Below are 144,179 nucleotides of genomic sequence, written 5' to 3'. Positions count from 1 at the left end.
TCTCCATTTCAGGTTATGTGTTGTAAGAGTCTCCATGAACACAAAAAGTATTCAATTATGAGATAATGGGAAAACAGTTTACTGTTTTCAGTGCTTCTATATGTTTCAGGGACAAAGAAAAAGTAAGAAAGAAAACATGCTGTACTGACCCTTTGTCCCATTGCAGCCCATTTTATAGTATTCAATGCATAATCCAAAAAACTTGAATGTGCAACAGATTTGAGTTGAGAATTATTATTGTAATTATTGATTTCAACCTGAAAGTCTATCAATGACTTTGAACTGATAACCCAGTTACACAAATAGATTATTGCAGGCACACATTTTGCCATCTCGAATGAATCTCAGATACACAGCTTCATATATTTACAATTACTGTAGGAAATGTGATCATGTTATAATATGGGGAAAAGACTTAATGCATAAAAATCCCCCTCCCAGATAATTACACAGTCCCTTAAAGCCACAGTTTGTGCTGCAAAACCAGGAAAGGGCATATGATATGAATAAAATAGTGAATTCGAACAGAAGACAATTTGAATTACTTTATGTAATTTGAAGTGTTAAGTAACAAATATTTGTTTCTGATTTGGTCAGGAACGCAACCACGGACACAAAGTAAGACTTAAACCTTGAAAAATGGCTTTTCTCAAATCTTCAGGGGGTTTCATTAGCCAAAATGTCCCCACAAAGAAACCAGGTCCACTGACATGCAATGAATTCATCAACACCCCATGTTTTGAACACCCCTGCCACTCTAACACAATCTATCGATCCAATCTGATTGAATATGATGGCGCCAGGGATGATCCTGTAAAGATGTCAGCAGTGAAAGACAGAAACAAAAGCGGCTGAATTTGAGAGAAGAGGCCTTAAACTGGCACTCCACTGAAATGAAATGTCGCTTCTTTGTTCCTGAGCCGTGGGTGCAAATTGGACCTAGCAGTAGGGAGGAAAGCTGCTGCTGGGCTCCTGTCTGTCGCACCTGTTGGGTCATTGTCTCTTGCATTGATTAGACAAGCGAATGAAGGAAGAAGGCTTATGCCTCAGTGGGTGCGTGGCAGAAACGTGGTTCAATTTCCTTTTTAGAGCTCCACTGCAGGAGACGGAAATACCAACATCAATTAGTTTGCACTGAAGGATATATGGATCACCAAGTGTTTGCTTTCATTGGCTTAATCATGCTCTTCAACCTTCAGTTCCAGTCCCTCCACTATGTTCTGGACATTGTTGCACGTGTTTGACGTCAGTCTCTAATGTACTGCCACAATGAAATGAGCAATATTTGACTGGAAATAATCAAGATAAATGGTTTTGTATGTATTTTCTTGACAAAATACTGACAACTTCGACAGACTTTAAATATGTGGTTATTTAATCACTGTCTTATTAGAATTAACTGTAGCTACTTATGCAAGTGAGCAATTCGATATGTCTTCATATGTAATGAACACTATCTTTGTCCACAAAACTTATTCTGTGAAGATCTAGCGTGTTGATCTGTCTTTTATTATGTATTAATGAGCAAAAAGTCACCAACACAATGTTCCTAAATCCTGTGGCATCAAAGACATTGGGTTCCTGTCAGTTGCTCAATGAATTGAAAAAACATGACATACTAGACTGCCTTATAACTTGCAAGAATGCCTATGAATAAACATTGTTAACTAGCAAATGTCTGTGATGCAGTATTTATCCATCTTGTCTGATCACTGTTCACCTCTTTTGTCATGTTTATGAAACCATTTGAATATGACCTGCGGGCTTTATTATGTAATCAAAAAAACAAATATAGCCAATCTAGTATTGCAACTTTTCTTGGTTTGTTTGTTTTTTTGGTCACTGAAGCAGATTCCAATACTCTATAAAAGAACAGATAGTTAATTGAACAAAATTTGAAATAATTCAATTTGGAATGCATACAATATCCTTAGAATAATTCTGTGCATATTTTCAAATTAATCACATGTACACAAATGTCACTCACCACACAAGCAGAGCTTGTAGGGGATCCCCATTCCACAGACTCTGGAGTGTGATGCTAATGATGGCAATTAATGGAGCCTGACAGCACAATCTGCTGCCCATTGTCTCCCAATAAACAGCTTTACAGTCCACACGAGTCACAGAAGGGCAACAAGATTTAAGCTAAGTTGAGACAGTGAGAGTGGCAGACAGATCTCGGGGGACAGCCCTGATCCTGAAGTGGAGATTAGCTCAATCAGAGAGGCACTGTTTGATCATGATGCAGAGCTCGATGGTACCTGTGATGTGTTCGTCTGTGTGTCTGTGTGTGTGTGTTAGAGGCGACTGTTGCCATAATTGGTTGCAGCGTGCACCAATGCAGCTAGTCTGGACAACAGTGGAGATAATGCCTTTAGCTTCTATATGACCTTCTGCTTGGATATCCATTTATTGTTATACATTTCAATACTAATTAAGCTTGTATCATGCATTTTAGCATTTGGTTAATAGTGATAGAAGATAATATATTTTGCAAGGTACTACAATATAGATAAACTTCAAGTGCATCTTTTTGTTACTACATTTAATAAAACCTATCAATGTAAATTTTAAGAGCAGAACATTATAATATTCACCATAAAGTTTTTTATTCAAAAAGTAGAAATACACCAGTCACCCAAGCTATGGCGTACTCACGGCCAATAGATAGTTTGTTAGTTGTGTTAAAAATGTTTTTGTTCAGCATGAACAAGCTGAAGTTAGTATATACAAAATTAATGGGTTATTTAGCTTTTCATTTGAAAAAGTTCAATAACTTGAATATCAGCTTTTAAGTCCATAGAACATTTTTTCTTCAGAATTACACTGTTAATCAACAAATCACTCAATGAATCACAATAACTTCATTCTTGCTGTCCCTCATGAAATTTACTTTCAATATGATTTGGGGCTTACAATATATTCAATCATAGATGAACATGCAAAATATCAAGGTGATCCATTTACACTGACACTCAAATATTGTCAGGAATAAAAACACAGTTTTGAGCCTGTGCTATACTAAGTTTCTTATAGAAACATCACTGGATATTTAAAGGGAAAACACTAAATTTAAGAGCTTTAAAAAGCCTCAACAGCTGCCAGTTCCTGGGTAAGCTTTGAAAAAAGGTTGGTAAAGATATACCACAGCAGGCCACAGATGAGTCTTCCTCAGGCTTTGTTCCAGGCTCAGACCTTCACAATATGTTGAAGTCGAAGCAGGGTATCAGTGGTGCTCAGAAGAGCTTTCCAGCTCAAAGAGCTGCGGATCAGCAGCGATGAGACCTGGTTTACCTTCTCTGAGGAACAATGGGCTCATTTAGGGAGCAAACAGATTAACACTGCTCTCCTAAAGATGATGCTACAAAGAGTCTGGTGGAATGGCAACTTCCATCAGCTACAGATAGGGCTGGACTTGCTCATCTGGACCACCTTCCACCTACCAGAGTGAATGTTTGTCACAAACTACATTCTGTGGATGGGTTATGATGATGATAGGCATTGATAATGATTTTGAGGTTTAACTTATGTTATCTCATTGCAAACACATTGCTCAGTGATTCTGAGTTACTTTAAAATTGATCTTGTAATGGTCATGACAGACCTTTTCTAATTTTGTTTACAAGTTGAATTGCGAATAACTTTATCAAACTTTGTATCAGAACATGGATGGTGTACTTTGAAGACACAAGTTATTTTAGCTACAGTAGAATGGGAGCAAAATTGTTCATCATTTCTACAACATGAATGGATGTGTGTTGGCATGTCCATCCTTTTCATCACAATTTTTTGTCTTGGTCAATCAGCCAATCAACTTGAGATTGCTTTTCCCATCTCTTCTGATTCTTTCTAAACATTATAAAATACCAACTATCGCTTATCGTGTTATTTAAAATTAAAAAAAACGAAAATCATCCGTGAGAGTCTTGGACTTCAATGGATTCATGGAACACTGAATTCATGCTTCGTTGTTATCGGCTCTCAGTTGGAAACATGAGATGTGGAAATGTTTTTTGACGAGATGTTCCCAAGAGAAAATCGAACTTAAAAAAGTTAAATCTGCATGGTCTTGTATAGCAGGTCATAATAGTATAATGCAGCAAAGCTTCTTAGTGAAATCTCAAAGTGACACAGAAATATCCACTATCAGATCTATTTGCTGTTTCAAATCTCCCCTTTGTAGAAGAACGGGTGAGGCTTAATGACTCCTTTGAACTGCCGGCTTCCCCAACAGAATGGTTTCGGGAGTGTCAACCAAATAACCTTTAGTCCCCTTTCCCACATCAAGCGATGCTGATGAGCACATAATACCCATCTTCCCATTTCTGTCCCTCATTTATATTTTGTTAAGCATTCTGTTCATCACACTGGCAAACATTTGGTGATGGGCTATTACATGGCATGAAATTGTTGCATACAGAGTTTGCTGCTGATTTGATTTTTGGATCATAGTATCACCTTTGAGTATTTTTGGACAGATGATTAGAATTTTTAATGTTGTCTTTGTGTATCAATTTATGAACCCACATTACATTATGATTTGTATTTGATCAAAAACTTGAGCATCTCTTTGTGATATAGGGATATTTTACAGACGAGACACCAAAACATTTATGGGCATCGGGGCAAGGACAGCTATGCACAGGGTTGGCACACAAAGATACAGCATTAGATACTGAAGTTTTAAAGTATGATTACATTTTATTTGTGCTGTGACACTATTCACTACAAATGCTATCTAAAGCAACATTTAGTAGATTTCTGTTAAACCGAAGGCAGATAATTCCACAAATTCATGTTCTCAGAACTGCTAAAAACAATAAAGAAGGAATTACATTTAAGTATTACCATTAGCTCTTATATAAGATATAATAGCTATTCCATTTGGTAAATTTTGGTCATGGCCAAAACAGGCCGAATACTCTTTTAAACATACCGGTAAGTGGTTCAAATGCCCAAACACATATCACATTGTGCAGATGCTGAAACAGATGGACATCATGGCCTCCAAGTAGAACTCACTCCATGAGTGAAGAACCCACGTTTTTATATGTTTGGTGTGCTGCAATATTGACTGGTGTCAGGAGAGGAAAGTGAAAATTCTCCTCTTTCTCTGATGAAACCGTTTGCGGCGTTACCTTCTTTACATTTTTTCCTCATGCAGATTCAGCCAATCTTAGTATTTGTCCTGAATGCCTGAAAAGACATTGAAAGGAGCCAGCCAGATACTGTGTGTACTATCCAAAGCAGGAAGAGAGAAATGCCACAAGGTAACTAAGGAAACCCAATTGTATATAATTTTAATGTTCTGAATGTTGTAAATACTGTAAATCCACTGAATTCGCCCTGTGATGGGACAAAACATAAACTGTAGATTATAGAATGTACAAATATACCAATGCAACTCCTATGCATTCTTTTGTCAACAGCAACAGTTATAACAAATTGTTCTCACAAAATAGTCAATAGTCTACACTTATATTGTTCTTTCATCACCTTACGATTTCAAAGCAGTTTGCAAAGCAAGTTTCATATTCATTCACACATTGATGGTGGTGCAGGTACCATGAGAGGAGGCGACCAGGCCACTGGAAGCAAATGGGGGTTCAGAGTCCTGCCCAAGGACTATTCAGCTCAACATGAGGAGTTCGGAATTGAACCACAAACCTTCCAATTGGAGGGGCACCCACTCTGCCAACTGAGTCACAGCTACCCCCAGTTAAATATCAATTTTAAAATTCATAAAATTCATAAAAATGAATGTCAAATTTTGAAATTTGGACTAAAAGACGGTCATGCAACATGTTTCAACGCAACAATCAACATGTTTCCATCCATATATCTACATAAGAGAGAAAGAGGGATAGTAAAATGTTTCCCACGCGATAACCATGATGATGTATTGAGGAGACTACCTCTGTAGAATAATGCCGTCTGTCCTGTTTTTTTTTTTTTTTTGCTTCTGATTCTCATAATAGCATCTGAGTCTTAGCCCTGTTGTCCAGTGGCTTATAGGGAGGCTGAAAGAAAGGAGAAGGGAGATCATGTCAGATCATGACGGACCCACCACAGCACAGAGACCTCCCCGCCGATGAGCAAACTCAACTACAAATGGCAGAGCTGGCTGGACAATCACTTGGTGAATAGAAGCTAATTAGCTGGAGTCTAATGCCAGTTTACTAACACCTGTATTAGCGTGCTCGCTCAGCAGGGAGTCAGGGCTGGCCAACAAGCACTAATCCCTCATAAGCCCAATGTACTCCACCCAAGCAGTGACATTAGCATACTCTGCTTTAGCCAGCTGTTGCTGACATAAACCTGTAGGAGACCCAAGACGAGGCATTTTAAGATCTCCGTCACAGTCTTTGATGACTCCTCCTAACTTTATAGATTCACTGATGCAAAGTTACTAGACGTCTTCAATTAGGACACCATTCGCAAATCCCAAATTAAAAGCTGTTTTCACAACAATCATGAGTAATCTAAGTTGCATTCATTCATTCATTACACACCAGGCTCCTGGGAAAAATGACACATCTATTTGTGCATTTTCAGGCCAATTCCTTTGCACTCACACTCCCGTCCTCTCCCACTGCCTGGGTGGTGGAGTGATTACCCTGTAGCTGAAGAGTGCAAGGCCGGTGTGTGTGTAAGGGATTACTAAGCTTTAGCATTATCATCATCACTGGATTGGCTACATTCCCTCGCTGTGTTAATAATTTGAGGGGAGGAGAAAGTGGCTGGTCCATTAGCTCAGTCTGTTTGCTTAGGAGTCGGCAGACTCTGATCCCTTAATTTCTCCCCCTGATTCCAAGAGGATCTCTGGGCTTTGTGATGGAAGGGATGGGAGATAAAGGGTTGGACTGAAGGGCACATTGATTCAGAGATCACCGTTCTTGGGACATTCTGTACACTTACCAAACTAATCAGTGTGTGTAAACATAGTGAGACGTTAAGGGGTGGTGGGTAAAAAATGGGGGGCTTTGGGGTTGATTGGGAAGCACTATTGATGGACCACACTCAGTGCCTGTGCGCTCTGATCTGTCAACAGTATGCAGACACAATAACCAGACTGGTTAATGTGACACTATACTTTTTACTGACTCTGATAGAAGAGCATCAAGAAACCTGACCACATTAATCAGATGTTGTCATTGTATCGATTGAGCACTAACACAACAATAATGTCAAATATACAGCAAGAAGGTTATCTTTGGATCTATATCAGAACAAAATTAAACAACAAATTGCATATTGCCTTTGGATGATGGAGCAAAGTTTCATGAAAAAATTTGCATATATTATTGATAATACTTTTCAGTGTTCTGAATGACTGACGCCGAATTCAAATTTGTGCCCTGCATTATCCCCATATTGCAATCCTGAATTTCAGAAATGGAAAAAATAGTGAAACTGTACAGAAATTTTCATGATTTCCTGTCACATATGTCCTCAATGTGATAGCCATTCTAAAACAGATTTACGCTAATTGTATAATTGATGAGCCAGTGCAATTTGTCAACTGATCAAATATTTGAAGTAGAATTCAAAACACATAAAAAAGAGGCCCTTTTCTTTCTTGAGTTAGTAGTTAGTTAGTAACTGCGAACCCCAACAGAACTAGAATTGAATCATTCTCAGTTGATGCTATCTCAATTTTCAATATATTTTCTATTTTGATGTTTATTTTCAGCCCTCCACAATGTTAATGTTTTTAATTTTGCAGGGGAATGAAATGCCAGTACTGCTTCTGTCACAGTTGTGCCTCAATACTTCAACTCAAAAAAGAAAAAATGATACTGTCAGTTTTGAGTGACAAAACAAACAGTTGGACAAAAGTAAATGAATGGGTATGATTATATCAATTAGCAGGCCTAACATCAATAACAAAAATTATAAATGTTGTCTTAAAGGTAAACCAGATCAATGACAAAAACTTTTTTTATGCCTTATATTTAATATTGATCCACCAAATTTATATGCCTATATAAATTTAAAATATTCCTCCAAAAGTGTCCTCCTGCAGGCAACTCTCCTCCTGAGAACTTGAGAAAAAAAAAAGACTTGACGATTACATCTGTGCGATTTTGTAATAGTTAAGTGCAGGACTACAATTTTCAAATTTCAAGTTGATGATAAGCACCTGCTTATCCAGGTTTTTATAGCTTCTGGATGTTACTTACTTTATTAAAATGGTCAGAGAACAACTGATGAAAAGATACATTCTTTCCCCTAAACAAAATCACTCAAAGACTGGCCTGCATTGTCTACATGTCATGAAATTGAAATAGTTGCCTATTTCATAACTATGCTGTAAGGCTATTACTATAATGTGTATGTTAAAATCATGATTTACAACACTATTTACCAATGAAAGATCATATAAAAAACATACTATTGTGTTAACTATACACATTGTTACAGTGAATATACTCGTGGAATACACAGTATTTTTTATGACAGTCCAAATTAATTGGCTTCACTGGTTATAGAACACTGTTTATTCTGAGGGGCACAATTTTATCAAACACTTTGTCTCATTCAAAAAAAAAAATGGAGGAAATGTGAAAGATGGTCACTATGAAATGGGAAAATTGTGACTATAGACCAAGGAAATAAATTAAGTAAAATCTGCCTTTCCACATGGGCCTGGTATTATAATAACCCATCAATCATCCAATCCTTTCCCTATGGAATACTTTCTTGTCATCACTCTGTGACTCAACAACATCCTCATTTTAAGTGGACATCACATCAGATGTCACTATCAATTCCCTGTAGCCGCGACCTCTCCTAATACCTTTCTCAGCCAATTAGGGAGAGTAATGATAGCTAAGCTTCAATGGCAGTGTGTGGGCGTGTAGTGTAGCTACACATGCTACCCTGTTAGCTTTCAGCAGGGATTGTGCCAAATATACAATCACAGGGGGGCTTAGGTTGCAAATCAGGTCTCATCCACACATTTCCTGTGGGGATTCCTGTCCAGTGTAGCCAGATTCTGCAGCTTATGATCCAGTAATGGGTGCTTTGGTGGAGATCTGAAGGGGACCCATGGGAATCTAGTGTCAAACTGGTCCACGCGTCCTCGGGCTAAAAGGAGCTTTGAAAGGCAAAGTGAGCCAGGCCAGGAACATGGTGGAACAGGTCCCAGCTGATAAGATGTGTCACCACTAACTTGTAGAGAGGCAGTTGAAGTGCTTGGTTACACAGCTGGAAGTAGCAAACTGAAATTCAATCATTATACTTTATATAAGGGAATATGGTGTGTTTTGACCTCTTCTAATTGTTTTTTCATTTGCCTTTCACCAAGCTGGATGACTGAAAACAATTTGTTAAAATCGTATTTGTTCTGGTTATTTGTGTGTTTCATTTTTAAATTCTTCACATAGTCTTGTATAATACATGAATTCTTCTTTTAATCTCCAAAAAAACTTATGAACTGCTTTGCAAACAATATATGCAAGAGCACATATGCTTAGTCTCTCACCCAAACTTCATAAACAGACAATTGCACAAATTGAAAGAACAGCAGCCTTAATTGGAAATGATGCTGGTGACTTATTTACTGCATTCTCTATTTCATTTTTGCACCCTTAAACCAATGTCTAGTCCAAAGTCAGTTGAACAGAAATGTACTATTTTGTTTGAACCTCCAACATCCCGCTACTCATGTGACCCAATAAACTTTTTTAAATGATATTGATCCCTCTGTCCCCTTGACTAATCATTATGATATCAATAAGACATTTTTAACCAATTTTTGGAAAGATGGGAATTTAATTAACATTATTGATGGACGACAATGACTCTTTAACTCGTATGTTACCAATTCAAATAATTTTTATCAGTTTGTTCAACAGGTCTTATACAGTCATGGTACTGCTTTTATTATGAATACAGCAGCCAATATAGTAGGAACTGAAACGTAAATATTGATCCGATATTTTCTTTTACGCAATCCTTTTGGTTCACTCTTGTAATGCAATTGTTTCAGAAAAGAGGGATAAGTCAAAGGGATATCTATCTCCCCCTTTCTGCACATGGCAGAATATTGGTAAATTTGGCAATATGATCAACTTTTGTTGCACTAAACTGATCTCTGATAATTTCTCTGTTGAATGTCGGTCTGCAAATGCGTGTTTAGCTCAGTTGCAAGTGTGAGGGTGACACAGAAAAAGAGTTACATGGGTTTATCCCGTCTGTTCACGCTGTCAGCGGGCGGGTGGATGTGTAGTAAAGAATGGTAAAGGCAGGTGGTGTGACTAAAGCGAGGACTGCACAAAATTGGGCGGATGCAGGCTTAGCTCAGGGAGGAGGAGATGGGACAGGGGTGTCACCAGTCGACAGGGCCTGTCCAAAAAAAGCAATGCACACCACACCCACCCAACTGTTTCTCTTTCAATGCCCTTCTGCCCATCTCTCCCTCTCTCCCTGTCTGTGTCTTGGTTTATTTCTCTCTTCTCCTCTCCTCCTCTTTTCTTTCTTTCAAAATGCATTGTTAACAAAACGGTTTACAAACCCTGGCTGGTACATTATCCACGACCGCCTCCTGTGAGATTGATTTAGGCAAATTGATTCAAAAAGGGGGGAGGCATGCAAGGGAGGTGGGGTTTGCCTGGAAAGGACGGGAAAGGAGAAAGCGAAAGGGGGTGTGTTCCTTAGCGGAGCAGCTTTACAAACCCACCACATGGGCCACGCTGAATATTCCTTTTCTCTTGCATTTTGAGCAGCCATACATTAAATGCTCATTATACCGCCCTTATGTGCCAGAGGAGGCTCCTTCCTCGTGAGGGCCAAGTGACTGAAGATGCACTATGATCTCCCCTGCATTCGTATGCATGAAGCATCTATTGGGGTGCTCTTACATATATGATATCAACCTGACAGAGCAATATGACTTCCATGAAAACCAGTTCAGGAAACAGAGGGTGGGTCTACAGCAAGACAATTGTTTTTGTTTGAGTCAGACTTTCTGAAATGTTTGAAAAAGCTCCAATTGGGCGTTTTATCTCTGTAATGAACTGATAGATGAATGGATACTTTATCAAAGTTGGAGGTCGAGGGAATTATGTCATTTTAATTAAAAGACAGTTAAAATAATTATGTTGAGGTCTATTATAAGAAGACAGATATCAAATGAAAATGAAAGCTTGTGCAGCTGCAATTGTTTTCCCCATTATGAACAATATAGAAGCCCAAACAATCTCTGTGTAAAATATGTTGATCTTTGCCATCATGATGTGCACGGACTGTCCAAAATGACGTTCCATTTATGAAAAAAAAATTCTCACTTCACTGTTCATTTGACTTTTTAACTATATAATTCTGCTTTCAACTTCACTTTCACAGCTAGCTCTTTTCTCAGTACAAAAGGATCCTTTTCTAGGTGTGTGTGTGTGTGTGTGTGTGTGTTGGGGGGGTAAAGGTTGAATTGGGTATCCCATCATGATAAATCACTGGTTAATGAGGACTCTATTGTGTCTTTGCATATTGTGGCCCCCTCTTCTCCACCTCCCCCTCCTCCAACACCACCACAACCTCCTTGTGTCCCTCAGACCGCTACCTTCGGGTTGTTAAGCTGACACAGATAATGAACTGGCCGCTTTGAACTGTCCCCACAATATTGACTGGTTGCACACAGCAGATGTCTCCCTGGCAGAAAGCAACTGGTAAAAGCACATTAGGTTAACAAAGAGAGCTTTGCTTTGCAGGGGTGGGGACTGGAGAGGAGGTGGCAGCGGGGTCTGCGTGGGTGTGTGGTGAGGTGGGGCAATAGAGGGACGAGGGGCAGAGGGCAGGCTTCAGAGTTGACAGATCTGGGGGATTATATCAAAACAACACATTTTTCGATTATCTGACCAAGAGAAGAAGTGATAAAAGGGGGATGTTATTTCAAAGACAATCTCTTCACAGTTTTATGTCATGTTGTGGATGTCATTTGCATGATGACAGCATTGCCAGAATCAAACAATCAAGAAACAAATACTTTTTAAACCTATTAAGCACTGTTCAGCATCTTTAAACAGAAAGAACATTTTTTTATGTCTATTTATGAACTTGTCACATCGTTTTAATATGTTCAATGCATGTGTGCAACATGTATAGTAACCTTTGGTTTCTTTGTGGAATTTCATTTTCAGAATATAACACGTTGGGTGAGTAAAATGAAAATATTATCACTCATTGTTATGGGATGAAAATCCATCTGTCTATCTACATGTATCACATACTTTATAATTATATAAACTATTCTATAACTTTTTTATAAGTTGAATATGTAATTGTATTTCAGTTTTAAAAAATCACAGTTTAAAGCAGTAAATCAAATATAAATCATTGATGAAAATAGGCAAAACAATAATCCTTTGTATCGCTTATGCAAGACAAATATAATTTGAAGCATAAATCCTTATGCACCATCACTGTACAGAAGAATTAAATCAGAGTGATTTCAACAATATTTTCATCTTATTCTAGTTTCCTCCCAAATATCAACTCACAGCATGATCACATCTCTTGTCATATCAATGTTTTTTTTATTGTTATATCACACAGATCTATAAGGATACAATTTGTTAATGAGCAAGTACTTCATATTGTCCATATTGTTAATAACATGATGCTCAGAATGGCAGAAAGCCCTGCTCCCATGTTTGAAAGACAGTCACTTGAATCACATAATAATATGTGATGGAAGTAGGTTGGTGTTGAAAAAGGCTGAAGAACTGAAATGTCAACGAGATGTGATAAATGCATATGCAAGCAGAGTTTCTAGTTATGATGCAAAACATGGTATCATATTTTTAAAATTAATGTTTTGAATTTCAATTTGGCACTGATGTTCATTCATTACATTCAAACTGAATAGATACCAAAATGATTAACTTGATTTTCAGTCCCCCTTTCGTTATTGTTGTTCAATGAATGCAATGCAGCCTGTGAGCTGACTGGTTTCTCTCTGCCACTGGGACGGGTGTCTAATGGGTCAATAATAAGCCGTGACTAAATGTCTCCCTGAGGGGCAGCTTGGCCAGACACACACTCTCAGAAAGCAGCAGAAAGGTATGAGCCACCAACACTGATTACCATATAATTGCAGCCATTGTATTTGACATGGAGAATTAGTAGCCTGCTAGGTGGCTAACTGGCCTTTTATTCTGCTTCAAACTGGACAAAAAAAATGCACACATATACAACACACACACACACACACACACACACACACACACACACACACACACACACACACACACACACACACACACACACACACACACACACACACACACACACACACACACTTGCACACAACAGAGCCACTGTCATGAGCGGTGAGAATACACATTCGTGCAAAAGTATTAATTGCTGCATCAAACTCTTTTCAAAAGTTTTAAAAAACTAGCATTTGGTGATGATCATTAAGCTCCATTATAACTCTGGCAAACAATTTTCATATAAGGAATGCAAAGATAGATGTTAAAAGATTTAGTGAGTAGGTTAACGTTTTAAACAAAAATAAGCCTGATTGCATTTTATTCAGGCATTCTTTATTCTTTCAGTCTCTTCTTCATGCCTTTCAAAGTTGCACAGTGTTATTCGCTGCCGCTGCATCTAAGTTCAAGGATCAGTGTTCATACATGGTGAATAATCTGCCATGGTCAATTCAAAGTCCTCCTTACAGCTTTGAAGCTCCCCTTGACATTTGTGAGGTTGTGAGCTTTTCCCTTTTCCCACAAGGAGCCATGACGTCTGATTTTTGACGCACGGAACAATTTGATTTGGTTGCTGGCATTTGACTCAAGATAGTTAACAAGACCCACCACTACGAAGTCCCTTCACCCCACGTGTGCGTGTGGCTAAACTATCACTTCCCTGCGTGCCTCACTTTGCAACAAATCTCCTTTCATGATCACTTTTCACTCTTTTGCTTTCTTTGCCTGACTGACTCTTTTTAAACTGAGAGAGAGAGTCAGGGAGAGAATTTTGCTCCCTCTTTAAGTTTTTTTTTTTTTTTTGTGATGATGGCTGAGTGAGCGTCCATTGTAGAAAAGGCCCAGACCACCACTGGATGACCCTGCTTGGATTGACAAAACCCAATTGGTCACGGCCGCCAGTAGCTAATGGGCCAGAGAGGAATAGCCCTGGGTGGGTAATGACTGTATTCTCTGCTTTCTCTTTACGCCCTTCTGTTGCCCTCGTACCCCCCACCTTACCCCAATGGCCACCAGTCCACGTACCCTCCTGGTACCTCTTACATCCTCTGTGTCCTCTCCACAAGCACGTATGTACACAAGGCTTCCTGGTCACAATGTCTGAGCCATGCTCTTGTCAACAGATGCGGCAGACAGATCCAGCAGAGGCAATGGGGCAACCATATGTTTGAATAAATCTCGTCCTCTTGCTTTTCCTACATAGTTGATGAAGGACTCCCCGTCACACAGACATTAACTTAATTAAGTTCTTGAATAAAATTGCAATATAAATGAATTTTAGAGAATGCATGTTCAGACAAAATAAGCAAGAGTAAAGCTTCATCAAAAACAGTATCTCATTTTTTTCAATGGAACAACACGCAGAATACATCACACAACATCAACTTAATTCTTGTTCTCCTTTGAATCTATGGTTATCTACCGACCAAATCCCCTACAACACACATAAACACACAATATTTTAGATAAACATATTAGAGTACAAAGCTCATACCATGTCATTGCCTTGCTGGCCCAAAGTATGTCTCATGTCTTATACTTGATCCCAAACATGGCAAACAAGACCTAAGTGGGTCACAAGTGTAAAACTGCTGAAGGTTTCATAAGGTCTACTTGTACATATGTATTAAAACTGGATAACTATTTAGACTGTGCAATAAATATGTCATAGAAATCATATATTAGCACAAATTATTGTTGTTGTTTTTTTTTTCAATTTAATGAAAATTACCAATTCTTTTAAGTAATATTGCTAAAGTGCGAGTGAAGTCACAAACCGAAAATGATTATGACGATATGAAAGAACAAATATTCTACAGGTAAAATTATGTTGAAACTTGAAAAATCTTGAAGAAAGCCCCATTTCTTCAGGGGTCAGTCACACTCTACTGTCTGAGAATACAACAAGCAAAAAACACTGCACAAGTGTGTATTCACCAAACTTTATTTTAGATTTGACTATTCAACAATACTATTTTATGTGCACTCACTGAGCTTTTTTTGCTTGTTTGTTTTTGTTTTAACTTTGAAGTAAATACTTACATATTTCACTTCAAAATTTTGCTTTATCCAGATCTGTTAATTAACTAGTCCGAATCAGATTCAGATTATATTATCATCTCAGCTGTATTTAATCTGGATAAACAAATAAATGCTTACAGCTTGAAATGTTTTGCATCCAGAACCACTCTCTTGTCAAATAAGAAGACAGTTATGTACATAACTTCATGTTCTTTGACATTTTTCTTTTTAACACCACCAACCCAATCTCCATCACCACCACCACTTACCAAAACAACAACAACAACAACAACAACAACAACAACAACAACAACAACAACAACAACAACATATGAATAATTAAAAATTGAGCACACACACAAAGATAAAGCTAGGAAATATACACCCAGGGAAATTCGTGTTTGGTACAAAAGTAACGTCAATTATACTGCTCTAGTTTTGGATGCCATAAAGATGCAGTGTGCCTGTGTTGAAATAGATATGTTTGAAGTGCATCAGTTAAAACGGGAAAACAACTCTTAAGAACATTTGTTGGTGAGAGTGGCACTTCTTGGCTTTACAACCAGCCCAGACCAGGATGGTAGATGAGTCGACAATAGAAAGGTGGAGTAGACAGTGCTTGGAGGAGCTAGTTTGTATATGTCTTTTTGTTGGTTTTTTTTTTTTTTTTTTGGGGGGGGGGTAACACAGGCTCTATTCAACGCCTAAGACAACACGATGCAGAATGATAGACTCCTCAGGATTGTTTGTCTCACAGTCCTTCCCCCCCCCTGTCTCCCTCAATGACACCCTCAACTGCACATGAGAGTCTCTCACAGGTATCAGAGAAAGAGAGAGCGAGAGACTGAGAGAGTTTTATTTGTTGATGTGTGTGTGTGTGTGTGTGTGTGTGTGTGTGTGTGTGTGTGTGTGTGTGTATGTGTGTGTGTGTGTGTGTGTGTGTGTGTGTGTGTGTGTGTGTGTGTGTGTGTGTGTGTTTGTTTGAAGGGTGGAGTGGGGTGGTGGAGGTGGGGTTTTATTTTAGAGATAAAGCCTCCTAGTCCTATGGTTGATTGCTCCACTATAGACACTCTCTCTGTGGCTCTGAAAAGCTCCCTTAGACACCAGTGAATAAACTCTTACTCTTACGCTTCCATACATCACCCTACACCCTCCTCCTCTGGCACATACTCCCCCTCCACTCTCTCACTTTGTATCTTCTGGGGTGAACACAGCATCTCAAACTATCCTCTTTCTAAAATAAAAAAAAAATTAAAGAAGACCACACACTTCAGAAAAAGTCTTTGCCTTTTCATGCCTAGAAAATATTCTCAGTGAATTAACAGAATTAACAGAATCACCCTTCAGGCCAATATTCATGACATTTTTGAAAGTCTATTGAAGGCTACATTTCATATCCTCCCTGCAGAAGTTTAAATGTTTCCATCGCTTCATTTCATATTTCTCTATTTTCGAGGGTTTATATCAATGTCAATTATTTTGAATCATACAAATTCATCATATTAAAGAAAGATGTCCTACATCAATTTAGAAGAGGCTTTCTTAAACCTGCCTCAAAGAGTGGCGGCTGATAGGACTGAAAATGAAAAACTGCCTTCTGTCAGTTGTTTTCTTCCTGCTGATGTTTGACCGAGATGCTGAAATGGCAATGTGATTCTGACAGGCTAACAATTAGCCTGCATCTCTGAAGGACAGTTTGCACTGGCTGGGCTTCTGTCAGCAGTCTGACTGACAAGAGCCGGAAGGCCAAGTCATGTAGTGCTTTGATTATGTTTGTAATCTCATTTTATTGAGTTGTTACAATTCCAAAAATCTAGGGATCAGTAAATGACTCATTTTCAGCATGTATTTTCAATTGTCTTGTAAATAACAAATTAAATTTGAAGCAATCTGAAGCAATTTAAAACACAACATCAATCAAATTTGTCCTGTGCGTCTGATCTATCATCGATGAGCCGTGAACAATTGACAGCCGCTAAGCAGTGCCGTGGGAGAAGAACACTTCGGCACACTTTCACTCAGCTGTCTCTATGCTTATCTGATCGAGAGAGTAGCAACAATTAAATCTCGGACCAAGGTCAAGTCTAGGTTGGGTGAAGTTTTTTAAGGTTCATCAGAACAGTTTGATAAAGTACTATGTAATATTTTACGTACACATTCTTATATCTGATGCACATGAAAGTACTCGATGTGCCTGTAACAAAGCTGGGGTTTTAAAAAAAAAAAAAAAAAAAAAAAGTTAAAATGAGGAAAAAGTTTGATTTACATTGCAGCTAAGCCCGGTTGTTTCCACAGTGAGAGTGCAGTGCAGTGAAGACTAACGGTGGGTCCATGTGCCCTCAAAGACGTGGGCGGTTAAGTTTTCCACTCACTGGTTTGATTGACACTGTCTGTCCCAGGCAATGAACTCAACTCCTCTTTCACTCGGTGGTCACACAGAGGGACATAAAAAAGGAAGTTTTACGGTTATTCCTTTATTTTTGTTTGACTGTTAATTATCCTTCCTCTTTCCCAACAGTGGCACTATACAAACTCCCATTTCCATTCTTAAAGCCAGCCACTGTCCTGCATTTACATTTCCTAACCTTTATATGTAAAACCCAGTGACCAAAGATGTTGAATGTTGCCTCCTTATGGTGCAGCCTGGTTTAAGCCATTCAAATTCAGTTCCAGTGTGATGGTGAAGGGCTTTGCATATTCTTCCATCCTCAGGGACCTGAGCTTGGTAGGCCCACCTTTGTCTCCACCTCTGCCTGTGGACCTCAGGGAGTTCCTTGCTCTGATCAGGCTTCCTTTTAAACAAGTGAGACAAAACAGTATTTAAACCAACCAGGTTCTCCCCATTAGATTTATTTCCAAGCTGTTGCCCTTCTGCTCCTGCTCATATGATAAATGTAAATTCATCAGGTTTAAAAATTGATGGGTTCCTACCGTACTCCCTTACATTAAAAAAACTCTTTTACTGTAAAATGTTAAAGTACAACTTGTGGATGAAAGCTAGCGATTGGTGGGAATGGCCTTTTTTTCTCTGCAATTTTATTGAGGAGCTGAAAAGATTAGCTGTCTTTTTTTCTCCAACTGTTATTTTCTTTTTAATGACACATTCAGGCACTTCAAACTCATCCTGAACAATAGATCCAATATAGGGGACCCCAAAAAAAGATACTTTAAGCCCCTCCAGCCCTCACCCTCACCTCTGTTTCAATCATCTCATACACTTGTAGGGAACTATGGCTAAATTAGTCTGCTTAGAAACACAGAAGTGCCTTAATTAAAACTTCATCCTCTCCCCAAATCCTCCTTTCTGCTTTATTCTTTTCCTCTCATCTTCCTCCCTCCAACCACGGCTGCGTCTCATCCAGCAGACAGAAGGGGGGCATCGTTGACTTGCACTCCAGCACCTTCACTTGTTCACTGGCCTCAATAGAAACTCCTGGTTAGATACAATGACCTTGCAAATTAAAGGAATGACTATCCAAATTAAATCAAGCAAGGCAGCCCCATGCAGGCACCCTGGCACTCAGTCGGAGCTTAGCATGCCGCGCCACCCTCACCCCCAACCCCTCCAGCTCTTGAGGCTTTCTCATAAGCAAGAGGTGAACAGAGAATGAATGGAGATTTTTTTTCCACAGTCCTCCTTGAGATGCTACTTCTTGCTAATTAACTGGTGCTCTTTGTCATATCCTATGAGTATGAAGACCCTCAGAACAGCTGAATAGAGCTTTCTCAGTTGGCAAGCCTTGCCAACTGTCTCTTGCTCTCATGCCTCTGTCATTCTGTTCTCTTTGTCGTTTGTTGCAATAGGACATGAATTGATACCGCTTTTAATTAATTACTTTTCAGAGCCTTTTGAGATTATTGAGGGTCTTATAATGTTATCAAAATATTTGATTCCAGAAAGATTTGTGTGGGAAGATTTTCTCCCAATTTTGGTTGGGATCCTTCTTAAATATCAGAACTTTATGACAAAATTTTCTTTATCTTATTTTTTTACTGTTTTAGATTAGGGAAGTGGAGGGTTGCCTGGTTATTTATTGAATAGCTAGTCAGGGAGGAACAGGACGGAGGGTTGAGGAAACATTTCACATAAAAATTATAACTTCTGTTATGATCTCTTGACCCACCTGCTGATAGAGGATCAGGTTAGATTTTAAACTTCACAAACATTTCTGGAGTTTTAGGAGAATTGTTGCATTTAAAAAAAACAAAAATGCCCCACAAAATTTCTCCCAAATATGATATGAATGAAATCAATTTCAAATCAGACAAAATTAAGATATATTATCCACCTTTTATTACGCCACTATTTTATCGGTGAACTTAACCTGAATTTGTGTGATTGATAGAGTTTCACCTGGCCTTTTGGTGATTACATAGATTTAGTTTCATTTTAAGAGTTTTAGAAAAATATGTTAATTCATTTATTCATTAATTCATTATCTATACTGTTTAACTTGAAATCAGGGCCGCAGAGGGGCAGGAGCCTATCCCAGCTGCCACGGGGCGAGAGGCGGGGTTCACCCTTAACTGGGCGCCAATCGATCACCAGATTGCATATGGAGACAAGCAACCATTGACTCATGCACATGTCTGGGCAATTTCAGGTCTTCAACAAGCCTGGAAAACAGTGGAAAAAACAAGACAACCCGTATGAAATCTACATAGACATAGGGAGTATATGAAAACTTCCCACAGAACCCTCCCCACACACACACACATCGGAACTGAACTAGGGACCCTTTTACTATGAGTCAGAAGCACCATTGTGCTCCCACAAAAATATGTTTTGAACAATATTTTTGTTTAAAAGATGTTACTAGGCCTTAAACAGTGACGGTGGGGAGAGGCAGGATGGTGGATTGAGGAAGAAAATGGTCTGAAAATGTGTGTGTGTGTGTGTGTGTGTGTGTGTGTGTGTGTGTGTGTGTGTGTTGTTCTTGACTTATAAATTTGTCCATAACACCACTGAAAGCTTCTCATCATCACTCCTCAAAATATTCCCCCAGTTCAGGAATTGCTGTAAAAGTTGAAAATTTGTGTGATTATCCTGTAAATATTTCATTATGGTATTATCACCTGTTTGTAATCTTGTCCCTGCCAACATGCATAGACATTTCTCTACATGCTGCAAATACCATATAAGCATTATTTGTGAATTGTATCTTTTTCTCGGCTATCTCAAACTTCATGAATGATCACTGTGGATTTACTTCAAAGAAAGATATGGGCAAAACTATGCATTTCATTCTACAAAAAAAAGGTAGAAATTAATTTTCCATACTTGTGCGTTTTCAGAGACTGCCTTGGCTCGGCCCAGGCTACACTGGGTCGACATTCATCCTAAAGCTAATTAGATTGAACTCCAAAACTGCGACACTGAGATCTGTATTCCCCTTCATCAATCAGTCTCCATTCTTCCTAATGTATCGGCCACAGAGGAATGAAAAGAGACATTAAACAATGGCAAGACGATAAGGAAGGAAAATTTGAGCCATGAAAAATAAATAGCATCACATGTTTTCCTCTAAAACTTGTAAAACAACAGAAAAAAAATGTTGGTCTTTGTGTGATATGTCAGACAAGTGGTCTGTCTGCATATTTGAAGTATCCAGAAAGCAAGGTGTACAAGGAATTCCTTTGATTGTTGACCCCTTTTCTTTTACCAAGAGAAAGGATAATGTCTTATCTTGAAACTTTTCTTCAAGTGAAAATTTCAGATTCCAGCTCTGAGACCTGTTGTCTTTGGAGTGGATACTCTCTCGGGCCTTTGTTCTCCCCTTGACCTTAAATGTCTCCCAATTTGGCCCTGCAGAGCAGAGGTCACCCAGGAATAGGTGACCCTCACCCCCGCTTGCTCTATTCTGCTTTTATATAAGTACAAGAGATCTGTAGGAAGACTCTCAAGCTGAATGTAAAATACAAAGTACTCAGCCTTGAGCAACAATGAATAGAAGACCAATTCTAATATTCAGAAAATTTAGACCATAATTTATCACCCTCAACATTGTACTGCAGAGTTTGTGATTGTATTTGGAATAAAGATGATACTGCTCATTCATGGTGTTTGCGGTAGACTGGCTTAACCTCACATCCTGGTCAGGAGTTCAACAGAAGAAGCCAGTACCAAATCCCGGTGTCTCTTTGTTCACTGAGCTGATGGCTTGGGGGAAAAAAAACCCATGGTGAAACTTTCCAGTCTCATGGAAAGTCTCTGATCTGGATAAACTGTGATGTTTCTTGGATATAAAGCTCAAATGGCTTTGAGCTCACAGGGGCTGCTAAACCCGGTAATGGCCATGATGGGAAGAAAGCAGAGGAGTAAAAGGGAGCGACTGTTGACAGTTGAAAGAAGTGACAGGCAGCAGGGGTGGAGGTAAAGACCTGATGGAATAGAGGCCAAGTCACCTTGAGCCTTTTTAGATCTCTCATAATGCAATGATAGGATCAATTATAGGCCACCCTGGGACTGAAGACCAGCACAGGCCACTGGTTTTAAATTGCTGGATGTGACCCTGAGATGCAGTGACTTTGGCTGCTCCAGGAATCAGACCTGGGGGGTCTGCTGTGTAAAAAGTCAGTCAGACCACATTACTGCTGTATGTGTGACCAAAGACCAGGGTCTTTGGTCAGCCTGATGGTCATCATGCCTCACAGAGTTTCAACGGGTGAAATAGACCAGCTGATATTCCACATCCGGGTTGAGGAGAACTGAAGTGTGCTTGACAGCAACTACGAATTTCCAATGGACACAAACGTGTCAGTTATGGCTTTCGATGTCTGATAAATGTAAAGTAAATGACCTTCTAGCTCAGTGAGATTAGAGATTAGAGTGACAGAATGCTAGGAAAATATGTATTATTTTTTCATGTGGCATCCGTATTGAGTTACATTGTTTCCCAGAAAAGAGCTGTACTTCATAGATCTTTAATGAATAATTCATTAAAGGGACTATCTTTTTTTACATCTTCAAATGTCTGTTTTATGTCTTTGTAACAGCCAATTGAATACCATTGATCTCCAATTTGAAATTATGCTGAATATCGTTGTGAAGGTCTGGTTGCCTAAAGCACCATTGCAGTATGTTTGGTCAGAATGTGATCATATTTTCTGTCATAACCTGTCAATTATGATGCAATCCATTGCGAGCCATTAACAACCTCTGATCTTGTGCATAAACGTACATCTATGGAAAAAAAAAAACAAGAAATAGCACACACATTGGATGCCTGCAGAAAACGTATGCACATACTGCGTAGAAAGTTCAAACTGCAAAAGCTGAGATTTCTGACAACCTGTTGCTTCTACGTTTGGATACACCAAATTGACTATTTTTAAGCAGAAAAAGAAACTACCTTCTACCTTTGGAATAGTTGTCAAAAGCTCAAATCAAAAGCAGCTTTTAGTTGTGTTCAGATTGGATCTCAGAAGTTTAATGCATTGAAGTCCTTGGTTATTTGAACAACTTATATCTTTATATATATTTACATATATACAAGAAGTTGTTTGATGATGAATATGAATGTTTACAAAAACTGAAGCTGATTGTAAAACATGGTTGACATTAAAAACTGATGACTTGGTGCATCCTAAAAATAAATCTAAAACTAAACCAAAGACCTTTATTAATGATGTGTTTTGAAGTCAGTATTCAATCCTAATTTTTGATGTTACATTGCAGATAAAATGGCTGGGGGAGGAAACATTTCAAACTGAGATACTGGTGATCTAAAACAACAATTTGGAATCAGTTTAAAGAGCAGAGTATCAATGATTATATTTATTTATCATCCTCAATATTTTTAAACTGTATTCCGTGTTTGAGAGTGCAGTCCATTGCTTTCTACGCAGTCCAAAATAAGCATCAAACTGCAGGATTTTGAACAGCAGCATCATGAAAGATTGACATGACCTCCATTTAAAAACAACAATGAATGTCAGAAGTATTTTCTTTGATAATGTTATATCATGACAAATTAGACACTGAACTTTTGCTCTTGGAACTTTTTCTTCTGCCAATGTAAACGAAGATAAGTGGAGAAAGCTAAATGTTCTGACATTTTGTTGTTAATCTTCAATTAATCATGTGAGGCCAAGTGCAAGAACCGTGGCCAGTCTTGTTTATGCAGGACTTGGTCGGTCCCTTTCAAACACACACGCACACACACACACACACACACACACACACACACACACACACACACACACACACACACACACACACACTGGCACATGGTAACACACTTGTGCAGTAGGGACCAGCAGCAGTACTGAAAAGATCACTGGTTTCCTCCTGTTATGCAAATGCATCAAAACGCTTGAGTGAGAATTATATATGAATCCAATGAGGCTTTTTCTCTCTTTTAGGAATGCTTAGCCACAAGTACTGAGAACCCTCAATGGCAAGCGTCCGCTTCACTCCCTGGCCATGCGTATTATTCAGCTTGACGAGACGCAAACTGACATAAGCACCCGGGCTCACTTTCACCCACTGGCAATCCGATTATATGGCCAATGCTGCATCAATGCTGCAGGGCCAACAGGCAGTGGAGTCCGTCAAGCATCCCCTCCTCCACCCAAGCCCCTTCTTTCTCCATTCATACCATCTCCGTCTTCAACCACCCTGCACAGCTACCCCTCTCACACACACACACACACACACACACACAGGAGCGCGCGCACACACCACAAGCCTCTAGCTCTGGCGAACAACAAATCACCAGGTCAGTTTTAGGAGGATGAAAAAGCTCACATAAGTTGATGTAAGTTGTACACAATACAAACAATAAGTTATCCATGGTGAGGGGTCATTTTTTTGGTAAAGGCACACACGCACATACATATGCACACACACACACACACACAAACAATTACACACACACATACACATCTGCCAAACAAGCATTTTATTGGATTTTTTTTCTTTATCAGTCCTAAGCTTGTCCTCATTGGCTGTACACTGCTGAAGAGCACAAAGAAGATCTCAGGCAGCTGCATGTGGTGGCCTTCTTAACCTTGTCTAGTGCCTCTTCATTTCACATTAATCAGATTTTAGCTGATATATCTATATCAAATAAGTGTTGCAGGTCAACCTGAGGAGAGTCACCACCAATGTCACCACGGGACTCCTAAACTAAACCATTGTTGACAACCACACAGCCTAGCCTTCTTTTCCGTGCTGTGCTGTGACACTTGGGTCCTCAGACAGGGCACCTGTTGGAGCAGCGGGTGTTTACATGACGCTACCCAAAAAGACTGCCAGGTGCTGGGGAGGGAGTAGCAGGAGGCCCCCCTTGCAAATCGTCCTGCATCCGTGAAACTGATGTAGAGATGAGATTAAACCTGCAGTGAGATACATTTGCAATTGACTAACGCTGAGTCACTGTGACCAATTGTGAGTGTGTGTGTGTTTGTGTGTGTGTGTGTGTGTGTGTGTAGACAATGTGTGCGCAAAACTCATCGTGGGTCTTCAGAAAGCCATAGTACAATCTCAGCCCCTGTGATTATTGCTCAAACCAAAGAGCTTGGTTTAACATCAGCAGCTTACACACTCGATTCAGAGTACATGCTACCATCATAGACCTGAATCTAAAAAAAATAGGTGGTATACATTTTTATGATTTCAGGTAGAGTTAAGTTAATGTGTAAAAAAAAAGGATTTTAAGTATGGGGACCACTTTGCTTCCTCTGCACCTCTTCATTTTGGCTGGTATTAATGAGCAATTAACTTTGCATACAAGGTTATGAACAATGGTATTGGTTGTCAGATTATGTTAATGCCCCTGGCAGTAGCTGCTGTGAAAGAGGCCTAGGAATCCCTGTGAATAGAGAGGGTTGTGGCCTTTCTCCAAGATGGGAAAATGATATGCAAACTGTACCAACATGCACGTTAAGAGGATTAGGACACCACTCAACATCCATTCTGACAACAGCTAATAAATGAGCAGCAAGAAGGCGAGGCAGGTTTCCCAATTTGGGGCAGAAAGAGAGGTCTGGTTTACTGAAACCTAACACTGAAACAGATGAGTTCTAGATCGAGTTAATGGAATAGTTAGATCCATGATCCAAGTGGTGGGATTGTTGTAAATAGGGGGGTGAAGATGAGATCAGAAATGATCACAAAAGACCGATGGAACAAATTCAGCATGAATAAAGAAGTTGGACTCTCATGGCTGAGTGAGAGGGAACAGGTGCAGCGAGAGTTCATACAGGGCACTTTGTGCACCAATATGGCTCCAATGCATTCGGGGAAAGGGTGGGGGCTATGTTAAATACAAAGTTAATATCGATTTAATGCTTGTCACCCGTCTTCTGAATCTTGTGCCATTGCTAATTCTCTCACTGCTGAGAGGGGCATTTGCACCAGATGCTGCCGGGACCTTCAACTCTGCTGGTAAGCTGAGGTGAAGCCTCGGCCAAAACACCCCAAGTGGGAGTCAGTGTTGAGGTGAAGCTGGGGGACAAACTCACTCCACTAAAATAGATGTTTTGTTAACTACACATGGCAGGAGCAAGGAATCACTGAAGCGGGGAGGACAAATGCAATTCGTGGTGACATGATAAGGCATGATAAGTGCAATTCCACAACACAAGTAACACTGATGTGACAACTAACACTATTGTGATAATATCAACATAGAAAAAAAACAATCCAGGAAGTGAAAGTTAATAACATTTCATAAAAATAAAAGTTTTATGAGATAGGACTAATAATAATTAAACTAAATTATCTATTCACTGCCAATACTTATGATACTGACTATCCCTTCAGAAGATTATTGTCTTTTACATGTTTTACTTCCCTGTACATTGAAAGCAACACTGCCATGATGTGTAAGTGAGAATTATTTACATCACATACTTTATATGCATTGGATCATTCAAGCGTTTTGTTTCGATTTGTTTGTGAGTGAAGAAGGCACATACCTGTATCAAGTCACTTTGAGGGGGTTGCTCTGCTTAAGATATCAGAGATCCAGACTCCAGAGATAAAACCACAGCTTCCTCCAAAGGTGAAACAGCTCAAAGAATGACACCACTTTGTCCATTCGGGGCCTCTGGATAAATAGCACAAGGTTTGACAACTTGTTGGGTGGAAATAAAGTTGAAATTCATTACAGCGGACGAAAATGCTGGGCTATCATAAATAAGCAGCAGATACATCACTGTTGCCATTCAGAGAATCTAAGCACTCATACAAATTTCGCTCACATCTTTCAGAAATCACATGTGTGATTTCTGAAATAATTCATTGTCTGTAAATTGTTCATCTTATCCCATCTTTCTTTCCATTTATGTGTAATTTAGTATAGCAAACCATTTAATAATAATAATTTATCCTTTATTAATCCCAGTGGAGAAATTAATTCTCTGCAATTAACCCATCATGGATGAACCATGAGCAGTAGGTTGTTGTCGACCGGTGCCAGGGGAGCAGTTAGGGGTTCAGTGACTTGCTCAACAACACTTCTACACACTAGGAGGAGCCGGGAATCAAACCAGGAATGTTTGGTTCCAAAGACGATTGCTCTACCTCCTGCCGTTCCCCATTTCAACCATTTTTCAAATGGTTGAAACCTAAAAAAGGAGCACTTTTATGAAGCAAAGCAAGCAGTGGAACTCAAATGCGTTTGAAATAAGGATGACAGGTTCAGAACTGACATAAGCCACCGATCCTGTTGCGTTTACATGTTATTTGTCATCGATGTTTACCAAGCTGGAAAATCCAGGTACTTTGCTGGAGTTACACTGTTTGTGTTCATACAATGAAAGGATCATTGTTACAACGCTATGGTTTAACCTCTATGTGAAGGGGTTAATGACAATCTCTCGAGGTAAAAAGCGTTGTTATAAAATGGCCTTGCTGGTTGTTAACAGCCAAGGATACAGTATTCATATTTTGCGAAGCATGCAACATAGCTCTCTAGTGACTAAAGGTTTTGAATTCAAAGAGTATTTTAAATTGTAATCTGTAAACTATGCAAGCTATTAATTCACATTAGACAGAATGCACCCTTTCACAAGATGTCAACAGATTTTTATATGATATAAAAGCAGAGCTTTTCTGTTAGTTGAGCCAGATCTCATTTAATTTTGTGTGTGATTGCACTTAATGGATATTATAATTTGGTACCATCTCTTGAGATCAGGTGGATTAGATTTGGAAAACTATATTGTTAATCATATAATGTTAATCATGTCAATTATATCTCAAGTTTTCTCAGGCAACCATCACTTGTCTCAGCTCACATTTTGTGTATGTTTTGAGTCAAAATCATGTTGATTTGCTAATATTTTAGAAAACTCTTGTTTGTTTTTCAGCCCATGCAGTATGAAAGCAAACAGATGCTGACTTCTACCTGCCCATCAGAAAATAAGTTGTCAGTGGGGGCTAATCCGCTCATATGACTGAACATGAAAAACACCAATGTTATTTACATTTTTATGTTTCACTTATATGCAAAAGATGGAAACCATAATAAAGCAAACAAATAAAATGAAAAAACAATTCATTTCGACCCAGATTGGCGGTTGAATCAGGCTTAAAATCTGATAGAATCTTTAAAAATATCACTGACTTCGTTAAAGTGGTCGCAATTTATGAATTAGTAGATTCAAATTTAAAAAAAAATTAATAACTATAAACACCCTCATACCACTGTGAGAGTATTGCGAATAGAAACCACCATGCAAGTCATTTCCTAAATGCCTGGGCTGCCGTGTTAAGTGAAATAAATGGCGTGGTTGCAAACCGAGGAGGTGCAGGGTGGAGACTGAATGGAGTAGATGGATGGACTGGTGACCACTGTCATACATCAGGTTGCAACCAGTCAGCACAATCTGTTCATCCCGGCCGAGTGAAAGGATGGGGAGTTTCCTCTCCCCGATGCGCCCACGTCACCAATAAATAATGAGGGAATAATAAACAGTAACCACCTGTCGGACCCTCGGCACAATGAGCGGCCCTTAGAGAGCCCCTCATGCATGGGTAACATATTTACTCAGCTCCTTTCACTTAACGAGGCAAGAAGAGAAGCAAGACAATGGTTAAGTTCATCTGTTTAGTAAACTGGTAAAAAAAAAAACTGGTGGGCAAAATGCAGGGCAAATAAACCCTTGGAATATACAACGGACACAAATAACCGAAAGGGGGGGGGCAATTGTGCTGGCTTGATAGGGAAAGGTTATCAAAAGTCAATAGAATATCAATACCTTTATCGATAACGCGCAAAAGCCAAAGTACGCACGGGATGAAGATGACGCGCGGCACCTAACTCTTCAACCAGCATCCGCGATGTAAAGGTTCAATAAAATAACCCGTCGCTTGTTTATTTTTTCTTTTTTTTTTCTTTTTGTTTTGCTGGGGAGGGGAGGTTAATATTTCAGAGATGTGGTTTTAATCGCTTGAATTCGTCCGCGGCCAGCTGTTTTTTACTCGGCCCGGCAGAGAAGCCAGGGACGTGGCAGTCTTGCAAAGCTCATAGAAATTAGTCTCGGTCAGCTAGAGCAGCCTATGTTTCCTGCTAACCATCTGCTTAGCGCTCACAAAAGGAGGATTTCGGGCGGCCAAGTAAAGGAATATGGGCTCATAAAAAAGCTTTGAAGGTCTCGTTACTTATTGGAGGTGTAGCTGTGGCCTTTACGCCTGTCTGTGCGTCCTGAGCCCATAAAAGCAGACGATACGCGTTGACTCTCTGCAAAGGATCATTTCACGGAGGCGTTCCCTTTTAATTATGGGATTGTGGCCGGTTTATCTTAGACTGATGTCGAACCACTTATCATTATTCTGATCCACGGCGAAACAAACCCGCAGAGCCACGGGTTCCTTTAGCCAGAAGTGTCACTCGGTGAATACAGATAATAAGGAGGTTATGCGTCAATTTCACTGTTATTTTTACACTTATTTAGTTTCAGGAAAATAAAAGTGTTTAGTTTTTAAAATTTTTTTTCCCTCTAATGTCGGACAAAAAGAAAAAGCTCCAAAAAATAACTGCGGGCTAAAACGCACGTCACTGAAGTCCTTTTTCGTTCACAATATTTGTTAAAAGGACAACAAGGGCGCAATTTATAATTCAATTATACTTCAATCACATATAAATATAAATGATTTGAAATATGCTCGTTTGCTCCTGTTTTTTCAAACGGGGATGAAATTGCGTTTTTATGTTTGTTTTTTTTTTATTTATTTTTTTTATTTTTCCATGATTGTTTTTAACCAAATTAGGTTTCTAACAGACAACAGTCCCCGCCCCACCCTTCTCTAAAAACACTGCAGTATATTTTCGCCTGATTGCTCTGCTTTAACTGGTTTTTCGGGGGCCAAAGCTGACAGAACATGACGATCAGGCTCCAAGTCGCTTTAATAAGAGTTTTATATGGGGTTCCGGCGTTCGCTCATATGAATGCGTTTTAAATCAAATCACAGATGCACTTTTATTCAGCCGGTTAAAATAGCAGAACAAAACCGTCTTTAGAAACGACACCCCCTCCTTTTTTTTTATTCCACTGGGCTTCTTTAAGCTGGGAGAGGGAAGGGAGAGAAAGGCCGAGGGGCGCCTCCTCAGCAGCTGAGGGTGACAGTTAGTTCATGGTTAACAGGATCAGGAGCGCAAAACTCGGGCCGCACACTTCTCCTGCGCGCACCCGAGCGCGACTCTGCACGCTGAATGACGCCCGCAGAAAGTGATATTTAACACATCTGTTAAAGCGTTTTGATAGCAGAAATCCGTTTAAGACATTATTCCATGACGAAGGGGCCAGATTGAGTGTTGAAAATCCCATGAAACCCTTACACTGATTTACATTCGCAGCGTCTCTCAGTGTGAAATCAAACAATAAAGTTTTTTTTTTCACTCTCCCCCGCTTTTGTGGCGATAAAGACGCATCTGCATGTTTCTGTTTATTAACTTTATATGTATTTTTAATCTTAATGATTCTTAATGATGATTAAAAAAAATGAGGTTACTCATTAAAAGTCCCATTTAATGAGAGAATGTGTAGAGATTGCTCTTTAATTAGGCCGCTCGCTTTTGCCAAACACAATAAAATGAAAGGAACGTGGTCGATATGCAAAATTGATGACCGGGCCTCCTTTGTGGGGAAGACATTGTGTGTTGCTTGCTTATGAAGTCTAATGCAATCATAAATTGCCACCTCTGGCCAATCAGCGGGCCCGGGGATGCGCCATGAAAGCGACCCTGGAGGAGAACTTTGTTTAGGCCCATTGTTGAGGCTGTCAGGCCCGGGGTGGGGAGGGTGGGGGTGGGGGTGGGGTTGCTATTATAAAGCTCCTCTCCGCTTGGAAAGGGATCCAGAGTTTGCAGACTTTCACACGACTCCTTCTTTGCCAGCTGATACTCGGGAGTATTTCAGACTCTGACAGCTTTTCTTCCTCCAAGTCGGGACCATGATGATCCCAAGCGTCCTCGCGCCTCCGGCTCTCTACCCGGGGTTGTACCGGCCCGCCGCCACCCTGCCACTGCCGCAGACCCTGCCCTCCGCCTTCCCGACCCACTCCAGCTTCCTTGTGGAGGATCTACTGAGGATAAGCCGGCCCGCTGCCTTCCTGAACCGGACCGCCGCGTCGGTGGGTGCGTCGCTGCCCACGGCCACCAGCACCGCGTCCTTTACCGGCAGGCCTGCGGAGCGCGCAGTGGCCACGACCGCGGTCGCGCGTGAACCGTGCTCGCCCAAGACCTCGGTGCCGAGCAGCAAGGATCCCACCTTCCTCAAGTTCGGCGTGAGCGCCATCCTCGCACCTTCACCAAAGACGAGTGAGTCAGGACGCCCTCCCTCCCTCCCTCCCTCCTTATATCCAAGTTATTCCTCGCCCGCCCCCAAACTCCAGAAATGAGTGTAACGTGCATGTGTGTGATTTTCCTCCGCAGCCTCGCCCCCCAGCCCGCTCCACAGTCTGCACGCCAAGACCTTCTCCGTCCCCTGCTTTGACGGCACCTGTCACCCCATATTCAGGACGCCGTACATTCCAGGTAGGCGCTGATCTCTTTCCGTTTTAATGTATAATCCCCGTCGCCCTCCGTCAGACTTTTCACCTCGAAAAGACGCCAGAAAGAAGCTCACAGAAGAAGAAACCCCTGTCTTTCAATCGGGCCCCGTTGGCTCTTGGACCCCGGGCCCCACCCACCTCCTAATTAACCAATTATCCCAAATCGTCACGCTCTAAATTTGAGACGCGTTGGCGAGCCCCCCCCCTCCCCAAACACGCACACACACACACACACACACACACACACACACACACACACACACACACACACACACACACACACACACACTCCCCTCCCGCTTCTCATTGGGGGCGTTTTGGTATTTCCTCAGCCCCTCGTTTTCCCACAGGCCCGGGGGGCCACCGGGCCGCCGCGTCGGGCAACAAAAGGCGGCGGCACCGTGACCAATTTGGTCAGCTCCCACTGGGCGAACCACCCACGCAACCCGGAGAGTGACTTTTACCAGGCGGGCCAAAGGCGTGAACCAGTCATGCACTAATTTCCCTATTAGGCTCCATTGAGAGATTTCAATATTCTCACAAGACCACATAGCGCGTCGTTGTTCCAGGTGCTGCGGCGGCCGCGGGGCCGGACAGAAACGGGGGAAGTCGGTCTGGAGGGCCGCGGGGAGTTTGAATTGAAAGTAACGGGTCGGGAGAAAGAGGGGTGAGGCTTTCCCAGTGCGCGGCGTGGTGCGGCACTGCGCTCTGCGCGCCAACGCTGTCACTTTTCCCTAAACATCCATTCTGTGGCCGAGCCAATCAACGAGGCCGAGATAAAGAATAATCTCTTAGAAAAGTCTATAAAGTCGCCAGGCCTTGCTTTCATTCAGACAAATCATAATGGAGATGGAGTCCTTTTATGGGCTCCGCTGAAAGAGCCAACAAAGCAACTCAGCGTCCTGAATAGCTTTTCGTGTTCATTTAATGAAAATGATTTGAGGGCAAGGAGAGGAAAATAAAAAAAAAAGCGCCACCCCCTTTCCCTCCCTCCACGCACCCCACACACCCTCCCTCTCTCTCCGGACATCAGTATTCTGGTATGCAGTTGTGTTTAGTTTGAAAGTGTAAATCTCCCTTTGTGGCGATAATATATGGCCTTCGCCGCCTGTCCAGAGTCTTTTCTGCGTTAGTTCATTACTACACAATTACTGTTCACGGTTTATTAACTCCTCTATCCGCCCTCGCAGGGTTCCTTAAAGGAAACGCCACCTCTTTAACATACCAATACCACCGGGGACCCGCCAATGTGCTAATTAGTCACCTCGTGCCATTTCACTCAAATCGGGGACGTATTGCCAAAGCAAGGAGGCATTTCACTGAAATCTGACAGAAATAAAAACAATCCAGTGGATCATTTCTCTTCGGGGGGTTGAATGGATTCTGATGTGTGCATTCCTGCCCCCGTCCGGAGGAGGCAACTTAACTCAAAAGGTCGCAATCCCTCCTGTCTTTCCAGCATCTTCATCCGCCGTTCCCATCCCCGGGACGTTCTCGTGGCCGTTGGCCGCCAGGGGTAAGCCGCGGAGAGGGATGCTGCGCAGGGCGGTGTTTTCCGACGTGCAGCGCAAGGCCTTGGAGAAAATGTTCCAGAAGCAGAAGTACATCAGCAAACCCGACCGGAAGAAGCTGGCCTCCAAACTGGGTCTGAAAGATTCACAGGTAAGAAAAGAAAATTGTCACCGGAGTTGGTTCAAGGGTTACGCCATTTGTGCGTTGTGCGTAATGACGCACAGGAGGGTTCCCACACACCTGGTCCAGGGGGTTAATTGACTCTTTCTGCCTCTCCTCCTTCTCACTCTCCAGGTGAAGATCTGGTTTCAGAACCGGCGGATGAAGTGGAGGAACTCCAAGGAGCGGGAGTTGCTGTCGTCCGGCGGCTGCCGGGAGCAGACGCTGCCCACGAAAGCCAACCCCCACCCGGATCTCAGCGACGTGGGCAAGAAGTCCTCGGCCGAAGATGAAGAGGAGGAAGAAGAGGAGACCTATGGCAGAGAGAGACTGACGGCGGGCTCGAACATGTCCTCCCCCTCCCTATCCAGTAAGCACTCGGACTTTTCAGAGTCAGACGAAGGGGAAATCACAGTTTCTTAGGTTTTGTCTGGAAGCAGCAGCACCCCGTACCCCCGAACTCAAAACCTCGTCAAATTCTGAACACGTCCAGTTCTGTTTGCTTCATGCGCACTGTACCGGATCTGCTCCTGAGACCCAAATTGCTGTTTTGCACAGCTTCGTTCAATTGTACAGTGTTTTGTACAATTTTGTATGGAAATTTTATGCCAAGAATATTGATTTACTCTTACCTTCATCTTGAATAGAGTTGTTTATTGAAAATGTAGCTATTCCATTAATAATTTATATGAATTTGTTTAATATGTATGTTGTATTATGTGGTGTATATATGCTTATTTCACAATTTTTGTACAAACACCAAATAAAATTGTAAACAGTTTTCAGTCGAGTGTACATGTTGTCTTTGAAAAGACATGAGCGGTTCAACTGAATTCCATCATAAATTATTTTATTGAATCACAATAACTTAAGACTAATACAGTGATATCAGATAATTCTCTGAGCCCTGGGCAGACCAATGTTGACAAACAGCATCAGTCTGCTCCGATGTAAAGAGACTGTACACAAAATACTCTTTTCAAGTACTGTAACAAATCAGTTAGAAAAGTGTCATTGAAATGCAGATAATTAAATATTTACAAAGTTTTGTTACATACAAAAATGTACATAGCAAAGAAGGCTAAACATTCATGGGGCTTGTTAGTAATTAATTGACAGACTAGTCAAATGCTTTCACGACATCTACATCTCTCAGAGCTGGCTAGATACAAGACACAACCTGTCTTTGTGCTTATGAGGACCTTAGCTGGGAAGCCCCGAGAAAAAACAGAAAAAGACAAAGTACAAGGCATGTAAATCCAAAAAAAAAACAAAAAAAAAAAAAACTTTTTTTTTTTTTCACAAATCTGGTTCTATGCTGTACGTCTTGTAGCAGTGCTGACCGCTGCTCAGGGACTGTTCAACTTTTGGCTTCTGCTTCAGTTCGGATCGACGGTTGCATAGGTTTGCTGACAAAACACTTGGAAAAAAAGGTGGAAGCTGTGCTGGGCTACGTGACTCAAACCACCCTTGCGGCTTTTCCCAGAAGGCAAAACGGGAGTTTCCTTTTTTTTTTAAAGTACAATATTTTCAAATTTTCAAGCCATGGAACTTCAAGTCAAACCATTCTAAATTATCATTCACCCACAAGTACCTCTGTATGACTATACACAAAGCAGCATACACACTCGGTATCGCTCTATGAGTTCAACATTTTGTCCATCATGAATCACAAAGTCAAAACAGATGAGTGATGAAAGACAGTTTTAGAATAGAGATGAGGTATCAAATCAACATATCTTCACAAATGGTTTTAATTTCAAGCAAAAAAAAATCTATATAGTTCCTTTCTTGCTAATTGTTCAAATATTTACACCAACTTGTCAGCACGCGGGCTGAGCATGCATACAACTTTTTTTAACGCTAAGTACTGCTTCTCACTCATGTCTCTTCATTCATTCAGTAACCATGTTTGATATAATGAAAATATTGAGTGCTTCTCCTCAGTGGTAGCAGGAGAGTCAACTCGGAGCCCTGTGGGTTTACAGCCATCTACCCAAATACAGATTCACGCAAAAGTACATTGACTTGTTAGAAAAGAGTAAGGCATTGCTTGCTAAAATTCAGTCCAGCACCAGAAGAGATTTGTGCTACAACGGCCTGCTTAGGCCAATGTGCGTAGGGACCTCAGAGAGTTATTGTCTGGGGGCCAAAAGCCGATGTTGAATGGAAACAGATATAAAATAACATTATGTTAAACACTGTAAAAGTCAAATGCATCTTATCAGCCAAAGTGAAGGCTCATTCTCCTGCCTATGGTTACACCACTTCAAGAAATTTTGTTTTATAGGAAACTCAGGATGTGGGAAATTAACTTTTTTAGCTTCACTATACTTTGATAAATGAGCAACGGGTTGTGCTTTTTGATATGAAAATATCTCTGGTATCAGTAGTGAAGAGTAATTTTAAAAAATTGAGCCCTGAGCTATTATTTCAAAGGAATTCTTAAGATTGGTGTAACTTGTCCTGGGAAATATGTCAAATATATGGGATTATCTTCCAGCTGGGACATCATGTAAATTTCAATATTGAATAAAGTCCAAAACATTGCAAAAATTTTTCTACATCTAGTTATATTGTGGCAGACCAAGAGTTTATCAACATTTTCTTAGTAATTGCTATAGTTTTTGATAATCTATTCAGCTATTGCACCTAAATGTTTACAAAAACATTGAGGGATGCCATAAGAAATTCAAAAATAGCATAGAAATCAGCATGCAATAAAATAGCAAGAAGTTGTCTAAAAGTCAATCAGCAGTTTTCTAGAAATCAGCAGACGTTACTGTAAAATTAGGGAGATTATCTTAAGATGTCTGATGTTTTGGCACAAAGTTAACTAAACAAATATGATTTAACTTTAAAATTAATTGGCAATTCTGTGAAAATTTGAAAGGAATTGCAGAGAAATGTAAAACGTAAACATTTCTCATTATGCTGGGGCTTCCTATCCTCACATTATCCAATTTGTCCGGCCAACTTATTTCTCAGCTGCAAGGCAGGATAGAACAAGTGTCACAGCACATGCAAATTATAAAAAACATTCATAATGTTATTCAAAGGTAAATCAAAGAGACACATTGAAACCTGCCTGTCACCTGACCTCAGATTCAACTGAAACCTTAAATATAACCTCTTTGAAATATAATTTTGACAATGAAAGGATTTTCTTTGCAGCTTTGATCCATTTATCCTTGTCATATTTTGTATCTGTTAAAAACCAAGTTTTTCAGGAGTTCTGTTTAATTATCCATCGAGTAATTTGGTTAAGACCCAATCCCTAGTTAGTGGTGTAAATTGTTGAGTTGCTGTGAGTGAAACCAGGCTGCTGGAGAAGTGAATATTCACTTGAGCTGTTGTGAAAGGTGGCCACACAGACAAAATTAGCCAAAGCAGATGAAGAGAGGAAAGTGGCTGGCAATTCATCTGACCATCCAACCAGGAGCAGCATCATTTGTCCTCCTGATCGTTGAAAACGAGAGCGTTCTGTCCCCTCTGCTGGGCATCCAGGTGCACTGCAGCCAGCAGGGGCGAGGCGCTCACAGAAGGATGGATCCTCTTGGCTGGTGTTCAGTTTGCTGATGGCTGGTGATGATGGTAATGATGCCTCTTCTACTGACAGGGTGTGTGCTTTTATTCTGTCTGACACAGATGTCAGGCTCCCTGCAAAGGAGCCATGGGCCACAGCGGTGAAAACAAAACGACGCAGTGTTGCAGAAACATTTACTGCTTATTTTCTGAAATGCTGAAAGACTTTTTAAAGTTCCTGTTATATATTTGGGTTACCTGCACCCAAATTAAGGTGGCTGGAATTTGTGGCATGAATGTTTACTCTCAAGTTGTCACAAAGAGATCTGTTCTTATGAAAAGCTCCTCCTGATGTCCAGGCAGGGTAGCATTTATGACTCCATCACAAGGTTGACTCCAGAGACGAGTCCAAGATGTCCTCTTGCTGGCTGTTACTGTTTGAATCACTGTCGTAGCTCTGCGGGCTGGATGATGTTGCAGCCTCCTTCAGCCGCATCAGCATGTTCATCTGTACCAAAAAGTTCCTTTTATCAAGTGGTAAAAATCCATGATATATACACAGCTATAGCTGCAAAGCTATTTTTCCACATAGTGTTTACATTTGTGGTTTTCAAAAGACAATTTTTAAATGCATTGGTCATGATCGCCTTCTGTTTGTTGCACCAAAGGATGGTTAACATCTGCACTAAATTATTTGCTGCTTTTCGTTTTTATGTGCAAAATGTAGACGAGCCGACGAGTTAACAAATTACAATGTACGAGGTATAATAGAATGAGGACAATACATTGTTTTTATAATATAATACAACTGATCTTGATTAGATGTAACTTGTTCAGAGATTCTCAACAGTACATTTTGGCAGTAGACATAAATACTTGACAAGACTTTATATTATTATGTGACATGAGTGTGACTCTTGAATTAACAGCTTGGCTGCAATTGCAGAGCTGTAGACATTTATTTATTCATGACTGACCTGCCATCTTGCATAACTGTTCATTAGTTGGTAAAACACAACTTATAAACTCTATATTTGTGCCTTTGCTCACCAGCGGGTCTGCATCGCTATCGCTCTGAGTTGGTTCTTTCCTGACTCCCTCTCTTGGTGCAGAATAGCCATCAAACCCCACATCCTCTGGACGTAGCTGCAGCAGCGGAGGCCAATCAGCAGGGGGTGGCGTTGCTGACCATGGATAGGTTTCAATCACCCAGGTGGCTGGATCTTCCCATGCAGCCCTGCGACCATACAACTACAGAGAGGCAGAGAACAAGACTTAATTTAGCAGACTTTGTGTTCATCGTGGGGCAATTTGTGGACATCAAACAAAAAAAAGGTTGAAAAACTCAAAAAACAATTCAAAATAATACTGCCATTATACTCATAATACAAGTAGGAACTGCAAGTGAGGGTAATCAGTGGGTTTGTGTCGCAGAATGATGTGCCCCTCTGGGAGATCAGTACCTGCAGTCCCTCTCGTACAGCCTCAAGCATATAGGGGACGATCGAGTAGTTCCAGAGGTCTGTGAACCAAACCCTGGATCCCTCCACATCCATTGGACATGACAGAAGGAGTCGCGGTCCTGCCAGCCACAGAGTCATGATATCAGACTTTGCTTGCTTCCACGCTTACATTTATTGTCAGATTTTTTGATTTATTTGATTTTTTGATACTCTACCAATGGTGACATCTGAGGAGCTGTGTGTCTCCAGGAAACGGTTCAGATGATGCCAAACCCGTGGGACCCAGTCAATGATCTTTACTAGCTCCATGTTGCGCGTTCGACTGCCAATCTCCACCTCAATCAGTTTCCTTCTGAGATAGCGACCCAAGAAGCCTTTCACTGGCTCCATGTGGTTTGCGCACAGAACCCATCTGAGAACAATTAGGACACAAAAATAATGTGGAAAATTGTATAGATAAAGATGTATTTTCAGATTTTTTGAAACAATAAAAATATGGCGCATGTGAAAAAATTAATTTGTTTACCTGAAGTTGTGGTGAAGCTGTAAGTTGGGTGAAGACGATGTTGCTTGACTCATGGTGCCGATGATGAAGGGGCTAGAAAGAGTATACAAAACAGTTTGTATAATAATATGAACATGACATTAGCTGATTTTGGAGGTAGGTAATGATTTATCATTTTTCCAAGTGTTGATTGTGTTAGGAAACTTGTTAACCCATATGTCAGTTATTTCCTAACACTGTCTAACATTGTTAGAATTTGGAGTTGTTTTTTCTGTTCAAGTCTAATTTCCCTCTTGTAGTTTTGTTGTTCTATTGGAAGCAGAGGAACCGTCTGACTGTCTACTAAATGCTCCAACTAGTTCTGGGATGTCTGTTTCTCATTTGGTGATCAGGAAAGGTAGTGTGTAGATTGTATTGTTGGGCTGTACAAATATACGGACAAATATTTTCTAAATTTCCCTTAGGTTACATATAATTGCAGATGGCATAAAGATTTACATCTGTGAATACTCAATATTCACCTGACCTACACAATTAACTGTAGTATGATAAATTATTTTCTTCTTTGTAACATTGCTATTCTTTTAAACAACACTCGATCAGCCTTTGGGGGTAAGGACAGGTGTTACGTTTTTTCTCTTGCAATTTCCTATTGTTATTCCTGTTATTTTATAATGTGTCTTTGTTCTAAATATGTTGTCTATTTTTGCTAAGCTGCTGTCATTGCAATTGTTGATTATGTACTATAAGTTATCATGATTGGCCGGAAAAGGTAGATCAATTTTTAGATGCAAACTGACATTTAGTAACCTCCAGATATATATATGCTTCTCATTCACAGTTTTAATTCACATGTTTCTAGGTCTAATTTAAAAAGCAGACGTCTATCTACTGCTGCTGCTTTTCTTAGCAATCAGCAAATCAGTCAGTTTGATAACCACATCAAGATGAATGCATGTTTAACCTCATAAGGCCCCCTGTGCACCATTTATGAAACTAATGCAGTGATGCGATGATGTGGCCTGATTACTTTTTAGCACTGTACATGAATTGCAATAGTGAAACAACACAAAGATTCCCCAAAAGCAATCTTTCGATATACATTTTAAACAGAAGAAGCAGTTAGGATCTCTGGTGACCATCAAGGGGATTGACTGTACACTCTAGGATTACATGGTTTCTGTACATATTTGGCCCTTGCTTAATGACCATGTTTTAGCTCATCCAAAAAATCATTTTACAATATATAAGGGTAACCTCACCAGTGCTGGTAGCTGCAGTTAAAGAGACCATTAAAGATCTCTCCCAGGGAGCTGATGTGGTGCAGGTTGTCCAGGATGACCACTAGAGGGGTTTCTGTCCCTGCAACGCCACTGCACTGCTCAGCTAGACCTGACAGATACTGACGGAGCTCCTGCAGTGACATTATTCAAAATCACATTTGTTTTCCTGAGCTTTCTACACAGAACCAATCAACTAAATCTGCTGATAACACATGGTCAACATTTAAACATTCTTGTTATATTGACACAAAAATTATCAGTTGATTATATTTGACCCGTTAATCAGACTTTGCATAATCTGGTAAATAAAAGTCTCATTCAAACATAGATAAAAATCAGCCTAAAGTCAAGCAAATAACATTAAAAAAAGGTACTTTGCAGGTGACGATGACAATATTGGTAAAGTTGGATTAGTTCTTGATGATTTTGAAGTAGCTTCTTGATAATTAGGCGGGATTTTATTGTCAGTCTTTAAATACAAGCTTTTAGACAATGCACAAAAAATGTTAAGCTAATTAGCAAAAAATAACAAGAAATGGTCTGAAACCAAAAAAGGAAAAAGATATTGAAGATCATATTGTCCAGTTTGCTATACACTAAACCTCAATACAGTTAATGTACAAGTGAAAACTGTTTAATTTACCTTGCTCGATTTGTGATCCACGTTGAAAGTGACGATAGCATGAGGGGTCAGCGGTCGGCCCTCAAGAGCCAGCAGGTATCGAGAAAGCTGATTGGCCAGGTATGTTTTCCCCGTTCCACTGGGGCCTGAAAGGATGACCCTTCTGTGTTCCTTTAGTAGGGAGGTATAGCGCTGTATTATTGGCTTTGGGATCAGGGTATCAAAGACCAGCGAGTCCACGTTGTCACTGTTTGCACCTGAAGATACACAGAGCTGATGTCAATGGAGACACTACAAACAAGGAACTTGTGTTTTAAAGAATAAAATGTCTGATCTAGTTGTGCTCTTTTGCTGCACAGCCAAATTATAATGTTTCAGTATCATCAGCATCAATGCTATCCATATCATGTGGTTTATTAATCCCTGTGCCTTTTAATAATAAGCTCCTTATTCACCATGTTTTCTTACTTTTATATCAGTCCTTTCCTCTTTGCATGAAATATACTGTTCATGGAGAGCAGACAGTTGTCTGATGCATCAGCATACCTTTGAGCTTGATACTGATGGTGTTGCTATCTCCCACCAGGTAGCCACAGGGCAGCAGTTCAGGTGTTTGTGCAGCACTGGGGTTGCTGGGCCGGTGGATTTCACCAATATTGTATCCCTCCACACTGTCAGAGCTCAAGCCAAGCTGGCTCGATGGGTCCACGTGGGTGATATACTCCTAATAAAGAGCCAGAAGTTATTTTTGAATGGATGCTGTATTTCAAGTTATAATAAAGACATACAAAAAAAAATGAAAATTCAAGTGGATGACAGCGATAATTGTTGATTTCAAAAGGGACCTATACACTATTTGGGAGACAAAAAAAAAAAAATTAGCAGGTACTAAAAGTAAAATGAGAAAATTTCCCTCACTACTGTGAGTGTGTATTACAAGTTAGTTAACTTAGCCCAATAAAATGATAACTTTTAGAATTTGGTAGCCTACATCAAGTCAGTGATTTTACACTTTATTAATTAAACTTCCTTGAACTTGTTTTCAAGTGCTAGGGATAATACAGTTTGAATTATTTTATACCACAAAATGATGAAATTAAAAAAAAAGATATAAATCATTTATGGAGCAAATATATAGCTCGAACTATATTCCTGACAGGATTTCAAGGAATACTGTTTGTCCAGGAATTTTGCCTGCAATCTTAAAATCTTGCTATCTTGAGTGGCCAAAAAATGTGTTAAAATTGTAAAAATAAGTACGTTTTTTTATAATGTCCAAGATGCTAAATAATCAGCTTCTTAAAAATGCAACTAAAACTGATCTATCTGTCATCCCTGTAGTGAAAAAATAATTTAATGTGGAGAAATAACTTCTTAAACTCTTATTTTTGCAGGTCTAGGTCATTTTTCTGCTCTATACTTTGGTATTAATTGTTTTTTACCTTGAAAAGGCGTCTCACCACACCATCCAAAACATCCCACTTGGTTTTACCACTGACGCCGATGCAACCAATTAAGAAGTGACGTGACCGAGATTCCTGTGATACAAAGACACAGCTTGCTTTAGACAGGAACAGCCCATGGGAGCAACCGTAATTGTGAAACATCTGCATTTTTTCCGGATGGTCTCACCTCTCCCCACTTGCTCTCCTGGTCCAGGCTGACTACAATTTTCACCCGTTGCCCCTCCTTCCTCATTCCTCCGTCTCCACCGGTGTCATCCAACAGCATGTCTGACAAAGATATACAATGGAACAAAGAACATTGGAATATATCTCATGACATCGTTGAATCACAGTTCTTTAATGATCACCTGATTTGTATTAAATACATTCTAACATCTGTGTTTTAATTCCTATTTGTTTCTGGTCATGATTTCGGGATATTTTGGCATTGAATATAAATTCTCTCAGTTTCAGCCTTCATAGATTTGAAACAGATATCCTTACAGGTAACCAAACATTTAAATTCAAGCTTTTAAGTAACAAACCCTGAATGTTGCATAAAAAAAAAATCCTAGCTATTTTAAAATGTCTTGGGGATTAGGAATAATTTGCGAATGCATGTTTCAAATGCCATTTATGAGGACTGTAATCTTACCCAGACTTGTGGACTCACTGGTGGTGAGGTTGAGACTGTGCTGGGAGAGTCCTGCACCAGGCCCTGGGGTCTGGCAGTGTGTGGGGGGAGGGGGAGAGGGGGAGATGGATGCCTGGGAGCCAGTCCTGCTACCCTGACTCTCGAACTTCAAACGGTCATTCTCGGCCTTCAGCTTCTCAATCTCCGTCTAAATACACACAAATGTGCAAAATAGAATGCCATTTGCTAATGCAGCCTGTTATGGTTAAGAATTTCTGTCTGATACTTAAAAGATCAAATTCCTTGACAAAATGCAAATCCATGCAACGATTACAGGAAGATCCCTGTTTTCACAACCAGTGATGTATTAAATTACCGACCTGCATGCGGTTCATTGCCTCTCGGAGCTGATCCAGCTGATGGGCGGAGCTAAGAGCCTCCAGGCGGATATCGGTCAGTTTCATTTCTTTCTCCCTGAGTTCGCTCCTAAGCTGCATCACGGTTTCCGCCTCACTGTCTAAACATTCTGATAACCTGTAATTGCAAAAATACAAGCCAGGCAAAATTCACTTAAAATACAAGCGATGCAATTTGGAGTTTTGTAGATTTCCCCTCCCCTCAGCAAACTAAGTCTGGCTAAATATAAACCAGACTAATTTCCTGGAAATTTAGACTAATAAGTCTCACAGATCTAGCACGTACAGCGTGTTGGAGTGCGTATTCCTGAGAATGTGGCTGCCGGTGTTGGTGCCATTGTGGGGCAGTTTGGGGGATGAAGGCAGTGATGAATCAGTCATCTCCTCGATGTCAGAGTGGGAAGAAGCAGATTTCGGAGATTTCTTCTTGCTAAATGCTTGTTTGAAGGAGCTCCGTAGCTGCAAGTCCAAAACACACAAATAACAAAGCGAATGAGTGAGAGCTGGGGTTAACAGACTGGGAAAAAAGGGGAGGGAACGGAAGATTGTGTCAGGGAAAGTTGAGGAAAATAACTGTGAATAAGTACTGGGATAAATAGAAAGGGGATTTAGGGTAGACTGCCTTATAACTTGAGATCCAGCTCTGAACACAAACACCTTTTCCACCAAAAAAAAAAATCAAGATCTAGCAAAATTCTAAAAAACAGGTAATAGATAATCAAATTATCTATTTGCAAACTTGACACAGTGCATCTTAACAAGACAGAATAATTGATTTTCTCTCATCTTATCAGGTTTTTGTTTCAGGAAAATTCCATACAGTCTAACCGACATGCTTGGAGAGGTTCAAATCCATACTGGTGCTTTATAGAAATCAGTGCCATTACATGTGATCATGTGATATACACATGATCATACGTTACATTCTCTGAATTCATACTTGAAGGTACCAATCTCTGTGTTGTCTTCATGTTGATTATGTTTAGACTTGTAGATTCTACGGGACTGAAACCTTAACCCAAACACATGTGATAAACTAGATTTGCTAGTGTTTGATTTGATTTTTCAATCCACAACAGATATTAAGTCACATATTATCAACCAAAGAGTGTCTAAATGTTGTTTTTTTTTTCTCATATCATGTTTCCATTACAACATAAAAATGTATGTCAGTGGCTATTTTCCTGTCAAGAGCTTGAAGTCAAATAAGAGCAGTTTTATTGGGGAGGCAGTGCAGAGGAAAAGAAGGGGTTGCAATTCCTATACTAGATAGGACAGCAAAGTTAGTTTGGAGGAAAGGAAGTGAGGTCAGTAACCTAGGGAAGGGCAGGTTTGAGTCTGCTTTCTTTCTTTCTTTCATTTCATAGCGCATACCACTCTTACCTCATAGACCTGCCACATGAAGCGAAGCAAAGAAAGACAGAAAGACAAGACAGCACTTGATCATATGGGTTTGTGTGTTTTAATGGGCTATGGAGAAGCAGTCATTTGACCAGAGGATCCTGCAGCTGCAGGCTAATGCTTCAGCCACCCTGGAACTGAGCATCTTTAATCCATTAGCAACTTTGCATCACACACAGCCCCTATGCACTCACCATCTTCCACACATATACACAAACACACACACCTACAATGCATAGGCACCTGCATGGAGGCTTGGCTCCTCCTGTGGGGTCTCATCTAAACTAACTGACAGCTGGAAGCATATCTACTCACAAAGACAGGAGGGTCGTTTATTATCGCTCTGATCTGAAGCAGGAAACTCTCCAAAGACTTACATCTTTTAACACAGCTACATTATTCTGAAACAGTGAGATCAGATGCTGACGGCCACAGGCAGCTAACACAACACAAAGGTGATGGGGAGGAAACATAAGAAGCTTCATACTTCGTCATCCCTGACTTGTCCTCCAGTGCACAAGAAAGTCTTTAAACAAAAAAAAATCTCATTTAATGTGTTATTAAGTTGTTGTTTATTTTCAATTTAATATAATAGGAAAAGCTAAACTACTGTGTCTGGTAGTTAGCTGAGGTTCAAAGGTCTGCAAACCATGTTGTCTTTTAATTATAACCATTTGAATTCTAAGATTACAGCTGTCCCAAGTTGCTTATATTTAGGGCTGACCTTCAAATTAATCTATCTATCATTATTGGTGGAATAAATGAATTGATAAAACTGCAGAGAACCTATGGCTATTCACCTTTTCCCCAGTGAAAGATGTCTGAGGAGGAACCCCACCAACACGCACACAGAAATAGATAGACAAAGAGACACAGACAAAAATAAACAACTGTGAGTCGTAAAATGGTGGCTGCTAGTAGGTCACTCATATATTCTGGTCACTATTCTTTGCAGCTGTGATGGATAATTTTTTGTTTTGCAATATCCTACCCAGTTCTTCTTGTTCTTCTTCTTATTCTTTGCATCTGTATCCATGTTGGAGCCCACACTAGAGTGACTGGTTGCACTGGCGACACTGCTGACACTGTCAGATGAATGTTGCCTCCTGATACGCAAGTCTGGCTGCTGGGTCTGCTGATGATGCTGGGGTGGGCTGCCGTTACTGCCTGCTGCCAGGGAAGAGGCTGAATGTCCAGTAAATAGGTATTTTTCAGTTTAATAAAATGTTGAAATATATCTTGAATGAATTGTGACCCAGCCAGTAATAATCAGTGTTTGGAACAAATACAAAGCAATGTGAAATGCTGATGTTATGTCTGAGGATTTCTTTATTTCAGTTCACTATTCACCTAATCTTACTGTTCAGTTATCACATTTTGACAATGATTATGAGCATGATAAAACATTAGTGTTTAAACTGACCAAACATACCTTGTTAATATTTGTACTATTTTTTGTTATGAATTCATCTCTTTATATTACGTGCATGTGAGTGTGTGTGTGTGTGTGTGTGTGTGTGTGTGTGTGTGTGTGTGTGTGTGTGTGTGTGTGTCTGTGTGCATGCGTACTATTTGTAGTGATGTTATGTTTCAAGTAATCTCCTGTGTCAAAGTTTATGGATGTATTTCATTATTTCAGATTTAATTCAATATATTTGCTATAAGTGATTGAAAGAGTTTAATTCATATGAACTCTGCTTAGTGTTAAAAGAACTACCTGTCCTGTCAGCTTTAGGTGTGAGCTCAGGTGTGTTTATGACACCATTGATGGCAGCCTGAGCAACAGCGTTCTGCTTCTTTAGTAGCTCGATAGTCTTCCTTAACTCATTTAGCTCAGAGTCCTATGAGAGAGAAGATGGCAGATGTGTCAAAACAACATTTCATGCGACGTTTAAATGTATTTCACCAGGATGTGTGTAGTTGTCAAAACACAGGAGCAAGCCTCACCTTTTGCTCTGCTGTCAAGGTGAGACTCTTCAGCCTGATGGTCATATTGCCAAGACTTTGCTCAAATGCTGCCACTAAGTGAGCCTGCAAGAGAGACAAACTTTAAAAAGTGAACTGTGCTTTACATATCTCAAAACCAATTGGCACTCAATTTTCTAGGTTTGATTTTAAAGATTATGCTCTATTCATATATCAGACTTCAGTTATAAGCCATAAGTATCTAGCAGGAAAATACTCAAGGTGTTGGTTGAAAAACATTCTGTGTCAAAGAACAATTCTAAAAGGACATTTAATTTGATTTGTGTCATTTTAAAGTAGACCCTAACAGAAATGTATACATGCTCCTAAATTTGAGCCATTTTCATGGAAAATGTTCTGATAAATATCAACCTACAGAAATCTACACCCTCAAAGTGATCAAGCTTAAATGGCCTGGATTTGCCCTGAGCAGGTGCTGTAATCTAAGACCTTTACCTTCCTTGCATATCACTAATCCACAGTTGAACCAACAGTGAGCAATAAGTCAGGTAGCAGATAAGAAATGGAGCATGGCAGAACTTGTGCAAGACGAAGAGTAGGGTAGCTGGAAGAATCATGTCTTGAGATTGTCAAAGATATTCTGATGCTAATGCCAAACATGAAGTTGCACCCTGAGCCAGTGATATGCTCTATGGGATCTATCTGCTCAATATTCGATAGATATCTTAGTTTTTTCATAGAAATTCAACTGGTCTTTAAAAAGTCATGGCATACCGATAATACTTCATTCAGAGAGGGTTTGGGGATTTCTGGGGTTTTGAAAGAATGACAATATTACGGTCAGCCTAAACTAGCATAAATACTCTGAGTGTAGTGTGTTTGATTGTACCCTTCAATTAGATTAGCCATTTTTAAATTCCACTTTATCCTCCATAAGAAAATGGTCTAAGTACTCTAAATATAAGGGAACCTTAAATATCTTCAAAAGTTAATTGGGGTATCAATCTGTCATATAAATAAATATTTTCAAACAAAGATAGTAAAATAAAAAGGCAATTCACACTAGAATACAATTAAAAAACAACTTAATCAGTTTAGGGTGGAAATTTTGAAACCTTAATTGAACTCTTCCCAAGAGACATATATGTGTATGCATGTGTATGTGTGTGCGCGCGCCGTGTCTGTTTTGTTCAAATAAAAAAAGTTTTAGTATTTTAGTAAAAGTTTTAATATTGGTAAAATATACTATTTGTTCTGTGTGTTTGTGTGCGTGTGTGCGTGTGTGTATGCATGCTTGCAGACTCACATTGGCACTCAACTGTGTCGTCAAAGCGGAAACTTTCTCCTGGGAGGCATCCAGCTCTCTTCGGAGCTTCCGGATCTGAGAGTGTAATAAAGTACATCAAAAAGCACCCGAACGAAAACATTCATGTCTGCTTTATGCATGCTTGCAATACCAAACACACAGATACCCACTCCTCTAAAAAAAAGCTTAATAAAAGAGGGAGAGTCCAGATCAGAGCTTTGATGCATACAGGTCCACAGAATCCACTGAATGGAGAAATGAGCTGATACAGGTTTGCACAGGTGTTCAGAGAGAACAAGAGGTGTTACATGGTCAGTCACAATACTGATACATGTGTAACCAGATACATCCATGAAAACGCCCCCATGTTCCAACAAGTCAAACCACAGTATACTGCAAATTAAAGAGCAGAGGAAATGCTTACCTCTGACTGAGACTTTTCCTCATTCTATAAAATCAGACATCAGAAGAAAAGAAAATTATTAGAGTATTTGCTGACTGGATTCTGTTTTGCTTCAATCAGAAAGAAGACAGGAATTTATGCAGCTCCACGGAGACTAACTTTATAAACTTAAGTGGATATTGTGTGGTGTACTATGTCTAGAAATCCGAGATATCCTCCTGGGGGCATTCCACTGAGAAATGTGTGTGTGAGAGTGTGTCCTATTGTCTCGAAAGGCTGCAGACAGGACAATAGTAAGAAAAGCTTGGTAGGCAAATGCACACACTGAGAGAACACACCAAGAGCCTTTGCACAAACACAATACACTTTGCTGGTGTTCACCAAAACAGAGAAACATGCAACACCCACATGAACATGGATACAGGCTTCAACAAGCAGTTTCTCTTGCTCTGGCTGGAGCTGTTAACAAATTGTTAACAGCTCCAGACGAAAAGGTGGAAAGTGTCTTTTTTTTCTTTTCTTTTCTCCCTTTTATAAATAACTAATGCAACAATTTAGTTCTCTATGAAACCTTTGCATAAAAAGAAATATGTTGCTACAATATTAGGAGATGTTTGAGACTACTACTCTCCACCTATCCTAGTTTGGCTAAGATGGAATTGCATAAAGCACAGCTAGTTGAAATCAAAACTGGTTCTACCATTTTCTAAGGAAAATTGTTTTTCCTTCTTTTTTTAAACAGCGGCTAAATAATCATTATGGCTGTTTAGTCCAAACCTTTTGTTAAAACGAACAACAGATTCATGTGGTGTTAAACTAACATGAGCAAGGCAGGACAGCATTCACTATTTTCATAGCACACTGCTTATCTATAAGATCAGTATAGATCTATTTAGACACACACACACACACACACACACACACACACACACACACACACACACAAACAAACACACACACAAACACACACACACAACAAAACCAGCTGATCCCATATACACACAGAGAGTAGCATGTCTGTCAAAGACTTCACTAATATAGCTTCACCCTGTGCTAAAATCAGCATGCCAGTAAACAAAACATTTTCCTGGGAAAATGAAGACACCGAAAACACGTATATAGAAGAAAGACACGGAAAGCAATATGTACTTTTTGCCTTGTATACAGTATCACCATGTTAAACAGCAAAAGAACAATTAATAATAGCTGAATGTGAAAGAGTGAGACAGCCAACTTCCTCTCTAACCCTACCGTTTGTTGCCAGGATGTGACTTCATCATTCATCATTTTGCCTCAACAGTCTTTCCTTCACTGACTTTCTACGTCCATCCAGTGCTGCGCAGGGAGGAGCAATCTGAGTGCTAATGCTACACCTGCCCAGGTGAATAAAAAAAGCTTACAGATGGAGGAGGAGCAATTGTCTGATTGGCTCCAGTGTGGGTCGCTCCAAATGTGCTTGTGTGATTACAACCAGAGATTCTTTTTTTTGCTGTGCTTCAGTCTCTTAAGGCACTAGAGGGTAAATGTTTAACACTGTGTTTGCCGACTCAAGTTAGTATTTCATAATTTTAAAGGCTATTGAGGAACAGGTTGGTCAGGTTTCTACAATTCTTTTTCCACACAGGATGAACTGACACCACCTACTTACTTTTCTACATGGCTCAAGGTGACACAATTTTGATGTCTTATAATTTGACAAACATTATGTATGTATTACATGTGAGAGCAGAAAAGGTAATTGGATAGTTTGATTAAGGTCTTCATTATATGTAGAATAAAATCAGATGCAAATATAATATAAACCCATCGTGCTTGTCTTCCGAGCACTTCAACTAGATATCACCACTGTATGTCAAAATGAACCAACCTAGAATATGGGTCATAAATAGCTATCAAAGCAGTAATTTAATAAATACCCTTTTAGTAATAGTAAGACACATTATATCTACATACTCACCGTGGAGTAAATGGAAGAAGTGCTAGAAACCAGTGACAGGGACGATCCGTGAACTTTCAAAAGAGAAACAACAGGTAAAAGGTTAGAGATCACAAGTGTACACTCTTATTTGTGACAATACCCCCACAAACGCCATGCACAAACCTCCCTCCCACCATGCTTCAACACTGTGATTTCGCATTGCTCCACCCACCTGTCAGGATTTGATTTTCCACTTCAAACTTGCAATAAGTGAGGTAATGCTCCACATAATGCTTTATGCATCATTTTGTTTTAAGTCTAATGGCTTTGGCATTACTCTAATCCTGACTACTCTATTAATCACACTGACAAGCCTGGTCACAACATCAGCACCGTTTGGTCCACAGGAACAGATTAAACTGGATTTGGGAAGGACATCATAGAAAGATTTGGGGCCGTTCCCAGCAGCCTGTTTTTTTTTTTTTTCATTTCACATGGAGAGAACCAGTGTTTGCTGAATGCGCTCTTTATTTTGATTTGGTCCAGACAGCAAAGTGTGCTGGGAGCCACATTTAAGATAAAAGTTTAGATTAGAATCACCATCGACTGGTTTGCAGTGCATATCATATGTGGTAAGAATGTAATCATTCCTATTACCTCAAATTATATCAGATTTTCCCAGATGAGACACAACAACCACACGAAGTTGTAAGATAACAAATATGCTTCATCCTGTTATGTTATAAGCCCTTAGATGATCAAAACAACAAACAGAGCAAATATATTTGATTTATCTCCCAGCTGTGTTCATTTAATGTGAACCAAATAGGATATTGCTTCAATGGTTGACTATGACTATGGTACACAGGGAATACAGGGGACGTGTATAAAGGAATAGTGCACAAGTGTAAGATAAATATGCATTGTTATTTTGGTTTCACACAGGAGAGCTCTAAAGAGTATTAGGTGGACAATGTGAGTTTTGCCCTGTCTATCTAACGACAGCTGGGTAATTCAATATTGGGAATCTATCTGCATAGACAATTCCAGAGAGAGTGACTGAGTGAGTGAGACCCACACACACATACAGGCATGCACGCATGTCATTGAAGATATACACTTGGTGAGATCCAACACATATGCAAAGATAAAAGGTGTGTAGCTCAGTGTTAGAGCACATGCTTTGCATGTATAAGGTCCTGGATTCAATCCCTGGCATCTTCACTGTAAGTCGCTTTGGATAAAAGTGTCTGCCAAATAACTGACTGACTGAAAAGGAAGAAGGGGAAATTCAAAGTGAGGTTCTTGTACTTCATCAAAACCCTCCCAGTCCCTTACTGTAACCCCTGTAATTACCTCATCTTCTGTAGGGGAAAAGGAAGAGCTGAGAAAAGACTGATAAAACTGCCTCGGGGCAATAATTATAACACTGACTCTCTGGATGACTGGAAATAACTTTACAGACATGAGTTTGAGATGAAGACTATATTAAGCCTGTAGAACAGATAAGAGACACTTGTATGTATTTCTAAACATTATTTGAATGATGAGACTTTAACAGTTGAACAATAAAAACAAAAACTTTATACTTAGCTAAGATAATTTATATACTTTGGTACACTTAAAGATGAGCTTTTTGGTGATCATTCAGTTTCATGTCTTGCTCTGTATTGTTCCTTTTTAAATTCATGTTGGAGCCTCTACTCTGAGCTCCTGGGTTTTCATTTTGTTGGTTTCATGATCTTGGTTTTCATATGTTGTATTTAAAATGCAGAACTAACTCTCAATTTTTTACATTACTGAAGTTTGCATTTAACGCCTTTTTAAATCTCCCTTTCCTTTTCACCCTTTCAAGTCACACACAAACATTAGGAAATAAGCCAACTTGCCATGATCCCCACACCACTGTCAGAGGTGAAAGCAGAAGTCCTTATCTTGCCTGTGTATGCAATATGTAGATAGACATCCTGCTTTTAATAAGCCTGGCGAAATAGCTGGTTGAGGCGGCACAGTGATTAGTGCTTCGGCCTCACAGCATGAAGGTTCAATTTCGACCAGAGGACCTTTCTGTGTGGAGTTTGTATGTCCCTCTCTATCCTCTGTCTGCGTGGGTTTCCTCTGGGGTCTCCGGTTTCCTCCCACAATCCGCAGTAATTGCCCCGAATGATTGAGTGAGTGAATGGTTGTTTGTCTATATATGTGGCCCTGTGATTGACTGGCGACCATCGATGTACCCGATTACAGCTGGGATAGACTCCAGCATCCCCCGCGACCCTGAGTGCAGGATAAGAGGTAAAAAGATGGACGGATGGATGGATGGAAGGAAATAGCAGGTAACAGTAATCTACCAACCTTCAAATGTCATGAGATACACATTGCAAAAGGTATGCAACCCTCTCGTAAACAATGCCACTCGTGCATTCATCCATTACGAACAGAAGAATGAAATAAAACATGTTTGAAGGAAAACCATGTCCTGACAAAACACATATGCCTTCTTAGTCACATCTGTTTACAAGAAGAAAAGAAAAGAACACTTCAGACACTTGTTTTTGTAGCAAAGACAAGAAAGCCATAAATTTTCCTAATTTTACTAAAGGGATCATGGCAAATGTGGGAGTTTTCACCCAAATTTGCATGCTCTTTTAAAATTTCTTAAATAGAGGCCTGAATCCAAAGAAGCACTGTATGACAAACAATCTTGATCAGAATCATGTCTGCATCTGGTGAGGCCTTTATCTGAAATCTCAGATAAAGTCTCCCATAATGTGGAACAGAAGAATCTGATTTTCAAGTCGGGTCTGGATTTTCCTAGGAAACATGACTGATTCCCGGAGATTTAAAACACTCTGAGACATTGCAATTAAGTTTTTCTGCTTCAAAAGTCCCACCAGTGAGTTGAAATATTAAGGTTTTTTTTTTGCTCATTTTGGTCATACACTCATTCACTGCAAACTTTTTCAAACATCATTTAACATTTTGGGGCATTTTTTCCATCAAAAGAACTATCGGGCATAATATAACACATTGTGGAAAGTCTTTGTTTGCTCTGTGTTGCTGTATGGCTTTGGTGATTGAATAGTGGCAGTGAAACCTTGCCTCAGCAAAGAGCCCGTATGGTGGTGGGAAAAGCGCTGCTGGGTCCCAATAAACAAGCTTATACAAAAAAAAAAAAAGCCAACCGAAGGAGATTATGGATTTCTTAGCGGATATAGGACTTTTCTTCTGGAGGGGTAGGTGTAATCCTTCCAGATGCTCTCAAAACAAACATAATAATAATTCCTTTAGCATGGGCTGGTGGAATCAGGAAAGAGACTTCATAAGCAAAGAGAGATCAAGGTTTTCCGGTGTTAAAAAAAGATAATACTTTCTTACAAATTTCCCTAATAAAGAATTATGGAAAGAAAGCAAAGACGCTGACTATTCAGCACGTCTTTCATTTATCATTCCTGTTTTGCTTCATCTTACCTTCCTCAAAGCCATCCCTGAAAGATCCTGATCGGCTCATAGTGCGAGTCTTATCATCCAGCGACATGCAGGAGTTTCTAAGGCGATTATCACTTCCGGGGTCAAAGGAGCCATCCTGATTGGTCAGGCCATTGTTACGTTGACCAGTAGCTGAAGTTGGGCTTGATGCTGTAATGACATAAGAATTTTATAAAATGTCAGAAAGGTCCTGAAAAGGGACTTCTGTCATCACCCACAAGAACTCTATTCTTAATGTTGTGTTTGGTAAATAAATCTTGCTACTGAAAGCTGTTACAAATACTGTGTATTTACTACTTTTACCATGTGATTCAAAATACCTGAATGGGGACATGGTCGTGTGTGTTTTAAAACTCATAACTTAACAACACTAAAAGTTGAAACTGATTAAGTTATTGCACTTGTGGTTGCCATTTTTAAACGAACAAAATAACAGCTTCTTCATTCATTGTATTCTCTTTTATTAATAAACAATGAGGAGTATTTTTAGAAGAGTGTGCAAGATTCTGGGGATGACATTGTGCACAGGTGGAAAAAGGCTGACAGGAAAAATAGTCGAGACATTGCTATTGACCATGCCTTAAAGAAGTTACGAAAGGGACAGTGTTTTTAATAAATCACATATCTGTATCACAAGAAAACACACATCCTGTTACATTTAATTTCAGATGTGACTGAATGAAATTGAATAGTTTTTTTTTTTGGCTTGGCTGCTTGTATTGGGAGTTTGGAGAAGGCCGAAACAAGAAGAAGTGCAGTAAGAACAGAATTTTAGAAAATAACTGAGTTACCAACTGAAACAAATCAAATATATTCCTTTTCAAGTACAATGTATGTGAGTTTTGGTAGTGTGTGTGCCATACCAAGCTGTCCAAAATTGAAGCGAGTACCAGAGGGGGAAGTGAGGCTGGAACTGGGGGAAAAAGGAGAGTTACTGGCCGACTCTTGCAGCCCGCTGGTGGAGTGGGACCGTAGCCAATCACGGGCCTCCTCATGGCCTCGCAGCTGAGGGGATGGTCCGTATCTGCAGAAAGTAAAAAAAAAAACATTAATAATATGCCAAGGAAACAAAATAGATCAGGTAAAGTCTGATTTTACAGGGAAGTTGACTGGTGGATTATTAACTTTTAAAAGTTTTTCTTTATTTTTTTAGAATCAGTCTGATTAGTAGCTGGGGCCATCTGATGAATTAGATGCTGAAACAAGGACCTGCAAAAGTATAAACATGGACTGACTCTCAGCTGGGAGCAACAAAACAGGGGTTGGAGGCAAAAGAAGCCAAAGGAAACTGTCCCCCCCCCAAAAAAAAATCCTGCTGAAGCAAATGACAGTGATAGCTCTGTATGATGAAAACGTGACATGCCTCTTTGCAGAAGTCCAACAAAAAACACAGTGCCAAGTGCCAAACATGAAACTCCAAAGCATTTAACAGAAGTTGAGCACAAGCCCTGGCAAGAGAATGTAGACACAGAAAAAAGGACAATCTGGTGACCAAGTGTGCAAAAGTGGAACATGACCAACAGGCAATAATGTCAGTACCTGAGTCCCTTTTTAGGGAGAGTGTTTCTGCCACAGTGTGGCCCGCTGTGGGAGAAAAAAGCTTCAGACTTGGAAAACAAAAGAAACGAACATGGGACTACATCTGACAAGCATAAACGAATATACTTTTTCTGTTACTCTAGCTTAACTGATGCAAAGTAAATAAAAAACAAAAGTATCCTGTGCTTATTCTCATTACCAATTGTACAATGCGCTTCCAACCACAAGGTGGCGGTATGCAAACTGCCTAGAAGACGAGGACAACTGAAGAAAGACTGGGGCTGCCAACACCCAAACAGACAAGCTCACTCACAAGCTTCCATTCATACAGGAGCTAGAGGTCCTAAAATAACCACAAACCACCACACAGAGTCATTCAGTGACTCCCTACAATAAATCAAGCAACCACATGGGTTTCTTTTTGATGCACTCTGTGTGGCAGCAGGCAGTGGTTTATTAGGGACCTTTAGAGATTTACCACCAGAAGCCTAGCACTGCACACAGGTACATTTACCTGTCCTGTTTCCGAGGTAGCGTGTTTCGGCTGAATATAGGGCTAGCAGAGGGGGAGGAAAGGGGACTAATGGAAATGGGAGGGAAAACGCACAACAGACACAGAGAAAGAAAGTTTTAGAAGACAAAATCAATGAGAAAATCCTTCAGTACAGAAGTCAACTCCAAGATACTCCACCAGTAAAGTTAATAAGAGCTGAAAGAAGATGGTAATGTCATAGCCTCAAAGTCTTAACGCCAGATGCTATTGAATTTCCTAAGAGACATACCTGTCACATTACAGAGTCAACTTGTCATGATTGAATTCTCTACAATGACCACAATTACAGTATAAATAGCCAGGGACGCCAAGGGATTTTGTTTCCCTGCTCAGTGCAGACAAAAAGTCAAACAGGAGGTGACAATTTGGATAATCTTTCAAAGAGATTACAGAAAGAAGTGGGGAATGCTAACAGTAATGATGTGAAGTGCAGAACAAAAAGAAAGAAATCTCTTGTAATGCCTTGCAAATAATTATAATTGTATTTTTCGTGAAATGCCATCAAAGCAGTTTCATAAGTTGAGGTGGAACCAACATTGAGCCTAACAATAGTCCCTGTTTTTCGGTTATGACGAGGCATAACTGTATCATTTGATATGAACCAAAAATGTTACATTTATTTTGATGTGTAAAGTAAACATTATAGGTTAAAAAGTACAATATTTACTTGTGAAATGTAATGACATGAAGGTGCTGAATCAACAAGATGTACTGCAACTCCTGTTGCAGAACTTTAACACAAAATTATGCAGCTTAGCTTCGATCAACTACTTTTTTTTTCCAAAATCATATGAAAAACAATCAAAGTAGTACTTTCTATATGACTATGAATTCAAGCCAATAAATAGACCAATAAGACGGTTCAAGTTTGCCATTGTAGCCAGGGCCTTCTTGTTCATTTATTAGAAAATTTGTTAACTGGTGGATGCATTTGGACAAGAAGCTGGAGCTGCAAGGAACAAAAACAGAAACTGATTAAGATGAATAGAGTTGTATTAACAACAAATTCATTTCAATGTAGCAATGTCCAAAATAGGAGAGTGATTTATCATCTTTGATACTTTAAATGAGATAAAAATGTTAAATATCAATATGAAATAGCACTAGTTAAGAGACTAGTTAATAGACTAGTTAAGAGAGGAAAAATCGTTTGGATTTCTCTTGACAAAGATAATATTTTAATTAGGATTCTACTGTGAAACCAGTTGAGTTGCACTCTCCTTGACAAACGATCTTGGGTTTGAGGCTCTTCCAGGCTGGCCTCACAGACCAAGAGGCTACGCCTCCCCTTTTGCACAGTATTTTGTTTATCAGTCATGCTCAAATATTTCAAACACTTGAAACAGATAAAAGTAAGAGAAGCCATGCTGGAGGGCAGAACAAAGACTGTTGATTCAGTCTGAGTATGTGAATGCTCACAAAAATGCACACCCTTTTGTATCCTTACCTTTCTGACATGCCTGTTTTGACACTACCAGTACGGCCCAGGGCTGACAGGGTGTCCTCTCTGTGGGTTCCATGACCAGCACCTCCTCCAGTGCTGCCAAGGCTCATGTCAATGGACTCGCTGCTTGTGTGCATGCTGCTGACTGAAGGGAAGCCGACACTGCTCCCTGTTCCTCCGTGCCCACCCAGTGTGCTCTCTCTACTCTGGGCAGAGGAGCTGCTGAATGTTGTTCCCCATGTCAGGCTGTTTGACGGCCCAGTGGAGGAATAGACTGACCCGGGACTAGAGGCCTAAAGAGTGGGAAAAAAAGATGTTGATCCAACTAAATGGCTAATTAAATTGCTCAGACTAAATGAGTTTGAACTCTTTTTTTGAAAATTAGAACATTATCAAAAACTTAAAAATGTAAGCAATTGCAACCCAAATTCCACTATTTTATATGAAGAAGAAAAAGTGATTAATCATACTTGCTTTTTGGAAAGACACAAGTGCAAATCTGAAAACCGAGCACTGAGCATACTAACTGTAACCCTACCTTACCATGTAGCTGGCAGTCAGTTAAACAAGTTCAAACAGAGCCTATGCCCACATTTTTTTTTTTAAATTAAACAACCTCATAACATTGACTAGTCAGGTGAGAACAAAATAATAATCCCTTTATCCCTGCCAATGCTTTGTGAGTGCTCAGTCTATGGTAATACATAAATAACCTTAATGCTACTCACCTTAAATTATGTAATTTCCTTTGAAAATTATATAGTATGAAAGTGAGAGTATGAAATTACAATTGAAGCTCAATTTAAACGGAGAATCTGATACAGTATTACAGTAACTGACTGAAATTTGAGTACAATTTGTATGAAATTAATGTCATGACTGTTCATGAATGAAAGATAAATAAATAAACACATTTAGCATATCAAGTTGGGACAACTGGTGCTCTACTAATTATAATATAATATGTGCTTTACTGATTACAATTTTGCCAACTAGTGCTACTCCTCTAGGCCAACAAAGGAGAGCCCAACAAATTTACAAGGTAATGAGATTTTGATCTGTTTGCAACATTTGAAAAAATGACCAAAAGTAAAACTTATTTGCATACCCCTGCCCCACTCCTTGTATCTCTGGCAAGAAGGTTGAAATTATAAAAAGCATTTTTTTGTGTTTGCATCACAAACACATCATTAACACTGTACAGCCTCTAAAATTAGAATATTGGAGCATATTTCATGATATAACTGCAATTTCTGAACTATAAGCCGCTACTTTTTTCACACGCTTTGAACGCTGTGGCTTAAACAACAATGCAGCTAATGTATGGATTTTTTTAGGCTAACAATCGCTAAGCCATCAGCCAGAGTAAGACAAAGTGGGTGCGGCTTATATTCAGGTGCGCTAAATCGTCCGGGAATTAAGGTACATTGGATTTTGGAAAGGCATATACATCAAGTGCAAAGGGTGGGTTTTTATATTGGAGTGGATACAATGTTGGATTATCAGATGAATACTTTGATAATCTAATAATCTGTTTTTTTTCCCTGGGAGATCAATGTTGACCAAAAAGATTCCAGAATCATTTTACAATACTGTGGTTCAGTGTTCTGGCAGAGTTGCACGATTATGCAAAAACCTTTTGATTGGTCATGACAATTTTAAGGTGATGTTTTAAGGGGTAATGTTTAAGCTTTTGTATGTGGACAACAACTGACAGGCAAAGTCTCACCAAATAAATCCTGCTTTGTGTTGCGAATTTTCCCAACTTTTTTTTTCCCCAATTTTCACTTTCGTATTACTGTGCCTTACATTATATCACTGGCATGCTCCAAAAAACAATGGTAGTGGTGAGGGATGGGATACTTGATTTTATATATATACATATGTATAAAACAATAATAAATGCAATTACACATTTTGCTTCTTAAACAATCGCTACAACAAACACGGTTAGTAGTTATTGTGGAATTTCACAGTCAGTTTTCTGCCATGAGCTCGTGGCTTTGTTATGGATATTTTCATTATTCATCCAGTAAACTGACAACAGATACACAAGTTATTGTCACTATTTATCTATGGTTGTGGTCACCTGCTCGCTGCCGAGGGTTCCTGTGCCTGTTCCCAACACCCTACCCCCGAAGAGGGGGCTACTAGTCTCGCTTTCTCCACCTCCCAACACTCCGTCTGGGGACTCCACCACTGTTGTGACATGATTCATGGTTGCATGGGGGTTGGAGATAACGGTTGAGTTCTTCATGTTTTCAGCGGTAGTGACTGGCGCCTGTTTGTTGGGCTTCACACCAAACAACCTAGGAGAATTCCAAGGGTCAGAGGAAAAGGGATTATGAGATTGAAGTAAATTTGGAAAAAACAATTATAAAAGATATTATCACTAGTGTTGATAATAATACATTTGTGGGAGCCTTTTTAAACTGACGGTCACCTTACAAAAAGTTTAAAAAGATAAAAAAGATTAGAATCAAAGATTACAGAGAGCATCCAAGTTTTAATAGATGAGTTTTGAGTTTTGAACTTAATCAAGGGAGTCAGTATTTCTGATGGGGGAGTGACTTCCAGAGCTGTGGAGCAGAGCACCAAAGGGTTGGTATCCCACAGTACTAAGGGGGGGGTCAGAGGGAATAACAAGTTGAGTTGTGGATGACAATCCAAGAGAAAGAAAGGGAGTTGCAATATGAAGAAGGCTCGATAATGATGGAGGCCTGGCAGGCTGCATTGCCCATTTTTTGTTAAAAAAAATTGTTCAAATTCACCAAGTCACATAATTAAGGGGAGAGGTCTTTAGATTTAGATTTCATTTTCATACCAAATGCTCATTTTAGCACAAAAATTATGATGCTACTTTTTTTTTCTAAATAACAAAATCTTCAGCAGTTTAATTAGCTTGAGTATATCCTTTGTTCAAGTGAAACCATAGTCATTGTTATTTGTCTACTTTAGCGTATACATTTGTTAGTGTACGGATACATGTGAATGATAAAGTGCTTAGAGTAGCTCCACTACAATTCTTTTACATGTCACATTGATTTTGCTATTGCTTTTCTACCTCATTCTTTAATGGTTGTCTGCTCATTAATACTTCGAGAGAGAGGAAGACAATGGCTACGAATTCAAACGTGTCACAATTATGTGCAACATTGACAGTGTCTTATCACACACGGGGAAATACTGTACTTCAGCAGAGTTGGACTGAGCTTGGAAGGCAATAATCAGTCCGCTCATGTTATTTCAGGTTTTAGGGGTGTAACGGTTCATCAAGGCCATGGTTTGGTTGGCATTGCAGTTTTCAGTCATGGTCTCTCTTTGGTATGTTTTTACATGATTAGGAAAATGTAACAAGTTCCAATGCTTTCTCTGCAGTTAATCTTACCTGGACTTGCCCCCCTTACAGGTATTTGATGTTATATAGAATCAACACCACCCCAATAGCACAAGTGTTACTGAGTCAATTTTGAACAAAAAAGCATGTGGTTTACTTTGGCTTTTTTAACCTTTCATTTTGCACCAATGGTTATATTGTTTGCTGCACATTGAGGAAAACATGGATTAAATGATCTCTCATGGGTTTTTCTTATGAATTATTTTACATACAAAACAGCTTTCTAGAGCACATTTGTCTCAATTTAATGCAATGCCATATTTCCAAGCAATGGGCAACACAGGAAAAGTGAATTTAACAAAATAATATCATGGGCACCTTCGGGATCATGAAGGGTACCCTATTGTGTCAAGAGTGTCAACAAAAAATAATGCTTTAAATTAAATAAGGATTAAAGCAGCATGCCTAATGCTTGTTACCAGGAAAGGTATTGTCACTGCTAACGTCTGAGTCATAGCCAACACACACTGAGAACTTTCTTTGGTCTTTGCTAATTCAGGGTTGGAGTTAAAAGCAGGCTATGATGAGAAGAACTGTGGTGGGTGGCAAGACCAGCACCTAGCCTGTTTGAAGAACTATCACTCTGAGATTAATGAGGGCAAAGTAGTGAGGTAAGGCCCTGTTCCCATTAACTCACACAAAACCCTCCCCATTTGTATCACCAAGGCTGAGGCTTGGCAGCTGATCAGTAAAACTCAAGGCCTCTTTTTGTAAAAGGGTGAGTTAAGTTTTCCAAGCTTAACTTTGTTTTCATAAAAACAAGTAAGACGTGTGATTTTATACTAATTATCATTTGCTGCGTAAGTACACACTGAAAATACAAACCCTTAAGAAGTGGACCCCACTTTGTATGGTTCATCAGACCACTTGCCTGTGAGCTCCACTTTATCTGATACATGTAAACACTGGCTACTGGACCTGAGCTTGGGTTGGATTACAGCCCATTCCAAAATATTATCTGAGGCATAGTACATGTTTTGGCCAAGTACAAATATGAGTGTGAAAGTTACTGTCCCAGAACATAGATGATGGCCATTTAAATGATTTAGTCTTCCACTGTGCATATTCCTCTAAGACTGTCTACTGACCTGCGTAGTGTGGGTGAGGACACCTGCTGTCTTCCTGTTAAAGGAACAGTTGCTGCTCCTCCACTCTGCATTGCCTGTCCACTTCTGAGGTTATCCGTCTCAGAGACGCCCTTCTCCTTGTCTGTCTGATTAGTCAGCAGGCTGCCTGAACCATTTGTTTTGGATAGGCTGATTGAATTCTTCCCATGTGATGTGACCGAGAGAACAGCTGCCTCAATGCTGCTGGTTGAAGAGCGGTTTCCATTGCGGGCAGCTGACCCTGTGCGGCTGGGCCTCGGGAGGCTCCGGTACTGAAGGGTGGAACGGGCACCCATAGGGAGGAAGCCATCGTCGTGATGACCAAGCACCGATCCTCCATCCTGCCCGATGGCCTTCAGTCCACCTGCCAGTGAACGCGCCCCAGATTTAGGGATTTTCCCTAGAGTGGCTGAGCCACTTGTTATCGTGGCCCCACTTGCAGTTACCATAGTTACCATTCCAATTCCCTGCTTCTTAAAGCCAAACGTGCTTGTTGGAGTACGGGAGGTTTGAGTCTGAGAATGGGGGTCAGAAACAGTGTGTGAGAATGTATTTGTGGTGGGATTGCGGCTCGTGGACGTTGATTGTTTCTTGGCCTCGTCCCCGCTACTGCGTCCCGCATCTGAGGGTGAGCGTTGAAGTCCATTAGAATGAGGAGAGAGTCGCCCCTTTTCTGACACCTTGACATCATCCGTTTTACCTTCAGAACATACAGTAAACAACATTAGCATAAGGAGGTCTTCTGTGTTACATTAGCAAAATATTTTATCTACATTTTCTTCATTTGTTTTCTGATTTTTTTTTCTCAATATATTGAATGTAATACACTTTTCTACACAGCATGCTTTTACCTTACAGTAATAAATGTGACTCCAGTGATTGGATAATATTAAGAGTTTATATCCATTTCGTTCTGCTGTATGACTTATTGGATGGATAATGAGTACCTGAACTGTGGGTCTTAAGGGTGATGGAGCTTGTAGAGCCTGTGCTACTGCTGCTTTTGGTCCTGGGGGATGTAACCCCCACCTGAGTGCTCATTCCTCTTCTCCAAGATCCAGTTTGGGACACAGAGGGGGCCTTCCTTCCCGTGCCTCCCTTGTCGGACTCATCTGATACGTCAGAGGGGTTTCGTCGGCTCCACTTAGAGCCCGACTCCATTCTGATCCCGCTGTCTGACCCTGCGTCTGGCCTCTTTGCCTCGTCTCCAGACCAGGACTGGTGCATTGCTGTGGAGTGTTTCTCTGCATCTGTCACAGGCTGAAAACACATACAGACGCACACTCTGTTTGTCAGATTTATAACTGCTTAAAAAAGTGTCTTTTATGAGCTCCTGCCAAGCTCCTTTTAAGTACCGGTACTCCCACATTTTATAACCACAGACACTATTTTGAACAATCTTGTCAGCATGACACCTCCCATTCTTCTTCCCCTTTCGACTTTTCCCTTCAGGAGTCACCACAGCCAATCAACCTTCCCCAATTCCAGCATCCGTCTACCAATATATTCACTATCCTTCCTCTGTACATGATCAAACTTCTCAGTCTGGCTTCTCTGAACTTCTCTCCAAAACATCCTACACGTGCTGTTCCTTTAATCAACTCATTCCTGATCGTATCCATCCTCGTCAACCCCAAAGACAATCGCTGGTCTCACCGCTGTCTTGTACACCTTTCCTTTCATTCTGGCTGATAGTCTTCGATCGCATAGTACCCCTGACACTTTTCTCCACCCATTTCAACCTGCTTGAGCCCATTTCTTTACCTCTTTTCCAGAATCTCCCTTGCTCTAGACTATTGACTCTTAGTATTGGAAATCCTCCAGCTTCTTGATCCCATTCCCAGTAGCCTCACCTTTTTACCTGTGTTCCTCTCATTCACACATATATATATTCTGTCCTGCTGCGACTAACCTTCATTCCTCTCCATACCTCCACCTTTCTAGGTTTTCCTCAACCTGTTCTCTGCTCTAACTACAGATCACACTGTCATCTGCAAACATTTGCCAGCATCACACCACTCACCCTTTGACAGATGGTCCGACCACTTCAGGGGTTTGTGGATGAATGATTATTTGAAAAGTTATTTGACATCTGAGGAAAGCATATTTGCTGCATCTGCTTTATTGGGCTTCTGACAGTAAATAGTAATCCAGATTAGGTTAGCATTTTAACTGCAATAGGCTCTATTGTGAATGTTGTGTTGTACTGTGTATTGAAATTGCAAAATATAATCATGCAACATTACAAGTCATTTACATTTAAAAATCAAATACATTGATATGTTTAGTCCAATTAACGAGCATGTGAGCATGCGCTTCACAGGCAAACTCTCCACTGACCGAGCACTGTATGCAGTCATGGTTTCAAGTGTTATTATTTAAACATATTTATTTATTTTCCAGAAAAGTAGTCATTTTTTTAAATTAAATTAGTTAGATTATTTTTGTTTTCACAACTGAATTTCCTCGTCAACACATACATAAGATTGAGATGGTGTCTGGAATGCTTGTTTACCAATGCTTAACTACGGAATGCTATCACATCCCATAGGATCCTATTTATGACATGGGTCTCTATCTTGCATATCCAGAGAGGATGAAGGCATGACCAGTGCCTGTGCTGCACTCAACACTTTTTCTGTACCTTGGCTCAATTACCATAACCATTATTTGAGGTCAACATTAAATTGCAGCTGTTTGAGGTATGAAAGCTGCTTTTAAGTTACCTCTGGAATTGCCAAGGCAACGCTACAAAAATGTGGCAGCCTGCTCTGTTCAGAGACCTTCAAAAACACACCATCCTGCCAGTGTGTATTATTGCAAAAGGAAAGATGAGGCAGACTATATTAACCTGTAATGTGTCAGCACTGCTGAAAGAAAGAATCCTTTGTGCCGTCCTTTGTTTTTTCTTCAGTATCCTGACCTCTGCAGCAATTAAGAGGCTTCATCTGTGACTGGCTCCACACCAATCATAATATAATGCTTGTCTGTGAGTCAAGTGACAATATTATTGTCAATTTCCTGAACTGCACTTGTTCTTAATCAGTCAATAACAATTTGACACAGGATCAACATTTGCGTTTTGAAAGTTATCATCCAACACTGATTCAATGCACAGGACAGAGAAAGAGCACATTAGTTTTATAGTTCATAAAAGTAGTTAAATACTTTGTGGTTTAAATTTACATTGATAATCAAATTCGCTGTTAAGCGAACCTAAATTGTTAGAGATGAGAAAAGTCCAAGGTATGTGTATCTATGAAATGTAAACTACAAAACACAAGAAAAACGTATGGGGAATTTTTTGAGCAATTCTTTTTGTGGTTTATACTCAATCAGGTTTACAGAGAGACTGTCATGATGACAAAAAAAAAACAACTAAAAAATAACCAATAAGAGGGACAATATCTATATCACAGATGTGTAGCTATTTCAAGGAAAGGGAGTGAATAACTTAAATATTGTTAAAAGAGCGCACAGAGAAACAGTGATAGACTTGCCAAGGGGATGAGTAGGTGGTTCAAAGGCAGTAAAAATAAGCCAGATGCTGTTGTACGCTGACTTTGTTGCGTATAAATGCCTAAAATATTTTTTTTACATATAACAATCGTTTAGTTAGCTTTATCAATGGATATAAAGGTCAAAATATTTAGAGATATAATGTGAAAGGAGTTGACACCAAACTGGAAGGATCCGAAGATCTACTCTGATCTATTTCTAAAGTTCTTCATCTGGCAGTAGTAGACAAACGGTCTATATCAACCTCTTTTGACTAGTAGAGGGACTGGAACAGACAAGGAAGAAAATAGGAATAAAATTCTTAGGAAGAAACAATTTCATCAACAGTTGTCTAATTTCTTCACACATTTAAGCTTGTTAATAAAGTTACGGTAGAATGTAACTTCAAGTTAAAACTAAATGTTTGGTGAACTGCAAATGTTATTTGCTGAAAGTGAAAATATGAAATACTGACTTTTTCCACGTGCTACAAATTTTACAATTTTCTGATAAAATCAATCAGAAACATTGAATTCTTGAAAATATAATAACTAAAACTTCATCAGGCATCTATACTGCAAACAAGGTAGAGAAACAAGAGGGAAGAAATAATGGCAAATTTGACAAACATAATGTGCCATGAAAATAATGTCTGGGGACATTTCCAAAAAAATTAGAGAAGTATAAAGAAGTATGAAGAAAAGTACCCTTTTTTGACAGGCTTCATAATGGACTGTGGACTACTGTGATAGAAAAGCAGGCTTGTAACAATAATTTTCAAGAGTTTCAAGAAAAAAAAAAAAAAAACTTATGTGAGAAAAGAGTAGACATGCGACACCCTAAACAGGGTGGAAAAAAGATTGATCTGGTTACTTGAATGGTTTTATTGAGGTAAACATATGTCTGGTGTTACCTGTGTGCTGAGACCCTTGCGCTGTGCTGCGGGCGTATTGCTGTGGGAGGAGATGGACAAGCTGGTGTTTATGTCATCTGTGTCGATATTGTCACTAATGCCACTGCTCACAGAACTGCTGTCATCCCAACTGCAAATAAAAACACAAACAAAGAGAGAGCAGAGGTTACATTAAAACTCCAGAAACAATAAATTGTCTAGTGTGGATCGAGGCTTTGGAAGAACACTTGGCTTCCATTAAAAGCCTCTACTCTGAAATATGTTTCATTCCTCTTCACAGATGGTGAACACACAGCACTGAGGGGCGATCATATCATAAATGTGAGATCCTGATGCACTACTTACCTGATGCATGTGTTTGCTAAAAACAAGTAAAACTAGTTTTGTTGCCAATAAGTGTGTGGGATTGAAAAGAAAAAAGGAAAAGCATTTAAAACAAAAATAAAAACTTTTCTGAGACTGAAGTTTCTGTTGGCTTTTTTACTTCCCCATCTAAAATGCCCTCAGTTTGGACCAGCATACACACACAGACACAGGCTGAATAGGGTTGTCTGTCAAATGAACAAAGACTCATTGGAGGGATGACCTCATAGTGTTTTCCTGTGTGTTCATTCAGAGGCTGACATGTTCAAGCAGACCCATCTGAACAAATCATGCATTTAGAGTTAATGCAGGATAGATTTCTGTATTTGTAAAAAATGTGTGTATAAATGTGAGCATGTGTTTGCCATGAGTCAATGGAGGGTGAGGTATGTTCGGGAAGACTGGGTGGTTGGCAAGCATGAAATTGAAAAGAACCAGAGAGAGGTGGATGATGATGGTCGGTGCAAAGTTGACTCAAATAGAGGACAGTCAGAAACACGCCTGCACAATCATCATGAACATATGATAATAATTCGTTGATAGCAAAATAAGAATGTTTTTCAGTTAAAAACATGAAAGAAAACAGCTCCCCCTGTTACAGTACATCACTGTTTAAGTTTCACACGATAGATGTAATGAAAAACAAAATTGTAACTTGTTACAAAGGGCACAACGCATTCATAAAAAGGTTCCATATCCAGTCAATAAATCAACTCGTGTTAGCGTTTAATAGCTTTGGGCTGATTTTGCAACTGAGTATCAACCTAATGCAGCACTGTTCAACCGCAAACTCCGAATCTAGAATGGTTCCCACCATTACTTGAACATAGTATAATAATTATGGCTATAAAAGAATAAAGAAGAAAGAACGGCAGATACCGCAGATTTAGATTACCATTAAATTCTAATCAGTTCAACATAAGCAGTCTGTTCAAAAAATTAAAATCCATAAATGGTAGATGGTGAAATACAAAAAATAGTGAAACAGAGAAACTTGAAAATGCCTTGGGTTTTTCGACCAGAGAATAAATCAAAAAGCAGCAGATTCTCTACCAACCATTACAATTGAAAGAATCTGTGAAGCTGACAGACTACAAGGTGCAGAGGGATTCAGTGAGTAAAGTCAACTCAACTGCTTTAAGCAGCCACAAGGGAAAGTACCCACAAAACAAACCAAAAGAGAAAAAAAGATATGTGACCTGACTTTTATCAGCACATGAAAATCCAAACATTTCCTGTACATAGCCAAAACAAGGGTTTTGACCATGTACATGATTTTACCTGCTTAATGGCTAGTGTAGACACACACATAAACACATAAATGTAAATACAAACTCATGGACAGAGACAGACACACAAAGGACATCTACCTGGTAAGGGTGCCTGGGTTGCTGAGGGAACCAGAGCGTTGCAGGAAAATGGCAAGCTGGACAGAGAGCTTCATGACTCCATGCTGCTAAGGGTTCACACAGCCAAATTTCTCGCTCACTAATTCTTTCTCAATGTCGCTCTCCCTCTCTCTCTCACCTTGGCTGTGTTCCTAGATGGAGCTCCTTTGTCACCCGTTGCACTGATGCTTCATCCCTCGGGCACTGTTTGTCTCTCTCTGGACTACCAGAGAGAGACTGGGGGAGAAAAGGGAAGGACCTGCCCCGCCGCTGGTAACATGAGCCTCCCCCAGGACTGTTAACCACTTCACTGCTATAGCTGTGCCACTAGTAGAGAACACTGACACAAAAAACACACCCCAAACTCTAAATGAGCCACTTCAACTAAAATCAGAAAGCAACACAAGTCAAAGCCACACAATCACAGGGTGAAAGTGAAGGACAATTCTCATTCCACTGTAGCTTTATTGTGTTTCCCAGTTAGGGTTTATATGTGAGTGACTGTATGTGTCTCAATGTGCGCAAGACTGCAATTTCCCAGACAGATCCACCCTGACAAGCCAGTGCTAATTAGAGATCAGGCTAAGCGGCATGGCCCAGCCCACAGCCTCCTGCTGGCAAAGCAACCAACCAGTTAACAACCACGGATCCCTTTATGGCCAATCACAGGAGACAGAGACGTTAACCATGACTTGCCCTTGGGAGGAAGTGGTGCCAAGCGCAGGTCATCCAGGCCGTACTCTAAAACATCACTGAGTGGATTAGGTGAAACGGTATAATGTTTTAAGGAATAATTTCACTTTAATCTCAAAAACATATTAAACTATGCTTAAATTTATGTCTCGTTGACAATGAAGTTGAGTTGAATGCCCACTGAATGATGATAACTTGAATGCACTGATCCTGCCAACGTAATGTCAGGTGAATAAGCTGGACATTCACCAGGATTAGAGAGCACTTCGCTCATCTCACGGATTTGGTAGGCTAAAAAATAAAAAGAGAACAGTAGTGGAGGAGGGACACTGATCCAAATCAAGACATTCCAGCAAAGAGCCTAATTTCTGCTCAGATCCTTTTAGAGAGATGCTGCATTCAAAAAGGGGTCAGAGGTCAAAAGCCCAACCTTCCTTAAAGAGAAGGGCAGAGTTGCAAGGCAAGTGGACCAATGAAAAACGGGTCTCTCAGATGGGACAGCCAATGAGTGTCAGAATATATCCTGAGAAAAAGAACGTTTGTTTAACTTTCTTGTGTGTGTCCCTCTGGACTGCGGTCTGTTGGTCGAGCTTGCAGAACTGTAACCCCCCTTCATGAAAATCCTTGTCTGACTTTGGCACAAGCACACAGGATCTGTACCGCAGAAATATACACACAGACATGTGGCCACAACAGAGTTGTGAGGCAGAAGTAAGGGGATTTCCTGTGTTTGAGGGGAAACTACTGGTCCTAACATTGAAGCTGGATCATATGACCCCAAATACATGTCTACATCCACACAGATAGACAGACAGGACTAAAAGGCCCCAAGGCAGGGACACTGATGACATCACAGACAACATGACAGGTGAGGGCTCTGAATATTGTGCAGACACATATCAGAAATAATGAGCAAGTGTAATGGCATAAGCTACTGCATATTAGCCCCTTCTAAGATTTCCAAAGGTCTGCAGGTCTGGCATATTGTTTCAATACTGGAATTATATATTTCTAAGAACTTAAGACCATTTTACACATTACTGTTACCCTTTATTTCAGTGTGGAAATTAAGCAAAATCAAGAAATATTCATCAGTTCATTGTGATTGCTATGGAAGCATTTTAATATGTGTGCAAAAAGATATCCAGGGTTTCATTCAGCACTCGAGTAAAATCAAATCATGTAATTTATGTGTTTATAAGTTACCGAAGCGGATTCAACTTCTGCTTTCTGCAAATTTGTATTATGTTTATATGCTATACCTAATCGTGTGTATATATATATATATGTGTGTGTGTGTGTGTGTGTGTGTGTGTGTGTGTGTGTGTGTGTGTGTGTCAAAAATGGATATTAGTTTCATTTTCCAATCAAATATATTCACCACATTTCCCAAAACAGATGGGAATTTTTTTTTTTTTCTATTTTTGTCTTGCAGGGGGACTCAAAAGCACTAAAAGTACCGATAGATTTTGCTGTGTTTCACATGTAAGCAAAACTAATTTATGATATAAGAATTTGCACTTGCAGCTGCACTTTTAATTTGAATTTCTTAAGATGTATAAAGCTTCTGGATTTCTATTTTGAATTTAAAAAAATCTCAAAATAAGGTTTTTGGTGTCATACATTTTCCAATAGATCATGATATTTGGAATTATAGCCCATTTCAATTAAAAACAACAACAACCAGCACAAACAATCACATGAAACAACCACTTTAAACTGGTATTCATGTTTGTTAAACCAAGTCAGTCCAGACTGAATGGGGATAGGGAGGTTAAGGAGGCAATGAAGGGGCTGCTAGGACGAGACCTGGCACATTCCGGGCCAGAGACCAGGAGGCGTGTGGTACGAAAATGACACAGCTGTCCCTGCACCGACGAGAAATGACAGGACTAGACTGGACAGTCAGGAATGTGTTTCTCTCTCCCGTGTCTGGTCCTATTGTCTCTTGCTGTGGGCAAACATTTGTATTCTGCATTTAGAGAATTTATCAAAGCAGTTAGATCCCTCTGGCTGCTGCACTTTCTCATTGACTTCCATTTTCTTCTCTTTCTCTCTGTCTCTCTCTCTGTCTCTTTCTCTCTCTCGCTGTTTGATGTGCAAACACACTCTCTTATGTTCAACCAACTGACCCGGATCCACAGTAAAACACACAAAACTCTTTGTGCATGTGAAATGCATCACTGAGCACATGCATCCCACTTGCCCATGCTGCATCCCCCTGCATGTAACTAAAAGAACAATTTGCTGGGCTGCTGAAACTAACGTTGAATTTTTCACTTCTGTGCAAACACACTTCGTAAACACACACTGCAAACATACCAGTCTATTGTCGCCCCAATGCCAGAAAGAAGCACAGAGCTGTAATTCCTGCCTCTGCACCTGTGGTCCACAAAAAGATTCATGGGACCCCTGAGGGTCAAATAATAAATTATAAGCTGCTTCGCTGAGGTGGAGCCACAGCATAAAAGAAAACATAAAAAAGGTCTTCTTTTATGCTCATCTGGTTTGAAATCTGGTTGAAAGTGTCTCCAGATGACAGACTATGATCCACTTTTGTGGCAATAAAAAACAAATAATACTTAAGAGAGCAAGTATTTGAATCTTTCCTACTTAAACCATTCTGACCAATATCTGTCAATAAATAGTATTCATTACTGTTTTTGCTGTCTATATAATTATAAGAATGCAACTAATCAATTAAATAAACAAATTAAATAAACAAAGGGAAATAAGGAGAAATCAAACATATGACTGTGTCAGTGCCTAATGAGATTACTTGAATATGATCTGTAATACGGTTTGAAAACAGCAAAAAAAAAACTTTGTGGAGGTTCCAAAGTTTTCTGATTTCATAGCTTGAATTTTGTATGGGAAAAAAACAAAAACAATCAAGACTGCTATGATTGATAAGTTAATATTAACATTTTACAGTATTTGACGAATATATAAGTAGCTTCTACTTAATTTTGAGTAGGCAACCAGCTAGACATCCATAATATTTGAAATCTGCTTGAAGACTGGATTTTGTGTGGGGGGGGGCAATGTCCTATCTTTGTATGTTTACCAGATGTCAGTTGTTGCAGGTTATTTTAGACCATTTAACATGATGTGCTGAAATGTGTTTTGTGTACTTGTATGTACTTATATATAAAGAATAACAGTTTGTGAAAATCTCTTAAAATATGGAGTTGGTTGATCCTGACACTGCATATATCCTACAATTAACATCTGGAAAAAAAACAAACAAACAAAACAGAATCTAGCTTATTCATTGACATTTTTTGTAACATTAGGTTGGAGGGATAAATCTCCAGCAATATGCTGTTTTGCAGTCTGTTAAATATCAGAGGTGTGACAAATTTTTTGGCATTATTTCCTCTCACATTTTAAATGCAGGTTGTTAACTTCAATAAAGAAGAAAATAATAAAAATGCATTCAGTTCTTGATTTATCATCAATACATAACCTCATATGTATATCCATAAAATATCCATACCCTGTATATATGCATGATATGTCGTAGATATCTGTAACAACTTACCCCTTCCTAAGCAATCCACAGTCCAATCACTCTGGATAAATTTGAAGGCCAACAAGTTCTGCTTCTTTGCTCCACTTTTACTATCTGCTATTTCCTTTTGTTATCCTGGTTCATATTTCAAACTGGATCCAAATCATGAGACTGAGCATCTGATCTCTGTGTTTCCCTTTAAAAAGTGACAGTCCTGTTGTTTCCTCTTAATTTGAGCTTTCAATGAAAATGCCCTGGTTTTGAATCCAGCATGTGAACTTTGTCCCATATGAAACACTTCTCTTTGTAGATCGTGACTCAATATCAATACTCTGAGCTGGGAACCAAAGTAAATAAGCAAAAGAAAACAGATAGAGAGGTATTGTGGCAGGAGAAAAAGATCAGCATGAAAAATGACTGAAACTGTGGGGTTTGATATAAAAGACTATGTACGTGAGGACAAAAACCTTTGAGTACCTGACTTATTCCCACCCTTCTTGGTGTTTGTGTGTGTAGTGAGCTGATGCAGGTGCTCTAATAAAAACCCTGGAGGGAGAAAGGGGGTCTGCTGCTACAGTATCTATGGAAACCAAAACATTTCTTCTTGCTGATCTACAATTTCTTCACTTTTCACAAGTTACTTCTTTCCTGCTGTGTATTCTGCCATTTTTCCCACATAAATCAAGACCTTTAACTCTACACATTCTAGCAGCAAGTGTTTACACTAGAAAAGCTAATTTCCATTTCACCAGGTAAACTTGGTCCTCTTGAGTTGAGTATCCTCTCCTCAAACACAATCAAGTAATAACCATACTTACTACCCATTTCCCCTAGTGTTTCATTTCAAAATTAATTAAACACACACACAGAAACCTACTGTTGCCCTATAAAAAAGGGGTTAATTCTGTAGTATATGATTTACACTAATGTTGCCAAACTCAAAAGCCATTCATCAAAGGTTAGCAGTATCCTGGCTGCTTGCATATTTTTCATGCTAAGCCATTGTAATTCCAAAATTTCTTAACAAAATATTTCTATTTAAATACAAACAAGACTGCCATCATGATATAAATGATTAATGGAACTTAATTTTGAGGTTACACCCACGACCCTGAGTGTAGAATAAGCAGTAGAAGATGCATGGATGGATGGAATTTGGAACTTAAGTGTGCGCTACAACCATAAGATATTCTACTACAATTGATTCAAGGATTCAAAGTGTTTATTGTCAGATGCACAATATGGAAACATGTTTCCCTGTATGATTAAATTCTTTCTTTGCCATCCGCAGTGAATGCCAGACTCACTGAGGCAAGTAGAAATTCTGGAATATGATTAACTCATAACATATTTGACCTGGCAGCCCGTGCTGAGAGTCCACATCTCAGAGTGAACCCGGTCATACTGCAGACTGTTCTCAAACAGCTAGATGGTAGCTTACAGTATAAGGCCACAATGCAGCACAATTTCATCATGGACATCTAGCATAAGCTGTAAAAGTCCAGTTATTTGTAAAAATGTCTTTTCTTGTATACAGTTTGATATATGATAGTTGGAAGTGTGAGTCGGTGCACAAGATAAATAGAGAAAAAAATAAGTGTTTACCAAATGTTTTAACTTATGGCATTCGTACAAAATTCCTTTCTTTTTTTGTCATTTTCAAGTCAAGACAAAAATAAAAAAAATTGTCCATATTGGCTTAAAAGACAACCTCACAACTGCATTTCTGAATGCTTACGACATATAGGCAAAGCAAATCAATTTTCACATAAGAGTAGATTCAGGTTGTTGTGCAGAGCTGTGTAAAAACAACAGAAACAAATACAACGAAGAAAAAAAGGTAAATTAAATAAAAAATCTATCAAAAAGGAGAAAGAGGTCACTTTGCATTGTGAAAGGATCTAGCAAATACTTATACAAGCAAGTCAGAACAATATGGTTTTCAGTCGAGATTCAATAAGTGGTTGGGATAGTTTCAGGAGAGTCAGGTAGTGTGTTTCAAAACTGTGTTACATAAAACCTTTAACATTTTAGCAATGACATTTATAAAGATAAATAATTTACTCGTTCCTTCAACCTATTGTTTTAAAAATGAAAGATTAAGATTAAGGTTTCTGGAACAAAAGTTCATGATGACCAGCAGTCAGGGAAAGCAAACTAATCAAATATTCTAGTAGTCTTGTATTTGATGTGTCACATCCCATTGTTGCTTTGGGAAAAATGCATTAATATTTTAGCTGCTATGTGTTTTGTTCCTGCAGTTTCCATGCTGTGTTTATTATTTTTCTATTATTTTCCAGTTTCACCAGAGTGAGACAGTCACACAGTGTGGATCAGGGATACTGTTTGAGAGAAGTCCTGAAGCAGCAGATGTGATAAGTTCTGACAGGTTGATGATATTCCAAAAATGGGAATGCCCAACAGGTTTGGGGTTTACCACAAGTCCATATTGGGCATTACATCAGTGATTATCATACACATTAACTACTGGCTCTACGGGAAACTGACGGAGGTGAGAGACAGTTGTATGAATGATTACAGAGCCTTGGGCTAAACCACAACATTTACAAAACAAGAAGATCAGGTAGAAATACAGACAGTGAGGATAGACAGACAAGGGTAGGAGGAGATAGGTGAATGTGACGTGGTGTTGGCAGCTTGAAAGCTCACTCCTCTGTGCAAGGCCAGTTGTGTACCTGATCAAGTCTAGACATGAGAAATTACAGAGTGCTGCTTGGCAAATGTGTGTAGATATAATAATATGAACAAATATCATTGATACATTAATATTAAAGAAAACTAAGGCATTACTTGATTCTAATTTTTAATGCAAAGCTCTTCTAAAGATAAGTTAGAAATATCCAGTACAAATAAAAATTACTGTAGTCACCCATGTTGTTTGAGCAATTAAACTGAAAGATAAAAATTTGACAATGAAACTTGCACACAGCAGGTGATGCCGTCTGAGGATTCTCATTTTGAAATGCAGAGGATACAAGCTATTCAAAAATTTTTTGTAAGGGGAATATTTTTGCAGATTTGGGCTAGAACACTAATGACAGGACACGGCGCATCAGTCTGTTAAGAAATTCAAAGGCTTTAAACTTTTATCTCATGGCAATTCAAAGTTAAAAAGTAAAGAAAAAAAGGGTGCAACATTCCTATCCCCCGGTTGTTGACTGAATTTTCCCAGCTAGGACTAGTAAGCAAGACTTTTTTTTTTAAATTAATGTCTTGGATTAATTTGAAGACACTATTTCATATAACATGAAAAATATACTTCACACTGAAGGTATAGAGTCAACAATTGGGATGAAAAATAATCTTAAAAAAACAACACTGTTTCACCGAGGCTTTTGTGTCTCATTTTATAGGACATATTTTTCACAGCTGAGCAATAAGGGTGTGGAGGGGGTAGTATTCACTGAAACAGCTTCAGACCACAAAGACCTCTCTATTGTCTGCAGCAACAAAGAGAATTCAAATCAGAGAACACTCTGATATAGACTGCTTCCTCTATTTCCAGTGACAGAGATAAATGATAGGGATAAGCGCGCACACACACACACACACACACATACATACATATGCATGCATGCAGATTTGCACATGTGTAAAAACAATTTCTGATCATTGTTGCAATTTAGCATCATAGGCCTCTGTCCCTCATGTAATCTTTGGTTGTCTATAACCCACAACTTCACACTCAGAAAATAATGTTTTTTTCACATTGACCAGAACGTTTGGATCAGTGGTACTGACTGGTTTCCTCTGTTACATCAATCCCAAAGTAAGCTGATAATACTTCGACTGGTTTCGTATTACATGAACAAGAAGGAACATCAAGTTTTTTTTTTCTCCCTGCACTCCTCATTAGCCCAGGTTTAGTTTGGTTTATCAAACACTCCTGCCTGTGAACCCTGATTCTTTGAAGCTCAAAACATACTTTTCCAGGGGTCACAAGGTTGTTGCCTTAATGCCATGTTAACACCCGACACCTTTTCCTACCCCCACTTGCTTAGATAGGCTTGGGTTCATTGTGAAAGAAGACATAAAAATGGCAAAGCAGGTTTATACCACACCCAGTCAGCAAATAACTAGCACTTACACCTTTAGTTCAGACCTTTCACAGTGACGTTCATAAAATACAATATTGAGAACACAAGCAAACAGGGTCAACCATCACCATCTGATCAAAATGCACCATTTTCCATCGCCTTATGTTTTAAATTAGCCCGATCTTTTAAATCAGAAAAACATCAGCCATTTCTACCCTTCAGCACTGCAGGGTACTGTTAAATATGCTAATACTATTAAGCAGTCACCTCTCCAACTCTTCTAATTAATCCCTCGCTAAAACCAGTAAGCACATTTATTAGACATTCCTTCAGGGTAAGGGCGTGTGGTTGGGGGAGGAGGACAGCCTCTCACCTCACCTTACTTCAACCCCTTTCATATCTGAAACACTCCCTGCCATTTTCTAAACTCTAATGTAAGAGATGATCAACCCATCTGATGAAATTTAGAGGAGTCGTTTGCCTACACAAATACCAAACCTCAGAGAAAACATGAAAATTGCAAATTTAGAGATGAAGACATGGAAATGGCACAAGTTAAAATAATTCAGTCTCTTTATGTTATAACTCTTATAAAAAGGGTAGTTTGGGAAAATGATACATGAGAGGAAACTAATGCAGCAAAACATGGAAATAAGAGGAGAGAGCGAAAATGTAAGCAGCTTGCGTAAAGATCCACTACAGGACTGTGTGTGTGTGTGTGTGTGTGTGTGTGTGTGTGTGTGTGTGTGTGTGTGTGTGTGTGTGTGTGTGTGTCTTCACATGTATGGTAAAAGGAAGCTAGAAAAACAGAGGTCAAAAGTCTGGAACACAGGAAATTAGCCACACCTGAGGATTTAAGGGAAATGGCTGCTTGAAGTTACCAGACAAATAAGACTCTCCCTGTCTATGTAAGAAATGTAAGTAGGGTGAAAGTTGGTTTGAAAATAATTATTCACACTTTTAGCATATAATCTTGGTCGTATTATCAAACAATTGCATACTGATGGTTATTCTATCATACACTTCCAGGTATTTATCTCTCTAACCATTTAATACTACTTTTTATCTCCACTGAAAACTTACATCCATTTTGCCACTTGTCTTCAACTCAGGCCCCTTTTATTTAACATGGTACGGTTTTAACATGATAGAGCCTTTCATTGGTCCATGTTCCTTGGAACCATATTCCTCTATTTCTCTGATAGAAAAGACCAGCGCTTGTTACTGAATTACTAACAGTGACACATGGTGATCCAAACATATGGGTTATTGGTTAACTAATGGTTAGTTTTTAAACAGGATAAATAAAAGATGGATACATTCAGAGGAAGAAGACCAACAGCAAGATCCAAGATATGACCAGGACAGATAATTCGAGACAACTATTCTGGCATATATTACTGAACTTTTGAACAGCTGAACTATGTCCAGAAGTACCAAAATTCCCTGCAGTTTCATTAATAATTGGCAGGAGTCATAGGTCCTCTGTTTCCTGCCTTGTGATCACTTTGAAGATGCTACGCAACTGGCCAGGACAGCTTTTCGCATAAACCAACAAAGTTACAATATGTTGATTAGTGACTTTCACATGTGTTTTGTGATATTATCTCTTACCAAACTGACCATCTACTTGCCACAGTCTTCCAGTTGTGAGTCTGCTGCTATTAACTTGACAGTTATAAGCATAATTTGCAAAGTTCTAACAAAGGTTCCTAAGTTCCTTGATACCCTTAGAATAATGTTATTTTCTGAAAATTTCTTGGCAGACACCAGAATAAAATAGGGTTTGTATGTCCCAAATATTTCTTCGTGCAAGCTTGCGCACCTTAAATATCACAAATATCGACCAAGTAATATATTACATCTTAGACACGCTGAATCTGATATAAATGTATCATTTCAATTGTTACTTTTTTACTTTGAATGAAAATTTATATTAGGGTAATTATCCAAACTGTAAGCACTGGAACTTAATCTGGTGTAGTCATCAAGGAAATGTTTGACCTTTATAGACAAACAGATAAGTAAGAATTGAAACATCATGAGTGATTACGAAAAATTATCAAGTGAAGAGCTTTGATATTGCTTTTCCATACTCTGACAAGCTTGTAACCATTATCATTTCACCAACACTTACTCAAAGATCGAATGGTCCCATTATAAACGCTATATTCTTTTTAGCTAACAATCTTTGTACACCACATTTGCAACAAAAGTATGAAATGAATCCATTTATTCTGGAAAATCCAGGTTATAAGAAGACAAAACATTATTACATGAGGGAACATGCGCAGATGTGTCTAAGCTTCTTCTGTCATACCTGTCAGCATCTCCCTGTCCTGATGGCATGTTTCGATGGAGAGTCTCTCGAACAGCAGACATGTTGTCGGGCAAGTGGTTAAGACGCCGGGTGTACAAACCCAAACCTCCATCAGTCATATAGCTGTGAAAAACAATAAGAGTCATGTTATATTAAGCAACTCAGAAATGCATAAAAAACCCAAAGTCCAGTCAAGTTATTTGTAGAAGCATCTAAAGTTGTCAAGACGTGCCCACTAGTCAAAAGATTAATCAGGTTATAATGTTTAGACGCTAATCGGTCAGACTCTACATATAGCATATGGCCTAAAACAACAGGGGTGTCTTAAAGAAGTGGTGCCTCAGTATAGACAGGGAGGATATCATACTCTCTCATTTCTGTAGCTGGGATAGAATGATTGAGTGGTTTAATGTAAAGAGAAACTAAAAATATACCAAGTCCTGCATAAGTGGGGCATTCATTTCATGTCATAATGGAAATGGAGTTTGACGGAACTTGATTTATTAGTTGGTGGAGTCAGGAGCTGACTCTTACAGTTTGAAGCGGATCCCCTCAACACTTAAACAAACATTCCCATTCAAGCTAAAAACAACACGCATCTATTACCCAAATATTTGGTCATTTAGGTGATTCCTAATGGAACTAAATATTGACTCATTTATCCCAGCTGTAACTGAATGCAATGTTTACTGATTTTAAGCTGAACTGTTTGCTAACTGCCTGCTGTGAAAGGCTGTAATAGTTCTGTTTTTACATTTAAATCAGAAAGAAAAATAAGCCCGACAAGATTTCGAAAAAAAAACTTTCTGTGCTATCTCAGAGTACATCTCAGCGAGAGTGGAACTCAAACATGTACATGTTCACCATACACACTTTTTCCTTTGTGCAACCAGAAGTCAAACAAAATCATCATCATAACTTCTACAGATGCGGAGGATGTCATTATGTGTGCATTAAACTTGAAAGTAATAAAGTTTCCAGGAACAGCCAAAGTCTGACATTAAAAAATGAATAAGCAAAAAATAAATAGAATTGTATAAAATTCTAAGAAAAAAGTGTTGCATGACATATTGATTATTTCATGCATTCAAATATACAATTGTAATGTCTTGAATTGTGTCTAAGGTAAATTCCTTTTTTTTTTACATCTTGTTTTCTATTTTCTTAATTCTTTGACAAGATCCTCCAATACATTGCAATAATCTGTGAATCATTTGTGAGCAAATTTTGACAATGAAAAATGAACATTGAGAGATCTAAACAGGGTCTCTTGTCAGATGACCAACAGCGATGGGGTGTTAGCTGCCTTTAATAAGTTATTCATCGTCCCAAAAGCAAAGCAAAGTCACCTTGAAGGTGCTTTGGTATTTCTCCATTTGCAACCACCTTTACTACAAACACACGCATGCATGCAAGCAAATACACAGCATACACACAAATTCTCCCTCATATATAGTAAGTGAGTTTTCCCAGCATTCTACTTCAATTGGCTGTTAACCTGTTACCATCTCTGGCTGCCCAACATGCCCAAACAAGATTGCTGAAACTTTTCAACAAGGTAGAGTTTACAAAGCTGATGCAGGAAACAGAACATAACAGATTATGAAAATTTAACTTGAGCGATAAAGCATTTTCTATGGAATCATAGATAGTGGTACTGGCAGTTTCTAATTTATGTTTGGCAGCTGAAAAAGACTCAGACATACCTCTCAGCCCCAAACATGGTTATCACAGTTAGTCCTAAGCAAAACAAACACGTCCAGGTGAGTGCTGATTCAATTCCAGGTGATAAGAATCTCCAAAGCAAAGGTGTCTCCTCTCAACCGTCTTAGCTACTGTTTATTATCAGGCCTGAACATGTGCGAAAACTGTTAGAATTTGGACAAAATCACCAGGTAAGGCTACAGTAGATTAGAGCCAAGTGAGCAGACACTAGTGTTTTAGGTCATTTATCCATGTGTAGCTTGAACGTGAGAGACATGTGGTGGTATGCAGCCTCAGCTACACATGCCTTCCACTCCTGGCTGGAGGTTGTGTTTGTCTGGATGAAGGCAGAGGGGGGCGGAGGAGAGGGGGAAGTGGGCGGGCAGAGGAGTTGATCAGTGAGCATACCCCTTGGCCAAGTAGGATTAGTGCGTTCTTGTTTGAATGGGACAAAAAAGCCAAAAAGAACGAGAGGAGGGGGTTGGAGGTTGAAGAAAACTGCTGATACAATATATCATCATTTAGGTCTTTCTCTTCAGGCCTATATTAGGGTGTCTTGATAAAATGACTGAAAACAGAAGTAATGCCATTATTTTGCAAAGGACCAGATGAAGTCTTCGGATTGTTTATTTTGTCATACCTATAGTCAAATGGCAAAGAAACTTGTCACGTTACAGTGTTACCTACTAAGGAAAGTAATGCATTGAAGCTCTTTTATGTTTTCACTTGCTTGTCCATATCTGGTCCCTATTGTTTGAGGATACTAAATTGCTCAAAATGACTTTACATACTGTTGTAATCTGTTAATCCAAGGAATACAACATATACATGCAGAACACATTCTCTGATCTCAAAACCACTACAATCCAATATCACAGCAAAATAAGGCTTATTAAATCAGTTGTTTCAAGCCTTCTAAAAGCGTACTTGACTTTCTTCTCCTTCTTCTTCTTGCTGCTCCCTTCGGGAGTGCCCACAGAAAATTAACGTTCTCCATCCAGCCCTGTTCTCTCTATCCTCTTATTTCACACCAACTAACTTTGTTTTTATTTTTCACATGCAAAGGATGAGTCTGTCTTTCTGGGTAGATGTCCCACCTCTATGTAGAAGAACCAGTTAGTAAATGACAACGTCCTTCTAGAGGAGCTCACCACTAAATGGCCTGAGGATGTAAAGAGGGGAGGGAGGCCATCAATCTGTGTCTATCTGAAATGTTGAACCCACAGGGCAACTCCACCTACCACACTCACTCTTGCTCACATGTACACAAACACATATTCAAGCACTCGCTTTATGGCACTGAAGCTTCATAACCTCATACGCAATCTCTGCAGTCCAGCTGCATAATGCTGAATTAAATCTATTTTTGCCATCTATTCCTCACATAGCCCTGTTTATTTTAAGACATTAGTTACTGAAGATATTCTGTGCTGCCTCAGAAGATTCAACCAACACCAAATTGCTCAGTAGAGAGTTAACACAAAGACAGCACAAGTCAATACACCAGCTGGACACCAAATGAAACACTTCATCCTCAAACCTGATGTATATTTATGACCAATCCATAATAAGCATTCCAAAATCTCCAAAATCTATCGCCGACCTGGAACTTGAGGTAGAAAATTCCACAGTTTCCAAGACCTTTTCACTGCAGGTATATCAAGACCCAGTCCAGCTGTTTTATTACTGACACAATGCTTTATGACATAATGAGCCTAATAATATCACTCTGAAAGTGTTCTAAGAGAAAGCATGAGACTGAAGCAAATGTCAGTTTGGCTCAGTCTTTTCCCACTGAGCCACTCAGACATATGAGTTGCTACAAGAGCACTTAGGAGGCTTAATATCTATAGCCACCCTGGGGCTGGTTAGTCACTGCAAATTTACAGGAATTACTGACTGCTCATTCAAAACGCTGTGTTTAGTTTAATCATCTTTCTTATCTCATCTTTCAAAAGCCTTACTATTTTTCTGGCAAAGGTGTTTGCCTGACACTGGTATTTTAATCAAAACCCGTTTGATGCCATCTGATGGTAACCTGGAACCTTTCACAGTTTCATCGGATAATGATGACAGCAAAGGCTTATTTGTACAATGTGTTTCAAAAGTATGCAAAGGGCATGTTGCGACATGGACACTAGGTTTAATGAAGGAAATAAACATACTATAAATATAACAGCATCTGCAGAAAAGATGGGAGTTCTTGGAGGCTTTCAGATTTACTCAAGGTCTCATCAGAGGGTCTCTGCACAAGGAACACTACTGTCCTCTTCTGGTTGTTAGTTATAACTTAAATTGATATATAATTTAATGTCATATCGAACAGAAAACTAGAAAATGTTTTCCTTTTGAGAGGTTGGAATCAGTCCATATATACAATTCGTTATCAAAACATATTCATGTGGACGTTTCCCTAAATATATTCCTGTATATATTGAATATTTGGATAAATTCTTCTGGGTTGGAATTTTAAACGTTCTAGATGGTCCACTTACCCGCTAGTGACATCATCATTACGCGCAGGATTTTTGCTGAGCACATCCCCGTCACTCATGTATCCAGTGACCTCCATGTCAATCCTGTCAAGGTCAATTTCCTCGCCAGCTCTGTCCCCCAGATCCATACTGCAGAGACCTCCACCCCTGACAGCAAGCTGCCGTCTGAGGTGCCCTGGATATACGTAACGTCCTCCTTGGCTGCCAGCAACACGGCTGGTGTATCCATTTCCAACTGATGGAGCTTCCCCTGCCTGCAGGCGAGGGCTGGACTGGCCAAGTCGCCAAGAGGACAGGGAGGGCCGTGTAGAGGTGAGGCTGAGGATGCTTCGCCCCCCTCCACTGTTGCCGCTACCACCAACGCTGCTAATATCTGTTGTGACACTGCCATCGAAGGTGGTTTCCAAGGTGCTGATCATGAACAGAATATGGTCAGAAAGAAACGAGACATTCATTAGAAAAGCTGACGTACAAATATACAGTATAGTACACGTCACCTCAAGACTTTAGACTTTAAAATTTATTCCTGGACTTAAGAAAAATAGATCAAATATAAGTGGTTAATCCTGAGGTAACACTTCTGCTCAGCACCTTGGAAACCACCTTTGAGTCATTATACATTAGAAAAAAAAAACAGTTGATCATCAACCCAAGTGAAATCAAGATGAAATCAACTAAAGTAACTTAAACTAATTGCTAAATGCCCTAAGTTAAGATACAGGGTTCAAAACAGACTAAGAATAACTCAGTATATATTAACAAAGGAACAATTGTTAAGTTTTGAGAGAGAATAAAGTAGCGCATATGAAGCATGCAACAGAGTCCAAACTAAATAAAATAAAACAGCTGGACCAACAATGAGGAAAAGGGCCAGAGCAAAGGTCATACTTCAGGTGGAGAATGCAAGATTAGGGCTAAGCCAGAATCAAAGGAAACGTGAAAGACACATGCCCTGTGATCAAAGTAATGTCCTCTCAGAAGAAGGATGAGAAAGCAAAAAGAATGGGAAGGAATACTTATAACTTAAGACAGACATAGTCTGCTGACCATGACAAACTTCAGGCACTGACTCAAATCCCCAGCAGTTAACCTGATTTGGCTTGTTTACCATTCAGCTGTATCAGCCACAGTAAGGGGCTACACTTTGTCGAGCCTTTAAAAGTACAGATTTTTTTTCATTGTAACAGTTTTGATTTCCTTCATTAGAGCAGGGACTTGGTAAGTTGAGAAGACACTGTGTTAAAGCACACACACACACGCACGCACGCACGCACGCACGCACGCACGCACGCACGCACGCACGCACGCACACACACACACACACGTACATGTAAGAAAGAGATAGAGAGAAAGATTACAAAGCTTAAAATGCTGCTTAGGAAATAATTAGAAAAGAAAAATATAGAGGATTTAAGTAAGACATTCACTTTTAATTCTTCTTAAACTCAGACTATATTTCCTCGGTTTTTACCTATGTGTGACCTGAGTTCCTCGCAGACTGGACATGGTCTCCTCCAGGTTCTGCCGAAGGTCTGCTATATTTTTGACCGTCCGCAACCGTCTCGTCTCCGGGTCTTCACCTGACAAAAGTGTTTTAAAAAGAAGCTCGAAAAAAGCAACTATACAACAGTACACAGCATGTGCATGAACATTGAAAAAGAGTGAGTCACTATGAGTGATTACCCAGGGATTACGCACCTGAAAGGTCCTCAGTGGAGGAGTGGATGGCCTTGATGTGGGAAATGTCCCCAACCCTTCCTCCTGAGCCAGACTCTGTGTGTATTATTCCCTCACTGTCTGGTTGAGATCTGAGAGTGAAAATTGAAGGGGGAGAGGGACAATCAATTCTGAATTATTGTGTATTTAGAAGGAACCTAATATTCAGGAGAGGGATAAATGTGATTAAGACTTAAATCGGCTGTTTCCAGTCTTGTGACAAGGGATCAAATGAACTAATCCTCAGATGCCAGTAAAGTTTGTCTTTGAAGTATAAATTAATAAAGTTCAACCACAACATTGGTCAGTTTCCCTTTGAAACACTACCATTTAGTGACTATTTATTATTTGATTATTAGAATGATTTACAAAATAATTTCACAAAACATCTTTATCTTCTGCTTGGATGGCATCATATTGTTTTTGAGATTCATCGGTCTATTTACCAGTCCTATCTAAGTGAGAGAATAATATATATTAATTCATCAACATTTAGTTATGCTGTTTTTGACCGCTAAAAGCCATATTCTGTTCTTAGTAATGATACCGAATAAAGTAAAAGGACAGTTTTAAAAGTACTGAGGATTGGAGGGGACTGTAAATGTGGACTTTTTAGCCACAGGTTAGGAAGTAATCAGGGAACAGACTACAGTCGCAAATGTTATGTTAAGATACTAATAATAAGTTACATTTCCTCTCACCATTGGTTATGTTTCTTCTCATCAAATTTCTTCTCCACCGACATGCCTGTGTGCATGCATGCACACAACAAACACTCACACGAGGAAGCAGATATGCAAACTGCAATCTCAAAATGAAAAATTTGAATAGTAATCCATTGTTTATCAGTGTCAAGAACTCCTGGTATTGATATAATACTGACTCATTTTGTGGGTGAAACACACCCTAGCTAATATTTATCCCAAAAGCTTATACTGTACATACAGCAGGAACTCGGAGTTAATTTGTTGTTGGATATTTGTATGCCAGATGCTCGGTTGAGTGGTATATTTGTGTTGTCTTAAGTTGTAATATGTCAAAATGATAAAGGTTTGTTCAAGCTGGATAACCTGGATAACACTTGTAATTTGTGAACACGATGATTTTAAATTGATTTTTAGTGCCAAATGCAAATCAATATTAATTTCAAACAAATAATCTCAAATAATAAATATGAATTCATTATTTGCATGTATGTATTCATATTTACAATCATCAATAAATAGTCACTGTAGATCCAGAGACTTAAAAAGTATGAGCTCACCTGTACATGAAAGGTGCAACAGTGGCCATATTGGGGTGGCTGTGGAGCTGTTGAGTCTGAGGTAGCTGCACACTGACTGTGTTACTTGCTGTGCTCTGTGTGTTGCCTCCTCCTGCTACAAGGGTGGTGCTAGTCTTCCCCTCTGTGGAGCTCATGCTAGAGGTAGTGCTGGAGTGTCTGCTGTCCCTGTCCAAGGGTCCACGGTGCATTGTGAGACCTGGTCCTAACCGCATACTCCGTGGCCTCTCTCCTGTATCTTTTGTCGCTGCTGAGGAGGCTTTAGCCCCACTGGTTGGGGCTTTACCTCCCGGCTTTGGTATTCCGCTGTGTGCAGGGGTGGAGCTCTCCTTTTTTGCCACTTTACCCCCTTTGGGAATGAAGCTGGCAATTTTAGAGGTCCTTTTGTTTGAGCTGTCCATATCTCCTGAAATAGGTGCTACTTCTTTTGGCTCATCACCCCTCAGTTCTGTCCTGTCAGGCACAGAGACACATTTTGCCATCTCTTTCCCTTTCTCCTTCTCTTTGTCCTTCTCCTTCCCCTTCTCCTTGTCTTTCTCTGGGCCCTTGACAGAACCCTTTTTGGAAGTCAGAGCTCTACTAAAAGTGCGCTGGGCAATACCTCTCAATGCAATTTTAGGGCTGCTCGCCGTTGTAGCAACAGTAGTACCTGTTGATGGATTTGCTCCGTTAGCCGTCCCATTGCTGGTCCCATTCATTCCAGGTCGGACATTGCCATCATCTTCATCCAGTGGATCAGTGTTGGAACCAGTCTCGGCTCTCTCAACAACTGGCCTGGCTGAAGCAGCATTTTCAATTTGCACTACTCCATTGGAGGAGGAGGATGATTTGGAGCCCCCTTTACTGTTAAACAGCTTAAGCTTCTCCAGCATGGATTTCTGAGTGACAAGCTTAGGAGCAGGCTCATTGGCCAAAGTCACCTTGGTGGAGTTGTCCTTCTCTTGTTTAGTGGTCTGGATGGCAGATGGGGGGCTGCTAGTGGAGGAGGTTGATTGAGAAGGCTGTTTGGAGCTCACTGACTTGTTTCTCCAGGGTTTACTGTTGCTGTTGGGCTGGGGAATGGCAGTGGAAGAGGAGGCAGAAGATGATGTTGGAATCGCGGCAGAGGTAGAGGTGGAGATACTGGCCAAGGAGCTGACAGTCACTGTAGATGACAGAGTATGCTCAGTCATCACTGAAGGCGTTGAGGTCATGCCCTCGGAGGAATCTGCGCCAAAAAAAGAGACAAATAAAAATACAAGCCAGGGGGTACAAACAAGGAGTCAAGTGCAGAGAGGATTAAGAGGAGAGAAAGAAACCAGATGTTAATGGTGCATTTGCTTTGACCTCACAAAAAGTGGCCATATAAGGACCTTGAGGCGGTCTGTGTTGTTATAGCCAAATGTGCCATTGCTTTCTTAAAGGTGAGTCACAATAATTGTGAAAAATCCCTCAGCACTTGAAATGAAAGGATCCAATCCCAAACTGTTTATAAAAAAAATGAAGAGCAGGCTCAAGTACTTTAAAGTCTTGCCAAGGAGGCTGTGTTGAAGAGCAGCACCATTGCTCTTAAAAGGCTTGGGCACAATTGTTTTGGTATCCAGTATCCATCTCTTTAACAGTAACACAATCCAGTTTCATCTTGGAACATGTGCTAAAATTCTCATAAATTCATAGAAAATAAATCCCATTTAAGTTTTAAAGAACAGGTTATTTCTAAACTTCCAGTGCCTCTACTACCTGAAAAATGGGGTTGCAATATTTTCAGCCAACAAAAAATATACAAGACATGACTCAACTTACCAGAAACGGAGAGAGCAAAAATGAATTGAGATGTTCTTTATAAATGAATATCCTGAACAGGAAAAATAGTGTCCTAGAGCCTGCTTAGTCTGTCACTAAACTGTAGTACTAGCAGCAGAAATTGCAACATTTAAATATTCAAACACCAACGGCCAGTGAGGCAGAGGACCTGTGCATGGAGCACTGGGGGAAATGAATCATAACAGTTCCGTTTCAACACACACACACGCACACATGCACACGAACGCACGCACTACCTTTTTCTTTCTATGTACACACACAGATTCCGAATACACACACACAAAAATGCACACACATACACACGAACATACATGCGCTTTTCTTTCACCGCTGCTGAGGTATGCATTTTCATTAAGCATTCAGCTGTAAATGTTTCAGACTTACATTTTGAGTTTCAAAATATATCAAACTTAAGGAAAGCTTCAGAGGAAAAGGTGATGGCTTTAGAAGTTTATATTTAATAAAGAGGTACACTTTTATTAAGTTTATCAGATTGGTACGAGTAATATTTGTTCAGTATTCAAATTATTCCTATGGTCTGATTAAGTTGGCTTCATGGATTATTAAACAACAAAACTATCCAGCTAGCCTTTTCTCATCTTGCTCTGCACTTGTTTTATTTTAACAACCTTTAATGCTCTAAGTGGATATGGGCACTTTCTCACCGCCTTTCCCCTTCCCTCTATTTAGCATTTTGCAAAAGCAACCCAAAACAATGCAGCCATTACGAAGTGATTAGGGCCCAATTAGCCGTACTAGCAGTTAGCTATTGGAAAAGTGGGTCAGGCTGTTAATAGCTGGCCCCCTCCTGGAAAAAGCTAAATGAAAGGAGGACATGGTGTGATTATGGAGCAGGCAAAGACAATGAGGGGACAGGGAAGGTTTAGAACGAGAGAGCTTTGATGTAGGTCAGAAGGACAGTCCATGCTGTCCATGACTGGGGTCATCTTAGATTATGAGTCAGAAAAGAACTAATGACAGGGGGTCATGGAGGGACCCTGGACACTGGAACAGTGGATCATTGTCATGGCTGGACCCAAGGGACAAGAGTGACGTGCTCCACTTAGGCTGCCAAAAGTGGAAAAAGATGGTCAGTCTTCAACATGATTGGTCAAAAGTGACACTTGAGTAAACTATTTCAAAATAGCAACTCAGGGTATTTGTTAATTTTTTTCTAATGGTGTGCGAAATCTGATACAAATTGGAAGTGAAGTGTTCGTTCATTAATTATCCACTAGGAACTCAGGATTATATTTTGGAAAAAGGGGTAGCACATCTAGGTTTTTTAACACTGACCAAGTCTGTCTCAAATTAAAAAAAAAAAAATTTTTAAAGATAAAACTAATTTATTTTTTGTAATCTGAGTAAGAGATACATTTATTTGAGTTCCCCTTATGAACTGACAAAATGTATTAATTTGTTCTTGTCTGTTTGCAATTTAAGAAACCACCTTGTCATTACCAGTATAAGTATATCTGTGGAAGTACTTTCACTTCAAAAACAAATAAACTGTTTAACTTGCTAAAAGAATGGGTCACTGACCTGATGAACTTCGGTGCCCTAAGGCGAAATCCAAATCATCAAACTTCTCAAAGCTTAATGTAGAAACATACTGAAAGAATTTTGGGGTTTACAACTTAACTACTTAATTATAGCAGTCATTTAGCGATTAAAACAAAGAACCGAAAATGACAGTAAGGAGTACTCAAGGGGAAAAGAATTGCAGACCACTGATGCCCTTCCCGACTGCCATAAAAGCCTATCCCACCCCTTCTCTTCCAATTCTTGAGTGAGTACAGCTGCTCTTTCCTCTTTTAGCTTGCCGATAACATCAAGGCATTTGGGGAAATCAGTTGAAGTGGACCCAAAGCGCTTTTCATGGACCGTCACACTTGGGCATCCTCGTGTGTGTTCCAGTGTTTTAATACCTGCTAACCACTTGAAAACCATGTAATGGCTAGTAAGTGTCAGCACTCTTGTCTCCATAAATGCATTTTGAGCTTCAGAGTTGAGATGTTCTGATCTTCAACTTCAGACACTTTAGACACCTTATCTTTGATAACCTTGACATAGCTGGAGAACAGGTAACCCAAAGAGAGCACAATTTATAATGCTGTATGGCCACAGTTGCACAAAACAAACAGGCAGCGAATACATTAGCGTCGGCTGACACTGTTTACACATCACAAGCCTGCAAACTGCTCCCATGGTCCCACTGGTCACAAGACATTAAGCTAAAGCCTCTCAGTCAGTCAATGGCCACACTGTTGACCTGAAATTGCCCTACTTATATACAAGTCCCTGCATATAGAAAGGTGGAAAAAAATTGCTTTAAATTCAAGAGGCCAGGAAGATTTTTCACATATGCTGAACAGAGAGCATTGTGAGGACATGTTTTTCCCAGATGGTCAACACTGTTGACTTCACTGATATTAGCTATATGACCGGTCGTTACTTTTTTGATAAATGGTGTTGATCCTAAATAAGTGACAAAGGAAGTCTGCAACCCACACAGATCTTATTTGTGATCTCTTCCAAAACCGTAATATTTGTATCTTGTATCGTTTGTATTCCAGTTTCCCTAAATAGTGTAAGGGCGAGCCATTATGTTTTGTGGTCTTGATGGAGATCAACTACAGTACAATCTAAAAACACTGCTGCTTACTGGATAAAAATTTAATGTGGTCTCCATTTAGTTCTCCAATAGGACCCCATAGTTGGCCAAAATATACACTTCACAGTTATTAGAGTTATGTTCAAACAAAAACTATGACTATTGAAGAAAAAAAATGCCAAAGGCAAGAAATACTGCTTACTTATGGGAGTTTAGTTTACAGCACGGTATCATGATATCAAAATTGTTTTTGCTTGCAAGACTTTTTCAAATAAGGAATTTTGAATGGACTTGTATAGACAAGGTAAAAAAAAACCCATTCAATTACAATGTTAAGAAATGTGAATGAATTGTATTTAAGACACTCCAATGTTCATTGCCTACTTCTTATATGTCGAAAAGTAACTCTTTGACTAACTACATTGATTATCAAGTCCTAATATCTGCAAATCTTTGCATTGCCTACAGAAATATCCAAATCAGTCAGACGCTAAATGGCACCTTCATATCTATAGAACAAATTGTTAAAGTGATTTAAAATAGATTGGCACACAATTTGATGTTGCAGGGGTTTGCTCATTCGGATTGTTCTGATTTGAGAATCCTGAGTGCTTTTTTTCCCCCTCTCTCCCGCCCTCTCTCACACACTCTCCTCAGTTATTGTACTCCAAAAATGAGTGGGACAGCTAACTTTTGTGTAGTGAGCAAAACTTTCAAAGGTTTCTCCACATGAATACACTCAAATAGTGACGTGAAAGCTCATTAGAAGGCTATTCATTCTGGAAGAGAAACAACTACACAAACAAACACACATATAAATGCATTGGCAAACAAAAATGTGCACAAATGAAATATACCCATGAAACCCAATGCATTTTGAGCCCTTTGTCACCCACTGGACACTTGGACCCTGTCACCTTGAGTTAGTGGGGAGCGGGAGAGGGGATGCTGGTCCTTCTCTCCTGTACAGCCGTGCAATGAAGTAAATGCATTCTGGTGTCAGAAGCAATGACACAAACCATATCTGGCTCCACAATAGGATCTGAAGGTGTCTGTTTAAGCATCTAAACCTGCAGCTACAAAATCTCGAGGCATGCCCACAAATTCTTGAAAGGTATATTAAACAAAATTGTTCCAGATGGACAGATATCGATAAAGAAAAATAATCAAATTTGATGGGTGATTACTACACCCTTTTACTACTACCAGATGAAATCCTAGCAAGTTGCCATTGAGGTAATGTGCTCTTACACGATTGGAAGTCTTTCCTATTTCATACATCAGCAATATACCAGTAAAACTTATAGTAAAATGCAAAGTTTGAGATATTTATTTCTAACAACATAACCAGTCTTTGCAAGAGCTTTCTACAAGTGCAAAGTGACAAACCTCATGGGTGCTGTAGATGTCCAGGAGGAACAGAGTGAATAGTAGAGAAAAGAATGGACAGCAGATGAGAGCAGAGTCCCAAAGCATGGCACGCTGTCCAGAAGGTGAAGGAGGAAAAAAGCGGAGGACCAGGAGCATGTGCTATGTCAAAGAGGAGGGACTTGGCAATATGTCAACAATGAGGCAGGAGGAGGGGTGACTGTTGAGTTTAATCATACCTGCTGTCAATCATAAGGACTGTTGTTCCCACAAAGTGACATAGTAAAACCTGTATGTCAGGATGATAAATTAACTTCGATACTGAAATGTCCCTCAGAAGATCTGATTTCAAGATTACTTTCAGATCCTATAATCCCATTTAAATGCTCTCACCCTTTTACTCGACGTTCCCTGTTTCCAATCCCAAAATAAGAAAAAAAAAAAAATCTACCTGCTACCAGTGTAAAACCGCTGACAAATATTCATTCAAACCATACTAAATCTTTGAAAATGCCGTGTATGCTGAATTATAAACAAAAACTCTACCAGCATGACTATTCCAACATTGTTATATTTTGGGGATCTAAGATCTCAAACAAAAGTTCACTTTGCATACTACTTTGCTCATTTGGCTAATAACTGATACGTACATATACCCTCATTTGTAAATAATTTACACAAGTTCTTATTGCAGATATCATCAAGTGTAATGCCAGGCTTACACCTAACAATTTTCCAGTTACATACTTAAAACTGGAAGTCAGTGGGAAATTTTAAGAGTCATAGCAGAGTCTTATAGGAGTCATAGCATGCATCCGTCATCCCAGTCATTTAGTTTAAGGTGGTAGTATGACAGTCTTAGCACAGTAGTAGATCTATCTTTGCTTAGTCGTGAGGCTTACATTATCAAACGTTTTTGATAAGTCTTTGTTTTACATCACCACAAAGACTGAATCAACAACCACTAGATGAGCTCCAACAAAACCGGAAACAGATAACCTGGTACCAGCATGATAGAAAAACATTGCCTGATAGGAAAATAATCTAGCTGTAGATTTACACAAGTCTTTTCAAAACCCTTAGGGATAAGCAAACTTTTAGAGGATAAATTAATTGTTAGGTCTTCTCAGGGTCCAATGCCACACAATGCTTTTCAAAGTATAGATCTTTAGCAGAAAAATAAGAAACAGTTTCAATTTTAGTTATATGTAAATCATACCCTATTCCTGTAGATTACTCCTTCTATGATATATCTTGCCAGAAAATGTTTTATTTTTTTAGGGATTTTGATATTTAGGTAATCAAGATTGGATTAAATTCATTATCTTCTGACAAAAAAGACAGTACATCTCTCCAACATACATTTCCTATATACAGTGGTTTGGAAAACGATACAATCTTGATAACCAGCAAATCATTACTGAATCCCAAAAAAGGCTGTTCATGGCACTGGTCCGAGTTAATTTGTCAATATTTAAACAGGGGGACAGGAGGGGACCTGTGCATGGAGAACTGGGGGAAATTGATCGTAACAGTTTCCTTTCAACACCTCTCTCTCTCTCTCTCTCTCTCTCTCTCTCTCTCTCTCTCTCTCTCTCTCTGAGACACACACACACACACACACACACACACACACACACACACACACAAAACCTTCCACACTTAACAGTGACTGGAATGAGTTAAATGTGTTGCTGAAGTATCTTAGCAAAAGAAATGAGTATTATTGCCTCCATGTTTCTGTTTTCAACGGACACAATTGTATAAGGCAGCACTGCATGCTGGAAATTGCAACTTTGTGATGGCTTCAAACTAGTAGGGTTAATTTGTCAAACATACACATGACGCATGCCGCATACTTATCCCTTTGAAAGAATATTATTGCTTGGTTTAATTGGTGGATAATGAAACCAACCTTTGTTCAGTTGTGAGCTGGCTTTGGTCTTATCATTGAAGCCCTGGCTGCGTCTGTTCCCAGCAGCAATGGCCGAACCTCTTGTAGTGATGTCACTGCCAGCAGTGGACACCCTTGCTGAGGGTCCGGGAAGTCTGATGAAAAATGAGAGGGTTTATGGTGATGAGCAGGAAGGGATGTAAAACTAGTTTTGCTGTATAAATGTGATAGTCCCATATGAATTTTTATTACTGATATGAGTATTTTAATAGAAATTAACTAAACAAATTGACTAAATATCTTACAGTAGTTAGAGACAATTTTGAAATCTATGAGAGATGACTTCAGGTAGATAAATTCCTCCAAAGTTTATGAGAATAAACCTTAAAATTGGGATGATTTATAACTTAAGTCAGTGAGAGTAACTTAAGAATTGATCAAATCCATTCCTGAAGTGCATTAAACTGTTCTTCATTTTACCAAGAAAAAAATATTGGATCTGTCTAGTGCTTTTGAAAAAGTGATGTTAATTTACAACTAAAACATAACTATATCACAAGCTAAAGGAGGACAGAAAGGAAATTTGTTTTGTTGAAGATCACGTTAAATGATGACTAGATGGCATACACATTCATACTGCCTCCTTCATTTACAGCTCTGCTTTGTAGTTCTTAATACTGTATTTGTTTAGCCCAACTGAGTGTTCCCTTGATAATTGTATACATCTGGATAGTGTCTAAAAGTCTTGGATTAGGTGCTACACACTATTAAACAGATTTAAATTCAGCGATTGTTTGGTTTTCTTGAAAGCCCTCCCCAAAGACCACAACAGAGAGCTAATGGAGACGGATCTGCTTATCAGAATGGGTTTGAAAAAAAGTGCTCAACACAAACTAAAAGATCAGGTCCTTTGTCTCCTCTTCAACATTCAGGCAGAACACAGGCACCATTTAAGACTTGGTGCAATTACTAAAACCTTGATGCCTTGTTATAAGAAAATTACAGCCTCATAATCTTTCATGGCTGATCATGAAACACTAATTCATTGTGGCAACAAAGACATCTCTCTAGTACTATATAACAAAGACTGATAACCGAATAAAAGCTTTTTAATTTCAGCCCATGTTTACAAAACAGAATAAATCTTTCATTTCCCCTATGGAAATCACTTTTAATGATAAAGATCCATGGAGTTGTAGCTGTAAGCATTAGTCTTTAACATATCAGTTAGTTAATCATTAATTAACAGTTAATCATGTCAATCATTCATCTTTTTAAGACTGAAAGGGATCAGTCCAGAGTCTCTCTTTTTGATTAACAGGATTTATTTTAAATACATTTTGAGGTAATACACAGACAAACTAAAAAAAGTTGATACCAACATTTGAAAAACAATATTGCTGGAACTGTACTGAACAGCGATTTCAACCATATGTCCCATTGTATTTTCTACTAACATCCTCTCAACTATAATGTAACCAAACAGCGGTACATGCAGACATGAAAATTATTTTATAATTTATGAAGGATATTAAAATAATAAGTATAGTTGCAATGTTATTGTTTTTTTTATTTTTATTTTTAATGCATATGGTATGTGCATGGACAGGCAAGATGCACACCTGGCAATCTACTCCATTCTAAATCTAAATGAACAGGCTTCTGTTGATATATAATGAAAAAAACCTTGATACTGGGTAATTATCTGATGCAAACAGGATAGGTTTTTCCAATCCAATCAAAATCACATTTAACAATTTTAATTGCAAAATTATTAGGTTTACAAACAAGGCTAAGCAATAATCATAATTCTAATTTAAATGTATTACATTTATACAATTGAAAAAAATTCACGTTCAAATAAAGCATGTATATAAAAATGAGATACATTCAATTTTTGTCTTTTTTTTTTTTTGAGAGGAAACTAGGTATATCACAGTATAGTGATGAGACAGCTTCTAATTTCAGCTCCTGAGCATGTAGCTACACATCATGACCACAAGGTGGGTACATCACATCAGTTTGGGGAACAGCTGGTCCTGAGCAGGTGCATTATAAAAATAATTTGCAATGAACAGCATGCCAAATGATATCAAAAATACAGATTAGGGGTGCATCATAGCATTATCTAGCTTGGCATAGTGAAAAGCAGCAAATGCTTACAGACTGAGGAGTGTCAGTTTAAAGCAGACAGAAACCTATCTTAAATGTCATAGATACACGTTGCAGCAAAAGATGCCTTCTGTGTTAATAATTAATGTCGTATTACATGTAGGATGTGCTTGTCAGCACGCACGCACGCACCACGCACGCACGCACGCACGCACGCACGCACGCACGCACCCACACACTTGCAAGGGTTATCTAAAGGTCTTTCACAGCACATTTGCACGACTTGCCCAATTTGACATGCTGCCATATAGGTACATCTGGCCAAAAATGGAAACCTAAGCTTTTGGTGTTATCTGTTCAGCATTACAACCCATGCATTTTGGATATTGCTTGTTGTAGAGATTACCCTTAATCACAGACAAGGAAACAACATGAAATAAATGATATTGATAATGGGATAATGGGATAATGTCTACCTCACTATTCCAGGAAAGGGAAGAGGAAAGGAAGTATGGTGGAGAAAAAAGGAAGGAGGGAGAAAAAAAGACAGACAGAATGTGCTGACCTAGAGGTCTTTTTCTGACCAAGCGAAAACTTGAGTAGTTTACTCTGAGACCCATTCCTAAAAGAAAAGAAGAGAGAAGAGAAATGTGGACGAGGACTGAGACAGATATCAGGTTTACAGTCATAAATGGCAGAAATATGAACAGGTAGATAGATGTGTCACAAAATGATGGTTAAGGGGAAAAAAAGATATCAAGAATATAGAATACACCCAGGTGACCAACTTTCAAAGTCAGGCTTGTAATATTAGCAGTTGACAGGGTTTGTATGAGCAAGCTTCGGCTGAGAGGGACTTCTAGCCTCACCTGGACTGCATCTCGGCCTGTGCTGCTTTCTGGGTTGTGAGGGTAGGAGTCCCATGCGTAGACTGGCTGAGCTGGGCAGGTGCACTGCCCTGCTGGTTTAGTGGAGGATGGGTGCTCTGCGGCTGGCCTGTGGATGGGAGGGCAGGCTGCGAGGTCTGCCGTTTAGCCTGCTGCTGCTGTTGTTGTTTGTAGCGGGACAAGCTAAAGAAGAGTCCGAGGATGGCTTTCAAATTGCCATTTCGAATCTCTGAGGGTCAGTCACATGATGTACAACATTAAAAAAATTGATAATACAGGTGGATTGAATCATAGAATATATGCAAAAATTATTGTACATTCACATAGAAGTGCAAAATTACTTTTACCGCATTTTTCCTGTTTAAATATGGTTAATGACAATGAAATATACAGCATCATAACCAGAAATACACTTTCCGCCTTTGCAAGAAAATTTATACAACCGTTTTGCTGACTGTCGAACAATATTTTGTAGTATTGTCCATATTTGCACTTGATTTAAATAATTTCCATCGGGTACATATATATATATATATATATATGCAAACACTTGGATACAAATGTATCCAAGTGTTTGCAGGGTGTTCATATGATTGTTTTTTTTAAGTTTACATAAAAACACACTATATCAGATGGGCCTTTTAATAACTAGTTACAAATATTATTTACATTTTTGCAAAATATACAAATGTAAATACCTTCCATTTCTATTGCGTTATCTTTGTCCTCTCGCTTTCTAAATATATGCATATATATCTATATATGTTTGGTGCCAGTTTTTAGGTTATATAATCATTATGGCAGAAAGAAATGACAAAGAATTGGACTTTTTGCATATTTAAAAGCCAACTTGAACACTTTTTATTTTGCTCCCTTTTTTATTTATATTTTTTTATAATTTAGTCTCCCATTGCAAACACCAACATTATTTTATACAAAGAAGATTCAAGATTCAAAGCGTTTACTGTCACATGCAGTGTAGAAACGTGTTTCCCTGTACAGTGAAATTCCTACTTGCTCTCTGCAGAGCATTTGGTTATGTGCTGATAGGAAGAGTGTAAACATTATTATAAATATGATTATAGATATGACTATGAACAGAGGGTAGTGCTATTAAATTGCTGAAGTGTCATGGTGTAGACCACTGCTTGCTCAAAGTATTGATGAGATGAAGTTACAGCTAAAAATATGCAGCCTTTCCATTATGGGCATTTGTTTTGAAGCTTAACCTGGTTTGTCATGCCCTATTCAAGTCTTAAACTCTTATTCATGTGAGAGGAGAAGTGCAGAGGTAAGGCTTACCCTCAGCAGAGAGACCCTGGATGTTAAGTCCTTTGGTTGCCAGGAAACTAAGGCAGACATCAATGTTCTCAATCTAAACAAGAGGAGCACAAACCACCTGTCAGGTAAAATGGCAGGCATAATTTCATCCAACTTTATTTTATGCTCAAGGTAAGGAAACTGTGTTTTGCAAACTTTTCACAAAAGCATCAGGACTGACTGTGAACATTGAACAGCACTCCTCCACAGAGTAGCAATAAAGGCAGCACAATGTGTGCTAAGGTGCCTATCAAAAAAACAAATAGATCATAATATGGGGCGGCTGTGGCTAAGTTATAAAGTGGGTGTCCCTCCAACTGGAAACATGGAAATCATACGTACACGTAGGATCGTACATACATGAATATTACAAGCTTATGACCCTACCCAGAAGAACCTTTTTCAGTTTTGGTATATATGACAACACTTTCTGACATATGAAAAATAATAATACTCTAACCTTTTTTAATGGTCATTTGACACCTTAGTTTGAGATTATTTCTTGTTCATTTCTTGCTGAGATGTTTTTTTTCCTCCAGAAATACAAAAAATCCAGGTATCCAGGTTATATGAATTGATATAAAGCATAAACCTTTGAAACATTCATTTGTTACATGTGTGCGTGCGCGCGCACACACTCACACACACACACACACACACACGCACACACACACACACACACACACACACACACACACACACACACACACACACACACACACACACACACACACACACACACCCCTATTGACCACATTATGATGTCAAGACAGGATTCAAACCATACTGCTCTACTGTCAATGGAGGATTTGATAGGCAGACAGGCATTGTTTAGAGACTATGTGACTCCATTATACCCAGAGTCTGCTGACTGGCCCATGAAATCACAAAGTAAACCACATAAAATGACTCATCAAGTAGAGTCGCAACAGATGCATTATTCTTTGATAATCATTCATGTAGCCTCTGTTTACAAAGAGCAAACAAAACAGAAATTATACCAATAAAATATAGCTGGCAATTTGTCAATCCATAAAGTGGAGACACAGAATACATGATGGGACTCCAAAGTGGGAGGCTATCAAAACAATGTCTGTGACATTTACTTTTACTTTTAAAAGTAGTGTACAGTTTACACAATTGGTGCCAAAGTGCCAAATTTTCCATAGAACTATATTAAATACAAGTGAAAGCAGAAAAAAACAGTGTGGTTAATATGCAAACTCATAAATATTCCCACAAGAAACCCACTTCTAGAGTTCAAACATAATTTAACAGGAAAGGGAGAACAGATATAGAACAGAAAAAGTAGTTTCTAAACTAAAGAGAAAAAAAAAACGTACAATATTTGACCTGTTTGTACAGGGCTGGGTGTAAATTGTAACTGGGAAGCTGACTTACTACAGATTAACTAAATGATTACACTTAATATCCACCAACTAAATTTAGCCTGACCTACAGCTAACTCTTTGCATTACTGTTAGGAAGTATGTCATTGTGAAGAGAGAAAATAAAGCCACGCTGTTTTATTTATGCCATTATTGAAACATCAAATCTATTGAAATAAAATTCTGTAGCTATCAACAATGGTTGTGCTACTGAATCAATGAACAGTAGCCAGCAAAGCTTTAATGATAAAATTCATCCTTGCAACTGCTCTATGCTCTTTAGTAACAGTAACAATAATACTGCTACTGGTGAACAGGTTCATATTTGCTCTGAACCCATTTGCTTTTCAAGCTTACCCACACGATCCATGCGTCATGCATTCAGCTCATTATATTTTACCATTATTGAAGTATTATTAGCATGGGAAGCTACCGCTTTCCTTCTCCTTTCCCTAATATATTTGTTACTATGTATTTAATTTGTTTAAGAAGATCATACATGGCTAGCTAAACATTACACAATTGTGTGTATTTCTAGCATCAAGACCAATTTCCACCTGCTTTGGTGGGACATGAACACTAATCCCAGTATATTCCATTTAAAACTGAAATCTGAATTTAATTTGCACTACATTACCTTTCACATTACTGCTACATTTTCATATTTTGCACTTTTTTCTGCATATATTTTCAAGTTGTTTTCCATCCATCTTCTGACACTTATCCTGCACTCAGGGTCGCGAGGGGAAGCTAGAGCCTATCCCAGCTGTCATTGGGCTGCGAGTGACTGGTTGCCAGTCATTCTATGACCTGGCATTTTTGAGCAGCTGTTTGAGAGGCTGACATATGCTATCATTCAAGGTGACCAAGCAAAAACTGCAGAGCAAGAAGAATACATACAATAGTTTCCTTAAAAATAGTTTCCCCTGTAAACCCACAGGCTTGTCTTAATTCCCCTGCACCACGTGAACCCATCTTGATGATGTTCAAAACAGTGTCAAACTGCAGGAACGACATGTCATTACATAGCCCATCCTTACTTTCTGCTGTTCCATTCAGGGGTCATCACAGCAAATCATCTATTCCATCTAACCCAATCCTCTGCATCCTCTTCTCTCACACCTACTGACTATTTCCTATTTCCCAATACAGTATCTATAAATATGTCTGTGGCGGTTCTGTCATCCAAGTCATGGTGTATTCTTGTTGAAATGTTGTCTCAGATCTTTTTGAACTGCACTTGGATTTCATCAATTGAAGATGTTTCACCCATCATCTGAGGGGTTTCCTCTGTTCTAATGTATGGGTGATCTTGTATTGTCTACATCGCAGGTTGAAGCGCAGGTGGTTTCTGTTGTCTGCAAGTCTCCTGGCTGTCTTTTACCAACTCCTGCACAACTCGAAGGGTCATTAGAACTAACAAAAAAAAAAGCCTGAGAAACATCTTCAAGTGAAGAAACTTCAAGTCCAGTTGCCACAACAAGAAGATTTTGACAAGAAGTATCCATAAATCTCCTCTTTAGTCTTCCTATAGCTTCGTGCCAGGCAGTTCCAACCTCAAATGCTTTATACCTATACATCCACTACACCTCATCTCTACATGTCCAAATCATCTCAGTCTGGCCTCTGACCATATCTCCAAAATATGTTTCACATCAAATCTCAATCTAAAATGTCAAACAACTCCTGCTAAGATACCCCCCCATACTGTCTCCCATAGGTATAAGTGGAACATCTTACAAATAAAAAAAGTGTTTGGGCCACAAAACAGTTAACCAGATGAATGCCTTGAAAGAGTAGATGAAGCCAGAATCTGGTGTCATCCTGAGGAAGATTTATCTTCCATGATCTGTACAGTAAAATTAACTTCAACAATTTATAGAATAATAGTAATTGCCAATCACTGATCAATCAATTTAATTAATTACATCCAAATGTTTCCTGTATTAATGCATGTATATCCCAAATATCAAGGGAAGAGACATTATTACTCAAAAATTAAATTAGTTTTAATTCATTAATTTAATACGTGCGACATTTAAGTTAAACATGACCTACCAATTTTACCAGTTATGAATACTACAATGATCAGGAAAGACAAGATTTATTTGAGCCAGTTAGAATAAAAAAGTAAGGTTAATTCTATAACTGAAAATTTCAGCGACATTTATAGCTCCCTGAGGTGGAAAAGGGTTGGAAAATGTATGGAAAATGACCGCACTTCTTTATCTCTGGAAAATGCCTACAGCTGGCTGCTTTTTTGTCCAAAGTCCTGTGACAAGAATGTTTTTCACATAAATCATAGTTGAGAAAAAAAAACTTACCAGATACTCACAAAGGTATAACAGAATCATATATGCTAAAAATCTTGTGAACACAAGAACAGCCTCAGATAGCAACAAACACTGTTAACAAATGGTCCGCTGTTACATTTACAGAATGCCTCAAATCAAATCAGACCCTACCTGCCTACTCCTGCAGTTTGCCCTCACACTTTCATCCAGGACACCGTCACCTCCTGCTGCTCTTGTTCCAGCAGCAGCACAAGGCCAGACAGCAACTCAGCAAACACTACCTCCTCTCACAGACTTACTATTGTGTGTGTGTGAGTTTGTGTATTTGTGAGTGTGTGAGTTTGTGTGTGTGTGCGAGAGAGAGAGAGAGAGAGAGAGAGAGAGAGAGAGAGAGACGTAGACAGAGATAGAGTGGGAAAGGGAGGGTGTTTTTTTGTGTATGATGTTATGAGTCAACACCCAGAGTTTGTTGGAGAACTTTAGGAGACTAATACTAATGATTATATTTTAAGGCAACAGGGAAATTATCATCTTTATCTGTGTTAAGTATTTTGATACAGACAATATCATATTTTCTGAATATTGAAATGGCCCTTCAGCATTCTCGAATACTGAACTATAAAAGATCAAAGAGTCATTGTGCTTTAGTTTAATAATGATTATGTACTGTAATAATAGATTAATACTCTGATTGTCCACGTAAAATTATCAGTGTGGCTAATTTTAGCTTTTTCATATTGCAAGGCTACTGCATCTTATGGTTTCTTGCAGTAAGCATTTTGTTTCATAATCTTTGCTAGGGATTGGGTCCACTGAGAAAAGAATGGCCAATGACTTAAGTTTCACAGATCTAGTATAATGCAAGGATTAGTGGATAAACTCTTTAAATCAATGAACCCCTAAAGTATCAGTTCATTCGTTGGTCATTTCAACTGATTTTCAAATGTTGTTTTGCTTAAAGTTATTCCAATATGACCAAGATTTAAGGTGGCCAGAGTTATGGTTTAGGCAAAAGTTCCTATTTATGAGGCAATTTTGGGATAAAACAGTAGGACAGCGAGATATTTAATCATGAGTCATGCTATTAGTTTTTCATGCTATGACTAAAATTAGAGAGCAATTTGTGTGACTTTTGTTGTCATGGAGACTCATATCCCCTCTGGTTTGCCTATGCAAGGTTGACCTTTTAGAGAGTACAGAGAGTACACTTTCTGTCCCTTTTTAATCTAAAAGATTGAGAAATTCTAAATTTGGAACTAAGAGTCAAGATCTTGTCCACTCAACCATTTTTAAAAACATTTTTTAAATGTTTCCATCATTGTCCTTCAGATGACATATTGTCATTCTATAAAAAGGCAGAAAAAAAACAAAATGCAGATCCACATAATTTTCCACAGAATTTTCCTGTTGACATTGGAAAAAAGGCTACATAAGGTGACATATTTCCAGGGGAAAACATTTCTGCATTTTTTGCTTTGTAAGTACTTTCTCCAAACTGCTTTGTCAAATCTCAGATGAATGGTCTGAATGCCATGACAACAAATGACAACATTATATAACAAAGGAGCACAATATGTGTCTTTATGTGCTTGATGAAAATAAATAAATGAAATTACAAAAAACAGAATAACTTATCAGGCATTAGATGATAAAATGGTGAAGTCTCAATAAAGGTTTTCTGAAGATCTTTATGGACATTGTTGTTACAGATTTTTTTTCACCGGACTGTACTATTCTGTCTAATGACATTCACCTATCTGTATTGCCTGTAGGGGGATATATCCGATGAAAGGGTACACTGGTGTGTGTGTGTGTGTATATATATATATATATATATGTGTGTGTGTGTGTGTGTGTGTGTGTGTGTGTGTGTGTGTGTGTATAATAAGAGAGAAGGGGAAGACATGGCTGAAATGCAAACAATATGGCAGTATGGTATCTCTCATTTCTTTGACTCACTGTCTCTCCAATTCTAACTCTTTTGGTTTCTGTACACTGAAACCCATTTGGGCCATATATCACACCAAACATCAAACGTTAATCAGGGCTCCTGAAATGACATTTGTAGCATTTGTAACAACATATCCTTATATGGACCAATGCAATTCCAGCAACAGTCCCAGAAAGAAAGCAAAACACTACCCACAAAAACTGCTGTGTATTTTTGCAGCAAAAATCAAACAAACCACACAAACATGCACACTCAGAGACAGAGAGAGAGAGAGAGAGAGACGCTCCTAATCAGAAAGTCAGGGATGCCGTTTAAAAATTCTAACACGTATGTTCAAAACAGTACTAAAATGTAAAATCATTATTCTATATATATTTCAAACTGTAAATGAATAAAAAAATCCAAAAATCAGCTGCTGTTAAATGCCAGGTAAGTCAACTTTTGACATCAATCTGGCAGCACATGCCATGCTAACACCATTGATTTTACTTGTCTTTCATTTATTTGTCGCTTTATAACAGTGGAAAGCCTTGGCCACTTGCTGTGGTCACAATCTATCCCTTCTAAAATTAATTTTCAAAAATCGCAAAGAAGAATTCAACCATACCAGAGGACATTACGCCCCAATAGATAAAAAATCTAATTGTAACCAATGTACATTTTGTTAATGAACAATAGCAAGTACAAATTGGCATAAACTTCAATAGCTGTTGCTTGAAAAGGACCCCATCCGTTTGTGTATTTGTATGGCATCCTGTGTGGTTTTAGCAGCTTAGTGTCAAATCGACACCCTTACACTAGTCTGATTAGACCCACACACACATACACGAACACACTTAAAAACACACAGGGTGGCAAAGAAACGACATGAGGATAGGGGCCTGTTTAACAAGGATGTGACAGTTGAAAAAACAGCTACTCTCTTCAGCCTGAATAGCCCGCATGATAATCAGCCAGTGTGAGAGCAAGACAAGAGTGCTACAGTTTATTCCACTGATTGGACCTATTTCTGTGTTAAATCGTTTAGAGTTGAAGGTTATAGTGAGTGTTTGTAATTGGCGGCAGATTTTGAGGCTTTGGGGAAGCTGAACGCAATATCTCCACAGTAATGAATTGTGAGTACAGCAAAAAAGAGCTCTTATGTCCCTTGACATAAACTGTCAAGATCCTTGTCTGTGTGTCATTGTGTGTACCACACAAAGCAGACACTTGTATAGCTGTGGTCAACCCTTCCCTAAGTAGCACTTCACTGACTTTGTGATAAATATCCAGCAACGTAAACATCTAAAAGCCCCAGCAAAAACATAAAAAAAGACAAAAAGAAACATCGGAGAGCATCCATTTGCAATTAGAAGCAGTTATAATGGAACATTGGATAAATGAACAGCCTACATTTTATTTTATCTCACCTTTTTCTGTCTCTTTGCACTTGAATTATACAAATCATCCATGGAAACTACGGGCACTATGACAGAGTTACTGATATATATCATTAACCAGTGTTTATCCTGAAATGGCCTTACAAAACAGCAGTTCTCACTGACAATTCGCAACCTCAAAGAATGTTGAACTGCTAACAATATTAAGTGCATGACGCTCAACTACAGACATAATCATCACTCAGCAAAAGAAGCTAACTTTGGGTCCATGTGGGACTGCATGTCCTATTCAGGTGAAGATTGTTTTAAGGATCAACTGTGATTCCTGTGATTCCTCCTTTTTAGTTGTTAACCATGGGTGAGTGTTTCTGTCTCAGATGCTTTGAGAGGCTTCACAAGCCTGGCTGGTGGCCAAAAATAGCCCCATCAGCTGGCACACTGGCCCAATTTATGACCCATCACATTTAGTGGAAGACAGCCATGCCTTAGGATATTTGATACATTTCCCACAAAGGATACGAAACTGAAGATACTGAAATCTCACCAGTAATCATCGCCATGTAGCTCCCAAATATATGACATCGAAATAAAAATCATTTCTGGCTGTATCACTGGCGATGCACCCTGTTTACTTTCACCTCAGGAAACAGGAGGAATGTGGTCTCCTGCAAGTGTAATAAGACCAGGGTAAATGGCCGCAAAACCAAAGCCTATGATGCTTTCAACTGAGTGCCAACTGCCAGAAGTCTGCGCCAGGGGTTTTGCGGGTGGCAGCCCACAAGACCAAAAAGTAAAAATAAATGGACTAACCATTGCCAAACTTATACACTAGTGGGTTTTGTACCAAATCACCCGGCGAGGACCCAGTGAAGACCACATGCATCAATGAGACAAAGCATTAAATAGGTGTGTTGCTCCACACACATACAAACAAATACACAGAGACAGGTCAGTTTCACAGCATTGCACCAAAGTTGTGGATCACTTACCATCTGAGAACGGCTCTTGGGGCAGCCATTGATATCATCGATCTTTTCATTTGCTGAAGAGACAGAGGTACAGAGGAGAGAATGAAAGATCTTTAGGATGTATTCTGAAAATAAAATTTGCTCTTATTTACAGTGATGCCCATGCGTGTACTAGAAAGGTTTATGGGTGAGCAAGGAGAGCAGAGGTGTTCATGCTGATCATTGTGACCCCTCCTCCTCTCCTTGCCTGCTGAGACATGAAACTATCGGGTCACAGCAAATGGGAATGGGGCCACTGGGGGCCTGGTTAAGATGGGAGTGTTGTGCTGTGTGTGTGTGTGTGCGTGTGTGTGTGTGTGTGTGTGATGTCACAGATTCCTCCTGTCCATTAAAGGCCCAGCACACAGCAGCTGAGACTCATCATCTCAATGCTGACAACTGTGCCAACAGCGTCGCCTCCATAGTGAGGCCAAGTATTGTGGCAATTGTCCTGTAAGAGAACACTCCTCTTCCAGTCACGTAAATAAATACACTATTTCTTTCCCAGTGAGCTTTTTTAAGTGCCACTAATACATTTTGTGTTCATTTGGCCAACTTCTCCCAGGTAATACAGTATATCTTTGCCAACAATAATCAGTATAAGTTAACCAATATTAATCATGAAATCAATCACAAAATGTATTTTTGATTGGGAGATAAATTTATCTTTCAGTTAATTTGTCATACCACAAACCTATTAAAAGAGAGGGGGAAAAGTACACCAGGAATTCTTCATCAGCTGGGTACTCTCTACAATCAATTACATAAGCCACTTTTACAAATCCTTCCTGGTTAGCACAAAAGGGCACAGAGATTAACTGGGTGCCAGAGTGGTTGAACAGTCAGCAAAGGTAGATACATTGAATTACGGCTGGCAGGGAGAGGTATAAAAACAGACAGACAATCTCTCACTTGAATGCAAGTAGTTTAAACAGCTTAACATGCTTCTGTCCGAATGTTCCAAAACCAGCACATCACATCAGTTTGAACAAGAAAAATGCAGCTCATAACAGTGGACAAGCAAAAGCAGGCAGGATGTCAGGACACAGCAGGTGAATGGAAAGCTCTGATTTGTATGTTTTAATTTGAGAATAGAGCAAATAGCGGTGACCAACTAGTGAATGTAAAAGTTGCATGTAGGGAAGATGTGAGACAACTGATTAGTACATTTATGGCTTTCCTAACAGTGTAAAATAGTAATCTGTATCAGGATCAAACAAGTTGACCGAAAGCATAATCTCTTCTGTAATGTGTACATTCAATAACTATTGTAACAAAATGCTGACGCAGAATAAGCTCATTACAACCAAATCTTTAACTGGAAAAATTCCTCTATTTGCTGCTTGTTGTGCTGCAGTGACAAAGACTAAGCATTCATCATGGCAGGAAACCAGATTCAAAAAAGGGACGATAGGTCTTTAAAGGGTCAGTCAAGCTATTTTTAGTAAAATGTATGTCTTGTGAACCTTTTTTGTCTCTGAAAGCAAGTCACATGCAACAACAGTCAAGAACTAGACTCCACTTTGTCTGAGGAGAAGCTTTATAACATAATGTTCAATATCAGAGCAAGGATAGCGATGTGGGGAAGGAACAGAGAATCACTTGCTGAGTCACCAGTCAGCTGGTGTTGAACTATTTCACTCTCGAGGCTATTGACTCATGAAATACAGTAACTGACAAGGGAAATAACTGTTGAAAACAAAAAGTATACTATCTGCTCCACTGCACAGAACATGCAGTGTTGCACAATTTTATAATGTTTAGATATTAAAATGTCGTATAAATAGCCCTTTTCAAGAAAGTAAATTTATCTGAAAGGGGAAACAAATCTGCAGTCAAATTTACACACAAACATTCAAACAGCTCCATCTACAATAATTATTACCGGTAATCGTAAATCATTTAAGGTTACTATCAATATACGGTAAATATCATGCATCTAAAATAAAATTCCTGACACCATAGCTGAAATACCATTTATTCAGTTAGGAAAGGTTCTGGATTTCAAAATATTTGAATATCTTTTGAAAGATGCAGGACTGAAAATTTTGATTCAATTAGATCTGATATAATTATTTGATTTGAAGAATTAAAACCTCCAGGTGAAAAAAATTTAAACTGGACTTTATAGTGCAGTATAAGAAGTTCTTCACAAATAAATGTATATTTAAACTGAAATGGCTTGTTCTTGCAACACTTTTAACAGTGTTGCAAAAATGACTGTACTTATAATTTCTATCTGTATGCATATGTCAAGTGAATATTGAAGTGACTTTGAAGGCAAATTGAAATTATTTGGACAGTTTCTATTTCGTAAAACTTGTTAATTTTTGCTCATGACACATTACAACTTGAATTAGGTTTTTGCCTTTTTAAGAAAAAGAAACGCAAAACTTAATTACATAATATAGATGAACACACTAGGCACGGCTGTGTGCGTGACAAAAGCTTGCAAATAGTGCAGGACAGCAAGTGCTGTATTGGGTCAGTTTCTGTCGTGTGTTAAACTTTCAGGGGCTATTTCAGATTTAGAATCAAATCAAAGAGTTTTCCTTACCAACGACCTGTATAATCTCGGCAAGCAGCACTCCGTCTGCAACGTCTGTTTGTAGATCCTTGATCAGACGCTTGTGTCCTGACTTGGCGAGATAGTGGTTAGCCCAATCTGTATAGATCTGCAGAAAACACAAACACAACCAGTGCTCAGCTCTCAGTTATGATCCGACAATAATAACATCCTATCCCAAAAAAAGGGATACCTCAGGATTTTACACATTCCAAACTCCATGAACACTTCTACTCCAAACAGTACAAATAGTTGAAACGTATTTACGAGTCTAATAAAATTACAACATGGTTGAATGGGAACGGAGTAGCCCTCTTTCTTTTGTTGGTTGTCCGATCTGGCACGTATCCGTGTGGTATTCAAATTGGGGCCATTGTGCTCAGCCAGGGCATTCATCTTGTAGCACATGGCGGCTGTTTTCAATGGGCCTTGCTGACATCACTCTCTGGGGACAGAAAAGACCCTTCACTGCCTGAAGGGAGGAAGGGAGGGCACAGAGCAAGCATCTGAATAATCTGAATAGCTTCCTCATAATTAGTTGCCCAACTCTTTCTTTTACTGGCTCTCTCTCTTCATAACTCATTGAATTTCAGTTTTGGGGGTGTGACTGAATAATTTTGAGTCCTGGATCCATCTTGATTTGCAGCATCATTGGCTGAGTCAGACTGACCTGTGATTATTTAAAGTGACTTACTTCCTCAGAGATATGTAACATGTGAGAGCCAAACTAACAAAGGGACCTATGCCACTGTGTTTTTTTTACAGTGTGTTTACAAATTGGGAATTCTTGGCTGCTATCTATCTGTGTAAAAGTTTTGTAGGGATGAATGGTGGAAGTCAGCTGAGGTGTACTTGACTCCTTGCGTAACTGCCAATTTTTTTTTCAGTCTCAGTGCCTCTTGCAGAATGATTAAAAAACAGAAGGAAACCTTTGGATTCCGATGAGGTCATTAGTGTAATGCTGCTATGGAGCATCTTGGTGAATGAGTTGTACTGTATATCACTCGCTTTCACTCAAATTCAAATACCTTTACACATGTCAATTGAAGAATGTAGCTGTAATCTGTAGCTGTAATGTAGCTGCGTCAATATCAATTAACTGGAACTGCCAATACGGCTTAAAAAGATCATGATAAATTGTGGAGAAATACATGACGCTTGTCTATCAAAACAACTTGATATTGGGCACATGTTTCAATGTTCATTTGTTCTCGGCATCCACACCTCTAAGACTATAAACCAACCATAAACACAGCAAGCACACCCCCTACAGTCTACACTTCTACTTTCCTGATAAGTAGACAAATTAAAGAAAATATCCAGTTCAACTTAAGGTCCAACATATATGCAGAGTTTTAAGAAGAGAGGCAAAATACAATTTTGCAAAACATTAGTGGAGAAACTTGGCGAAAGAGAAAAACCTAAAACTTCAGACATCACTGGCAGGATCACACTATTCTTCCACATGATACTTGCAGTCATGGGTTTGTAACAACAACCACAGGATCTCCCTCTATCTCTCTCAGTCTTCAACTGAAACTTCAACAAATATGCAGAGGTTTAAGAAGAGAGGCAAAGGACAATTTTGGAAAACATTTGTGGAGAAACTTGGCGAAAAAGAAAAACCCTAAACTTCAGACATCACAATATTCTTCCACATGATACTTTCGGTCATGAGTTTGTAACAACAGCCACAAGATCTCCCTCTATCTCTCTAAGTGTCTTAATTTGGTTGATGTTACAATTACAATGTGTGCACAATGATAGGCAAGTGATAATTTCTGGCCATATCATCATTTTATCCATAATTTCCAACTCCAAGTTGTATAAACTTGAATGCTTATTGGATTTTAGAATGTGAGGTGATGTGTATTTGTGTAACAAGGGAGAGTGTGGCCTAAAGAGATCAACACCCTATATCAAGATGTGCATATTTATTAGGCAGATCCTTCTCTTCAAGAAAAATGGGCCAAAAAAAGAGATTTAACTGACTGAAAAGTCAAAAATTGTAAAAAGTCTTTCAGAGGGATGCAGGGCTCTTGAAATATCTAAGATATTGAAGCGTGATCACAGAACCATCAAACATTTTGATGCAAATAGTCAACAGGGTCGCAAGAAACATGTCAAGAAGAAAAGACACAAATCATCCACCAAAGATTTGACAAGAATCAAACATGAGGAACCGCTCCTGCCATATTCCACAACTGTAACCTACATGGAGTGTCAAGAAGTATGAGGTGTTCAGTTCCCAGAGACATGGCCAAGGTAAGAAAGGCTGAAACCCGACCACCTCTGAATAAGGCACATAAGTTGAAACATCAAGAATGGGCCAGGAAATATCTGAAGATATGTTTTCCAAAGGTTTTGTGGACTGGTGCAATGAGAGTGACTCTTGACTGACCAGATGGATGGGCCCATGGTTGGATCAGTAATGGACACAGATCTCCACCTCGACTCAGATGCCAGCAAGGTGGAGGTGGGGTACCGGTATGGATGAGCTAGTGGTGAGCTAGTTGGACCTTTTTGGGTTGAAAACGGACTCAAAATCAACTCTCAGACGTACTGCCAATTTTTAGAAGACACTTTCTTCAAGCAGTGATACAGAAACAAGTCTGCATCTTTTGAGAAGACTTTGATTTTTATGCAAGACAACACTCCATCACACGCATCAAAATACTCCACTGCGTGGCTGGCCGGTAAAGGCCTTAAAGATGAAAAACTAATGACATGGCTCCCTTCTTCACCAGACTTCAACCCTATTGAGAACTTTTGGGCCCTTCTTAAACAGGAAATTTACAGTGAAGGTAAACGGTACATCTCTTTGAACAGTGGCTGTGGCTGTGGTTGCAGCTGCACAAAAGTTGATTCTGACCGGATCAAGAAACTGAGTGACTCCGTGAATGATAGGCTTGTGACTATTATCAAAAAGAAGGGTGGCTATATAGGTCACTGAGGTTTTCGTTTTCTTTTAATTTCAGAAATGTTTATTTGTTAATTTAGAGTTTGTTTATTATTCATACTTTAACAGGTAAAAATAAACAAGTGAGATGGGAAAATATTTGTTTTTCATTTAGTTGCATAATAATTCTGCACACTAATAGTAGTCTAATAATGGTGTACATATAGATTTTCTCTTAAGAAAGCCAAAACTTCACTCACTACTTAAATCTTCAGGTTTGAGGGTTTGTTCCGGGGCCGCATGGCGCAGGGGATAGAGCAATTGTCTTGGTTCAAACATTCCTGGTTCAATTCCCAGCTCCTCCTAATGTGTTGAAGTATTGTTGAGCAAGACACTGAGCCCCTAACTGTTCCCCTGGCACTGGTTGACAGCATGAATATTGCTTATGGTTCATCCATGATGGGTTAATTGGAAAGAATGACTTTCCCCATGCGATTAAGAAAAAGGATAATTATTATTAACATTTTGGACTGACCGAGAGCACTGTAGTTGTACTATTACAAAATTAATCCTCAGAAATACAACTTGCCTGATAATTGTGCATCATGTAGAGTCAAAGCAAACACAGGCCAGTGCAAACACACACACACACACACACACACACACACACACACACACACACACACACACACACACACACACACACACACACACACACACACACACACACAATCTTTAAAGATTCACGTAGTAAATTAGTGTTGGTAACTTCAAGATTCATAAAGTCTGCAAATAGTAGCAACAAAGAGAAAATGCATGCTTTTCTTGAGTTCAATGAATTTTAAGTTAAGGCCAAAGATGATGGTGGTGAGGATGTGGATACTGCAATGACAAGATATGATGACATTGGATATGTACATTCCTAAACAATGTATAATCTGATTGATGATCTTAGATATACAAATACATCTCTTTTCACATAACTAATGACTTTGAACTAACTAAAATGAATTTCTTTTGTTCTGATGTAAAGTCACAACGAAATATATAAAGTCATATAAACATATGACATATAAAGTAAAAGGCATCTGTTGGTAGTAGACAGAAGCACAGCAATTGTGAGACCTATCGGAGCAGCCTTTTAACACACGACAGTGAGAGTAATGTGTGTGACACTGATATGACCCATGTGTCTTGGTAATTTCGCTGAAAACAGACCTGGAGTTTTTTAGCCATGCTACTCATTTGGTGAATCAGCACCCTTATGATGGCTTAAAGCAGGTGTGAGCGCTTCAAAGACACACAAATCCATGAGTGCACACTGTTTAAATACCATTTATGAGAGCACAGGATCACAAATTAAACACAAAGTACATAGGTATGGCACTAAAATTACACCTGCTGTTACAAAAGGGACTGACACAGACACATTGATTGACACAGAGAGCTTAAAAAAAATTCGTTCAAGCTGAAGGATTAGACTTTACCCTTGCAATTCACACGCTCAGCAAGTTGTGGAAAAAAGGAAGTGCCATGTTAAGCTGCAACTGTGTGTTGGCTTCCTTTGAAATTTTTTCAGCAGGTGAATTGAGGGGTCGTGGTGTAATTACCGAGTGAAAATGGTAGATGTGAGCTATACAGGTAGTATAGCCTCAACAACCAAATGCTACAGGGTTCAGGAAGTAAAAGGAAATGATGTGTAAGGAAATGTAAAGTTTGAAAAAAAAGGGAAATGGCAAAAGCAACAACATTTCGCTTTTAGTTTTGACATAACTTTTTCAGTAGGTACCTCATTGATCTTTTCTTTTTAGTGATAATGGAAAGTTGAAAAATCTACCGTAGGTATGTTTCTCAGCCCTTGGTTGGAATCAAAACAGAAAAAGGTGGAGTGACTTACATTACATAATTTTACATATCCATTACAAATCCTAAATACACTGAGACCCGGCCTGTTAACAAGTAAACCTAGCATCTTTCGCATGCACAGCTAATTTATGACACATTACATATTTTATACCTAAATAAACAGAGCAATAATGGACAGGACAAGTTACACATTTAGAAACTCATCTTTCCAGAAAAATTGTTATGTTGCGTTTTGTCTGGCGAATTCTTAGCTCACAAAGATTGTGTGTGGTTATGAGTGTATGTATAAACAGAGTCAGACAGATAATTTTCCCTTGCTGATCCCCAGTCTTTATCAATGAACTTAAAAAGGAAAAGAAACACCAGCAAATCTAGCATTACATAATGAAAGACAGTGCATGTATGTGTATATCCAATGAAAACATACGATACTCAGAAAAATAGATGGAGAGTGAGTGATGAGAAGCAAACATTGCCACTTAGCAATGTTTGGTTGAACAAATGATGTGGTTTGTGAACACAATTATTGTGTCTGTTTATTGATTTGTTATTATTCAGGAGGGGAATTTATTTACAGTGGAATCTCTAGATATGAGACAATAATCAAATGTAACCAAAATTCTTCAAAGAACTGTTCAGCAGTAATAAAAGTGCAGCTAAATGCCTAAACGGTCAGTATTGTGACCCTAAAACATTGTAAACATTTAAGTTCAACCAGGATTACTGCATATGTTGACACACACATTCAGTTGTTTTTATGTTCAAACCACCTACGATGTGTTCCGCTGCATCTGGCTGAATGCAAATTCTGTGAAGGGCTTAACTGGAGCCTAAAAAATATTAAGTGAGGTCCTGATTAATGTCTGCATCTGAAGTGGCATTCACTTTTATCATTTGAATAAAATGCTTTAGTTTCAACACTGACATCTTTACAGTGTCAACACTGTGAGCCAGACCTATATTAATCATTCTGAGATACAATATCAAAGAGGGGAAATTCCTCGATTCCCAGAAACTTTCAGTAATACTAACCCCCTCTCCATTGGATGGGGTTCTTTTTTAGGGGCTGTAAATGGGTGTTGGTGCCAGGAACATTCCCATCACCAGAGAGGCAACATGACACTTTCTCATTCACATGTCAGGGTCTTTGGGGAAATGTCATATCTGGCCTGTTGAATCTGATGTCCTTCTTCATTGCCAGTATGTAAAGTTAATGAAATAAAATCTGGCCACACAACACACATTTTTCAACTCCTCTCTACACACTTTACTGTATTATATAAATTGAATACAATGGCAATTAAGTTAAGATGTTGTTTATATTCATACAAAGCCAATATAAAACTGAATTGATGCTTTGTAATCACCCAACAATAAGTCAATGTGGAATGATATAATAGCAGAGGTTCTTCTACTGCTCTCATAGAGCTTCATTCACTATGCAAAAATAAACTGGATCTCATGAACACTCTCATAATGCCGTCTAATTACGTCATTCAATAATCGGTTCATCAAAGTTTATCACAATCAGTGGAGAGTCAGTCAGTCAGCACATTTTTTCAGATACAAACACACAAGTCTGGTTCATTTTCAGCATCCCCATTGCCCTTGCATACTGAGTCATCAGGCTGGTGTGCAATGTCTACAGTAAGGCATGATGGATTCAGGCCATCCCTGCAGTGCAAGGTCAATCAATGCAGGGAAAGGGCAAGGGTAGCTGAGAACATCAAAATGGGATGTATTTGCACTGAAAGGGAACTGAGAAGTAAGTATTCATGTAATAGCTCATATAATAATCAAACAATTAAATTATAGCAAGGGCTTTTCAGGGGAGCTCAGCAGATGCACTTTTGAAATGATCATGTCTGAGATATGTTTTTTTTTTTTTTTTAAAAAGGCCTTACAATGATTCACTTTTGTTAAAGCCCTTCGAAATCTTGTAATGTGAAGCAAGTGTTGCATCCATATTGATGCATCCCAGTTCTTTTCTTTTCACTACAATGAATCATCTCCCTATATCTAACCCTCTTCTCTGAATCCTCTTTTTTGATATCAACTAACTTCATGTCCCTTTTCACTTCATTCATAAATCTGTTCTTTGGTCTTCCCCTGTTGCGCTGCTAGACAAAGTAGTAGTAAGGCCAACAACAACAATAAAAATATTAAGAATAGGTGGCATAATGGTATAGTGGTAAGTACTTCCACCTCACAGCAATGGATCACTTCCTACAAGGAGGCCTGTAAGTGTAAAGTTTGCATGTTCTCCACATGTGCGTGGATGTTCTTTGGGTTCTCAGGTTTCCTCCCTCAGTTCAAACATGCGGATAGTTAATTGAAAAATGGAAAATTGTCCAGATATGTGAATGAGAGAGTGAATAGTTCTTTCTATCTATATGTGGTCCTGCGATCCACTGGTAACCGATTAAGGGTGTACCCTGCCTCTTGCCCAATGAGGGCTAGGATAGGTACCCTAAGTGCAGGATAAGTGGGGGATAATGGATGAGTGAATTATAATAAGAATAACCATAATAATAATGCCAACCAACCAAAATAATGCCAAAATTATATAACATTTTGAGTATTTCTGGAATAAGAAACAACTCATTACCAAAAGGCTGAAATGGGAATCTGGAATGCTCTCAGCTTTTACCGTTTCTGCAACAGAACTAGCATGCTTGCAGATTTTGTACCTGAAGATGGTCCTCTTTCCAGTGAATGAAAGCAGTAGCTGATTTTTCATACAGGGAAAAAAGTGAGGAAATTTAAAGAATGACTTTATACCTACAGCTTAAGACCACCTAATGAACCAGTTCATTTTGAAGTTAATTATAATATTATTAACCATACATGTATGTCTGTGTGTTCAAATAATAATGTGTCTGACCTCACATTATGGATCAATAAATATTAAAGAGGGTTTGTAGAGGCAATATCTACACTGTCATTTTGACAACAAGAACCTCATTTGGCTGAAATAAGCAAAACTCACAGTGAAGCATACTAAATGTTTCAAAAACAATATGTAGAGCTTCTTTAAGGCCCATGCGTTTTTCCTTTTTTAAAATAACTGTTTTGGAACCATTTTCAACAAGCAGCTTTTGTATTTTAATACGCAGGGCAAATTTTTGTTTTGATTCTTGTTGCAACAAGCAGCTTCAGTTTTCTTGACAACACACACCACCTCAACCGTCAATAGAAAATAGATTCACACATATGCTTGCTGCACAAAGCTTTCCAGAAAACAAAACAATTGATAACTAAATGGCAATTAGAGTTACAAATAAAGGTTCACTTAACAACCTAAAAAGTGCTGCACTTACCAAACCATTTTGCCCTAATTCTATTCTTTCAACAAGAATAACAATCATAAAGACATAACAGGACCAAAGCTTCCCAATAGTGCCATCTCTAACAGTAAGCTGTCATTTGGAAACCAGCACTTGTTCTTATTTGTCATGGCTGCAACAACACTTTCCTCTACCTTCTCATAGGAATTCTGCAACACTACACCAGTTAAGTTGAAAGATTCTTCCACTGATCGTGGTTAAGATATTTAGGGGGTAAATGCAAATGTTTTACTGACTCTTACATATCACAGTATCTGTTTAATGCTGTGGGGAGCCACAGTAATAATTTCTGGCAGCTCTTTGAGGTTTAGTTCCAATCTTGATACTCCTATTTTTAAGTTGACACCTCCACTTCCAATTCCCAACTCCCACCAACTTATTTTAGCCATGTGTTAGAGCTCTTTAGTCGAATTTCTAAAAGAATGAATGAAAGGAGAGTCAAATTGTGTGCTCAAAAACAGATAATCAGGTGTAATTTATGAACCTACTGGTACTCAAACTGATAGCTAATAAACTTGCACCAGAAATACCATCCCTTCATTTGCAGATTCTTACCATTTTGTAGTTTTCACAAGAGAAGTGGCTGTAGCTTCTCGCTGGCACACCGAGCGTGTTATACTCCGCCATGAGAGCCAACAACTCAATGAGGACAACTAACTGGAGGAAATCCAAGAGAGGCTCAAGAGACAAGCAGGTTTCCACGTTAAGGTAAAGTGGAGGGAGTGCATGTAACCACAACACCCTCCCTCGTACATCTCCTTACACGCTCCCAGCTCTTAAGAGCAGTACAAACTTAACCTCTCTCTCCTACTACAAACTACCTCTCAGTGAAGCCTCAAATGCCCTGACACTGTTTTAGCCTCTGTCTCTGGGTGTCATTTTGTCTGAGTCAGACAACTTGACTCAGGTCTCTTCTCTGTTAATGGGAGGTGTTCAGAGACATAGAACAGGCATACTATTTTTTCCCAATTCTCCGTACTTCAGCAAATTCTGTTGGATTCTAATTTATCACCACATCAAGATTCTTCATATCTGATGTAAGGAGATCTTTTTATAAATATAATAAAGCTTGGAAATCTAATAGATATGTGTCAGATTGGTTCATTATCTCATTATCTCATATGCACTTTTTTAGGTAGCAGGATACTTTGCTGTTTCCAGGACAATTTCCAAATATTTAATAAATAATTAATTTTAACTTTGGCTCCTTTGGCCTACCACATACTGAATCTGAGGACTAAAAATTCCATGACATGACAGCGAGCATCAGCTTCCACTGTAAACTGATGAAGTGTTCTCACACAGACATGGACAAACACAAACATATACCACCCAAGATGACTAAATCATTCTTATTATTTTTTTGATTATGTAATATATTGTGATTTACTTTTATCAAGGAAACTGCTCAATTGACAAAACAGTCAGATGGACTTTGGCCATCGAGAAAGTGCCTTGCTCAAAGGTTTTAACATTCATGCCTCATTTTGATCTGGAGTAATAATGAAAAACAAAACAAACAAGCAAACATAGAAAGACATTGCCATCTTGATATTCAAAGCACCATGCTCTGATTGCCTAACACAACTGATAGAATTTTAGCATTATTGTGCTACTGATTTCCAACTACCCTGTCCATTGTCACCTGTAATATCACCATTTACAGGAATGCTGCCAGCCCTTCATAAAAGATCAGTTTCACTTGTAAAAAAAAAAAAGAAATGAAATAAAACACTTCTCTTCACTGTTTTGCCTCAGTGAGATTACCAAGATAAGGCCAAAAAAAAACAGAAAAACTTGTAATAATTAGTACACAAACATTTGGACGACATCTAAAGATTAACTGTTATGAGTGGTCACAGAGTAAAACAACCGAAGAAAACTTGATAACGGAGATAGAAACCGTTTTACTGTTAAAGGGGGACCCTCATTAACAGTTCACAAATAACTGGCTCTGATGTTGAAGGATGAGGGCAACATGTGCAATGCATCCTTTCTGTTGTAGGATGAGCCTGGGAGCAGATGGCTGGTGGGAATATGATGGATGGACTTATGCCTATTCAGAAAAAAATGGCAGAGGGAGGCAAGGAAGGGCAGTTGTGCTGAATAGGTGATAGAGGTAATATTTATCAAGTGCATACATTTTTCAGTCACACATACAATGTATTTGGGTGTCAGGAAACCCTTTCAGGGCTTATTTATAATAAAATAGGTCAGAGGCAGAGTAGATGATAGATGTCCCTGATCTATATAACATTACAAAATTGGACTGCACTGAATATGTGATAATATGTTATACTGTACACTGAAATATGTGATATTGTATAACTGTTTTTAATTAAGAAGTTTTAAGTTAACTGTGAACAAAAAGTGTGAAATAAAATAAGCATTTACAATTAAAAAAATGATAATTATCTAACAAATTAACAATATATCAAACATAAACTAGAGATGAAACACAAAATTCTGTTAGATAGTTCCCAGGTCATCGTCGTCTTCTTCTCCTTTCGGCTTTTCCCTTTGACGGGTTGCCACAGCGAATCAACCTTCTCCATCTAAGCCTATTCTCTGCATCCTTCTCTCTCACACCAACTACAGTCATATCCTCTCTCACTATGTCCATAAATCTTGTCTCAGTCTTCCTAGAGACCTCTTGCCTGGCAGCTCCGATTCCATCATCCGTCTACCAATATATTCTCTATCCCTCCTCTGTACATGACCAAACCATCTCAGTCTGGCTTCTCTGATCATCTCTCCAAAACATCTAACATGTGCTGTCCTTCTGATCCTATACATCCTGGTCACTTCCAAAGAGAACCTCAGCATCTTCATCTCTGAGACCTCTAGCTCCATCTCCTGTCATTTCGTCATTGTACGGTTTCGAGGCCATACAGCAGGCCTGGCCAACCTGTGGCTCTCGAGCCGCATGCGGCTCTTAAGTTCATGTTGAAATTTGTGTTTGTGTGTTGTTTTTTTTGCTGTGTGCAAAGAGTACCAGAGCGGCATGTGATTGCACAAGTAAAAAACACACAAACACAAAATTCGACATGAACGTAACAGCCGCATGTGGCTCGGGAGCCACAGGTTGGCCAGGCCTGCCATACAGCATCGCTGCTCTCACCACTGTCTTGTGACCTTTCCTTTCATTCTGGCTGATAGTCTTCTATTGCATGGTGCCCCTGACATTTTTCCCCACCCATTCCAACCTGCTTGAACCCGTCTCTTCACCTCTGTTCCACACTCTCCATTGCTCTGGACTGTTAACCCCAAGTACCTGAAATCCTCCAACTTCTTGATCTCCACTCCCTGTAGCCTCGCCATTGCACCCAAGTTCCTCTCTTTGATACACATATACTCTGTTTTGCTGCGACTAACTTTAATTCCTTTCCTTTCCAGCGCATACCTCAACCTCTCTAGATTTTCCTCAACCTGTTCTCTGCTCTCACTACAGATCACAATGTCATCTGCAAACACAAAACAGATCACAATGTCATCTGCAAACAAGATAGTTCCCAGGTAATTACGTCTAAATAACCAAGAATGCAAAAAGTGGGGGAAACTTTCTAAATAACCACATAAAAAAAAGACAAAAACAAACTTAAACGACCAGTTTGGTGATGAGGTGTCGCATTTTTAGGCTTTTGAAAGACTTAACAGAAAATTATCCTCATGATGTAATACTCTTTATTTATGTTTCAATTTACTGATATTTCATTTGCCATACCTATCCATATATAATAAATGATAATACAACTCACTCTTCAATAAGGATTTTTTTTTTTAATACTGATTGAAAAACAAACATAATACAGTAACTTTTCTTTTTTCTGTTCAGTTACTTTTACTACATGAGAAAGACAGTTGGCTCTTTTAGAGTATCAGAATTGAGTCATGTTTATATACTACAAATAATATAAGAGACGGAGAAGTGACAGTGCGAGATGTTAATCATATGAGCAACTAACAGTTCCTTGCCTCCCACTCTCTCCTTCCCACAACCTCTCTTCTCTGCCCCCAACAGGGCGTATCATGTATATTATGGAGTGTAGAGCCTCTGGCAGCGGCTGCTCCCCCGTTGCTCTCTGCTGTTCACACAGTCCTCTCAAGTGGCTTCAACCCGCAGAATGCTGAAGCCGGCCAGCTTTAAATAAGCGCTCATGTCCCTGCCTGCTTTATGTTTGGCACATAAAAGAAATGTGGCTTCAAGAGGCATGGAGACTAAACCAAGCACGGGGGATAACTTGGCCTGGACTCTGCAGTTTGTAGGATTCATCAATCAGGGTGCATTGTTCAACATGTTTGGATGTCTGCATGTGTGATGCATAATCTGGTTGAAATTCTTGCTGTAAGATTGAAGAAATCATCCCCCGTACATCTTAAACATAATCGTGAATTTTCCAGTTGAATTCTCCAACTAGGTTTACCCTGATATATTAAAACACATATCCTGAGATGTGCATTCTATTAAGTGACAGCTGGCATGTATCCATTATTATTATTACTAGTCATTTTTTTGACATGTAATTTTGTTTTAAGATAATCTTTTGTCAGTGCTAAAAGCGGGTTGCTTTCAAGAGTACAAATATTGGATGTAAAGGGTAAATATTGCTGCAGATTCATGACTTGCAATCTGGATTACTATCTTTGAAGCACTTCATTCCTTCATGCACGCACACATGTAGACACACAACTTGATGACGCCAAACATAAAATAAATAGTAAAACTACATGTCCAAATGGCTATTTGTAGAAATAGTATTGGAAATTTGACTAGCATTCCAGTACAGCCCCGAAAGGATGCTGTGGCTGCAGCTGAAAGCCCCATTTTTCTCATATACCATGATAATGTGAAATTGCTGTCTGAAGAAAATTAACATAATTAACATAAATATCCATGATACAAGAATGTCCCAGAACACTATCAATATTTCCAGTGCCATTTGTAGAAACAATAAAACAGTTGTGGAGAAATCCCAGATCTATTGATAATTTCTATGGAATGTTTAAATGGTGACTTTTCTGTCATAAACCTGCAGAGGCCCAGCCAGCCCTAATTTCAGATCCATCAACCTTGTCCATTGATGGATTTGGTCAGCAGGCAGTAACAGAGCTGATGAAGTACTTATATTTGAAAATAGACTGTAAAATTCAAAATGGTCAATCATATCACTTGTGTTCTCATGTAAATTTCTTTGCAAAGTTTAAGCAATCTTTTTAAATATCTGTGTTGTTACAATAAAACTGCTGCTGCAGTGCAAAAAGCCTCCTTGTGACTCCTGAGTTTACATTTCTCAAAACACTGGTAACACATTTAAACGGTAACTTATTCTTGACTGCTGGTAATCAAAAGTCCAAAACATAAAAAGCTCTGATCAAAACAGGTGTCATCTAGACAGCTGACATGAGAAACTCCATTACATACAGATTACTGGATGAACCTGTCACATATACATGTTGCATATTTACCACCAGGAGTGATATGGCAGTGTGTACGAAGCAATAGCAGCATGAGGGTCCAATATGTCGTTAAGCAAGATATGGATCAGTTCAACACCTAAATCCTACTCAAATAATCAATACACTTGTATGAGGAAAAAAAGAGCATTATCGTCATTGTCTTCATAATAGAAAACAGAGGTCATTTTAATTTGTGGAAGTGTTTAAGTATGCTAGGCTGTGATCATTTCCCTTGTCATTATCTCTCTCTCTCTCTCTCACACACACACACACACACACACACACACACACTCACAGAGTGACCCTGTGGCCCTGTCAGTCATATTGTGTGGGGGCTAGTGGTGTGTAATTAAACTAGCCTTCTTATCAGAACATCTCTAGTCACTGGTAATAACCTTCTCCTCACGCAGCTCCCTTTCCTCTGTTGGTTCACAGCAGATCCAGATAGGAATCACAGTCACATGGAGAAAGACAGTAAGAAATAAAAAATAAAAATTATCTTGGCAATCTAAAAACTCAGTAACGTGCTTGCTATGGTTATATGTTTTAGGGATTTTACAAAATTACTTAGCACTTATAACTTTTCATATGTAGCAATTACATATTTTTCTTATTTATTTGCATCATATGACTTTCTTACATCCGAGCTATCAAGTTTTATTTCAATGGTACCATTCTCTTGAATATTTACCATCCTGTTAGCAGTTTGCTAAAATCACACAATCAGTGTGCACACAGCAGAACCAAAGGACAGGTCTTTATTAAACAAGTCTTGAAAGGAGAAAATGTGCACAAATACACCACCACACTTTGAATGAAGTCCTACTAAGCCTATTTTAAATATCCTTGGAGACATCAAAGTAAAGCCAGTATGAGGTACAGAGAGAACCTGGACACATGCCTTCAGCACTTTTCTCTGATATTAAATGAAGAAACATTGAGTGTAAAAAAATTGCTGCTAGGAACCAGAGGAAAACAAAGCCCGGAGTACTGTGTTTCAATGCAAATGGATTTACATGCTATTGAAAATTTGTGAATCCACCCAAAAGAGGACTTCAATATGCAAGGCCTACCAGTTTCATTGTTATGTTGTTCTGCTCCCAGCGACACAGCATCAAACTCATGTTGTGTCTTGAAGCTTCCTACAGAGACACCTGCGATGCATCAATGAGGAGTACTGACTGGCCAGCTACATCCTTATAACAGCCATTCAAACCTTGAAGTCAATCAAGCTTGACCCGACAAAGTTCAATCAAGACATCATGAATTCAGAAAAAAAAAAAAAATCCACAAATGGAAAAAATAGATATAATGGCCATATGATTTATATATATTTGTATATATATATATATCATGGCCTAAAAAAAGACCTGTGACAAAAACTCTAGATCCAAGAGGATGAAGATGGCAGGTTTGACTAAAAGTGCACCTTGTCACAATAATGGTGCTGCTGCTTGCCTGGGCCCCAGCAGGTCTCTGTAAGCGTAAGAAGGGGGGAGCCCAGTGCATGCAGTGTATCTCCTCCCACTCAAAGATACACACAGGGAAAAATAAACCGAAGAGGCGAAAGGCAAGAGGAGCTCTGTGGCCTCTGCTGCTGCTCATGGAGTCAAACCAAATCCACTGAGAGGAGGAGGGGGTGGGGTATGGGTGGACCCCCACCAAGGACACCCACAGCAACGCATTCTGCTATAGCTCTTCTCTATGGACCATTGGTCTGAGAGGGCGGAGAAATAAGGAGAAAGGACAGACCTCTTAACCTTCCATCAACCCCCCACCCCCATGGCAGACAACCCCCTCCATGACAAAACAAGTGAAGAGAAAGGACAAAAAAAGGATCATTGGTCCACCCCTGATAACAGCGGAGCAACTAAAAAGTGGGAAATGCCTGGGCCAAACCACATAGAACTCAACACTAACTGTCTCCTATATTTATTATTTCTTCAACCATTCCCTCTGCTGGTCAAGTTTTATTTTCTTTAACCAGAGGTGGAACAGTCTGCTCTCTGATCAGCCGTCACCCACAACATGCTGTAGCAGCTGCATGTGTATATTTAAGTGCGTGTGTACAGCGGGTTCATAACCTAGGCATTCATGTATGTGTGAGTGTGTGTAACACAGTACAGGATGCCCGGCTTTTGAGTGTATTCCAACCCCCTGTGACCAAACACACACACCCAACCACTGACCACAAATTACAAGCTGAATTTAAATTTTGGGAAAGGCCCAAGATTTACAGAAAGTTCCCACACTGGGAGATGCCTGATCACTTCCAGCAGGCTGAACCAAAATGCTTTAATCATTGAAGCCATATTAGAATTTAGGATGGAAATTTGGTATTAAGTTGGCAAGTGTGAAGCCAAAAATGAAATTGCAGATAAAAACATTACAAAGGGCTGTGAAATTGATAACCTCTATATAAATTTTACAGGTGGCCATTGAGTTTCACTTCGATGACAATGTCAGTAAAAATGGAATGTAACAAATCATAATTGTTTGAAACTCATTTAAAATAACAAAAAGAAATGAAAATGATGAAGGAAATTTCTTTTTTTTTACATTTATATATATAAAAAAACCTTGAAGTTAATACAGCCTAAATGTGTAATTTAACTTTATAACTTCATTTAACTTGAATTAAGTTTAATTTTGTTGAAACTAATAAAATGACCGAGCCCTACATAGGATGTTTCGTCCTTGACCCTTACGACGAATATGTTGGCACTGCCAATGGCAAAAGTCAAAGAGTCTCCCAGGTAAATGACCTTAATCCACTATGTAAAATAATGGACAAAACACCATCCAATCCTTGAAGATATTTCAGTTTGGACCATTGTTGGTAGCTGACTGAAAGAATGAAATGAAATGAATTGTTTGTCGTGAAACGGCTGATAGCCAAACTTAATAAAAGTTATTAAAATGCTGTTTACACTGCACAAGTATATTTCTTTGTAATGTTTTAAGGTTCAGCTAATGCTGAGATAAGGAAAACTAACAACTCAGTCTTCAGCACCACTGACATCAGTCCCACGTTGGTCCTAACTAGCATTGATTTAATGACTCTGGCTCCACAAGCACAGAAAATGTCAGCGTTTAGGGATTGTGTTTAACAGTTTTAGTACAGACCATCAAAGAGCCAATTAAATGTGGCAGTGGTGAAGAGACTGACTTTGGTTCTCTTCACAGACAAAGATAAATCTTGGTATATTGGGGACAAAGAGGGGAACCTCCAGCATGGATGGCCCTTTGTTTTGCGGGGACCCCCAACCTCCTACTCGCGATGAGTGGTGTTGTACTGATGAGGGGGCAAGGGTAGACCTGCTGCCTGGCTGAGTGTTAGACATATGGACTTGCAAGGGTCGAGGGGCAATACAAAATCTACTGCACAGGACTATACTGTGGAAGTAATCTATTTTATTGACTTCCTCTCTTTTATATTCCACAATTAGCTTCAAATTGTATTAAACAATTCCATGTTTGTCTTCCCACATAAAACCAGACTCATAGTACGTCTATTTGAAATTCAAATGAAAATGTTAAAGTACACATATAATTATTTCAAACAAACAATTGTGCGCAAACTAAATTTTTAGCCCACTGGAATTTGTTAGGTTACTCCTCATTCAGGGAACTTGATATAACGGTGAAGTTATTACAAACTCTTGAAAAGCATGTTGACTATACCACACCTAAAACACTATTGAAAGCTAGAAGTCTCTAAAATTGACCTGTGTCACATACTTTGGTGCCAAACTGTTTTTATAATTGCACAGTGACACATAAGACTTCAGTGTTTCATGAAAAAAACAAAACGGTTCAGCAGTATAAAGAAGTCAAATTTGTAGCGCTACTTCAAAATCTATATTATTCTTATGTTTGAGCCTGACTTGTCAGTTGTGCCCTGTTGCCCATTACTGAGCACAATGTGTGATACATTAATAACTTGAGTGGTCTTGAGTGGTGTTGAATACTTCCAATGGCTATGTGATACCTTGTCAATAATAGATAATAGATACATTTAGCCACACTATTTTCCTTACACTGATTTGAGTGGGTACACATTTAACACTTCATTTTGAACTCTCTAGTGTTGACAGGAAGCCAAGAAACATTTTCAGACCTGCGCCAATGTCTGGACTATAAAATTACATCAATCATTATTGAGAGAGCTAAGACCCTACCCTTTGTGACCAGAGGCACAGTTTAAGTCATTAAATGTGTGATACAAAGTGGTAGCCTAAGGTCCCTATAAGATAAGGAAACCTACAAATTATGTTTAATGCTGTTTAGAGGTCATTAAATAGATAATGGGGTGGGTTACAACTCAAATGGAAGTAACCCATTCAGAGAGAAGCCATTTCATAAAAGGATATGGTCATGTTACAGTGATTTATGTCATGGCAATGCTTGCTGCCATTAGATGTAAACTTTTTTCCAGAGAAATATATAAAACAAATGCAACAATGTGTCTACCAAATTCAAAAATAATTCTTGAATAGTCTTGTTTTGAGGTGTTCTGTTGAAGAAAAAAAAAAAAAAAATGAAGACCATACATTTCTCTCAGGCTGTGTGAATGATACCATACATATAAGCAACCTAAATTTGCAATGCTTTTTTGTGTGTTTGTTTCACCATCTTGTTTTCTCAACTTGTATCATTGAGTGAACTGCAATATATTTGTACCAGTGATTTGTTGCATCAAAATATTAAGGTCTGGATGACCCAATGACATCACTTGCGCTGCTGACTCCACAGATGTCATGTTGTTGTACAGCTAGTCTTTCAGCCTTAGGCAACTCCGTGCAGGGACCTCTGGGAGTGTGGCTTCATCCCCACTGACCCCTACCTCCTGGGCTCTCCTGTTTCCAAATGGCCTCCCATTTCCAGACAGAGATGAACTGATTGTGTTAGTCTAACAGCTTCTGCAGCTTGTGTCCCAAGAGGGCGCCACTCACAATGACCCGTTTGTCTGCACCAACAGGCTCCTTGTGACAACTAACGCTAAGAAAGTCGAGAAGGGGAGAAATGACAGGGAGGAGAGCACCATGGGGGGAGATCAATGAAAGGATGTTGACTCAGGAGAAGCAGATGCTCAGCCTTAATTAATAAGGTTACGTCTCCTGCCATGACTTCACACAGGAAGGCGAGGGGACAACCGCACAGGAAATGGAAATCTGATCGAGACACATTAGGCAAAGATGAGGTCATTAAAACTGGAGCCAACTGTTTGATGATCACATCTATCCTTTATGACTCCAATTAAAAGCGAACTGATCACTTATCCCTTAATATTTAATGCTAAATTCAAAGAGTGAATATCAGTACGCTACCCGACATGCGCTATTTTGTTTCAAACATGCTTAAATTGTTAGTATGAGGGCTTTTCAGTAAACCAGTAAAATCATAATGTAATGGTTATTTTTCATTCATCAGGACACCAAATGTATGCCAAGGCTGACTAAAGCAATATTCAAAGAATGAAAACTCAAATGTTCTAATGTAATGTAATAATAAGAGTAAAACAATCCCTGAATAAACCCACAAGTTGCATCAGGATGCTAAGGACATACATTTCACAACACCAATACAAATCTTCTTTAAAAACAATATGCCAGCCTGTGTTATTGAGTTTCCTCTTTCTTTCCCTATGTAGAAATGTGTCTCAAATCGCATCTTTCTTTCTTGGAAAAAAACCCTTGCTGCCATTTTATCAGCTGACTGTATGAAGCATTTACTGATATCACAACCATCAGCCATTTAACTCCAGTTTGATGAATCTTGAGGACAACGCTCCTTCAAAGAACACATGGTAGTATTGTCATGCTTATCGACAGCAACATAGACTCCCTCCTGCCAGACGCTGATAGTAATACATTTGTAGTCACTGTTGGGTGAAAATGTCTTATCTCAAAACTGCCAGGTTTTCACAAATGTAGACAGAGCCTTGATTTCAAAATTGGATTTTAGGTATTCACACAATAGCGGTGAAAGCTACAATCACAAAATTGTTAAGCAGAATCCAATCCATGAGGACCTTTCACAAGACCCATCTCTTTTACTGAACAAGCTTTTATTATTCTTTCTAACAATGATTTCTCAACAATAAAACATCCATTAAATCGGGGTTTTACGTCCAGCACCCCATGAGGGCATATGTGTGTATGAGTAGCCTTTTGTCATGGAAATCAAAAAAAAGCAATGTAGTCCGCTCAGACCCCCACCCAATATGTTCTCTTTTGGGCAAGGAGGAGGACCTTAGTAATTCAAAGCGGCATGGCAGTACACTGCCCTTTACTCTCACCTGCTGGGCCATGTCTTCTCGCTTGATAAATAAGCCATAAAAAGGAGGTTATAGCTTTTCTCAGGATGTGATAAAAATGAGAGAAACCTTGTCTAATGGTCCAGTGAAGTTCATCTTAAGTTCTTTGGATACATTCGCTTTGTATATTTACAGAAAAACATATAGGAATTTTATACAAATCATCTCCTCCTTCTCAATGCTAACCCAGAAACAAATTCCTTTTTCTTTTCAAACTTGGTTAATATAAATTTTTCTGATTCTGTATAAAAACTCCACAAAATAGTAGTGTGGTCCAAACAAGCCATTTTTTTTTTCGTTTCAAACTTGTATGTATACCTGCCTGCCAAGCCCATCTGAAAGCCATATGCAGGGATATATCAACTCCTCTTATCCCCCCGCCCCCAAACATGTTCCTTAGTCCTCTTAGTCACTTCAGATGTAACCTGGAAAAGGACCAATTCTGCCATGTTGTTCCTGTAATTTTGGTTTCTTAAAGTTTTTTGATAATATTTAAACTGTATTGAATTCTACCAGAAGATCCCTTTCAAGCTTCATACCAGAACTTTGAGAATCTAAAGCTTAGTAGGCTACAAAGCGATAGGTGAGAGTTCCTTTCAGAAATTCTTTCTCAACCTGTTTTAGACCTGAACATTGTATCCGCTGTGTGTGAAATCAGTGTCAAAAGAGACTGTCTGAACAGTCTTTGGACACCAAGCTCCCTTGTGCTTAAAAATTTCACCGATTGACTTACAGCAGATCTTTTTACCAATGGATTGACAGCAAGTTTATCTGCTCATGACGATATTACATGACTAAGGACGAAAACAACAGCAAACCAATTTCAGCTGATTGCGCTAATTCACATTCACAAAGCTTTCCACCTGGATAAACTGTGAGATTTATGATTTTGAGACTGTATTGTCGGCAGCTTGGTTTCCCGGTCATGCTCTGGCTGTTGCCCCAGCTCCATCCCTGGATCTTACACAGAAAATATACAGCTGTGATATTTACATGTCTGAACGAGAGGGTGACATACAATGAATGTCTGCCTAAAAATCTCCTTTGAAATAAAATATCTCAATAGAAAAAAAGTAAAAAAACTGGATGATAAAAATGCAAAAATACATGATAAATACATGTTTGGAAGTAGTTGGCTAAAATTGCACAAGTTCCGAAATCTTATACACCGTTGTCGCTCTTGTTCTCTTTGAACAAAGGAATTTAAAAAAAAAAACTTGGGCAAAGTGAAGCAGTCAGTGAATATTTTGTATTTGGTATTGGCAAAGAAGTACTCCAAACAGTAAAGATAGTTACATATTAAAATAATAACATATGAAAATAATAAACAAATTATATATGTGTGCTTCCGTCCCCTCTCTTTTCTTAAAAGAATCATTAGTCTGCCCATACGGGACATCTAACTAACTCAGAATTCAAAACATTCAAATGAGTTTATCAGCACAACTGGGAATACATAGAGAATGATGCTAATTTAAAGGAAGGAAAATTAACCATCAATTTTACATATTTTCAGTAATGGACCTGTATCCCATTGATTTGCGTTAACAGCTATGGCTTAACATCTTTACATTGGCCATGGATCAATCTCAAATATTAAGATCAAATAGGAAAATAATGTTTCCCTTTTCAGCTGTCTCACCATTTTGTCAGGTGATTAATATGCAACAGCTGAACAGATATGAGTCTTCAAATTCATGTGTAATAACCTTTTATCTGCAAAGATACCTAATGAGATAAGATCATAATCACACTGCCACATGGACAAATCCTTCTCTGTTACTTTGCCCTCATTTGCAAAAGCATAGGCATAATATTTGTTATTGCTGCTTATGTTACTTCGATGATGCAAACATAGATTCAATAAGGAGTAAAAGGTTAGGGATAAGACTGACGAAAACAAAACAGCGGCCTTGAATGACTTGCACGAACATGTGAATGCACTTTAATGAGAGGGATAACAAAGCAAAGACCAACCACTAGAGGTCAGCAGAGTATACGGTAAATCCCTTCCTTATTGATGATTGTGTTGGGTTCACAAAGTGATTTCAAATTTTATTAAATATCTTCAGATAACAACCGTCATATCCGTTTCAGAAGGTGTATGAGACTTGCAATCTAAGCAATGTACAGACACCCAAACAGGCACACACACCACCTCCTCTAACCTTCTGCTGCTCTTGTTGCATTATAGATTTATTTTTGTAGTTGTACACAAGATGTTTATGTGTTTTGTGCCAACTGGGCCACCCAGCTGAGTGTTTGCACAGAGAGGGAGGTAAAGGTGACAAACTCATTTATTCTGTGGATAAGTATCAACAATTAGACTGTTTAAATTACTGTCAGACTAGCTGAAAACCTGTTCCTTAAGTCCTGCATGAATTAAATACACAAAAGCCCCACAACTCAACCTTGGATTACACGTTTTTAAAAATGGCCTCTACACTCTCTTATCACACTTCTTAAGATGTTGGAGTCACTTTAATTGATTGAGTCAAAAAGAGAATCTTTCTTAAATAAATTTCATACAGTGACAACAATAACAAGAAAAGTTATTTTTGTTGTTGTGAGGAAGGGATCAGCCCACTCCTATGATTATGCTGATGTACTAGGTCTATTTACTGCTACTTTGGAAGCTAAAGTTAATCTTTCTGGCCCTTTTTTACAAGCGATTTATGTCCAAGTATAATTGCGAAATGTTGGTAAGGAGGGGATTGAAAAAGTTCTCCAGACATTTCTGATTTCTGCAGCGTTTTATACTATCAAGAATCAATCACTGCTGGAAGCATTTAGAATTACCATGAAATCAATTAAGTTTACCTGTTTTACTGAGCAGTGAGTAGTGAGGGCCAAGAGAAATATTAGAGTTATAATCATAATTAAATAGAATTGTATTCATTTTTTTGGTTATAAATATATATTCTCCTTTGATTTAGGTTAAAAAAAGCCAAAAAATTGCCACAACCCTGACAAGGCAACCTCTTTTTTAACAATATTGTTAGCATTTTCAGGGTTATGAAACCTGCAAATTCATACACTATGCTTACTTTTCCTCTTATGAAATAAATAGTTCAGTTGTTGTTAAATAGTTTGGTGGTGCTTTGGTTGACAAACTCCAGGGAATTAATAATATAGAACGATGTCACTGTCACACATAAAAATTCATCAAACACTCACATTCTATTGTCACGCATTCAGTCAGAGTTAGTGTTGATTATATTACATAAACCTGTTGCTAATAAGGCAGGTCAAGGGTTAACTGAACCAAGAGTAAAGACGCAGGGTTCATATAGGAGTCAGAGAGGGAGAGAAATAAAGTCAGAAAATAGGTCAGTGAGAAAACGTGATGAGCCATTAAACGACACCATCAGTGGACACATGTCACTGCCCTCCCAACCTCCTCCTCAGGCAATCATTGTCACATTCAGATTTGTCTCCTCAACATAGTCAGGTCACACTTACTGAAGGGACAGGTTGCCAAGCATGCATGGGCTGGCTCAAGCACACAGACATGCACGCACACACTTCTCTTCACTACCGTACAAGGCTTTGGAGTGATCCCTCTTGCTGTTGCTGCCATTTGCGTGGGGTTGCTAAGCGCAGCCAATATTTCACAAACATGGCAAAACAGCCACCCTCTTTCCTGCTAAACTGCCATCCTGGAGAGCAGAGAGACAGCTTGCTAAATCTTCTTCCAAGAATAAAGAGTATTCTAATAAACTAAATAAATGATGTTTAGCCACGTTTCTAAGACAATATGGTGACGCAAATGTTCTATGCACTGAATGGCATCTTAAACCCAATGTTTCTGAGAAAAGCCCTTTGGATTTACATCATATTTTGTGACAAAAAGGTTGTGTGTTCTGCTAAAATGAAACACGTTAAGTCAAGAGGTTTTTCTTCATGCAAGTCTGAATGCCTTCTCAGACAGAAAGGAAAACATCCATCCAACAGCAGGATCTGATCAGCACACAGCTTACATCTACAGCCACAATTTTATTTATATTTTGTAAACCAAAAAAAAAAAAAAAACAGATAAATGTAAGACTTTGTCTCACATTGGAAAAGACAGAAAAGTGAAGCACTTAGTAACCTAGGAAACAGTGAGGTGACTGAGGTTTACCCTGACCTTAGTGTTTCCACTGGCCTCTGACACCGAAGTGGTGCTTCTGGGATGTCCTGAGCCCACCTGCTGGTTCAGGGAGGGAATGTGTCTCTTGATTGGTGCCGCTGGCAGAGCTAAAGCTGATGGCCTGCTGGGGATTTGAGGGATGGGCAAAGCACTGTGCACCGGTTTGGGTTTAGAGAGTCCAGACTTCATTGCTGCGGCCACTAGGATAGCGGGCATCTTCTCAAGGCTGTCTTTTAACTGTGCTTTCCCCACTGCCACTTAGAGATGGCAATCCTGCTACCGGTATGGAAATCAGGTTCATAAAATCCAGCTTCTTTCCACTGGAGCTTGTATGGCTTCCATTGAAAATTAGCCCTGGTTGCAGTGATGTTTAATCTGTCAGTGTCTTGAGTGCTCCTGCTGGACCTGAGCAGATATGGAGTTGATTTACCGAGAAAAAAAAAAAGAAGCAAAGGGATTAAACCCTCATGATCCCACCTGCTTTCCTGTCGCTTTGCAGTTCTCGGTAGCAAGAAGCACAAATCCTTGAAGTACAAAATGAAAAATCAAAAGTCCCACTTCAAATAAGAAGATTTCACCACTGCCTGACAACAGAGCAACTGTCCCCTTCCATCTCCTGCCAGTGCTGCCAGAGTGTCAACAGTCAACCAAAGGAAGAAGAGGAGTATCTCCACTGAGCCCTGTTAAATTACATCATGGATGCCAGGAGGAAAGACTGAGCTATGTTTGAGAGGCAGTGGAAAACAAAAGGCTGCAGCGACCGCTTGCTTCAGCGACTACTCAGCCTGTGACTGCTCACTGAAACACGCTGTACTCTGCTGCTGCTGCTGCTCTCTCTCTCTCTCTGTCTGTCTCTCTCTATCTCTATCTCTCTCTCTCTCCCCTTCTCTGGGTAAGTTGTGGTTAACAGCAGGTGTGGCTTAGATCAGGACTGACATATGTGGAGGGTCAGCTGAACACATCAACTCAGTACACCTACAAACTGTCTCTCCAGCTTACTCCTTGCACCATAAACCTCCATCTATGTGAGACTTCCTAATTTAATGACATATAATTATGATTCAAAAGCTGTGTGACTGGAAAACAATGAGCAATAGCTGACATTGCATATTGATAAGTCAATCAGTCGGTTTTAGAGAGATGTTATATGTTTTCTTCAATAAACTGATCAAGAGCTGTGATGCCATAAAATTGTTGTGGACTAATTACTTATTTTTGTCTTAAACACTTGGTAACTCGTTCTTTTTTAAAAGAAGGATCTTTCAAATTTAACTGGTTATTTCTTAGGGAATATTCTTTACAACACAACTTAAAGAGCTCTACATATTTAAGATAATAAATGTGGGGTGTTTAAAAAAAACCCAAGGAGTTCACAAAGCATAAGGCTTGCTGATGTCTTGCAAAATTTCAATGCACAAAATTAGAGGAAAAAGAAAAATAAGTTAGGTCAACATTTCAAACAGAAATACGTGGAAAGACAGCCAGAAGGCGGAGTATCATTTCCTTCTTAAATCCCAACTTAATGACTTTGTAACAATTTTCAACAGTTTGACTCAATGACGACAATTAGTTTTTTATAAAGCATTCTACAATAAAGTGCAGCACAAATGAGAAGAAGTAAAAGTATGACACAATGAAATGAAAATTCATTCATTCATATAATGTACACAGCTTGTGAGTTTCTGACCCAGCTGTTCCTTTCTCACTATCTATCATTATATCAACCCTCCTGCATCTATATTACCTGTCTTTGACAACAGCTTGACATTTGACTTTGTGTGCTGACTGGTCTACTATAATACGTATAACTGATCAAAACTGTCAGCAAAAAGCATCGAAATCACATTCACATCGGTGCAACTACTCATTTTACTATAATGATGGAGACTATTTCAACAAGGGAAACAACCTGGATCATCTGCCAGTGATCATATTAAAACCTAGTCTGAATTGCAATTAATGTCACTCCTTGTACAAATAATGGAATATATTTTACTTGCTTTTTGAAATGGGGAAGATGTATCTTCTCTTGTGCTATACTGTGTCTAAAACAGGAATTGAATGTCCCCTCCCTGGAGCCCCCCTCTTACTCTTTAACTCAACATTGTTAAATATGAGGAAGGCCAATTAATGAACTAGTGTCAGATCAGCTCAACTCCCATCAATTAGTGAGATTGCTGAGGCAATGAACCAAGAAAATAAAGACCAAAGAGAGGCGAGTAATTTGCATATTTTCTTGTCATCTTCCTCAGGAAAACATGTGTTTTTATGACTAGAGGGTTTGCAAACATCCTCCTCTCAAGATCAAGATAATATTAAAGCTTTTGAATCAAATACGAATTATTTGCATCTTAAACCAAATCTATTCACTGGATAGGGTTGACAAACTGAGAAAAATGACAAAAATGAGACCCATGAAAACAAAATAATGGAGACTGAAGAGCCTCTCAAACACAATTTCTGTGAGAGAAATTGATGTGTTTGAAGTAAGACACTAACAAACTCCATACCTCCAACAAAGCTCAGCTGCTAAGGTAAAGAGTCAGCGGACACAAATAGGAGATATCAGAATCATTGAGACCGGTATCACAGGGTTGTAGAACAGGGTGAAAATCTTGTCTCGAAGAAAGTGTCAGATGTAAAGTAAGGGAATTGATAAAGTTATTCACATTTCAATTGCAGCTTTGGTAAGAAAACATTGTTTTCCTTTTCTGTCTTTGACAAAGCAGAGTAGCTTATAGCTATTCACAACAGTCCAAACTGAGTACGCTACTATATTACAAGTGCGGGTACCTGCCACACACACACACACACACACACACACACACACACACACACACACACACACACACACACAATGATTGATATGGTATTAGAGATTGGTTTAGTATGTAAATCCTAATCCATTTAAAATAATCCTACATTATGCAAATACTTATATACAATTATGGTTGTATGCTTATGTGTGTCTGTATATGTGTGTGTCAGAGAGAGAGAAAGAGTGTGTCATTATGATCAAGTAAGTGTTCCGCACATACCGGCACTCTCTGCCTAAGCTAATAATATATAATAACCTTAACAGGTTGAAATTTTCTTCAGGGTATCTAAGTCTCCTTTGTTACAGAAAAATATGACTTTTAAAATACAGAAGAAAATAGTGGTAATTGAACAAGCAAAATAAAGATCTGATTACTGAAGTCGATGAATTGTTGATTGTCCATGAGACATAGCTTATTTTGGAGTTGAATCCAAATCAAAATAACTCAGTATCAACAGGGATATCAAAACTAAATGAGAACTCTGACAGACACATGCCAAAACACATGAACACCAACCCACACATACACACTATACTCAGATATAATTCAGAAAATACAAGATATACTTGTACAGTACCTTAGATCAAGAGAAATAGCTTTAAATTCTTACAATCATTTGTGGTGACAAAAAGACTTTAGACCTTCTAAGATTTCAAATTACTGGGTGGGAAAATAAACCTGTAATGACTGTGGAGGTTCTAAGTCATCCAGGTCTTGGTAAATTGTTGTTAAAATCTTGTTGTGGTAACTTGACTTGAATTTCTTCACTTGAGGACGTTTCACCCCTTTTCCAAGAGGCTTCTTCAGTTCTAATTGGCTGTGGGGAGTTTCTGAGTGTACTTGACAGGGTTGCGGGCAGGTCTAGGTTACGATGACTTGTAATGCAAATGGGGAGTTGATTGACAGGAACTAGGTCAAGGGGGGTTGTATTTATGGGGGTGTTGTTAGGTGGGAACAAAGGTAAAACTTTTGGGGATTTACCTTGATTAGAATCTGAAATGTTGAAGCCAAATTTGAAACAAAGGAGTGAAACCTGTTGTATCACATGGACTGAGGCTCAGGTGGAAGTTACTGGTTCTGGTGGTGGGTATTTCCGGGTTGTTTGGACCAAAAATATGTAATAAATGCAGCAGTGTATGAAGAGATCAGATAAGAGTGCAGAGCAGTACAATGATAACAAGGATACCTACTAAATGCTTCTGGTTTCTGGTCAAAAGAATAATTTCCTTTACATAGATGGTACATATTTGCTGCAAGCTCTCAAATGTTATGAATAAATTAATGTCAAATGCGATTATATAAAACCTTTCAAGGTGGTGAAAAATATATTGAGATATATGGAGCACTATTTGAAACCATAATTCATGGTGACCCTTTTGAAATAGCTGATTAGTAGAACTATCTCTTTTTTAATGTACTTGATGGATGAAAGTTTATGAATCAATAACAAATTTAGATATAACTTTGAATATTTCATGAGACATTTTGGACATTTTTTAATTCATGCTGTTCTGCTCTGATGTTTTGACGTAGAGCAGAATAAATAGAAAAATGTTGATATGACCATCCATTTGCAAAACCATTAGAAATCATCAACTTTTGAATTGATTTTGATTTAAGGAAAAAGGAGTTTCAACAATGTGCCATGCTCAATGAAACCTGGTAAACCTCATGAAACCACACACAAGCATATCAGTTGACCAACAATTTGAAGATAATCTGGGCAATCCAGTATTGCCACTCTACAATACCTAGAACAGCGGAAAAATATTGATTTCTGTTCAAAAAACACCAATGTCCCAGTTAATAACATTTCCAAATGAGAGGAAAGATAACAGAAATTAAGATAAATATAGGGCAAAAATCAGTATCCAGTAATAGAGAAGATTTAGAAATCCGAAAACCAATAACAAGGTCAGGTTGTGGACTCGGGAGTATGAGTGTTAGATGCTCAAAGGGTGAGTGTTTGAAAAATTGATGATCATTGGGAGGTATGACTTCACATGGCGCATGGCTGTAATAAAGGGTCATACATCATGGTTAGCGCTTCTGCCTCAAAGCACAAAGGACATTGGTTTGATTCCCACAAGGTGGCCTTTCTGTTTGGAGTTGGCATGATCTCCCCATGATTGCGGGGGTTTCCTCCAAGTTCACCGTTTTCCTCCCACAGTCCAAAAACATTAAGATGGTGACTCAGAAAATTTGGAAAATTGCCCAGATATGTGAATGAGAGAGTGAATGGTTGGTTGTCTCTATATGTGGCCCTGCGATCGACTGGTGACCGATCCAGGGTAAAACACTCCTCTCATCCAATGATAGCAGGGCAACGGTAATTGCAGGATAAGCTGTAGATAATGGATGGACATGCAATGAATGTGCCACTGACCAACATTCTGAGCGGGTGGGACATTTCTGTGTTCTACACTCTAGACACTACACTGCCTTCTCCAACACACTGTCAGTGAGTCCTGCTCTACCACTGTCACATCACTGCCCTGCCAAATCAGTCTGTTCACTTTGCTCATGTCAGCCATTTTCAGAGTGCTGTCCCAGCAAACAGCAGGATGCGAAACAGCATTATCCAAAGCTGCCCATAAAATAAGTAATACGTGTCGTAAAGAATACAATCATTACTGCGATCATTAATATGCAATTACTATTAGATTTATTTTATTTAATTGACTACAACAAATCCTGGCTATGACAAAATGGCCAAATATCAATAGCAACAAACCAATATCAAGATTAATTTGCTGCCCACAAAATATGAAAGGTACGGTGTCCAAAAGCAATTGATTAAATCAACTGGCAGTAGACGTACAGCAAGGAAGTAGGATGGGATGAAATAGTTGATTCCAACACCTAACCACTGCACCCATGGCAAAACTTTATCCCTAAAATAGCTAGTTTGTATGTTAACTATAAATTAAACCATTGACAAAAGCTTTATCTAGTCAAAGTACTAAACCAATACTACCATTACAACTACTACTATTGCAATAATTTGAATTTCAAGAGGGGAAAAAAATAAATTTGAATTCAATTTGTCAATTATTTAAGAAATTTATCAAATATGTGTGGGATGTATGTTTTCATATGCACCCAGGATACACTTTTTGGATGTTTGTGCAAATAATACAGCCCCTATGTATGATTTGAGTGAAAATTAAATGAAACCAGCCACACGTCATTCAGGATTGTTTTCATAAGCAAAGTTAGCAGAGCAGAACATGTGGGTTCTCACTGAAAAGCTGCACTAGCTGAAGAAATGGCGTGGCATTTCCACCATGACAGTATGGACTCCCCAACCTGACCTACAAACACTGTATTTGTGTATGCATGACCACACACCAAGTTATTTATAATAATATACGCTGCTGGTACTTTCAGGCTGGAGCCAGTGCCCTCGGAGCCCAACAGGCCCGTGGCATGCCTCAAGTGAATTGTGTGGCTCCTGGACAAACACAAGCAAACACAAAACCAACACGCTTTGTTCATATTCAACACGTAGCTGTCAAGATGGCCTGAAAAATTAGTTCAATTTGCTCTTAAAATATGCGAATGAGAAACAGTCAAGAGTGATTCAGTCAACTAACCAAGGAGAGAGGGAGGTGTGTACCTGGTGAGCATGTACTGTGTGTGCACTTTCCAAGATTTAGCTGTGATTTGTATGAGTGTGCATGTACATTACGTCTCATTCAATCCAAAAGACTGATTTCAATGCCATATATACCGTATTCCTCTTTCACCCAGGGGACGTTAAAAAAAGGGGGTGGGGGTAAGTGCCCAATATCTGAGAACAATACTGCATGGTTAGAAAACAATCCAATTAGAAAAACAAATGGAAAAGAATAGAATCAAATAAACTAGAATGCGCCTACAATCGTCCCATAGTGGGGAAATTTCACATGAAAAAGGCAGTCGCATAAAAACACAAAGTGTTTTGGAGAAGATTCACATACACACAAGCATAGGCATGTGTGAAAAGACACACACAAACACAAAAACGAGTCGGAGAAGATGACAGCACCCAAACAATAGTCTCCCCACAGTAAACTGGGCTGACAGTTAACCAGGGAGGATCCGGCATTGCCACAGCTCCGAGGTATTTGTGTATTTAATTTTCTTTTATGTTCTACATTGACCAATGCTTGAGTCTGTCTCACTGAACAAAGGAGACAGTGGTGAATATTTTATGAATGAATGAATAAGGGTGAAGCAGAGGACACTAAATATCTGAGAACATAAATTTAGAGCCTTTAAGGCACTGCTTCTCAAATAGTGGGGCGTGCACCCCTGGGGGAGAGGGACTGCGATACCAGGGGGGTACGTGTGACCCCGGGGAACATGCTTATGATGTGGTATTATTTGTTTTTTGCACCAAGCATGTGCACACACAGCACAAAGCAGGAGATATGAGGTGCAGTGAACGAACCCTCAAGAGACACCACAGAAAAATTTCAACAGGGATGATGAGCAAGATGGTGAGGGACAAAGATAATGAGACAAATGAAAGTGACCTGAAAGCTAAGGCGAGGAAATACGACAAAGCATATATAGTGCTTGGCTTCCCTGACTACTGTCGAAGACGAGGAAAGACCGGTGTGTTTACACTGTCTAAAAATGTTGGCAGCAGACAGTATGAAGCCAAATAAATTAAGGCTTCACTTAAACACATTACACCCCTATTAGGCTGATAAGCTGCTTGAGTTTTTGTTCAGCAAAAACATGCCATATTGGCAACAATCATCCCACTTTGTGAAAGCTACTTCAGTAAACTGGCGAGCACTGTCATGTTAATAGTGTTAATAGTTATTCTTTGTTGCAAGCTCAAAAATATTTATTTGTCTTTTCTTTAATGTTAATAAGGATACAATGAGGTGTACATATAACAATTTTATAGACAAATGATAATATTTATAGTTGCGGTGGAGAGTGTGGGGGCGCACAAATTTTTTTCTACTTCCTGGGGGTGTCATAAAAGAAAATAACTGAGAATCACTGCTTTAAGGCAAACAGAGTGAAAACCCAAATTACAGATTTTATGTCAATACTGTAGCGCTTCAGTCAGTGAAACATCCGGGTGATGGCAAAACATCTGTTTAATGAGCAATAGCTGTTGTTGGCCACAACCACGCCACACAAGCCTGCAATATAACTAACTGTTCCCGCTCAAATCCAGGTAAAACAAAACAGATTTTATTGCACCCCAACCCACACCCAGATAATTCCCAGCAACCCTGAAATCACACAGAAAACAAGCATCAACATAAACTCACATTTGTGACAATTCGCTACAATACTTCAACATTGCCAAAATAAAACCTCATTCATGGTTCACAATGAACAGTCTTGCAAAGCATATACCACATTGCATAAATAACAAAACAGAGAGTCCCTTTCACTATAAGGTTCAACTTACAAGCTGTATGCCTTGGTGGAAAGGGTTGTGATCAACATCAGTGAAATTGCTCAGTGTAATGGTGTTGTAATAAACCAGGAGGTGTAATGCAAGTCCTGAGGCTGAGATAGCAAGTAGGGTCAAACTGTTGTGCATTGCTTTTATGATATGAAATGGTACAAAATAGGAGACAGACTGTGAGAATCAGATAAAAACAGTGCTTATCTGAGTCTAGAAGACAAGAGAAAAATAATCTAAACCAAAATATTAGTACAGGACAGAGAATTAACCAGTGTCCTTTTCCTAGTAAAAGCTATCTTTGATTCTCTGCTACAATAAATCAATGAAAACCACAAACGCAAAAATTGGATTTCCAGTTTATCTGCAATATATATCAAAATAGTAGTAGAGACAGAGGCAAAGCAGAGGTTACTTGTGTATGTTATGTTATTCTTATTATAGGCCAGAATTTAATTCTAGATTTTTAAAAAAGTATCTAAAAAGACGGCAGAGTGGGTTTTTTCAATTTGTTTCTTATCCTATATTATTTAGTACCATTGCCCTACTATATTTATGGATTTCCTTGTTAACTTTGTCATCATTACTAATTTGTGCCGTGAGATACACGAAATAGCTGGTGAGTGGGGCCCCAGGGGTGGATGAAGTCCGCCCCGGATTCCTCAAGGCTCTGGATGCTGTAGGGTCATCCTGGATGACACGCCTCTGCCGCATTGCGTGGATGCTGGGGACAGTGCAGCTGGATTGGCAGACCGGGTGATGATCCCCCCCTTTTAAAAAGGTGGATCGGAGGGTGTGCTCCAACTATAGGGGATCACACTCCTCAGCCTCCATGTTAAGGTCTTTTCAGCGGTGCTGGATAAGAGCAATCCTGTGGGGGGTGCTCCGGGAGTATGGGGTACCGAACCCCATTATATGGGCTGTTCAGTCCGAACAGTCGCGCCCATTTCCTGTGAGAGTTGGACTATGCGCGGGCTTCCCTTTGTTACTGATTCTGTTGATAACTTTTATGGACAGAATTTCTAGGTGCAGCCAGGGCGTCAAGAGAATCTGGTTTGGTGGTTCTGTTGGCTTCATCAGGCCATGATCTCCAGCTCACTGGAGTGGTTCATAACCAAATGTGATGCGGCTGGGATGAGGATCAGGAGGAGCTGATCCAAGCTGCACTCAAACATCTTATTGCACTGTCACTGTTCTATTGCAAAGCTCACATTCATATCAAGAACAATATTTATAATAATGTTCACACTCTTCTACCAGCACATATCTCAGTGCTGCAGACAGCAAAGTACAGGGAAACACATTTTTACACTGTTCATGTGACATTAAACACTCTGAATCTTGAATCTAAACTAGCAACTGGCTACTGCTTTGAAAAAATATATACAGGTATATATACACACACACGTATACAGGTATGTACACACACACATATGTGTGTACATATATATATATATATATATATATATATATGAAGCAAAGAATGTATTTTTATTGATTTGATCCCAACTTTAAAATAAAATGATAAAGGCCAAATCCGTTGTCAGAATCTAAATTAACTTGTCCCATAATATGTCCTGATGTCAATGTCACAACGCATGCCAAAGCTATTTTTTAATAAATAATATTACCTAGAGTATGTTCAAGCAGAGTATACTAGATGAACTGATAACCACTTTACTTACAAGACTCTTATCTCCAAGGTTTCCTTGAGGCCAAGATAGCCAGGAATACTGAATAAAGCATGAACTCACTTGCATAAGTACAAAGTGCAGGTGTATATTTCTTTTAAAGTTAGCTGAACTTCCCCAAAACTCTTCTCCTAAACTTTGACATCAGAGATTGAAACCAAGCTGCATTACATTGGTCACAATAAACATACATCATGATATAGACAGGCTGGTAGATGGTTGGACAGCAAACGTTTGATATTTCGTCTCACAACTCCCACTAATTGTACCCATGTCTCCATCTGGCTGGCATATGTCGATTCATTGATAGAGGTTGTCGGAACAACATGCTCAGGTCAATTTAAAAACAGCCCATGACTGTAGAAATGATGTGGGACCAGGAAACAATGAAACCTGCAAATTTCTTACCAAAAAATCTTATGGAAATGATAGGGCATTAGGAAAATAAAACAAGAAACTATGTAAGACATTTAAACTGTCATTTATAAATCTAATTCACAATTTAATTTCAACATTGTAGTGCTTTAATAAAATATTTACCTACCGCTATCACTACCTACCACTTGAGATGTGCATAGATAGTTTCAGAAACTCATAAAAGTACGTAGAAATATAAAACTCTAACAATTATCAAGAATGTGTGATGCAGAACAACACTCTTAAAAGTTCCTTAGGCACATTTATCCAGCTATAAGTCCAAAAGAATTGTACAGAAGAAGAGCTGTTGAAAGGTGTCAATCAAAATGCTCTGATGCGGTAATCATTCTTGTATAAACCAATTGACATTGCAATTTGTCAAAACATGAACCATGCATTTGGCCTGAAACCAGCTGAAATCACATTGGGAGTTACTCATCATTTTTATGACCCGTTTCTATCTGCAGGGTGCCATGGCTAAAATGTGCTGCCAAGTGCTGCCCACCCAGCTTTAGCTCTACTTATTCATGACCCCAATTACTCACAGCTTCCATTCAATAGATTATGTGTACAGTGATGTAAAGCCAATAAAATTTGTTCAACAACAGGCAAACTCAACCTAAATGTAAAATACTTAAACACCTGTTGAGGCAAATTCAAAATTCGGGTTTGAATGATAATGAAGATTATCTGACATGCTGTGGGGTCGACAAAATAACCTAGAAAGGACAGGAGTAAAACAGGAAATTAACAATCCCACAAACAAATGGGAACCCTGAATGTGCATACTGATTAAAAACACCAAGTCTCGAGCCTAATTTCCTACCTTGAAGCTTTGATGGAAACTCAGGCCTTCCAAAAGGAATTTTATGAAAAGTTGTAAAAAACCTTAATTGTTTGAAAGGAGGACTTTTAAATGTTCAAAGCGATGCAGCTTGGGAGGGTGCAATACATCAGCTCCAAGCCACAAAATGGAACAGCAATTAAAGGCTCTAATTTGGCAGAGGTTGGCAGGGATGTTTCTAACTGGCAGGATGCACCCTAAGTTGCCAAATAAAAAAAGACCAGCAGCCAACTAAGGCCTTCGAATAACTGAGTGCCGTCTTAACGAACAGAAAGAATTTTAATTTGTTTTGCATGTGAAGGGTGTGCAAATATATGTTTTTCTAAACGTGTTTGCAGAGGACCAGCAGCAGCATTGACATTCCAACACCAACATCACTATTCAATGCCGCTAACTAGCTGGATAATGCGGAGGCTGCAAGCAAAAAACACCCACAATAAAACTTAAAAGAAATCCACTGCATCACTTGCCACAGATTAAAACGAGCCAATTTGGCCACAATGAATCTGACTCTGCACAGAGGCAGTGATGCCTGCAGCTGTGATAGTTTGAATATGATTTCCTGTTCTCACACTGCGTGAGAGACTATGGTTATTTTGTTTAAATGATGTTCCCCCGAATTTTTAGAAAAAAAACTCAACAAATGTGTAACAAACATCATACACTACAAAAAACAAACTTGGCATTGTTCATGTCTATGTTGCAGGTGGCTATAAAGTCTCTGACTTGAAAATTAATTTACAAACTCTCTCCGTCTTTTGTCTTATATAAAATGTAATACATTATGATTAATGAATTCATGCACAAAAAGTCATATCTGTCAGGCAATAACAAATTCAGCATACTTTAAAAGGTGACTTTGACATAATCCATCAGGATTACCTCTAATGTACATAGCTGGTTTTGAATCAGCAAATGTCATGTCCCTCTAGCATGATCGTGACTTTCAAAACATTGAAAACAAGATAATAAAAATGGAATCTGTTTGGCTGTTTTATAATCGAGCATCTATGTTTAATTATTCAGATTCAAATTTGAATCGCTTTGTTCACGTCCAAACATTCAACCAACAGCATTAACTCATTTGCTGTTGACTTAGCCAGTGGTGCTTTTCCTAAAGCAGATGCTACCTTAAATACACTTCCTCTGTTTCTGACAGT

General features: G+C 39.0%; 2 protein-coding genes across 6 annotated transcripts; one reads left to right on the top strand and one right to left on the bottom strand.

Moving 5' to 3' along the window:
- The first annotated feature begins 30,564 nt into the window (after positions 1-30,564).
- dbx1a (developing brain homeobox 1a) lies at positions 30,565-33,620 on the top strand. Its single transcript, XM_086139844.1, has 4 exons — positions 30,565-31,006; positions 31,121-31,222; positions 32,699-32,901; positions 33,046-33,620. Exons 1-4 carry the CDS (start codon positions 30,640-30,642, stop codon positions 33,331-33,333), a joined length of 960 nt encoding a protein of 319 aa, XP_085995970.1. The 5' UTR covers positions 30,565-30,639; the 3' UTR covers positions 33,334-33,620.
- Positions 33,621-33,741: 121 nt separating this feature from the next.
- On the bottom strand, positions 33,742-132,240 carry nav2a (neuron navigator 2a). Of its 5 annotated transcripts, none has more exons than XM_086143983.1 (40): positions 131,827-132,239; positions 107,801-107,918; positions 105,226-105,278; positions 97,207-97,279; positions 95,887-96,133; positions 95,583-95,639; positions 92,927-93,060; positions 85,209-86,433; positions 83,927-84,036; positions 83,700-83,808; positions 82,229-82,639; positions 78,030-78,152; positions 65,694-65,823; positions 62,230-62,542; positions 61,265-61,982; positions 58,869-59,088; positions 56,783-57,072; positions 55,297-55,362; positions 54,783-54,827; positions 54,107-54,267; positions 53,226-53,393; positions 49,797-49,849; positions 47,861-47,884; positions 47,437-47,511; positions 46,152-46,235; positions 45,922-46,045; positions 45,196-45,389; positions 43,090-43,262; positions 42,768-42,921; positions 42,409-42,595; positions 41,941-42,041; positions 41,751-41,846; positions 40,855-41,032; positions 40,330-40,565; positions 39,666-39,817; positions 38,425-38,496; positions 38,114-38,310; positions 37,899-38,017; positions 37,486-37,686; positions 33,742-36,943 (listed from the first exon to the last, which is right to left on the bottom strand). In XM_086143983.1, the coding sequence occupies exons 1-40, from the start codon at positions 132,043-132,045 to the stop codon at positions 36,818-36,820; spliced, it is 7,536 nt and encodes a 2,511-aa protein (XP_086000109.1). In that variant the 5' UTR covers positions 132,046-132,239; the 3' UTR covers positions 33,742-36,817. The 5 variants fall into 5 exon arrangements, with proteins under 5 accessions (XP_086000109.1, XP_086000110.1, XP_086000112.1 ...); XM_086143984.1 differs by having other exon boundaries at positions 45,196-45,374; XM_086143986.1 differs by lacking the exon at positions 55,297-55,362 and having other exon boundaries at positions 131,827-132,240.
- Between the last annotated feature and the right edge of the window lie 11,939 nt (positions 132,241-144,179).

This window comes from Fistularia commersonii, chromosome 3 (genome assembly GCF_037954325.1).
Source record: "Fistularia commersonii isolate RoL2024-O1a breed Wild chromosome 3, RoL_Fcom_v1.0, whole genome shotgun sequence".
Lineage (NCBI taxonomy): Eukaryota > Metazoa > Chordata > Actinopteri > Syngnathiformes > Fistulariidae > Fistularia > Fistularia commersonii.
Note: the sequence above shows the minus strand (reverse complement) of the source record. Positions and strands in the feature narration are given on the sequence as shown.

What these genes read in the sequence shown, in the direction of transcription:
- dbx1a (XM_086139844.1), top strand. Translation starts at nt 30,640, where the DNA reads ATGATGATCCCAAGCGTCCTCGCGCCTCCGGCTCTCTACCCGGGGTTG. An exon ending in CGCACCTTCACCAAAGACGA is followed by an intron (nt 31,007 to 31,120) that starts GTGAGTCAGGAC and finishes TTTCCTCCGCAG; the next exon opens with CCTCGCCCCCCAGCCCGCTC. An exon ending in TGGGTCTGAAAGATTCACAG is followed by an intron (nt 32,902 to 33,045) that starts GTAAGAAAAGAA and finishes CTCACTCTCCAG; the next exon opens with GTGAAGATCTGGTTTCAGAA.
- nav2a (XM_086143983.1), bottom strand. Translation starts at nt 132,045, where the DNA reads ATGCCCGCTATCCTAGTGGCCGCAGCAATGAAGTCTGGACTCTCTAAA. An exon ending in CCTTAAGACCCACAGTTCAG is followed by an intron (nt 61,983 to 62,229) that starts GTACTCATTATC and finishes TATGTTCTGAAG; the next exon opens with GTAAAACGGATGATGTCAAG. An exon ending in TGGATCACAAATCGAGCAAG is followed by an intron (nt 39,818 to 40,329) that starts GTAAATTAAACA and finishes ATGTCACTGCAG; the next exon opens with GAGCTCCGTCAGTATCTGTC.